Source organism: Elephas maximus, chromosome X (assembly GCF_024166365.1).
Source record: "Elephas maximus indicus isolate mEleMax1 chromosome X, mEleMax1 primary haplotype, whole genome shotgun sequence".
Taxonomy (NCBI): Eukaryota; Metazoa; Chordata; class Mammalia; order Proboscidea; family Elephantidae; genus Elephas; species Elephas maximus.
This window is the reverse complement of record NC_064846.1, coordinates 146,000,729-146,144,907: the sequence shown is the minus strand read 5'-3', so window position 1 is coordinate 146,144,907 and position 144,179 is coordinate 146,000,729. Positions and strand designations below refer to the sequence as shown.

The following is a 144,179-nucleotide window of genomic DNA, read 5'->3' as shown; positions in this document are numbered from 1 at the left end:
CATCAAGGAGGGTGTTGGATTTTATCAAATGCTTTTTCTACATCCATAGAGATGATCATGTGGTTCTTTTCCTTTGTTCTGTTGATGTGGTGTTTTATGTTAATTGATTTTCTAATGTTGAACCATCCCTGAATTCCTGGAGTAAATCCCACTTGGTCCTGGTCTATGACTCTTTTAATATACTGTTAGATTCCATTTGCTAGTATTTTGTTGAGGATTTTTGCATTTATATTCATAAGAGATATTGACTTGTAGTTTTCTTGTGCTGTCTTTGTCTGGTTTGGATATCAGGGTTACAGTTTCTTTCAGCCTCCAATGCTTCTAAGGAAAAACTGGCACTTCTTCTTATTGAAGACTCTTTGTATGTGACTGCTTCTCTCTCACTGCTTTCAGGATTCTCTCTTTATCTTTAATTTTTGAGAGCCTAACTATGGTGTGTCTTGGTGTAGATCTCTTTGGATTTATCCTGCTTGACATCCTTTGAGCTTCTTGGATTTGAAGATTCACGTCCTTGGTTAGGTTGGGGAAATTTTCTGTCATTATTTCTTCAAGCATTCTTTCTGTCCCTTTCTATTTCTCATCTTCTTAAGGAATTTCCATGATATATTAGGTCTCTTGTTGTTGTCCCATAATTCCATTAAACCGTGCTCAGCTTTCTTGAGCCTTCTTTGTTGTTGCTCTTCAGTGTTCGTAATTTTAACTATCTTATCCTCTATTTTGCTGATTCTTTCTTCTGGCTGATTATATCTGTTGATAAGTCCTTCTATTGTGTTTCTCATTTCAGTTATTGTCCCTTTCAGTTGCAATATCTCTTTTTTTAATCCTCATTTTGTTCTTGCATTGTTTTCCTTATTTCTTGTAGCTCTTTGTCTATGTTTTCCCTTAGCTCTTTAATTACGTTTAATGTTGTTGTACTATATTCTTCCATTTTTTTTTTCATTATTTGGTCATCCTTAAATGTGCTTTCACTCCCTTTTGTCATGTTCATGCAGATAGGCCATTCTTTCTCTGTTGTTTGTGTGTCTCATGATTTTTTGTTGTGGCACTGGAATTTTTGAGGGTGTTAACTTTCTGAGTTTTCCCTAGTATTTGGTGTTTTTGCCCTCACTACTTTCTGTAAAAAACTGTTAGGGGGCTTATTGTTTCCTCTCCCTCTCTGTGATAGCTCCTTCTCCCTCCCTGGTTTAATTAGAATTTGAAAGTTCCAGATCTCAGTTTTGAACTTTCAATCTCTCACACACACACCAGAGAACATGCTGTGGTCAATCTGTTCTACCAGTGGGCACCACCACTCAGCAAGATATCATGTAGTAACCAACCTGTCCACCAGAGGGCGCAGTCTCCTCTCTCTGGTTATTACTCCCTTCTCTTCTGTTTCTGCAATCACATTTTTAGTCTGAAGACCCACATCTGGTGAGCCCCCTTCTGGTGTTGCCCTCTGGTTTTGCCTAAGATTTCCTTCTCTGCTCTGTGGGGGCTGCTTATATCTGAGCTGGCATTCAGGGCGAGCGCAGGCAGACTTTCCTCCATTTCAGGAGGAGGAGAGAACTGGCACTCCCCAGAAGAACCTCAGAGAGATCTATCTGGTTGGTTTCAGAGCCCCAGTGGCCCTGTGGTGGTTGAGGGAGCAATCTTTGCTTAGGTGGCCCACTTCCTGATTCCACTGTAGGGAATCAGCAGCTGACAGTTACTACTAGTTGGGGGAAGGGTGGCACACTCTGAACAGACTCCCAGGGAGGTCTGCCTTGTTGCTATCAGAGTCCCCTCTCCCCAGTAGATTGTTGGCTACAAGTTCAATGTGCACTTTAGACTCCTGCTTCCTAGACACAGCAGCCTCAGTCAGTAGTCCTCAGTGCCAACTGGAAGTGGGGACAGACTGACTCCAATTGACCCCCAGGGAGGTTTGTCCTGTTGGCTTCAGAGGCCAGAGCTATGGGGTGTGCAGGGAGGAAGATAGAGTGCTGGCTGTGGGAACAGGCTCCACTGCAGGGCCTTTCAGTAGCAATTCACAGCAGGCTTTCAGGTGACAGTGTCTGGGTGGAGGAGGAGCTGTCATGCTCCAAATGGACCTCCGGGAAGATCTACCTTGTTGCTATCAGAGCCCTCCCTGTAGTATGTTGGCTGTAGGTATAGCCTCCACTTAAAGATGTCTGCTTCTTGGCACACAACAGACTCAGTGAGCAGTCCTCAGCACTGACTGAAAGAGAGAGGAGACAGAAAAGAATTGACTCCCTGGGAGGTCTGTTCTGTTGGTTCCAGAAGACTGAGCTATGGGGCGTGCAGGGAAGCAGGAAGGGTGCTGACTATGGGGTCAGATCCACTGCATGGGCCTTCTGTAGCAATTTGTGGTAGGCTTGTAGCTGGCAGTGTCTGCAGGCAGGTGCTGGTACACTTCAAACTGACCCCTGGGGAGGTCTGCCTTGTCAATTTTAGGGCAGAAGTTTGGAGTACTATCTCTTTGTACAGGCAGGGACTGTAGTGGTTAGGGAAACAGGCTCTTTTTCTGGGCAAGAACAGTGGGAGAAGCATTTTTCCTACCATATGCAACTCATTGATTTGTTTATTCTTGCCTGTCTGCAGTTCCCCACTGCTTTCCTCTGCTCCCCAATTCAAAATCCCTCAAAGCTGAGCACCATTTCCTTGTTGTATTTCTTATTGCATTTGTGAGGGAGGATCCAAATGATGGTTTGTTTATGCTGCCATCTTCCCAGAATTCCTAAAGGAATCTTTGATCTCTGAAATTGAATGAGGGGAAAAAACCTTACAGTTTATGAAACTTACAAACAAAAAACCTGTCACCATCAAGTCAATTCTGACTCACAGCGATGCTATAGTCTATCAGAATATGTATTAAGACTCTTCGTGAGAGAAGTTGTCCGCATCTCTACATGATTTATTTCCTTTGAAGTGATATGACGGGGAATGCCACAGTGATGCACAGGGTTAAGATTACCTAATAAGGAGCTACCTAGTAAGGGGGCTCACTCTACCTAATAAGGAGATAACTTGACTAAACTGAGTATTGATTCAGTGGGAAAGCCTTTGGTTGTAAGCAACAGAAACTATCTCTAGCCAAAGAAAAAAGTAAATTTATTGGATGGACCTTAAGCTATACCTTTGACTCCCAGGACAGGAAGGTAGCTGTATTTCAGGGATATATTGTAGCCAAGAACTGGACCACCATGAGGCTCCTGTCACTCTTTCATCTCTCTGTAATCTAAGATCATTCTTCTCTCTTATTGCAGATCCGTTTGTAATTCGTAGGGTAAAAACTATGGCTACCAGACCCGTCCAGATTTTACAAGCTACACTTAATGGTCAGTGGGAGATTCTGCAGCACTCTCTTCTCCCTGCTGCAGCGACTGTAGAACCAAGTGTCATGATAGAGCCTCCTTCACACTGGGCCCCTGAGGTGACTATTTTGAGCAGAGGCCAGAAGAAAACATTTGATATGTTTAGTCACTGAGTTTTGGGAGTTGTTTGTCACAGTAGCATAACCTAACCTATCTTAGATAATAGAATTACCTGATGTTCATGGCCTTTGTAGATCTTATCCTTCTATAAGCAGAAATTTTTGGAAAAGAGAATTTACACTGAAAAAATAGTTGTCCTCTGTATCAAAGCTGGTAACCCTGGTGGGGTAGTGTTTAAGTGTTATAGCTGCTAACCAAGAGGTCAGCAGTTCAAATCTGCCAGGCACTCCTTGGAAACTCTATGGGGCACTTCTACTCTGTCTTATAGGGTCACTATGAGTTGGAATCGACTCAATGGCAGTGGGTTTTGGGGTTTTATGTCAAAGCTTGCTTTATTGAGGATACTAGGAGCTAGCTAGAAACAGCTAAAAATGATGTCTTCTAGGAAATTAATTTGCTTGTTGGTTAAAGATTATTACTTTTAGAGCATATTCTTGCCTACTAATATAAAACATAGTGTTCGAAAGCTGCACGCAAAAAAAAAATCACTGTCAAAAGCTTGAATCATTTCACGCAATCAAGTTATGAGTAACTAATGCAGGTGTAACTTAATACTAGTTTCTGCTGCTTACAACCAAAAACTTCCCTACTGAATCAACACTCTAATTAATCCATGTGTCTCCTTACCAGGTAGAGTGAGGCCCTTAGTAAGTAAGCTCAACCCTGTGCATTATTGAGGCATTCACTTAATGCAGATTATAAAGAGGAAATTGTAGATATATATCTTTTTAGTGGTTCCAGTTTTCCTAATATTTTTTCTATGGAGAAAACTGAATGGATGGAAGGTCAGGCATTTGACTGATAATTTCAGAGCAATACTCCAGTGTAGCTCTTGTCTAGCAATTTGCTTCTCTTTATCTCTCTTTCTTTGAGATACAATAGAAGCCAAAAATAAAGGGCAGAGAGAATGTGATTATAAGCAAGAATCATTAGAATATCAAATCTGGGCTCATAAATATTTAGTCATGCACCATGACCATAGACAGAAACAGGAAAATAGAATGATATATCTTTATCCTAAATTTACCAAGAAGTGTTCTTTGTTCTTTTCCTTTGGCAAACTATTCTTGAATTAAATATTGTGTGCTGAAAGAGATAAATAAATCTCATTAGTATTAAAAATCATAACATGCTATGGAGCTTATTTAATAATGTGCTGAACAGGTGTTTTGCATAAAATAGTATTTGACTACTCACAATATTTATTATGTGAAAAGTATTTATTGGCATCTGCTGCCTTTGAGCTTGGTTGAAAATGAATGAATCTGATTCCACTCAATAAATTTGTCCTTTTTAAAACAGGCAATTTTGTTTTGAGGGGCATTATTATAATTTTTATTTGTGTACATTATTATAGTAACAGTAAATTCACCTTTGGCCTCTTTGTTGATACACTGATTACTGAGTTTACTTATGACAAGTTGTTTCATATTAACGAGGCTTTATTGCTTCCAGACTGTGGTTTTTCTATTTTTATGTTGCTTTTGTGTTTAAAAACGACAGCATTACTTTACCACCTACATAAAAGCAAATAAATATTACTTTAGTAATTAGCTTATAACTGTCTTCTTGTTCAAATCAATATATTTTTTTCCTCAGTTCATTGCCCAGTATATTCCAAAAGTACCAATTACATGTATTCACATGTTTGGGTATATTAAATTAAAAAAAAATTTACAACTTTATTCTTGTAAGCATGAATACCTTTGCTATTAAACGGAAAAGCACTCCTTTCCCTCCAAATAATGGTTTAGAAAAAATTACTCTGGTGAGGACAGCTAATGGCTGGCACACTATCTTCCATGGCCAGAACTCCAGGGCACCACATAAAGTAGGAATGCGTTAATTGTGGCATTCACTACAACTGAGAGATCAAGCCACCTGAGAGGAAAAACAAAACAAAAAAGCCCTTTGCCATCGAGTCGATTCCAATCCTATAGGACAGAGTAGAACTGCCCCACAGGGTTTCCAAGGAGTGGCTGGTAGATTCAAGCTGCCAACCTTTTTGTTTAGCAGGCGTAGCTCTTAACCACTGTGCAACCAGGGCTCCAAGGGGGAAAAAAGTAGGGCAGAAATTCATCAGCTCATACAACCAACCAGTAATAGAGTTAGATTCTTGGACACAAAGGCAATAGTGATGTTCCTCACCACCACCCCACCAACACACAATACATCATCTTTGCTTAGCTCTATCTGCTGGCCCTGTTTTTTCCCATGACAGAATTTTCCACAGAGAGGGTACAGCACCATAAAGGCTCTAGGCATCCATCTCTACAGTGTTATGGCCAAAGAGGAAGGGAAACTCTCCGGCTGCAAACCGGAAAAGTCTGGGGAAGAACTTTGGCGCAATTGGGGCTAGGTGTCCACCCCTCAGACTACTTACTGTGGACAAGGGTTGGCAGTTCCAGAACCACATGGATGAGTTGATGGAGGAGCAGTTCCCTATAGAAGGAAATCATTGTTTTGGAGAGATAGATAATAAATGTCCTCCAAACACAGCCTGTAAGCCAGTTGTGAGCCAAGATATCGAAACGGAGAGCATAATACAATGCAAAAAGTGTTATCAAAGATAAAGAATACCCACTATATTATGATAAAAGTTTCAGGTTTCCAAGTCATAACAATTATAAAGTTTTATGCACTTAATAAAATGGACTCCAAATATATACAGCAAAAACTGACAGAAATACAAGGATAAATAGTCAAATCCACAATCATAGTGGAAGATTTTAACATATTCTTCTGGTTTTATACATCAAGAAGGTAAAAATCAGTAAGACTCTAGACAATTTGAACTACAAAATTAATTACATTTTATCTAATAGAAATACTGCACCCAATAATGGTAAAAATATGTATTCTTTTCAAACACACGATTTACAAAAACTGGTCCATAAAACAAATGTCTACATGTTCCAAAGGATCAGTATCACACAGATCATGCTCATGGATCAAAATGTAGCTCGGCAGAGGCCTTCAATTCTGCTGTGGCTAAGGAAGTTTCTATTAAAGTGACCCTGTGGCAGAGAACCAAAAATCCTGAACAAAATACAAAAAACAACTACCTAAAGGTTCTAAAGAGTGAACCAAAGAGTCATTTAGAACCTGGAAAAAGGGATTGGCATAGAGTGACTTTACCATTTTTATGGTTTTTAGTTTCAAATGACTTTATTTTCAAAAATGCACAAAAACTTTAGGCAATGCTCCTCACTTGTTCTCAGACTGCTGAATGAGGGAAATTGATTAATGTGAAGCAGAGATTTGGTAACTACTCAGCAGATGTCTCTTTATTACAAATGTATGTGGCCAACCTTGTTCTAACCGTTGGCCAAAAAATAAAAATCCTTCCCTTTCTCCTAAAATCAAGCCTAGTTTATGATGCCACCACTTCAGTTGTTGCCTCCCTGAACCCATTCCACCATAATACTGAAGCTGCTTGTTGGGTTACCTTGGAAAATTCATTCAAAAAAAGATACACATTTACATACCAGTTGACAGTGAGTCGATTCTGACTCATAGCGACCCCATGTGTGTCGGAGTAGAACTGTGCTCCATAGGGTTTTCAGCAGCTGATTTTTCAGAAGTAAATCACCAGGCTTTTCTTCCGAGGCACCTCTAGGTGGACTTGAACTGCCAGCCTTTCAGTTAGCAGCCAAGCACATTAACCGTTTGCACCACCCAGGGACTCCAGACATTTACGTAGACACAGAAAGACCATCCAAGTCTTCACTGTAAGAGAGTTAGAATCCATTTAGTAGTCCTACCTCTTTCCTTCCTTCCTACTTCCCATTCTCCCTCCCTTCCTTTTTCCCTCATCTCTCCCTTCCTTCCTTCCCTCCCTCCTTCCAACAAGTTAGTAAGAAATTTAATGCCTCTGTAATCATCCTTGTAAGGTTAGTAGCAGGTCACTACATCAATGATAGGTTTGTAATTAGGGTAAAGTTCTTTCCATTTGCCCATATTGCTTTTTTAACCATGTGTAAAGTCTCAGTAATGAAGTTGAAAGCTTATAAATTGAGGCAATTTAAACTGCCTTCACGTGGCCCGTGTATACTTGTAAGAATTTTGAATAAGGAAGAGAACAGAACACCCCAATGACACACCAATACATTTGCTAAAAGTTCTACTAGAAAAACAAGTAGAAATTGACCAGGACAGCCCAGACCTGAAAAGGGGGCACACGAAAAACCAAAAGCTGCTGAAAGAATAGAATGTTCACTGTGCAGAAAACAGCCAGGTGTCGCAGACTTGATTCTGACTCCTGGCAACTCCACGTGTGTCAGAGTAGAACTAGGCTCCATGGGGTTTTCAATGGCTGATTTTTTGGAAGTAGATCACCAGGCCTTTCTTCAGAGCTGCCCCGGGTGGACTTGAATCTCCGACCTTTCGGTTAGTACCCAAAAGCATTTGTGGCATCCAGGGAAAGCTCTTTAAAAAAGGTAAAACATCCCTTGAGCATCTGGTTTCACTCTTGCATGGAGGAGGTACCCTTGGCAAAGGACCTTATAATAAGTCAAGGAAATGATTTTGATTATGTGAAGAAAAAAAGAAGAAAGAAAATCGGGCATATTCATTTATAACTTGTCAGTAATCATGGGTTTTATGGCTGTGTTTCCGTCTTTGCTGCCAAACAAGCAAATGAGTATGTTTTTAATAAGTTTTAAAAGTGGGGAATAGTTCAATCCATTTGCTCCTTTCAGAGGTTTTGACTTTGCTTTTAAGTTGTTGTTGTTGTTAGGTGCTGTTGAGTCAGTTCCAACTCATAGCAACCCCATGTGATAGGGCAGAATTGTCTCAAGGCTGGAGTCTTTACGGGGCCGGTTCACCAGGTCTTTCTCCCGCAGAGCTGCTGGATGGATTCAAACTGCTGACATTTAGGTTAGCAGGCTAGCAGCCAAGCACTTAATCATTGGGCCACCAGGACTTCTCAGTAAGCTATTAACAAGATTGAAATCCATAGGAGAAAAAAGGTGAAAAGAAACCTGCTAAGATATGAAAAGTGGTTATCTCTCACCGTGGGATTTTAGTTCATTTTATTTTCCTTTTTGCACCTTCCTATATTTTCCTACCATGAACATATTTCAAAATCAGGAGGAAGAAAAGGACATTAAAATGAAAACATCTAGAGTAAAGGCCATATTAAAGCCAGCCCATTTCTCAGGGCAATCATTTATTTCATTTTTATAAACAGCAGACATTTACTGGCGTCTTTTGTATCTTGCAGAGTTCCTAGGAAGGGAAGATAACAAGGATTTTAAGGGTAAGGCACAATGCTGAGCCCTGCAAGAGATATAAAGAATTAACATGTAAGTACATATAAATAATTTAAAATATACTTATCCATCTTTATAAGAACCTTATGATATAAGTTGTATCTGTGTTTGACAGATAAAGAAAAGCAAGCTCAGTGAGGTAAGTGACTTGCCCAATGTCACATGACCAGTAAGTGGCTGGGCTAGATTGTTGCAATAAAGACCCCCAAAGAAATACATCTCCTTCTATCCATACCTTTTTATTCATGCTGACTCTGGGCTTGGACATGTGACTTGCTGTGTCCAATGGGACAGTAACAAAGAGGACACAAGCACAGGCTTAAAAAGTGCCTGGCATTGAGGTTTTTCCTCTCTTGCTGCTCTTTGGAACCCCAAGTCTACCATGTGAAGAAGCCTGAGCTAGCCTCTTGGAGGATGCAATACCATGTGGAGAAGCTTATTGGAGAGATGAGCCATCCTAGCTGAAGCCCACTAGATGAACCAGCCTGACAACTGCCAGCAGGTGAGTGAGGACACCTGAGACCATCCAGTGTTGGCAGCACCTCCAGCTGACTGCAGAGACCACGTGAGTCAGCCCAGCCCACGCCTGCTCAGCTGGGCACAGAATGGTGAGAAACAATAAACAGTGAGTGTTTTAAGTCACTCAGCTTTGGGGTGGTTTGTTATGCAGCGGAAGCTAACTGATACAGTGACCAAACCTGTGAACCTGTCATATGCCAATGGCCACCAATTCCTGCCAGCTTTCAAACAAATGAAAGAGATATACATGACCCCAATAAGAAAACACAAAGAGGCCAAGTCATAAGTCATAAAAAAAAAATTCAACTAAATATACTTAGCAAGAGAGAGAGGGGAGAGAAAAAAATAGTGCGGGTGCTACATAGATCTCAACGTGGTCTCTCTGATAGGAAAGAATGCTTTTTGATCATAGTCCATGGGAAGAGATTGATCTCTGGTTGGCACTCAGAAGAGACTTGGTGAGGAGCTGGCACTGGAGCTGGGTTTTAAGAGTGGGTAGAGTTATGACAGAGCAAATGGGGTGAGGTGTGTGTCCAGCACAGTGGAGTGACATACATTGGTTGGGTTTTAAAGTCAGCCCATGAGGCTCAACCATGTAGAGTCAACATTACTCTTGAAAACATCTTCGGTCCAGGCCAACGGAACAGTAAGTGCAAAGGCCCTGCAATGAGGTAGGTAGAAATGGAGTTGGAGAGGGAGGCCAGGCCTTGCAGGCCATGACTGAATAGTCTTGACCAACAAACTCATTCAAGTATGGATGTTTAGCCGCTGGAGGAACCGCGACCACAGAGAGTTTCAGAAGAGGCCAGAAATGAGGTTGGGGTCAAATTGACTTGCCTCATACCACTCACTGGCATATTCTTATTAAACAAATTGAATTTTATTTCTAAGTTCATTTATTTATTTTGCTGTCAAGTCCATTTCAACTCATGGCAACCCAATGTGTGTCAGAGTAGAACTGTGCTCCATAAGGTTTTCATGACTGTGACCTTTCAGAACCAGATTGCCAGGCCTTTCTTCCAAGGCACCTCTGAGTGGATTTCAACCTCCAACCTTTCAGTTAGCAGCCAAGTGCATTAACTCTTTGCACCACCCGGGGACCCCTAGTTCTAAGTAAAACCATGTGTATCAATTTGAATTCTAGAAATTTTATCTAAAAATTTAATCTAACCCATCCAGGTCAAATCTTCATCTCCTTAAACAGTGAGTTAATCCTCTCTGAACCAAGAATAACTCAGCTGTTAGTTAACGCATTAAACAAATTTTTTTTTGAGGTTAACAGTGGCCCAAGTAATCAAGAGCTTTTATTGCTGATGTCGATTTACTGCCTGCTGAATTTGCAGGAAGCAAAAAACCAGAGTCAAATGCAGGTAAAACATTTGGAAGGACCTGATGAAATAAATAACTGTCGTCTATATTTTATTTAAAAGCGTTCTTCTTTTCCCCTTAGATCTAGGGTTAGCAAACTTTTTCTGTAAAGGGTCAGATAGTACGTATTTTAGGCTTTGTGGACCATACGGTTTCTGTCACAACTACTCAGCTCTGCACTTGTAGTAGGAAAGCAGCCATAGACTATACATAAACAAACAGGCTTGGCTGTGTTCCAATAAAACTTTATTTACAACAACATGGGTGGATGCGCTGGATTTAGCCCATGGACTTTAGTTTGCTGATCTTTGTCTTAGGTAGTAAAGTAATGTTTTCTGATATGCATGTACACTCTAAACCTTTTTTTTTTTTTTTGGAATGGGTACTTTATTCATTTTATTGTTTTTTAAAATTATTTTACAAGCATATTGTTTTTGAATCTGGAACATAGAGGTCATCCAGATTTTGGGAGAAGAAACCATTTCTTATTCATCTTCCTGTCTCCAGCACCTCGCTCAGTGCATTGTATATATTAGGTGCTCAGTTAATGCCTGTTTATAAATTGGTGAATTAATTGCATCTAGCTTTTTTTTTTTTAGCCAACTCCCAGAAACTTTGGTGGTGTAGTGATTAAGTGCTATGGTTGCTAACTAAAGGGTCAGCAGTTCGAATCCACCTGGAAACTCTATGGGGCAGTTCCCCTATAGGGCCGGTATGAGTAGGACTTGACTCACAAGGGGTTTGTTTGTTTTTAGCCAACTTTCTCATCTCAGAGGTGAAGCAACAGTACCTTTGGAGAAACGCTGTGGCTAGTGGAGGATGCTGAGAACTGCACAGCGAGACAGTATAGGTTCTAGCTCTGATTCTGGCCGAAACTCAGTGGCTACAAGTCACTTCCCTTCTTTGAGCCCTTCTTCATTTGTAAAACCAGAGAGTTGGATAAGAAGATTGTGGCAGTCTCTGTTGATTGTCTACCTAACCATCATTCCCATCCTCCTTCCTCCTGCTTTTTCCCTATTTAAAAAAAAAGACCCCATTGAGCCGCTTCTGACCCATAGCAACCATAGGACAGAGTAGAACTGTCCCATAGGGTCTCCAAGGAGCAATTGGTGGATTCGAACTGTGGACCTTTTGATCAGCAGCCAAGCTCTTAACCACCGTGCCACACCAGGAATCCTTTTTCCCTGTAGAGGTTGAAATGCCAAACACTAACTTATCCAGCCTCCTTTGCAGTCAGAGTTGGCCATCTGACCCAGTTCTGGCCAATGAGACAGAAGGGGAATGCTAGGAGGTGTCTGGGAAAGATGTCCTCTCCCCCATGAAAGGAGCAAAGCATGTAAGAAGTTCACCTTTTTCTTTTCCACTTTGGAACATCTTTTGAGGACATAATGCCTGCAGCTGTGGCAGCCACATTACGACAATAAGGCCATAAACCTTTAGGAAGTCTTAGAGACTTCTAGTTTGGTGTTCTATTATTTTAAAGCCAAATTCATTTTAACCAATACGATGATCTTTAGAGCATCTTTTAGATTTGTGACTAAAGTCATATATACAGTTAATAGAAGAATTGAGTCTTAAACTAAAAAAAAAAAAATCCTGTTGCCATTGAGTCGATTCCAACTTACAGTGACCCTATAGGACAGAGTAGAACTGCCGCATAGAGTTTCCAAGGAGCGCCTGGTGCATTCCAACTGCTGACCTTTTGGTTAGTAGCCATAGCACTTAACCACTATGCCACCAGGGTTTCCATCTTAAGCTCAGTTGTCTTAATTCATATGTTTTTACTAGTACAGGGCCCTGGTGGTGCAGCGGTTAAGCTTTTGGCTGCAAACCAAAAGGTCAGCAGTTCAAATCCACCAGCTGCTCTTTGGGGACTCTACGGGGCAGTTCTACTCTGTCCTATAGGGTCATTATGAGTCAGACTCGACGGCAACAGGTTTGGTTTTGGTTATTTTTACTAGTCTATAAACCTGTTTCTTTATTCTGTGTTCCATTTTATATGTCACTTATTCAGTCATTAATTTAACTAAAATTTATTGAGACTAATCTAGTTATTCTCTTGAGCAAACATTGATACCCATGATCAATGAATGGTAGGTATTTTGCTTGAATGACCTCAAAAATAACACACAGAATTGCATTATTAGTGGGCAGGATTGAAGATGCCAGTCTTTCTTGTCTCCATTGCGTTACGATCTGGGCCTCACTTCTAGAAGCAGACGTGGCCATAATTATACTCTGTATTATAGCATTCCTGCCACTAGAGTTCGTTCCTCAAACTTGGACATTTTAGATTCCAACAGGTCAGGTGTAGGAAACCCTGCATGGGCCAAAACAGCTCACCGGAGAAGCACTGGATTTGGGAATACAGCTTTTCTGGGGAATGAAAAATATTGTACTTTGCCCCCCTGCTGCCCCCCAAAATAATAACACACAGTCAACTGAGATATGCCTCAATAAAAGCTGAAGGTTTTTGTTTTATTTTGTTTCCTCAGAGATGTGAGCCAACAGAGAAATCATAGGTGATTTTAAAAACTTAAAGTTGGAAAACACTGAGCAGCAACGTCATCTGATATTTGATGAAAACCAAAGGGTTCAGTTCTAATTAGGCCAAACAGAATATTTCTAGTTCAGCTGAAAAAAAGTAAGTTGCTGTGACAATCTCAAAAACAAATAAATACTCTCTCAGATCACAGCAGAAATATTTAGAAGCTATGTGCTATTTTTTTATGTGCTAATCAAAACTTATTCAATTGCACCCAATTCAGAATCACTGTTTTTCCTCAGGTATTTTATTTCTTACTCTCTTTTATTTACCCTCGGAAGGCAAAACTACCCTGCATAACAGTGAAGCACTTGACCAAATTTTTAGGGAAGATTCGTTTTACGTAAGGAGCCCTGGTGGTGCAATGGTTAAGCACTTCGCTGCTAACCAAATGGTCGACTGTTTGAACCCACCAGGGGCTCCACAGGAGTAAAGACCTGGTGATCTGCTTCCATAAAGATTACAGCCTTGAAAACCCTATGGGGCAGTTCCACTCTGTCATACAGGGTGGCTCTGAGTCAGAATCGACTCAACAGCAATGGTCAGGTCAGTAAGATCATTTTATGTAGCCAATGGACCAGAGAGGTTTTTAGAAAACTAGGGGTAAATCTGAGTTGGAGGAAAATTAATCAAAATCTCATAATCCGGGTCATTAATGGGACAGATGGTAATGTCAGGAAATCAAAATATAAAAATAGAATTAAGAATTAAGCTGTTGCTCACTAATGAATTAATGACAATATGGCATCTTGGAACAATTTTTCAATTTTTAATTATAAGGAGTTGATGAAACAGAGACCAAAAAGGAAGGTAACAAGTTCATAATGTTTTAAGGGGGAGTGACAAGTTAAATAAAGGTTGTTCTTTCTAAAAAATAAATTATTTAGAAAAAAAATCATCTTTTAAGACAGAATGATTTTTTTTTAAATTTTTATTGTGTAACCCAAATAAGAAATGAGATGGCCGATATTACAACAGACCCAACTGAAATTGAAAGAATCATATCAGATTACTATGAAAAATTGTACTCAAACAAATTTGAAAACCTAGAAGAAATGGATGAATTCCTAGAAACACACTACCTACCTAAACTAACACAAACAGAGGTAGAACAACTAAATAGACCCATAACAAAAGAAGAGATTGAAAAGGTAATCAAAAAACTCCCAGCAAAAAAAAAAGCGCTATTCCTCATGGCTTCACTGCAGAGTTCTAACAAACTTTCAGAGAAGAGTTAAAACCACTATTACTGAAGGTATTTCAGAGCATAGAAAAGGATGGAATACTGCCAAACTAATTCTATGATGCAACCATATCCCTGATATCAAAACCAGGTGAACACACCACAAGAAAAGAAAATTATAGACCTATATCCCTCATGAATGTAGATGCAAAAATCCTCAACAAAATTCTAGACAATAGAATTCAACAACATATCAAAAGACAATTCACCATGACCAAGTGGGATTCATACCAGGTATGCAGGGATGGTTCAACACTAGAAAAACAATTAATGTAATCTACCACATAAATAGAATTTTTTTCTTTTTTTTACCACATAAATAAGACAAAAGACAAGAATCACATGATTTTATCAGTTGATGCAGAAAAGGCATTTGACAAAGTCTAACACCGATTTATGATAAAAACTCTCACCAAAATAGGAATTGAAGGAAAATTCCTCAACATAATAAAGGGCATCCATACAAAGCCAACAGCCAACATCACCCTAAATGGAGAGAGCCTGAAAGCATTTCCCTTGAGAACGGGAACCAGACAAGGATGCCCTTTATCACCACTCTTATTCAACATTGTGCTAGAGGTCCTAGCCAGAGCAATTAGGCTAGACAAAGAAATAAAGGGCATCCGGATTGGCAAGGAGGAAGTAAAATTATCTTTATTTGCAGATGACACTATTTTATACACAGAAAACCCTAAGGAATCCTCCAGAAAACTACTGAAACTAATAGAAGAGTTTGGCAGAGTCTCAGGTTATAAGATAAACATACAAAAAATCACTTGGATTCCTCTACATCAACAAAAAGAACATCGAAGAGGGAATCACCAAATCAATACCATTCACAGTAGCCCCCAAGAAGATAAAATACTTAGGAATAAATCTTACCAAAGATGTAAAAGACTTATACAAAAAAAACTGCAAAGTACTAGCGCAAGAAATTAAAAGGGACCTACATAAGTGGAAAAACATACCTTGCTCATGCATAGGAAGACTTAACATTATAAAAATGTCTATTCTACCAAAAGCGATCTATACATTTAATGCAATTCCGATCCAAATCCCAACAACATTCTTTAATGAGATGGAGAAACAAATCACCAATTTCATATGGAAGGGAAAGAGGCCCCGGATAAATAAGGCATTACTGAAAAAGAAGAACAAAGGGGGAGGCCTTACTTTACCTGATTTTGGAACCTATTATACCACCACAGTAGTCAAAACAGCCTGGTACTTGTACAACAACAGATACATGGACCAATGGAACAGAATTGAGAATCCAGACATAAATCTATCCACATATGAGCAGCTGATATTTGACAAAGGTCCCAAAACAGTTAAATGAGGAAAAGACAGCCTTTTTAAACAAATGGTGCTGGCATAACTGGATATCCATCTGAAAAAAATGAAACAAGACCCATGCCTCATTCTGTGCACAAATACTAACTCAAAATGGATTAAAGACCTAAATACAAAATCTAAAACGATAAAGATCATGGAAGAAAAAATAGGAACAACCTTAGGAGCCCTAATACATGGCATAAACAGCATATAAAACATTATTAAGAATGTAGAAGAAAAACTAGATAACTGGGAGCTCCTAAAAATCAAACACCTATGCTCATCCAAAGACTTCATCAAAAGAGTAAAAAGACTGGGAACAAGTTTTTAGGTATGACATTCCTGATTAGTGCCTGATCTCTAAAATCTACATGATACTGCAAAAACTCAGCTACAAAAAGACAAATAACCCTATTAAAAAATAGGCAAAAGATATGAATAGACACTTCACTAAAGAAGACAACAGATACATGAGGAAATGTTCACGATCATTAGCCATTAGAGAAATGCAGATCAAAACTACAATGAGATTTCATCTCACTCCAGCAAGCCTGGCATTAATCGAAAAACACAAAACAATAAATGTTGGAGAGGCTGTGGAGAGATTGGAACACTTCTACACTGCTGGTGGGAATGTCAAATGGTACAACCACTTTGGAAATCGATTTGGCGCTTCCTTAAAAAGCTAGAAATAGAACTACCATACGACCCAGCAATCCCACTCCTTGGAATATATCCTAGAGAAATAAGAGCCTTTACACGAACAGATATATGCACACCCATGTTTATTGCAGCACTGTTTACAATAGCAAAAACATGGAAGCCACCAAGGTGCCCATCAACGGATGAATGGATAAATAAATTATGGTATATTCACACAATGGAATACTACACATCGATAAAGAACAGTGACGAATCTCTGAAACATTTCATAACATGGAGGAACCTGGAAGGCATTATGCTGAGTGAAATCAGTCAGTTGCAAAAGGACAAATATTGTATAAGACCACTATTATAAGAACTTGAGAAATAATTTAAATTGAGAAGAAAACATTCTTTTGTGGTTATGAGAGGGGGGAGGGAGGGAGGGTAGGAGAGGGACATTCACTAATTAGATAGTAGATAGGAACTACTTTAGGTGAAGGGAAAGACAGCACACAATACAGGGCAGGTCAGCACAACTGGACTAAACCAAAAGCAAAGAAGTTTCCTGAATAAACTGAATGTTTCAAAGGCTAGCGTAGCAGGGGCAGGTGTTTGGGGACCATGGTTTCAGAGGACATCTAAGTCAATTGGCATAATAAAATCTATTAAGAAAACATTCTGCGTCCCACTTTGAAGAGTGGCGTCTGGGGTCTTAAAAGCTAGCAAGCAGCCATCTAAGATGCATCAATTGGTCTCAACCCACCTGGATCAAAAGAGAATGAAGAACACCAAGGACACAAGGCGATTATGAGCCCAAGAGACAGAAAGGGCCACATGAACCAGAGACTACATCATCCTGAGACCAGAAGAACTAGATGGTGCCCGGCTACAACTGATGACTGCCCTGACAGGGAACACAACAGAGAACCCCTGAGGGAGCAGGAGAGCAGTGGGATGCAGACCCCAAATTCTCATAAAAAGACCAGACTTAATGGTCTGACTGAAACTAGAAGGACCCTGGTGGTCATGGCCCCAAGACCTTCTGTTGGCCCAGGACAGGAACCATTCCTGAAGCCAACTCTTCAGACATGGATTGGACTTGGACAATGGGTTGGAGAGGCATGCTGGTGAGGAGTGAGCTTCTTGGACCAGGTGCACACTTGAGACTATGTTGGCATCTCCTGCCTGGAGGGGAGATGAGAGGGTGGAGGGGGTTAGAAGCTGGCGAAATAGATGCGAAAAGAGAGAGTGGAGGGAGAGAGCAGGCTGTCTCATTAGGGGGAGAGTAATTGGGAGTGTGCAGCAAGGCGTATATGGGTTTTTGTGTGAGAGACTGACTTGATTTGTAAACTTTCACTTAAAGCACAATAAAAATTATTCAAAAAATTTTATTGTGCTTTAAGTGAAAGATTACAAATCAAGTCAGTCTCTCATACAAAAATTTATATACATCTTGCTATATACTCCTAGTTGCTCTCCTCCTAATGAGACAACACACTCCTTCCCTCCACCCTCTATTTTCGTGTCCATTCGGCCAGCTTCTGACACCTCTGCCCTCTCATCTCCCTCCAGACAGGAGATGCCAACATAGTCTCATGTGTCTACTTGATCCAAGAAGCTCACTCTTCACCAGTATCATTTTCTTTCCCATAGAATAATGACTCAATTTTATGATTATAACAACTTGTTGAATACATTTTTTAATCAATTAATTTTTGTGTATTACATTTATTATACATCAAAATATTATTTTAGACATTCATCTCCCATATCATTTGTATTGTTATAGAATGTCTCACTTTCAACCCATGTAACTAACCCAAAGTTATATGAGGGACTAAGATTTTCATGGATTCTCTGCTGTTGAGTCTGACACCTGTCCCTAGATTTATATAGGAGGTTTCTATTTCAAAATACAGAAAATAACTTCTTTTCTTTAAAAATATTTTCTCACTGCATTGTTTACCAAAATATAAGGGTAACTTTTTGATTATTAGTGTATATACTTTCACAGTACTAAATGAATACTGTTAAGTCTAGCTAAATTTTAGTCCAGATAGCTTTATGTTACACCAGTAATTTTCCATATTTCTGCAAATTTGTTTTTATTCTATTGTGCTTTTGTGGTACATTGCAAAAATGCTCACAGAGCTTTGCAGCTCTTCCCACCAAGAGGTGAAGTCTATTTCCTCACCCCTTGAATCTGGCCTGGCTACATGAGATATTAGTTAAGAGACCAAATGGGGCAGAGGTAAACTGTCCTAGCTGAGGCCCCCCAAGACCAACCAGCCCCCAGCCAACTTGGCAGCTGACCACAGACACATAAGTGAACCCAGCCATGATCAGCAGAACTTCCCTGTTGAATCCAGCCCAACTTTCTGACCCGCATACTTTGGACATATTATCAGTCCCTGAAGAAGGACATCACGCTTGGTAAAGTAAAGGGTCAGCGAAAAAGAGGAAGACCCTCAGCGATATAGATTGACACAGTGACTGTAACAATGGGCTCGAAGATAGCAACAATTGTGAGGGTGGTGCAGGACCGGGCAGTGTTTTGTTCTGTTGTGCACAGGGTCACTATGAGTCAGAACCGACTGGACGGCACCTAACAAGAACCGTGTATTTTTCTTCTTTCTTTCTTCTTTCCCTTTCCTCATGCTTACTCTTTTGTAATTCAGTGAGCCTTAAAATCATATAAATGACCCTGAAAAGACCATTTAAACGTTCTTAGGAGTAGCAAAATAGATGTGTATTGGGGTTTGAGGGGAGTCAATAATAACCTCCTTCCCTACACTCTCCCACTCAAGTTTTAGAACCAATTAAGGAGACAGACCCAGGATTAGGCCGAAAGAGAATAAACCATCACTGTTATCACTGGCTCAGAAGACCTTGGTGGCACAAATTGGTTAAGTGTTCAGCTGCTAACTGAATCCACCAGCTGCTCCTCGGTAGAAAGATGTGACAGTCTGCTTCCATAAGGATTACAGCCTTGGAAACCCTGTGGGGTCGTTATGAGTCGAAATCCTCTTGATGGCAAGGGGTGGCAGGCAGTTATTAATGGCTAGGCCTGGGCTGGAGGAAATGGCCTAGACTATGAACCTGATGGAGTCCCTGGGTGGTGCAAACAGTTAACACCCTCAGCTGGTAACCAAAGGGTTAGAGTTTCGAGTCCACCCAGAGGCGCCTCAGAAGAAAGGCCTGGCAATCTACATCCAAAAAAAATCAGCCTTTGAAAACCCTATGAAGTGCTGCAATTTGAAATTTGTATACCCACCAACCACTGGGTGAATCAAACAACTTCAGGCCATTGTCTGTGGAGACAAGCCCCTGTGAAACTTAGAGCACGGAGGAGCAGAGAAAAAGTGTAAACCTTTTGTAGGCAGGCAATGTCTGAGGACAGGGAGGAGAAATTGTATTAGATTGACCAAGTTTCTTCGCCTAGATTCACCAACAGAGAAGTCACCTCTCTCAGTAAAGGAACAGAGAAAGGTCAGGAATACTGCTTTAATGGATGGTTTCTCCAAAGTAAAGTTACGAACTGACAATGATATCGGTAAGTGAAAAAGAGGAAGACCCTCAATGAGATGGATTGACACAGTGGCTGCAACAATGGGCTCAAGCATAGCAACGATTGTGAGGATGGCGCAGGACCAGGCAGTGTTTCGTTCTGTGGTACTTAGGGTCATTATGAGTCAGAACCGACTTGACAGCACCTAACAACAACAACAACAGCCTGAAAATTACTCAAAAATTGTTGTTGTTAGTTGCCATTAAGTCAGCTCTAACTCATGGCAACCTTACATATAACAGAACAAAATGTTGCCCAGTCCTGCGCCATCTTCATGATCATTGATGTGTTTGAGTCCATTGTTGCATCTTTGTGGTAATACATCTCAGAAGGTAGCTAAAATAGTAATTGTAGTAATAATGAGGAAACTCTGGTGGTGTAGTGGTTAAGTGCTACAGCTGCTAACCAAAAGGTCAGCAGTTCGAATCCGTCAGGCACTCCTTGGAAACTCTATGGGACAGTTCTACTCTGTCCTATAGGGTCGCTACAGGTCGGAATCGACTCGACGGCAACGGTTTTGCTAAACATGGTGCCGTTTTCAGCAATTGGTATTTCCTGATGCATGTCCAAAGTAAGCAAGCCGAAGTCTCGCCATTCTCACATCTAAGGAGCCTTCTGGTTGTATTTCTTCTAATACTCGTTCGTTCTTCTAGAAGTCCACAGTATATTCAATATTCTTCACCAAGGCTCAGAAATTAGTAGACTTACATAGGAAACATGTCATCTTGAGCAAAAGGCAAAAAACTTTTTTGCCTAGATAATAATAATAATAATAGTTAATGGTTTGGGGGCAATTTTTATATGCCAGACAGTGATCTAATTAAAATATTTCATTTAATCCTCATAATAACCCTATGATATAGATACTGTTGTTATCCCCTTTATACAGATGGGGATAATGAGGAACAGCCTAAGGAATTTGCCCTGCAATATACAAAATTGAAGGGAAACCCTGGTAGCACAGTGGTTAAGAGCTACGCTTGCTAACCAAAAAGTCGGCAGTTCGAATCTACCAGGCGCCCCTTGGAAACCTGAGGGGACAGTTCTACTCTGTCTTATAGGGTCACTATGAGTTGGAATCGACTCAACGGCAATGGGTTTGGTTTTTTTTAATGGGGTACAAGATTGAATGGAGCTGATATCTTTTCTGGATTGTTTCCATCCAAGAATAAGAAGTATTTTTTTAAAAAACATTTTGTAGTTGACGTGGAGTTTGGCTTCTTTTCATTTTAGACATTAGTTCTTCCATGTAAGACATTCAAATATTGTCCTTGTGTTTGATTTTATTGGAGATGTAGCTTCTAGACAAAAGCTTTATGTTTAACTGTCACCATGGCTCACCCGGTTAGGTCTTATCTGTAGCCTCCTTCTCTCTAACCCAATGTGGATTGGTAATTAGAAAGAATAAAAGCTTTAAAAGTTGAGACTAACCCAAAGATCCATTGAAGAAAAGACCTGGTGATCTGCTTCCATAGAGATTACAGCCTAGGAAACCCCATGAGGCAGTTCTACTTTGTCGTACAGGGTCGCTACGAGTCAGAATTGACTCAGCAGCACACAACACAACACTTTTGGCAGGAATATCACATGAGTGATGTTGTTTTCTTCTCAGGGTGTCCTATGAGGAGCCGCAGATGTTAGCCGATCCTGTTACTGGTGATGTTAGCTTTGATCACTTGTTAAAGGTGGTATCTGCCAGGTTTCTCCACAATCGAAGCTATTATTTTTTTCCTTTGTAAGTAATAAGTTATTTGTGCAGAGATTGTGGTATTTAAGGGTGAGGAAGACATGAGCATCTTTGAGGAGAAAGATGCCAGTGGAGAAGCAGAATTAGGGAAGATAATTGAAAGCGTGGGATCCTGGAGAAAGTGGGTGGGGACAGGCTCCAAAGCACAGGCAAAATGATTGGCTTTGGGAAGGAGGAAAAGGCTTCTTCCTCAAAAATGAAGGAGGTGGGTAAGAAGTGATGCCATTGTGTGAGGAATACTGCTAAAAGTATCATGTAAAACAGTAGTTACCCCAAGAGCAGGCATGTCATTAACTTATTCACCAAGGACTGTAGATCTTATTCATAGATGATTCATGTTATTTTATTTCAGTACCTTTAAAATCCACTGCTCCTCCCAAAACTGGTAGCAGGGTTTATGTTATGGATTGAATTGTGTCCCCCCTAAAATATGTATTGAAGTCCTAGCCGTTGTACCTGTAAATAGGACCCTCTGTGGAAATAGGGGTTTTCTTGTGTCATGTTAATGATATCATCCCAGTAGAACAAGCCCTAAACCTAATCACTTCTAAGTGCTGTCTTATAAAACAGCAGAATAGACAGAGAGACACACACAGGGGGAAGACAGATGTCAAGGAATGCCAAGGAGCTCCCAAGATTACTGACAAGGAAGGACCCTCTCCTACAGCCTGTGCCCTGATCTGGGCTTCTAGCCTCCAAAACTGTAAGATAATGAATTCCTATTCTGTAAAGCTGCCCACTTGTGGCATGTTTTTGTTACTACACTACTAGGTAACTAAGGTCACTGGGGAGCAGAGCTGTACAACTAGGGAACCAGGGAGGGAGGGACAATTTTCCCTCTATGCCTTGTGTAATATTCGGATGATAAGCCTGGTGGTTGCATTACCTACTATAAACTAGAAATTAAACACGAAAGTTTTCCTGATCATTCTGAAAAAAACAAACACACAAACCCGTTGCCGTCGAGTCGATTCCAACTCACGGTGACCCTATGGGACAGAGTAGAACTGTCCTAAAGAGTTTCCAAGGAGCAGCTGGTGGATTCAAACTGCCAACTTTTTTTTGGTTAGCAGACGTAGCTCTTAACCACTATGCCACCAGGGTTTCCATCATTGTGAAGAATACTTAATAATTTCTTTTCTCTACAAGGTCAATTTGGCCAAGGAAATAAATATTAATATAGTTCATAATTGTGAAATTTTATGTCTGTAATATTTTCAACATTTTGTTTGAGTGCAAATATTTTTCCCTTTCTTTACCTTTTACTTTTTGTCTTAAATTTTTTTTTACTGTTCAATTTTTTGAATAATTTTTATTGTGCTTTAAGTGAAAGTTTACAAATCAAGTCAATCTCTCACACAAAAACCTATATATACACCTTGCTACATACTCCCAATTGCTCTCCCCCTAGTGAGACAGCCCGCTCCCTCCTTCCACCCTCTCTTTTCCTGTCCATTTCACCAGCTTCTACCCCCTCCAACCTCTCATCTCCCCTCCAGGCAGGAGATGCCAACATAGTCTCGTGTCCACCTGATCCAAGAAGCTCACACTTCACCAGCATCCCTCTCCAACCCATTGTCCAAGTCCAATCTATGTCTGAAGAGTTGGCTTCGGGAATGTTTCCTGTCCTGGGCCAACAGAAGGTCTGTGGGCCATGACCACCGGGGTCCTTCCAGTCTGAGTCAGACCATTAAGTCTGGTCTTTTTATGAGAATTTGGGGTCTGTTTTTTTTTTTTTTTTTTTTATCCCACTGCTCTCCTGCTCCCTCAGGGGTTCTCTGTTGTTTTCCCTGTCAGGGCAGTCATCGGTTGTAGCCGGGCACCATCTAGTTCTTCTGGTCTCAGGATGATGTAGTCTCTGGTTCATGTAGCCCTTTCTGTGTCTCTTGGGCTCATAATCGCCTTGTGTCCTTGGTGTTCTTCATTCTCTTTTGATCCAGGTGGGTTGAGACCAATTGATGCATCTTAGATGGCTGCTTGCTAGCTTTTAAGACCCCAGACGCCACTCTTCAAAGTGGGACGCAGAATGTTTTCTTAATAGATTTTATTATGCCAATTGACTTAGATGTCCTCTGAAACCATGGTCCCCAAACACCTGCCCCTGCTACGCTAGCCTTCGAAACATTCAGTTTATTCAGGAAACTTCTTTGCTTTTGGTTTAGTCCAGTTGTGCTGACCTGCCCTGTATTGTGTGCTGTCTTTCCCTTCACCTAAAGTAGTTCCTATCTACTATCTAATTAGTGAATACCTCCTCCCTCCCTCCCTCCCCACCTCATAACCACAAAAGAATGTTTTCTTAGTTTAAACTATTTCTCAAGTTCTTATAATAGCGGTCTTGTACAGTATTTGTCCTTTTGCAACTGACTGATTTCACTCAGCATAATGCCTTCCAGGTTCCTCCATGTTATGAAATGTTTCACAGATTCCTCACTGTTCTTTATCGATGTGTAGTATTCTATTGTGTGAATATACCATAATTTATTTATCCATTCATCCGTTGATGGGCACCTTGGTTGCTTCCATGTTTTTGCTATTGTAAACAGAGCTGCAATAAACATGGGTGTGCATGTATCTGTTCATGTAAACGCTCTTATTTCTCTAGGATATATTCCAAAGAGTGGAATTGCTGGATCGTATGGTAGCTCTATTTCTAGCTTTGTAAGGAAGCGCCAAATCGATTTCCAACATGGTTGTACCATTTGACATTCCCACCAGCAGTGTAGAAGTGTTCCAATCTCTCCACAGCCTCTCCAACATTTATTAGTTTGTGTGTTTTGGATTAATGCCATCCTTATTGGAGTGAGGTGAAATCTCATTGTAGTTTTGATCTGCATTTCTCTAATGGCTAATGATCGTGAACATTTCCTCATGTATCTATTAGCTACCTGAATGTCTTTAGTGAAGTGTCTATTCATATCTTTTGCCCAATCTTTAATTGGGTTATTTCTCTTTTTCCAGTTGAGTTTATGCAGTATCGTGTAGATTTTAGAGATCAGGCACTGATCAGAAATGTCGCAGCTAAAAACTTTTTCCCAGTCTGTAGGTAGTCTTTTACTCTTTTGGTGAAGTCTTTGGATGAGCGTAAGTGTTTGATTTTTAGGAGCTCCCAGTTATCTAGTTTTTGTTCTACATTTTTTATAATGTTTTGTATACTGTTTATGCCATGTATTAGGGCTCCTCACATTGTCCCTATTTTTTTCTTCCATGATCTTTATTGTATTAGATATTATATTTAGGTCTTTGATCCATTTTGAGTTAGTTTTTGTGCATGGAGTGAGGTATGAGTCTTGTTTCATTTTTTTGCAGATGGATATCCAGTTATGCCAGCACCACTTGTTAAAAAAGACTGTCTTTTCCCCGTTTAACTGTTTTGGGGCCTTTGTCAAATATCAGCTGCTCACATGTGGATGGATTTATGTCTGGATTCTCAATTGTGTTCCATTGGTCCATGTACCTGTTGTTGTACCAGTACCAGACTGTTTTGACTACTGTGGCGGTATAACAGGTTCTAAAATCAGGTAAAGTAAGGCCTCCCACTTTGATCTTTTTCAGTAAAGCCTTATTTGTCCTGGGCCTCTTTCCCTTCCATATGAAATTGGTGATTTGTTTCTCCATCTCCTTAAAGAATGTTGTTGGGATTTGGATAGCAATTGCATTAATGCAATTTGGTAGAATAGAATGCTTTTGGTAGAATAGACATTTTTATAATGTTAAGTCCTGCTATCCATGAGCAAGGTATGTTCTTCCACTTGTGTAAGTCTCTTTTGGTTTCTTGCAGAAGTGTACTGTAGTTTTCTTTGTATAAGTCTTTTACATCTCTGGTAAGATTTATTCCTAAGTATTTTATCTTCTTGGAGGCTGCTGTAAATGGCATTGATTTGGTGATTTCCTCTTCGATGTTCTTTTTGTTGGTGTAGAGGAATCCAACTGATTTTTGTATGTTTATCTTGTATCCCGATACTCTGGTGAACTCTTCTATTAGTTTCAGTAGTTTTCTGGAGGATTCCTTAGGGTTTTCTGTGTATAAGATCATGTCATCTGCAAATAGAGATACTTTTACTTCTTCCTTGCTCGTCTGGATGCCCTTTATTTCCTTATCTAGCCTAATTGCTCTGGCTAGGACCTCCAGCACAATGTTGCATAAGAGTGGTGATAAAGGGCATCCTTGTCTGGTTCCCCATCTCAAGGCGAATGTTTTCAGGCTCTCTCCGTTTAGGGTGATGTTGGCTGTTGGCTTTATATAAATGCCCTTTATTATGTTGAGAAATTTTCCTTCTATTCCTGTTTTGCTGAGAGTTTTTATCATGAATGAGTGTTGAACTTTGTCAAGTGCCTTTTCTTCATCAATTGATAAAATCATGTGATTCTTGTCTTTTGTTTTATTTATGTGGTAGATTACATTAATTGTTTTTCTAATGTTGAACCATCCCTGCATAAAAAAATGCATACCTGGTATGAATCCCACTTGGTCAAGGTGAATTATTTTTTGATATGTTGTTGAATTCTATTGACTAGAATTTTGTTGAGGATCTTTGCATCTACATTCATGAGGGATATAGGTCTATAATTTTCTTTTCTTGTGGTGTGTTTACCTGGTTTTGGTATCGGGGATGCGGTGGCTTCATAGAATGAGTTTGGTAGTATTCCGTCATTTTCTATGCTCTGAAATACCTTTAGTAGTAGTGGTGTTAACTCTTCTCTGAAAGTTTGGTAGAACTCTGCGGTGAAGCCATCTTGACCAGGGCTGTTTTTTGTTGGGAGTTTTTTGATTACCTTTTCAATCTCTTCTTTTGTTATGGGCCTATTTCGTTGTTCTACCTCTGTTTGTGTTAGTTTAGGTAGGTAGTATATTTCTAGGAATTCATCCATTTCTTCTAGGTTTTCAAATTTGTTTGAGTATAGTTTTTCATAGTAATCTGATATGATTCTTTTAATTTCAGTTGGGTCTGTTGTAATATCACCCATCTCATTTCTTATTCAGGTTTTTTGCTTCCTCTCCTGTTTTTCTTTTGTCAGTTTGGCCAGTGGTATAAATTTTGTTGAGTTTTTAAAAAAAACAGCTTTGGTCTTGTAAATTCTTTCAATTGGTTTTCTGTTTTCTATTCATTTAGTTCAGCTCTAATTTTTATTATTTGTTTTCTTCTAGTGCCTGTGGGTTTCTTTTGTTGCCCTCTTTCTATTTGTTCAAGTTGTAGGGATAGTTCTTTGATTTTGGCCCTTTCTTCTTTTTGGATGTGTGCATTTATTGATATAAATTGGCCTCTGAGCACCACTTTTGCTGTGTCCCAAAGGTTCTGATAGGAAGTGTTTTCATTCTCATTGGATTCTATTAATTTCTTTATTCCATCCTTAATGTCTTCTATAATCCAGTCTTTTTTGAGCAGGGTATTGTTCAGTTTCCAAGTGTTTGATTTCTTTTCCCTGCTTTTCCTGTTATTGATTTCCACTTTTGTGGCCTTATGGTCAGAGAGGAAACCCTGGTAGCGTAGTGGTTAAGTGCTACGGCTGCTAACCAAAGAGTTGACAGTTCAAATCCACCAGGCGCTCCTTGGAAACTCTATGGGGCAGTTCTACTCTGTCCTATTGGGTCTCTATGAGTCAGAATCAACTCAACAGCACTGGGGTTTTTGTGGGTTTATGGTCAGAGAAGATGCTTTGTAATATTTCAATGTTTTGGATTCTGCTAAGGCTTGCTTTATGACCTAATATGTGGTCTATTCTGAAGAAGGTTCCATGCGCACTAGAAAAGAAAGTATAGTTGGTTGCTGTTGGGTGGAGTGTTCTGTATAAGTCTACGAGGTCAAGTTGGTTGACTGTGGCATTTAGATCTTCCATCTCTTTATTAAGCTTCTTTGTGGATGTCCTGTGCTTCACCGAAAGTGGTGTGTTGAAGTCTCTTACTATTATTGTGGAGCTGTCTATCTCACTTTTCAATGCTGATAGAGTTTGTTTTATGTATCTTCCAGCCCTGTCACTGGATGCATAAATATTTTATATGGTTATATCTTCTTGGTGTATTGTCCCTTTAATCATTATATAGTGTCCTTCCTTATCCTTTCTGATGGATTTAACTTTAAAGTCTATTTTGTCAGAAATTAATATTGCCACTCCTGCTCTTTTTTGATTGTTGTTTGCTTTGAGTTTTAGTTTGTTTGTGTCTCTAATTCTAAGGAGTTTTAGTTTGTTTGTGTCTCTAATTCTAAGGTGTGTCTCCTGTAGACAGCATATAGATGGATCCTGTTTTTTAATCCATTCTGCCACTCTCTGTCTCTTTATGGGTGCATTTAGTCCATTCACATTCAGGGTAATTATGGACAGGTATGAATTTAGTGGTATCATTTTGATGTCTTTTTTTGTGTGTTGACAGCTTCTTTTTCCCAGTTGATTTTATGTGCTGGGTAGATTTTCTTTATATATTGTCCTTTCCTCATATTTGTTGTCGTTGATTTTGTTTCTACTGAGTCTGTATTTTTCCCTTGTGTTTTATTTTGATGAGTAGGATAGTTTGTCTCCTTTGTGGTTACCTTATTATTTACCCTATTTTTCTAAATTTAAGACTAACTTTTATTTCTTTGTATCACCATATCTTCCTCTCCATATGGAAGGTGTATGATTACATTTCTTAGTCCCTCTTTATTACTTTAATGTTGTCTTCTTTTATATAATAACATCGCCGTTACCCTGTATTGGGCTTTTTTTTTTTTTTAATCTTGCTTTTTTTTTTTTTTGGATTTCCCTGTCTGGGTTGACTTCTGGTTGCTCTGCCCAGTGTTCTAGTCTTGGGTCGATACCTGGTACTATTGATTTTCTAACCAAAGAACTCCCTTTAGTATTTCTTGTAGTTTTGGTTTGGTTTTTACAAATTCCTTCAACTCATGTTTATCTGGAAATGTTTTAATTCACCTTCATATTTAAGCACAGTTTTGATGGATACATGATTCTTGGCAGGCAATTTTTTTCCTTCAATTTTTTAAATATGTCATCCCATTGCTTTCTTACCTGCATGGTTTCTGTCGAGTAGTCTGAGCTTATTCTTATTGGCTCTACTTTGTAGGTGACTTTTCGTTTATCTCTAGCTGCTCTTAAAATTCTCTCTTTATCTTTGGTTTTGGCAAGCTTGATTATAACATGTCTTGGTGACTTTCTTTTAAGATCTACCTTATGTGGAGTTCGCTGAGTATCTTAGATATATATCTTTTCATCTTTCACAATATCAGGGTAGTTTTCTGCCAACAAATCCTCAACAATTTTCTCTGTATTTTCTGTTATCCCTTCTTGTTCTGGTACTCCAATCACTCGTAGGTTATTTCTCTTGATAGAGTCCCACATGATTCTTAAGGTTTCCTCATTTTTTAAAATTCTTTTATCTGGTTTTTCTTCAAATATATTAGTGCCAAGTGATTTATCTTTGAGTTCAGAAATTCTAGCTTCTACTTGCTCAATTCTGCTCCACTGACTTTCTATTGAGTTATTTAATTCAGAAATTTTATTGTTAATCTTCTGAATTTCTGATTGCTGTCTGTCTATGGATTTTTCCAGCTTATTCAACTTTTCATTATGTTCCTGAGTAATCTTTCTAATTTCTTCAGTTGCTTTATCTGTGTGTTCCTTGGCTTGTTCTGCGTATTGCCTCATTTCCTTCCTGATGTCTTGAAAAAGGGGTTCTGTATATTAAACTTTTGTATTCTGCATCTGGTAAATCCAGGAATGCACTTTCATCTAAAAGATCCCCGGATTCTTTGTTTTGAGAGCCTGTTGAGGTGATCCTGGTCTGTTTCTTTATGTGACTTGATATTGACTGTTGTCTCCGAGCCATCTATAAGTTATTGTATTAGTTTATGCTTGCTTACTGTGTCGTAGCTGCTTGCTTTGTTTTGTTTCGGTATACCCCTATGGGTTGCTTGAGTGAGCTAACTTGATTATTTTCACCTTTGGAGCTCTGGTGTCCTGTCCCCAGCTGGCTAGAGCTGTTATCAGGTATATCAGTTTAGGAGTCCATTCAGTTTTCTTGTATGAATTCAGCTCACGTTTCCAGGTAGCTGATATCAAGTGTGTGGTACAGGCTCTGTCCTACAGTCTTAGAGGGGCAGGGGTGATTGGTCTATATACCGGTATCTGATTGCAGCAGGGGGTCTCGCTCTGAACAAGGCAGGGGGCTGAGAACCGATCCCCAAGTGTCTCTGAGGAAAACGTGTCTCTGTTCCCTAGAGCGTGCTGGTGGGTGGGCTCTGCAGAGGGACCATGGGTACCCAAAGTTTTTGGTTGTGAGGACTGGGAGGTACCAGTTATCTTTGGACCCCTGTTGCGGGTGGCTGGGTGACCCGAGTGGAGCTACCAGTCCTTAGGTCCCTGATGTGGGTAGGTGAGGACCTTGTTTAATAGGCAAAGCAATGTCAAATGTCAAACACCCACCTCTCCACCGCACATCTGAAATGGTTGGAGTTTGCCAACAAGGGCCTATTCTCCTGAAATAGGCCCACACAGGTCCATGCAGAAGGGAAAGGTGCTCAAGGTCCTCGGACGGTTTATGCCTGGACAGGAGCCACTTCTGTCCTGAGCTCCCCCAGTTAATGGAGCTAGCAAATTATCTTTTCCCCCCGTTGGAAATTTTTTCCTTCCCCAGACCGGGAGGACGGCTCCAGGTGCTCACCAGGGTCTGCCTCAGGCCCAGGGATTCAGCCGCTGAAGCTGGCTTGGGGGTGGGGAGGCACGGTAACATATATGCAAGCACTTAGCTTTTGCCAGGAGCGCCCTTCTGCTCAGGTCCCGGAGGTGTGAGTGGGCTGTGTGGCTGCTGTTTCTCCCTGAGGACACTGCGGCCGAACGCTAGGACCAGCCCATTGTCGCCGCCCCGGGAATGGTGCCCGAGGGCTCCCTGAGAATCAGGTCCGGCAACTCCTCTCCGCTTCTGAACGGACTCTTCCTCCCCCTGCCCCTCAGTTCGTTGTCCAAGCTTCCCTTTGATGCTCAAGGCTCCCAGCTTTTCACAAATATACTCGTTTCACTTGTGTTTTCGGGTCTTTGTTGTAAAGAGGGCTCGCCGGAAGCGTCTGTCTATTCTGCCATCTTGGCTCCGGCTCCTTTACTGTTTAATTTTGACTCAACTGTAGATTTACATGCAATTGTAAGAAATAATACAGAGAGATCCTGTATTTCCTTTACCTCGTTTCTCCCAATGATAGCATCTTGCAAAACTGTAGCCCAATATTACAGTTTTATCCCATCGATACAGCCTACAGAGAGAGAATTTCCATCACCTCTAGGGTCCCTCCTATTGTCCTTTTATACCCACACCCCCATCCCCTCCTTAGCCCCTGTGAACACAACTGTTTAAAATGCATTAGTGTGAATGTGGAGTCCCTGGGTGGTGCAAATGGTTGACTCGCCTGTCTACTAACTAAGGAGCCACAGCCACCACGAGTTGGAGTGGACTCAAAGCAACTGTAAAAAAAGAAAAAAAGTATGTATTCCATGAAACAAGGATCGTTTTAGATGTGTGCTCCTATGATATGAGAAAAAGAGTATAAGGGATCCTTTCCCCCCTCCCTTAATATTAGTTAGTAGACTGGTTAGTAAGTCTGATTCTTCCTAATAAAGGTTATGTAAATGACAAATATTCATGATCTTCTCTAGCAGAGGCTAGTGGGACTTGCTGTTTTATTTATTTATTTGTGGTAGAGAACTGATGTTTGTTGTAGCTTTTTGATTTTTTAATAAACTTTTTATTTTGAAGTAATTTTAGATTTACAGAGAAGTTGTAAAGATGGTACAAAGACTTCCTATATACCCTTGAGTCAGCTTCCCCTAATGTGAAAACTCTTCCATAACCATGGTACATTTGTCAAAACTAAACTATTTACTAAACCCCAGACATTATTTAGATTGTACCAATTTTTTCACTAATGTCCTTTTTGTCTTCCAGGATCCAATCCAGGATCCCACATTGTATTTAGTTACAGCTTTCTTTGAATTATAAGAATTCATCTAGTGCTTCTTAGAGTACAACAACAACAAAAAAATATGTAGAACAATTCTGTTTCTTACCCTAAAATACTTGCATGTTAAGATATTAAGATGCTATCAAAACCTAGCCATTTAATAAATAATATATATATATATATATTTTGGTTTAACATTTTCCAGGAAAATCTGCCCTAGTACCAAGGGAAAAAAAATGAACCAATAAATGGATGGACTGTTAAGTATTTAAAAGTCCTTAGGGAATTGTGCTCACAGTGTTTTACAGTTTTTTGCTTCAGAGAGAATTAGAACCAGATATCTTTAAAAGAAAAGTTGAAGGTTCACTAAAACAAGTATCACTGTCTTTCATTGTATTCCAACTTTCTGAGTGGTGGAAATATAATAATTATTTTAGAAATCTTCCTTCGAGTTTATTCATTATTCAATCAATTCAACATCCTTTCAACAAATATTTGTTGAATGTCTATCATGTGCCAAGCACTGTTTTAAATTCTTGGGATTTATCAGTGAATGACACAGACAAATTCTGCTCATTTGTTCTTAGCCCCAAGATATCATCCATTACTCTTTATTTCCATATATTCTTTCTCTGAGAGCATTTCCTTTTAAAAGTTCCAGTTGGATTCAGGGTCTCTGACAATGACAGGGCCAGCTTACCTTTGGAAGGCAGAATAACGGTCCCTAGCACAGTGGTTATAAGCTACGGCTGCTAACCAAAAGGTCAGCAGTTCAAATCCACCAGTCGCTCCTTGGAAGGCCACGGGGCAATTTTACTCCATCCTATAGGGTCACTATGAGTCGGAATCGATAGCAACGGGTTTGGTTTTGGCTTAAAGAGGTCCCCGCGCTAATCCCCAGAACCTGTAAATAGGTTAGGTTACATGGCAAGAGGACATTAGGATTTCATGTGGAATTAAGGTTGCTAATCAACTGACCTTGAGATGAAGAGATCATCCTGGATGATCTAGGTGGGACCAATCTAATCGTGAGTCTTTCCAGGCAAAGAACCTTGCCCAGCTTTGATCAGAGGAGATGTAACAAGAAGCAAAATTGGAGACAGGTTATGTTGCTGGCTTTGAAGATAGAAGAAGGGGCCCCTGAGGCAAAAAAGTTAATGGCCTCTAGAAGCTGGAAATTTCAAGGAAACACATTCTCCCCTAGAGGCTCCAGGAAGCAACACAGTCTTGCCAACACCTTGCTTTTAGCCCAATGAAACCCATGTCAGACTTCTGACCTACAGAACTGTAAGATAATAAATTTGTGTTGTTTTAAGCCACTAAGTTTGTGGTAATTTGTTATAATTGCAATAGAAAACTAATATAATACCCAAATAAAAATAGGCTTGTTATGATTACATTCTGAAGGGATGATGCCTAATTGGTCTTCGAAGTCTACACACTAGAATAGTGATCACAACTGACATTTAGGACCACTCAGCTGAATCACTGCCCCTTAACAATATCATAAGGTTGCTTTCAGTTGCAAGTAACAGAATACTCAACTAAAAGTGACTTAAGCAAAAAGTCTGGAGAGAAGTGGTTATGTGGTTGATTCAGTGGCTCAATGATGTCTATAATGACCAAGACTTTTTCCATTTTTCTGCACCACTACCATTATCAAATTGGCTTGGTCTTCAGGCTTTTATACTTATAGTCACAAGATGGCAGCTACAGTTCCAGCCACCACATACTCACACAAGGGCACCCAAAGGCAGCAAGAAGGGAAGTTTCTCCTTGCTCTTCCTTTTATTAGGGAAGAAAGCCTTTCCCCGTATCCAACCATCAGACTTTTCTTCTGGTTCCATTGATCAATATTGGGTCACATGCCCATTCTCCTCAAGTTACAAGGGAGACTGAGAAAGAAAGGATCTGAGATTTTCAACACTCAGTGTAGGAAGTGGCCTTTGCCAGCCAAGAATGGGAGAGGGGATAGCTATTTGGTAGGCAATGATGTCTGTGCTTTTCTCAGAATTACATAAAAGCAATATGAGGACTAACAGAAAACTACTCACACTGAAGAATGAACTCTAGAGTTCTGTAAGTTATTACACGTTCCTGGTGGCATAGTGCAATTCTTTTTCAGAAAGGTATTGCTAAGAGTCTGATTTGGGACTGAATTTGGAAAAGTCTGTGCTGCCTCTTTTGGGTTCTTCTGTGTATCATCTCTGTTATTCTTTGTCATCTGCTAATCTGCTTTGGTGTCCCTTGTCACTCAATGTCATAAATTTTTCAAGCCCTAACTTTTATTGTTCCCATTTACTCCTGCATATAGATCCATGTGGCTTTGAAATATCAAACATTCACTCTTCTCCAATGAGGTTAGCCAAAAAAAAAAAACCCAGTGCCATCAAGTCAATTCCGACTCATAGCAACCCTATAGGACAGAGTAGAACTGCCCCATAGAGTTTCCAAGGAGCGCTGACTAAATCCTTTGTTTCAAATGATTCACTCTGGCTTTTTTTTTTGGCAGAAGGAGAACAATTCTAGAGTGAGTTGATTTGGAAAGGGTCTCTTCTCTTACTCTTCCCCCCCGCCCCCGAATTCCAGACTCAATCGTCCCCTCAATTGTCTACAGGAATCTTAGTTAAAAACTCTTATCATCACAAAAAAAACTCCACAAACTGTATGTGTCCTTTATATAAAGCTCAAAATGGGCAAAAATGATCTATGATAATAAATTAATGGTTACCCTTGAAGGAGTACTAACCTCGAGGGGCCAAAGGAGCCTTCTAAGGTGCTAGAAATATTCTATCGCTTGATCGCAGTGGTTACATGGGTGTCTGCATATGTCAAATTTATTGAGCGGTACACTTAAGATTTGTGCATTTTTACATACCATCAATAACTTAAATAGGAAACAGACCCTTATAATCCCCTCTCATTAAAACTGTCCCTTTATGCTGCCCAGCTTCTATTACTGAACATTTTTATCAAAGATTCTATAGAAGAACCTTGATCAAAAGGGGAACAATACAGAACAGATGTATTTACAAACTGTCATAGATTGAATTGTGTCTCCTCAAAATATGTGTCAACTTGGCTAGGTGATTGTCCATCATTTTGTCATCTGATGTGATTTTCTTATGTGTTGTAAATCCTATCTCCACGACGTTAATTAGATGGGATTAGTGGCAGTTATGTCGACTCAATCTACAAGATTAGTCTAAAATTTAAGCAAATATCTTTTGAGACATAAAAGACAGAAGCGAGCAGGGAGACAGGAGGGACCTCATATCACCAAGAAAGTAGTGCCAGGACCTTTGGATCTGGGTTTCCTGCTCGGAGAAGCTTCTAGTCCAGGAGAAGATCGATGACAAGGACCTTCCTCCAGAGCTGACAGGAAGGGAAAGACTTCCCCTGGAGATAATGCCCTGAATTTGGAATTGTAGGCTACTAGACTGTGAGAATAAATCTCTTTTCGTTAAAGCCATCCGCTTGTGGTATTTCTGTTACAGCAACACTAGATAACTAATACATAAGCCTATGATATAATTTTTAAAACTTTTATATTTTGAAATAATTGTAGACTAACAGGAAGTTGCAGAAATAGAACACAGAGTCCCGTAAACTCTTCATGCAGTTTCCCCAATGGTGACATCTTATGTAACTGTAATAAAATAACATGATAAAAAAAAATGATAGTTTATATTAATAATGACTTTGGGTTCAGTCCAGGTTTGTAGCAGAGGAAACACATTAATTTGGCCAAATAATTTAAACTCAGATGTATTTTCACCTGGCTCCATTGAAGGAGATTGTATAGAAAAAGAACTGTGGTATGCTTTTTAAAACAAATTTTTTTATTGTCCTTTAGGTGAAAGTTTACAGCACAAATTAGTTTCTCATTCAAAAAAATTTTTTTTTAATTTTTATTGTGCTTTAAGTGAAAGTTTACAAATCAAGTCAGTCAGTCTCTCATGCAAAAACTTATATAAACCTTGCTACATACTCCCAATTGCTCTCCCCCTAATGAGACAGCCCGCTCCCTCCTTCCACTCTCTCTTTTCGTGTCCATTTTGCCAGCTTCTACCCCCTCCACCCTCTCATCTCCCCTCCAGGCAGGAGATGCCAACATAGTCTCAAGTGTCCACCTGATCCAAGAAGCTCACTCCTCACCAGCATCCCTCTCCATCCCATTGTCCAGTCCAATCTGTGTCTGAAGAGTTAGCTTTGGGAACGGTACCTGTCCTGGGCCAACAGAAGGTCTGGGGGCCGTGACCACCAGGGTCCTTCTAGTCTCAGTCAGACCATTAAGTCTGGTCTTTTTATGAGAATTTGGGATCTGTATCCCACTGCTCTCCTGCTCCCTCAGGGGTTCTCTGTTGTGTTCCCTGTCAGGGCAGTCATCAGATGTAGCCTGGCACTGTCTAGTTCTTCTGGTCTCAGGCTGATGTAGTCTCTGGTTTACGTGGCCCTTCCTGTCTCTTATGCTCATAATTACCTCGTGTCTTTGGTGTTCTTCATTCTTCCCTTGCTCCAGGTGGTTTGAGACCAATTGATGCATCTTAGATGGCCGCTTGCTAGCATTTAAGACCCCAGACGCCACTATTCAAAGTGGGATGCAGAATGTTTTCTTAATAGATTTTATTATGCCAATTGAATTAGATATCCCCTGAAACCATGGCCCCCAAACCCCCGCCCCTGCTACGCTGGCTTTTGAAGCATTCAGTTTATTCAGGAAATTTCTTTGCTTTTGGTTTACTCCAGTCGTGATGACCTCGCCTGTATTGTTTATTGTCTTTCCCATCACCTAAAGTAGTTCTTATCTACTATCTAATCAGTGAAAACCCTTCTCCCACCCTACCTCCCTCCTCCCTCTCATAACCATCAAGGAATATTTTCTTCTCTGTTTAAACTATTTCTCAAGTTCTTATAAGAGTGGACTTATACAATATTTGTCCTCTTGCAACTGACTAATTTCACTCAGCATAATGCCTTCCAGATTCCTCCATGTTATGAAATGTTTCACAGATTCATCACTGTTCTTTATCGATGCGTAGTATTCCATTGTGTGAATATACCATAATTTATTTATCCATTCATCCGTTGATGGGCACCTTAGTTGCGTCCATGTTTTTGTTATTGTAAACAGTGCTGCAATGAATGTGGCTGTGCATATATCCGTTCATGTAAAGGCTCTTATTTCTCTAGGATATATTCCGAGGAGTGGGATTGCTGGATCGTATGCTAGTTCTATTTCTAGATTTTTAAGGAAGCGCCAAATCAATTTCCAAAGTGGTTGTACCATTTGACATTCTCACTAGCAGTGCAGAAGTGTTCCAATCTCTCCACAGCCTCTCCAACATTTATTATTTTGTGTTTTTTGGATTAATGCCAGCCTTGTTGGAGTGAGATGAAATCTCATTGTCGTTTTGATTTGCATTTCTCTAATGGTTAATGATCGTGAGCATTTCCTCGTGTGTCTGTTAGCTACCTGAATGTCTTCTTTAGTGAAGTGTCTGTTCATATCTTTTGCCAATTTTTTAATTGGGTTATTTGTCTTATTGTACTTGAGTTTTTGCAGTATCATGTAGATTTTAGAGATCGGGCAATGATTGGAAATGCCATAGCTAAAAACTTTTTCCTGGTATGTAGGTAATCTTTTTACTCTTTTGGTGAAGTCTTTGGATGAACATAGCTGTTTTATTTTTAGGAGCTCCCAGTTACCTAGTTTTTCTTCTACATTGTTATTAATGATCTGTATATTTTTATGCCATGTATTAGGGCTCCTAACATTGTCCCTATTTTTTCTTCCATGATCTTTATCATTTTAGATTTTATATTTAAGTCTTTGATCCATTTTGAGCTCGTTTTTGTGCATGGAGTGAGGTATGGGTCTTGTTTCATTTTTTTGCAGATGGTTATACAGTTATGTCAGCACCATTTGCTAAAAAGACTGTCTTTTCCCCATTTAACTGCTTTGGGGCCTTTGTCAAATATCAACTGCTCATATGTGGATGGGTTTCTGTCTGGATTCTCAATTCCGTTCCATTAGTCTATGTATCTGTTGTTGTACAAGTACCAGGCTGTTTTGACTACTGTGGCGGTATAATGGGTTCTAAAATCAGGGAGAGTAAGGCCTCCCATTTTGTTCTTCTTTTTCAGTAATGCTTTACTTATCCGGGGCCTCTTTCCCTTCCATTTGAAGTTGGTGATTTGTTTCTCCATCTCATTAAAGAATGTCGCTGGAATTTGGATCAGAATTGCATTAAATCTATAGATCGATTTTGGTAGAATAGACATTTTTATATTGTTAAGTCTTCCTATCCATGAGCAAGGCATGTTTTTCCACTTATGTAGGTCTCTTTTGGTTTCTTGCAGAAGTGTTTTGCAGTTTTCGTTGTATAACTCTTTTACCTCTCTGGTAAGACTTATTCCTAAGTATTTTATTATTTTCTTGGGGGCTACTGTAAATGGCATTGATTTGGTGGTTTCCTCTTCGATGTTGTTTTTGTTGGTGTAGAGGAATCCAACTGATTTTTGTATGTTTATCTTGTGTCCCGATACTCTGGTGAACTCTTCCATTAGTTTCAGTAGTTTTCTGGAGGGTTCCTTAGGGTTTTCTGGGTATAAGATCATGTCATCTGCAAATAGAGATACTTTTACTACTTCCTTGCCAATCTGGATGCCCTTTATTTCTTTATCTAGCCTAATTGCTCTGGCTAGGACCTCCAACACAATGTTGCATAAGAGTGGTGATAAAGGGCATCCTTGTCTGGTTTCCGATCTCAGTGGGAATGTTTTCAGGCCCTCTCCATTTAGGGTGATGTTGGCTGTTGGCTTTGTACAAATGCCATTTATTGTGTTGAGTAATTTTCCGTCTATTCCTATTTTTCTGAGAGTTTTTATCATGAATGGGTGTTGAACTTTGTCAAATGCCTTTTCTTCATCAATTGATAAAATCATGTGATTCTTGTCTTTCGTTTTATTTATATGATGGATTACATTCATTGTTTTTCTAATGTTGAACCATTCCTGCATACCTGGTATGAATCCCACTTGGTCATGGTGAATTATTTTTTTTCTATATGTTGTTGAATTCTATTGGCTAGAATTTTTTTTTTTAATTAACTTTTATTGAGCTTCAAGTGAACGTTTACAAATCAAGTCAGACTGTCACATATAAGTTTTAATTTCAGTTGGGTCTGTTGTAATATCGCCCATCTCATTTCTTATTCAGGTTATTTGCTTCCTCTCCTGTTTTTCTTTTGTCAGTTTGGCCAGTGGTTTATAAATTTTGTTGAGTTTTTCAAAGAACCAGCTTTTGGTCTTGTGAATTCTTTTGATTGTTTTTCTGTTTTCTATTTCATTTAGTTCTGCTCTAATTTTTATTGTTTGTTTTCTTCTGGTGCCTGAGGGTTTCTTTTGTTGCTCTCTCTCTATTTGTTCAAGTTGTAGGGATAATTCTTTGATTTTGGCCCTTTCTTCTTTTTGGATGTATGCATTTACTGATATAAATTGACCTCTGAATACTGCTTTCACTGTGTCCCAAAGGTTCTGATAGGAAGTGTTTTCATTCTCTTTGGATTCTCTGAATTTCTTTATTCCATCCTTAATGACTTCTATAATCCAGTCTTTTTTGAGCAGGGTATTGTTCAGTTTCCAAGAGTTTGGTTTCTTTCCCCTGCTTTTGCTGTTATTGATGTCCACTTTTATGGCCTCATGGTCAGAGAAGATGCTTTGTAATACTTCAATGTTTTGGATTCTGCTAAGGCTTGCTTTATGACCTAATATGTGGTCTATTCTGGACTAGAAAAGAAAGTATAGTTGGTTGCTGTTGGGTGGAGTGTTCTGTATATGTCTATGAGGTCATGTCTGTTTATTGTGGCATTTAGATCTTCCGTGTCTTTATTGAGCTTCTTTCTGGATGTTCTGTCCTTCACCGAAAGTGGTGTGTTGAAGTCTCCTACTATTATTTTGGAGCTGTCTATCTCACTTTTCAATGCTGATAGAGTTTGTTTTATGTACCTTGCAGTCTGGTCATTGGGTGCATAAATATTTAATATGGTTATATCTTCTTGTTATAAACCAAAAAAACCAAACCCACTGCCGTGCAGTCGATTCCGACTCATAGCGACCCTATAAGACAGAATAGAGCTGCCCCATAGTTTCCAAGGAGCACCTGGCAGATTTGAATTGCTGACCTCTTGGTTAGCAGCCGTAGCACTTAACCACTATGCCACCAGGATTTCCCTTCTTGGTATAAAAAAAAAAAAAAAGATTTATATATTGTCCCTTTAATCACTATATAGTGTCCTTCCTTATCCTTTCTGATGGATTTAACTTTAAAGTCTATATTGTCAGAAATTAATATTGCCACTCCTGCTCTTTTTTGATTGTTGTTTGCTTGATGTATTTTTTTCCATCCTTTGCATTTTAGTTTATTTGTGTCTATAAGTCTAAGGTGTGTCTCTTGTGGGCAGCATATAGGCGGATTATGTTTTTTAATCCATTCTGCCACTCTCTGTCTCTTTATTGGTGCATTTAGTCCATTTACATTCAGGGTAATTATGGATAAGTATGAATTTAGTGCTATCATTTTGATGTCTTTTTTTGTGTGTTGTTGACAGTTTCTTTTTCCCACTTGATTTTATGTGCTGAGTAGATTTTCTTTATATATTGTCCTTTCCTCATATTTGTTTTTTATGATTTTGTTTCTGCTGAGTCTCTATTTTTTTCTTGTATTTTATTTTGATGTATAGGATAGTTTGTCTCCTTTGTGGTTACCTTATTATTTACCCCTATTTTTCTAAATTTAAACCTAACTTTTATTTCTTTGTATCACCATATCTTCCTCTCCATATGGAAGATCTATGACTACCTTTCTTAGTCCCTCTTTATTGTTTTAGTGTTGTCTTTTTTTACATAATAACTGCTGTTTCCCTGTTTTGAGCATTTTTTTAATCTTGATTTATTTTTGTGATTTTCCTTTCTGGGTTGACTTCTGGTTGCTCTGCCCAGTGTTCTAGTCTTGGGTCGATACCTGATACTATTGATTTTCTAACCAAAGAACTCCCTTTAGTATTTCTTGTAGTTTTGGTTTGGTTTTTACAAATTCCCTCAACTCATGTTTATCTGGAAATGTTTTAATTCACCTTCATGTTTAAGACAGTTTTGATGGATACATGATTCTCGGCAGGCAATTTTTTTCCTTCAATTTTTTAAATATGTCATCCCATTGCCTTCTTAACTGTTAACTGCATGGTTTCTGCCAAGTAGTCTGAGCTTATTCTTATTGGCTCTACTTTGTAGGTGACTTTTCGTTTATCCCTCACTGCTCTTATAATTCTCTCTTTATCTTTGGCTTTGGCAAGTTTGGTGACTTTCTTTTAACATGTACCTTATGTGGAGTTTGATGAGCATCTTGGATAGATATCATGTTTCACGATATCGGGGAAGTTTTCTCTCAAGAAATCTTCAACAATTCTCTCTGTATTTTCTGTTATCCCTCCCCGTTCTGGTACTCCAATCACTTGTAGGTTATTTCTCTCGATAAAGTCCCACATGATTCTTATAGTTTCTTCATTTTTTAAAATTCTTTTATCTGATTTTTCTTCAAATATATTAGTCCCAAGTGCTTTATCTTCAAGTTCAGAAATTCTGCTTTCCACTTGCTCAATTCTGCTCCTCTGACTTTCTATTGAGTTGTCTAATTCTGTAATTTTATTGTTAATCTTCTGAATTTCTGATTGCTGTCTGTCTATGGATTTTTCCAGCTTGTTAAATTTTTTATTATGTTTCTGAATAATATTTCTAATTTCTTCAGTTGCTTTATCTGTGTGTTCCTTGGCTTGTTCTGCATATTGTCTCATTTCCTTCTTGATGTCTTGAAGGGTTCTGTATATTAATCTTTTGTATTCTGCCTCTGGTAATTCCCAGAAGGCACGTTCATTTAGAAGATCCCTTGATTCTTTGTTTTGAGAGCTTGTTGAGGTGATCATGTTCTGTTTCTTTATGTGACTTGATATTGACTATTGTCTCTGAGCCATCTATAAGTTATTGTATTAGTTTATTTTGTGTTTGCTTACTGTGTCATAGCTTCTTGCTTTGTTTTGTTTTGATATGCCCAAATGCGTTACTTGAGTGAGCTAGCTTGATGATTTTCTTCTTTGGAGCTCTGATGTCCTATCCCCAGATGGCTAGAGCTGTCATCAAGTATATCAATCAATCTAGGAGTCCATTCACTTTTCTTGTATGACTTCAGCTTAGATGTCCAGGTAGCTGATCATCAAGTGTGTGGTATGGGCTCTGTCCTACAGTCTTAGAAGGGGCAGGGGTGATTGGTGTAGGTACCGGTATCTGGTGGCAGCAGGCGGTCATACTCTGAACAAGGCAGGGGGCTGAGACTCATCCCCCACATGTCTCTGAGGAAAGCACGTCCCTGTTCCCTAGAGCATACAGGTGGGTGGGTTCTGCAGACGGACCATGGGCACCCAATGTTTTTGGTTGTAAGGATTGCAAGGTACCAGTTATCCTTGGACCCCTGTCACGGGTGCCTGGTTGACCTGAGTGGAGCCACCAGTCTTTAGGCCCCTGATGTGTGTAGGTGAGGACCCTGTTTAATAGGCAAAGCAATGTCAAACATCAAACACCCACCTCTCCACCACACAGCTGAAAGAGTTGCAGTCTGCCAACAAGGGCCTATTCTGCTGAAATAGGCCCACACAGGTCCATGCAGAGGGGAAAGGTACTCAAAGTCCACAGGACCATTTAGGCCTGGACAGGAGCTGCTTCTGTCCTGAGCTCCCCCCATGAGTGGAGCTGGCAAATTATCTTTTCCCCCAGTTGCAAATTTATTCCTTCTCCAAGGCTGGGCGGATGACTCTAGGCCTTCATCAGGGCCTATCTCAGGCCCAGGGAAATCAGCTGGTGAAGCCAGCTTGGAGGGGGAGGGGTAGGTGTGGTAAAATATACGCAAGTCCTTAGCTTTTGCAGAGAATGCCGTTCTTCTCTGGTTCCCGAGGTGTGAGTAGGCTGTGTGGCTGGCTGCTTCTCCCTGAAGAAACTGCAGCTGAACGCTAGTACCAGCCCGCTGCCGCTACTCCGGGAATGGTGCCTGAGGGCTTGCAGCAATTCAGATCTGGTAACTCCTTTCTGCTTCTGAACTGTCTCTTTCTCCTCCTGCCTTTCAGTTCATTTTCTAAGCTTTCCTGTGATGTTCAGGGCTCCTAGCTTGTCATAAATATACTTGTTTCACTTGTTTTTAAGGGTCTTTGTTGTAAAAGGGCTCACCGGAAATGTCTGTCTATTCCACCATCTTGGCTCCGCCTCCTCTTATTCAAAAATTTGTACACAAATTGTTTTGTAACATTGGTTGCAATACCCAGATTGTGTCAGCACTCTACCCCTTTCCCTTTCCACTCCAGGTTCCCCATATTTATTTGTTCCAGTTTTCCTATCCCCTCCTGCTTTCTTGTCTTTTTTTTGGAGGTTCCTCCAGTGTGTCTCAGACCAGCAAGTCTGGTCTTTATTTATTTATTTATTTATTTATTGTGAATTTGAATTTTGTTCTACATTTTTCTCCTGCTCTGTCCAGGACCCTCTATTGTGATCCCTATCAGAGTGGTTGGTGATGGTAACCAGGCACTATCTAGTTCTTCTAGGCTGCGTATGGTAGAGGCAGTGGTTCATGTGATCCATTAGTATTTGGACTAATATTTTCCTTGTGTCTTTGATTTTCTTCATTCTCCTTTGCTCCAGATGGGATGGGACCAATAGATGTGTCTTAGAAGGACACTTGCGAGCTTTTAAGGTCCTGGATGCTGCACACCAAAGTAAGATGTAAAACATTTTATTTGTGAACTATGTTATTTCAATTGATCTGGATGTCCCCTGAGGCCATGGTCCCCAGTAACTCGATCCTTCAAGGTGTTTGTATGTGTCCAATAAGCTTCTATGACTTTGTCTTGGTCAAGCTGTGCTGATTTCCCCTATATTGTGTTTGTCTTTCCCTTCACTGAAGTTACCACTTGTCTACTATCTAATTAGTGATCCCTCCCCACCCCTTCACTTCCTCATAACCATCAAAGATTGTTTTGTGTGTTTGTGTGTGTGTAAACCTTTTCTTGAGTTTTTATGATAGTGGTCTCATACAATATTTGTCATTTTGTGATTGACTTATTTCACTCAGCATAATGCTCTCCAGATTCACTCATGTTGTGAGATGTTTCACGGATTCATCATTGTTCTTTATCGTTGCATAGTGTTCCATTGTGTGTATGTACCATAGTTTGCTTATCCATTCATCTGTTGATGGGCATTTAGGTTGTTTACATCTTTTTGCTATTGTGAATAATGCTGCAATGAACATGGGTGTGCATATGTCTATTTGTGTGATGTCTCTTATGTCTCCAGGATATATTCCTAGGAGTGGGATTGCTGGATCATATGGTATTTTTATTTCTATCTTTTTAAGGAGGAGGCGTATCATTTTCCATAGCGGCTTTACCATTTTACATTCCCACCACCAGTGCATAAGAATGCCAATCTTCCCACAACCTCTCCAACGTTTGTTATTTTCTTTTTTTGGTTTGTTTGTTTTTTAATTTGTGCCAGTAATGTCAGGGTGAGATGGTATCTCATTGTAGTTTTGATTTGCATTTCTCTAATGGCTAATGATGGTGAGCATTTCCTCATGTGTCTTTTAGCCAGCTGAACGTCTTCTGTAGTGAAGTGTCTGTTCATATTGTTTGCCCATTTTATAATTGGATTACTTGCCTTTTTGTTGTTGAGATGTTGCAGTGTCTTGTAGATTTTAGAGATTAACCCTTAATGGATATGTCGCAGCCAAAATTTTTTCCCAGTCTATAGGTTCTCTTTCTACTCTTTTGGTCAAGTCTGTTGATGAGCATAACTGTTTAAATTTAGGAGGTTCCAGTTATCTGGTTTATTTTCTGGTGTTTGTGCATTGTTATGGTTTGTATTCTATTTATGTCATATATTAGGGCCCCCTAGAATTGTCATAGAAACCCTGATGGCATAGTGGCTAAGTACTACAGCTGCTAACCAAGAGGTGGGCAATTTGAATTTGCCAGGTGTTCCTTGGAAACTCTATCTGGCAGTTCTACTCTGTCCTATAGGGTCACTGTGAGTTGGAATCGACTCGATGGCAGTGGGTTAGTGTGTAGAATTGTCACTATTTTTTCTTCTATGATCTTTATCATTTTAGGTTTTATATTTAGTACTTTGATCCATTTTGAGTTAGTTTTTTTGTATGGTGTGAGGTATGGGTCCTGTTTCATATATTTTTACAGATGAGCATCCAGTTTTGCCAGCACCATTTGTTAAACAGACTGTCTTTTCCCCATTTAATGGACTTTGGTCCTTTGTCAAAAATCAGCTGACCATACATGGTTGAATTTAAATTTGGGTTCTTAATTCAGTCCCATTGGTCTATGTGTCTGTCATTGTACTGGTACCAGACTGTTCTGACTACTGTGGCTGTATAGTAGGTTCTGAGATCAGGTAGTGTGAGGCCTCCTATTATGTTCTTTTTTTTTTTTCCAATAATGCTTTGCTTATCTGGGGCCTCTTTCCTTTCCATATAAAGTTGATGATCAGTTTTTCCATCTCGTTAAAGAATGCTCCTGGTATTTGGATCGAGATTGCATTATATCTGTAGATCACATTGGGTAGAATTGACATTTTCACAATGTTGAGCTTTCCTATCAATGAGCATGGTATGTGTTTCCATTTATGCAGGTTTCTTATAATAGTGTTTTGTAGTCTTGTTTGTAAATGACTCTTACATCACTGCTTAGATGTATTGCTAAGTATATTATCTTTTTAGGGGGTATTGTAAAGGGTATTGTTTTCCCAATTTCCTTTTCAAAGTTCTTTTTGTTGGTGCATAGGAATCCGACTGATTTTTTTATGTTGATCTTGTATACTGCCACTCAGCTGAATCTTTCTGTTAGTTCCAATAGTTTTCTTGTGGAATCTTTGAGGTTCTCTATGTATAGTATCAGAGTCCTTTCTGACATCCATTTTGGACTTTTCTTTCTTTCCTGTCTTTTATATGATCTTTTGCTTTCTTCATGTATGCTGTCCTTGATGTCGTCCCACAACTTGTCTGGTCTTCAGTCATTAGTGTTCAATGCATCAAATCTATTCTTGAGATGGTCTCCTAATTCAGTTGGGATATACTCAGGGTGGTATCTTGGCTCTCATGGACTTATTTTAATTTTATTCAGCTTACAAATATAGTAAAGAAAGAAAAGACCAAAATGGATGTCAGAAGAGACTCTGAAACTTGCTCTTGAACATAGAATAGCTAAAGCAAATGGAAGAATGATGAAGTAAAAGAACTGAACAGAAGATTTCAAAGGGCAGCTCGAGAAGACAAAGGAAAAATATTATAATGACATGTGTAAATACCTGAAGTTAGAAAACCAAAAGGGAAGAATACCCTCAGCATTTCTCAAGCTGAAAGAACTGAAGAAAAAATTCAAGCCTTGAGTTGCAATTTTGAAGGATTCTATGGCCAAAATATTGAACAACACAGGAAGCATCAAAAGAAGATGGAAGGAATGCACAGAGTCACTGTACCAAAAAGAACTTGTCGACAGTTAGCCATTTCAGGAGGTAGAATACGATCAAGAACAGATGGTATTGAAGGAAGTAGTCCAAGCTGCACTGAAGGCACCAGTGAAAAACAAGGCTCCAGGAATTAACAGAATATCAATTAAGATGTTTCAACAAATGGATGCAATGCTGGAAGCGCTCATTCATCTATGCCAAGAGATTTGAAAGACAGCTACCTGGCCAACTGACTGGAAGAGAACCATATTTGTGCCCATTCTAAAGAAAGGCAAGCTAACAAAAGGCTGAAATTATCGAACAATATCATTAAAATCACACACAAGTAAAATTTTGCTGAAGATCATTCAAAATCGGTTGCAGAAGTACATCAACAGGGAGCTTCCAGAAGTTCAAGCTGGATTCAGAAAAGGACACGGAACGAGGGCTATCATTGCTGATGTCTGATGGATCTTGCCTGGAAGCAGAGAATACTAGAAAGACGCTTACATGTGTTTTATTGGCTACGCAAAGTCATTTTGAATGTGTGGATCACAACAATTTACAGATAACGTTTCAAATTAAGAATGGGAATACCAGAACACTTAATTGTGCTCTGTGAAACCTATACATACATCAAGAGGAAGTCATTGGAAGAGAGGAAGGGGATACTGAGTGGCTTAAAATCAAGAAAGGTGTGATTCAGGGTTGTATCCTTTCAGCATACTTATTCAGTCTTTATGCTGAACAAATAATCTGAGAAGCTGGACTATATGAAGAAGAACGTGGCGTCAGGATTGGTGGAAGACTCATTAACAACCTGCAATATGCAGATGCCACAACCTTGCTTGCTGAAAGTGAAGAAGACTTGAAGCACTTACTGATGAAGACCAAGCACTACAGCCTTCAGTATGGATTACACCTCAACATAAAGAAAACAAAAATTCTCACAACTGGAAAATAAGCAATATCATGATAAATAGAGAAAAGATTGACATTGTCAAGGATTTCATTTTAAATGTATCCACAATCAACACCCATGGAAGCAGCAGTCAGGAAATTAAAGAACACATTGCATTGGGCAAACCTGCTACAAAACTTTTAACTCTTTAAAGTGTTAGCGAGCAAAGATGTCACCTTGAGGACTAAGGTGCCCCTGACCCAAGCCATGATATTTTCAATTGCCTATATGGATGCAAAAGGTGTACAATGAATAAAGAAGACCGAAGAGGAATTGATGTCTTTGAATTATGGTGTTGGCCAAGAATATTGAATATACCATGGACTCCCAGGTAAAAAAAAAAAAAAAAAAATTTTTTTTTTACCCAGAAGAATGAACAAGTCTGTCATGGAAGAAGTACAGCCAGAGTGCTCCTTGGCAGCAAGGATGATGAGATTGCATCTCACTTACTTTGGACATGCTATCAGAAGGTACCAGTCCCTGGAGAAGACATCGTGCATAGTAGAGAGTCATCAAAAAAGAGGAAGACCTTCAATGAGATGGATTGACACCGCAGCTGCAACAATGAGCTCGAGCATAACAAGGATTGTGAGGATAATGCAGGACCAGGCAGTGTTTCGTTCTGTTGTACACAGGGTCGCTATGAGTCAGAACCAATTCGATGGCACCTAACACAATGTATAGTATCATATCATCTGCACATATGGATAGTTTTACTTCTTCCTTTCCAATTTGGATGCCCTTCATTTTCTTTCCTTTTTTTTTTTTTTTTTTTTTGCCTTATCACTCTAGCTAGGAATTTCAGCACAATGTTAAATAAGGATGTCATAAAGGGCATCCTTGCCTTGCTTCTGTTTTCAGGTGGAATGCTTTCAGCCTCTCTCGGTTGAGAATGATGTTAGCTCTTGGTTTTGTATGAAAAAATGCCCTTTATTATGTTGAGGAATTTCCCTTCTATTTGTATTTTATTGAACGTTTTTGTCAGGAATGGGTGTTGGACTTTATCAAATGCCTTTTCTGTGCCAATTGAAATGATCATATGATTTTTTTCTTTTACTCTATGTGGTGGATCACACTGGTCGATTTTCTAATGTTGAATCATCCTTGCATACTTGGCATGAATCCCTTTTGGTTGTGGTGTATTTTTTTTTTTTTACATGATGCTGAATTTTATTGGCTAGGACTTTGTTGAGAATTTTTGCATCTATGTTCATCTATATTCATGAGAGGCATTGATTTATAATTTTCTGTTTTTGCTCTATCATTGCCTGACTTTGATATCAGGTTTATGCTGTCTTCATAGAAAGAATTTGGGAGTATTCCTTCTTTTTCTATGCTCTGAAATAATTTGAGTAGTATTGATTGGTATGAGCTGTTCTCTGTTTGGTGGAATTCTCCACTGAGGCCGTTCAGGCCTAGGTTTTTTTGTTTTTTTATTTAATTCTTGGGTCTCCTCTCTTCTTTGAGGTCTGTTCAGATTTTCTATCTCAGTTTGTGTTAGTTTAGGTAGGTAGTGTGTTTCCAGAAATTTGTCCATTTCCTCTAGGTTCTCAAATTTGTTGGAGTACAATTTTTCATAGTATTCTGCTATGATCCTTTGCATTTCAGTTGAGTCTTTTTGTAATGTTTCCCATCTCGTTTCTTATTTATGTTATTTGCTTCCTCTTTTATTTTTCTTTTGTCAGTTTGGTCATTGATTTGTCGACTTTGTTGATCTTTTCAAAGAACCAACTTTTGGTCTTGTTGATTCTTTCTATTGTTTTTCTGTTCTCTATTTCATTTACTTCTGTTCTAATCCTTTTATTTTCTTTCTTCTGGTGCCTGTGGGCTTCTTTTGCTGCTCTCTATTTGTTCAAGTTGTAGGGCTAAATGTTTTGATTTTGGCCCATTGTTTTTTTGATGTGTGTGTTTATTGCTATAAATTGACCTCTGAGTACTGCTTTTGTTGTGTCCCGAGGGCTTTGGTATGATGTGTTTTCATTCTCATTTGATTCAAGGAATTTTTTTATTCCCTCTTTGATTTCTTCTATTACCCTGTTATTTTTAAGCAAGGTGTTATTCAGTTTCCATGTATTTGATTTTTTTGCTTGCTCTTGCTGTTATTGATTTCTACTTTTACATTGTTGTGATCAGAGAGAATACTTTGTATTATTTTGGTGTTTTGGGTTTTACTGAGGGTTACTTTGTGGCCCAAAATGGGGTTTATTCTGGAGACTGTTCCATGTTCGTTGGAAAAGAAGTATACTTTTCTGCTGTTGGTTGGAGTGTTCTATATATGCCTATGAAGTCAAGTTGGTTTATTGTGGCCTTTAGATCTTCTGTATCTTTGTTGAACTTCTTTCTAGATGTTCTGTCCTTTACCGAGAGTAATTTGTTGAAGTTTCCTGCTATTATTGTGGAACAATTTCTCTTTTCAGCGCTTTTAGAGTTTGTTTTGGAGCCCGGTTGTTGGGTGTGTAGATATTTATCAGGGCTATGCCTTCTTGGTGGATTGTCCGTGTAATCATTATATAATGTCCTTTCTTGTCCTTTATGGTTGATTTTGCCTTAAAGTCTATTTTGTCTCAGATTAATATTGCCACTCCTGCTCTTTTATGGTTACTGTTTGCTTGATATATTTTTTCCATCCTTTGATTTTTAGTATAATTATGTCTTTGTGTCTACAGTGTGTCTTTTGTAGCTAGCATATTGATGAGTCTTATTTTTTTAATCCATTCTACCACTCTCTGTCTCTTTACAAGTGCATTTAAGTCATTTACATTCAGTGTCATTATCGATAGGTTTCAGCTTATTGCTATCATATTGTTGTGCTTTTGTGTGTGTGTGTGTGTGTGTGTGTGGTGCTGACATTTTCTTTGTTCCTCTCACTTTCCTGTGGTGAGTTTCTTTTGTTTGTGGATTTTCTTTTCTTTCATTATTATAGGTTTTGTGTTTGCTGAGTCTTTGTTTTTATTCTTTTTTATTTTGATGAGTAGGTTTGTTAACTTCTTTGTGGTTACCTTGAAATTTACCCTTATCTTTTTTAAAGTTTGAACCAGTCTTTTATTACTTGATATTGCCTTGGCTTCTTCTCTATTTGAAAGTTCTATCCCTAGACTGTTTAGTCCCTGTCATGGATTGAATTGTGTCCCCAAAAAACTCATGTGAACTTGGTTAGGCCATGATTCCCAGTATTGTGTGGTTGTCCTCTATTTTGTGATTGTAATTTTATGTTAAAGAGGATTAGGGTGGGATGGTAACACCCTTACTAAGGTCACATCCCTGACCCAATGTAAAGGGAGTTTCCCTGGGACGTGGCCTGCACCACCTTTTATCTTACAAGGGATAAAAGGACAGGGAAGTGAGTGGGGGTCGGGGGTGGGGGGAACCTCATACCACCAAGAAAGCAGTGCCGGGAGCACAGCATGTCCTTTGAACCCGGGGTTCCTGTGCAGAGAAGCTCCTAGTCCAGGGGAAGATTGATGACAAGAACCTTCCTCCAGAGCCAACAGAGAAAGCCTTCCCCTGGAGCTGACACCCTGAATTTGAACTTCTAGCCTACTAGACCATGAGTGAATAAAATTGTGTTTGTTAAAGCCATTCACTTGTGGCATTTCTGTTATAGCAGCACTAGATGACTAAGACAGTCCCCCTTTTTTTTTGTTTTGACATTGTCATCTTTTGCAGATCGGTGTTTCTGTTTCCCTGTTTTAAGTCTTTTAGCTTTGTTTTATTATTGAGAGTTCTTTACCTAGGTTGGTATCTGGTTGATGCCGTCTTGTGGCCTAGACTCCAATTGTTGTCTGATATTGTTGGTTCTCTAACAGAAGGACTCCATTTAATATTTCTTGGAAGTTTGGTTTGGTTTTTACAAATTCCCTTAATTTCTGTTGATCTGGAAATGTCCTAATTTTGCCATCGTATTTGAGAGAGAGTTTTGCAGGATATGTTATTCTTGGTTGGCAGTTTTTTTTTCTTTCAAGGTTTTATGTATGATGTCACCTTATTGCCTTCCCGCCTTCATAGTTTCTGCCAAATAATCTGAGCTTGGTCTTATTATTTCCTCTTTGTATGTGACTCTGCATTGTTCTTGAGCTGCTCTCAAGATCCTTTCTTTGTGTTTGGTTTTGGCAAGCGTAATTGTATGTCTTGTTGGCTTTCTTTTGGCGTCTATCCTATACGGTTTTTGTTGAGCTTCCTGGATGGTCAGCTTTTTTACTTTCAAGATTTTTGAGAAGTTTTCTCCCAGCAAATCTTCAACAATCTTCTCTGTGTTTTTCATTTTCTCCCCTTCCCCCTCCCCCTCATTTGGGAACTCTGATCATGGACAAATTTTTGCTCTTGATTGTGTCCTACATAATTCTTAGATTTTCTTTATTCTTTTCTCTGATTTTTTTCTCAAAGTGGTATCCATGGATTTGTCTTTAATCTTGCTGATTCTGTCTTCCATTGTTCCAAATTTGCTCCTAAAAGCTTCTGTTGAACTGCCCATTTCTGAAATTTTGTTGTTTATCTTTTGGATTTCTAGTTTCTGTTTTTGTATGATTTTCAATTGTTTGTTTATTTTGACATTTTGTTCTTGTGTTATTTTCCTGAATTCTCCTGTTGCTTTGTCTGTGTTTTCCATGATTTTATCTATTTTTTCCTTGGTTTTATCTGTGTACTCCTTCATCTCTTTCCTAATCTCTTGGATAGCCCCAAACATTTCTCATTTGAATTCTCTATCAAGTAGTTCCACTGCCTTTTCTTCTATTGAAAGGTTATCTGATTCTTTGTTTTGGTCACTTGCTGGAGCCATGTTGTCCCGCTTTTTTTATGTTTTGATATTGTCTGCTGTCTCTGAGACTTTGAGGTATTATTTTCTCTACTGATCGATTATATATTCTTTTTTTTTTCATCTTGCTTTTTTATTTTGTTTTGAGATGTTAGGGTGGGCAAGCTGTGTGTGCTTTGCTGCTTGTTTGTCTGTGGGCACAACTGCTCTCACCACCTTGTCCAAGTGGGCAGGGCAGCAGCAGGAGGGCAAGTCTGCTTCACTCTTCACTGGTTTAGTGAGGTAGCTGAGGGCAGAGTGGGCAGGTGCTGTCTGCCTACTAATGTTGGACCAGTGGTGTGGGAGCATTCACAGCCCCTTGCCAGATGGGTGGGGGTGTCAGACGGGGAGTGGTGCAGGCTCGCTTCCCGCTGTTCAGCAGCTGGTCCAATGGCAGGATGGGAGGGGAAGTGCAGATTCAGTGCAGGGGCAGGCCTGAGCACCGGGGACACGCTAGCTGTGGTGGCACAGCAGGGGCCAGCAGGAAGGTGGGGAGAGGTGACATATAGGGCTAGGTGAGAATGAGAAATAAAAAAAAAGAGAGAGAGAAAGAAAAAAAGGAGGGCAGAGCAGCAGTAGCCAGTGGGCGGGGGGTGGGGTGGACCTGGGGGCTGGCGGGAAGTGGAGAGAGATGGTGTACGGGGGGTAGGCACGGGGTGGACTTGGGGACCAGTGGGAAGGGAGAGGAGGTGATGTATGGGGCTAGGTTGGAGGGAAAAAGAAAAGACAGAAGAGGAAAGAAAAAAATGGTGGCCTGGCAGGAGCCAGCATGTAGAGGTGGTGCAGACCTGGGGTGGTGGTAGGTTGGTGATTCTCTAGCTGCTGCAGCATGGCAGGGATTCAGCAGGAGGTGGCAGGAGGCAGTGTACAGGACTAGATGGGAGGGAGAAAGAAAAGTGAGAAAAAGAAAACAAGCAAAAAAAAATGGCAGCACAGTGGGAGCCAGCGGGTGGGGGTGGGGCAGACCCAGGTTGTTGGTGGGCTGGTGGCTCTCTGGTCACAGGAGTGAGGCACAAGCCTTTGGGAAGTGGGTGAGGTGGTGTACAGGGCTAGGTGGGAGGGAGGAAAAAAGGAAGAAAGAGGGGGAAAAAGGCTATAAAGTGGGAGGGGTGGGGTGGGGCAGGGGGACTAGTATTGTGGACCCTGGTGGTAGGGATTGCTGGGCTGAAGGGGTTCTTGCTGCCACTTACCAGAAGGGTGAGGAATAGGAAAGCGTGCTTCTCTGATTACTGGGTGCTCTGTCTCCTGTTGGGAGCTCTGTGATGTTGCTTTCCTGTACTCCCCGTCTGGGGTTGTTGCTGGCTATTTTCCAAGATGGCAACGCTGTGTTGTGATAGTTGGCAAGGGACTTCCACTCCGTATCTCTCCTCGTTCTTTGTTTTCCATCAGTTTCTTCTTCCATTCGGTGTTTAATCTAGTTCTTTATCTCTTCATTTGATGCTTAAGGTCCCAGGATTGATATTTGTGTCTGTTTTACTTAGTTTTTCAGGGCTTTGCTGCAGAGGGATGGCATGTGCAGCCTCCTTAGGGCATGCTTTTCTTTTAGAATAAATAACCTTTAATCATATATTGTTGGTGTTGTTAGCCGCGGTTGAGTCAGCCTGGATTCATGACGATCCCATGCACAGTGGAACACAACCCTACCCAGTCCTGTACCACCCCCATGATTGGTTGTGGATTAGACTGTTGTGGTCCATGGGGTTTTCACTGGCTGATTTTTGGAAGTATATTGCAAGGCCTTTTTTCCTATTTGGTCTTAGTCTTGAAGTTCCACTGAAGCCTGTTCAGCATCATCGCAACACACGAGCCTCCACTGACAGACAGATGGGTTGTGGCTGCGCATGGGGCGCATTGGCCAGGAACTGAACCTGGGTCTCCTACATGGAAGGTGAGAATTCTACCACTGAACCTCCACCGCCCTCCTTAGTCATAAGTTGTTGTCGTGTGCCATCAAGTTGAGTCCTAGTCATAGCAAACCTATAGGACAGAGTAGAACTGCCCCATAGGAATTCCTAGGCTAAAGTCTTTACAGGAGCAGATCACCAGGTCCTTCTCCTGCGGAGCAGTTAGGTGGGTTCAAAATGCTGGCCTTTCGGTTAGCAGCTGAGTGCTTAATCATTGTGCCACCAGGGCTGCTTCCTTAATCATACAAGAGGTGGTAATTCATGTATGCTAGAGAACCCTACATTAGTTAGAATGTGTTTTGCCTAAGCTTCATCTGCTTTAAATTTAACATAGTGCCTATTTGTTAGCTGATCAACCCTTGATTCTCTCCAAATACAGATATCCTCAAAATTTTAGTTGAAAATCTTCTATATTCATTTGCCTATAATTAATGTGACAATCTTTAAGTCACATCGTAATACATTCAATTCTGTAGAATACATCGTGCTATTCTAAGAGACAATATGGCAATTTAAAATCTAATAATACTCCCACACGGTAATATTTCGACATAAATGATTATATTCACAATTTGATATCTGCTTAATTGAAATATGTATAAATATTTTGGCAAAGCAGCCCATCCACCTGGATGGATAAACAGAGCTAAGATTTCCAGAATCTTACTTTAGGTTTATAATCTATTCTGGAAGGCATCCTAAATTTGCCTTCTGGGCATGTCGAGCCCTCAGTGATATGGACCAGTAGAGGAGGAGCTGAGAACCACCAAGGCCAAGACCAAGAGAGCTAACCCGATCAAACACCTGGTCCTACAGAAGCATATCGTGTACTTTTTAAAGCAAAACATTTTCCATAACTGAACCTTTAAACGTGTCAGTATGGTCCATGCATCTCTGTTTCAAGAGGAGAAAAAAAAGCGTAATATTCTGCAAAGTCCCCAAATCAGAGTCTATCATTTACTTTACCTTTTTATATACAACACAAGGTTTGATAATTCCAAACGGATCTTAGAGAAACAGCCCTTACATGGTGGGTTTGCACTGAGCCAGTTCTCGGCATCTTGTGGACAGTGGTGTACCAGCACATTTGGCTGGGCCTCAGCAAATAGCCTTGTTCAAGAAAAAAAAATTGTTTTAAAGGATAAACAAAACTAAAACCAAACCTGTTGCTGTTGAGCCGATTCCGACTCATTGAGACCCTATAGGACACAGTAGAACTGCCCCATAGGGTTTTCAAGGCTGTAATCTCTACGAAAGCAGACTGCCACATCTTTCTCCCTGGAGTGGGCTGGTGGGTTTGAACTGCTGACCTTTCAGGTAACAGCTGAGTGCTTAACCACTGCATCACCAGGACTTCTTATTACTAGACTTAATAACCTGAATTTACCAGGAAAGGAAGAAGTGCTAGATGATACAAGTTTAAAGAAACTGAAAAGGGTATTTCAGAAATTGTACCAGTGCAATTGGAAACAGAGACCACTCTAGTTATGCCAAAAACAGAAAGGTATTTAATGTAGGGAATTACACAATCATTGGAAGGGCTGGAGGAGCAGAAACCTGGGGGGTTTGCCATAATCTTTCAGGTCACACTGATGCGATTTAGATCCAGAAATCAGGAAACTCCAGGAAACCCATCCCCTTCCCCCTGCAAAGCTGATGAATAGACAGTGGTGTGTGGAATCTGGCCACTGCAAAAATTCGCATTTGTCAGCATCTGCCAGTCACCCTTGCTGCAGAACGATTTGCCTCTCTTCAGCCATCTAAATCACACATGAATTGACCTAATGGGCAGAACTTAAGTTGCATCCAGTGGCCTCATGGAAGGCTATCAAGGGTTTAAAGTTTTCAACTCTCCAGCCCTGGCAAAAGAAGGAGGAATGGAACATATAAAGGATGCTGGAAAAGAAGCCAAGTGCTAATTAACAACATCTGGGACCAAAGTGATAGCTACGTATGTGGAAATATCATATGTGTATATGTCATATGTTCCTGGGTGGTCCAAATGGTTAACACGCTTGGCTGCTAACCAAAAGGATGGAAGTTCCAGTTGACCCAGAGGTACCCTGGAAGAAAGGCCTGGCAATCTACTTCTGAAAAATCTGCCATTGAAAACCCTATGAAGCTCAGTTCATCTCTGATACACATACAGGGTGACCATGATCTGGAGTCAACTAGTCAGCAACTGGTACTGTACATGTTATATGGTTCAGCATGTCCCGCTTCTCTTAGGTCTGAAACATACAGCTTTTCTCCAAACGTGCCTGAGAACACGATGGATCGACATGCTGGCTTGGGCAAATCTCTGTCAACACCTTGCATGAATCTTGAGATTGCTAGAAGTTGCAGATTGTAAATCACATACATCACACTTAGAGGGTTTTTCTTCACCTCAATGCGTGCAACTGTGGACGACTATCTGACATTTCTGAGAAAGCCTTTATCACATAATTCATATTTGTATGTCTTCTCACCTGTATGAGTTCTTACCTGAGTTTTCAGAGGATTACACTGGGTAAATGTCTTTCCACGTGTGGCAGGCATAAGGTTTTATTCCTTTATGTGTTGTCACGTGCCTCCTCCACCTGCTGGCACCTGAAACCACTTCCCCACACGTGTTGCACATCGGTGTGGCATGCCTCTCTCTGCTCCAGTTCTTCCCTGGAGCTCTCCAGCTTGTAAGGACTCTCGATACTGGTCTTACTAGACTTACGGTATTTGTTCAGACTATAATTTGGCTGTGATTTTCCACGTTTCCGTTTCACTGTTAGAGTTTGCACAAAAATATCTTGTGCTGGAAATGTATTTTCCGTGAGTCAGCTTCAGTTCTGAATTATCATTTCTTTGTGCAACTTGTTCTGTGTTACAGGTGTGGACAGTTTATTTGCATCCAGAAATAGTTTAGCAGATGCGGTCTCTAAAATGTCACTGGGATATTACATTGTGTTATTCTGCCGTTTTTTGGGAGTTGGAAGCTTTTTTGGTTTCAGATGTCTTTATTAATGCCCTTTGTTCAGGATTTGCCTGAACTAAAGATGACTTTATTTTTAGTATGTTTTTATCCAAGAATTGAGCTTTTTTTTTTTTTAACTTCGCAGATGGCTTTTTTTTTTCCTTTCTTAAATAATTTGTAGATTTAATGCCTTGAAGTCAGAAAAATGCGGTCCGTATAATTTGTTTTAGAAACTAAAGTTTGTTTGACGTTCTTTTTTGGGGAGGGGGGCGAAGTGTTTGGTGGACATTTGAAAGAACATTTAATTCTTCTGAGGTACAAAGTTTTATTACATGTAGATTTAACCAAGGAGATTATGATATTCACTTATTTTGTCTATTTTGCAGGTCAAAACAGAGTTATGTTCAAATTTTACACAAAGATTTGGGAATCCCATTGTCGACTTTATTTTTACTGTTGTAATACTTTTTTTCAACCCATTTTCCGCATCCCTCCCGCCCAGCCCAGTGTTTCTTTTATCTTTATTTGTTGCTTCTCTCCTGTCTGCTTTGGTCGTTCTGTCTGGTATTCCTTATTGTAGCTCCTACATCTATATTTCTCATTTCTTCTTAGCTCTTCATCTCTTTCCTCTGAATAATTTCTCTATTGATCCAGTTTTCTGAAGTTTTGCTATCTTTGTATGTTGTTGTTAGTTGTCACTGAGTCAATTCTGACTCATGGCCACTCCATGTGTGCAAAGTAGACCTGCTCCATAGGGTTTTCATGGCCGTGACCTTTCAGAAGCAGGTTGCCAAGTCTGTTTCCTGAGACACCTCTAGGTGAGTTTGAACTGCCAGCCTTTTGGTTGGTAGTCAAGTGCTTAACCATTTGCAAACGCCCAGGGACTACGTTTGTGCATTAGAACTCAGTAAAACTAGTTTTCATTTGAAAGCAGCTTTTCCTGATTCAATTGTTCCTTTTTGATGCCACATCCTTATAAATGTTGTTTGGAATTAAAATTAGAAGTTGAAGTTTTCTCTTGTGCTGATTCTGTGGAGTGAGGTCCTTCTTTCAAAATGCTAAATCTTTCCCTATGTTCACTGATTTTTAAAGAACCATTTTAAAGGTTATGTGGGTCACACCACTCAAGCCCTGACAAAAAGGAAAGCTTGTTACTTTCTGTAGTTTTTTTTTTCTAGATTAACTGAGCAAGTGTAGGGACGATATCGAAGTTCCATGCTTTAGCTAAGCATTTGTTTTTAGCCACTGCATAAACAGACAGCTGCGGGTGCTGTTTTAGGTATTTATTGTGGGCTGAAAACTGCTCCCTGGAACCCTTGACTGGGCCATGCAAATTTTTCCTCCACATCTATTGTGGTAGCCTGAAGGTATTTGGTGGATCTCACCCCTTTTCCTTCCTCATTTAGTGGACTGTGTTGTCAAATTAGAGAGAAATTAGAGAGCAGGTGCTGCAATTGACATGCTGCCTGTCCAACATATACCTTCAATTTGCCTGTTGCTCAGAGCGTGGGTCTTCCTGGACGCTGCTGGGGTGTTCCAGAGACCTGCTTTGCAGATTGACCTTCACTGACGGTGGGCTGACCCTGGTTGCTGCTGCCCTCAATTCATCCCCATCTGCATCCCATCATTTCCACCCTGAGGGAACCCTTCGTGATTTTTTTTTCATAACTTATTTTCCTTGGAATTTTGGCAGAAGATCTCAAATTGCAATCTTGAGATAGGAGTCTCCCCTGCCACGTAGGACCCTTTGATTCATTGTCACATAAAGTACACAGGGAATGCCAACTCTCTATGCTAACCTAATTTTCCTCTCCTCCCAAACCCAAATGTCTTTCAAATAAAGATCTTTTTTAGATCATACACATCTCAAACAGACAGCTATTAGTGATCTAAAAGCAGCAGAATTGGGGGATGGGGTTTACAAATGCCTAACGATGTTAGTGGTTCTTGCTCAAGGGATCAGAATTACCTATAAACTGCCTCAGTCCCCTCCCCTGAAGGTCCCCAAAGGAGTACATGGCAAGAGCAGGCAAAGGGATATGGAAGTAATATAGTGAGTAGTGTTTTATTCCTAAACTGCCATGCAAAACCCTAGGAAGCTAGGCTGCATCAATTGACTCTTACTTCACTATTCTTACCACAGTGATGTCACGAGAGGGGTGGCTGTTCAAAGGCACACCCACCAATGTTCAAGAGGCAGGACAATTGAGACAGTTTGAACTGCTCTGAAAATCTTGAACTGGCAACGGAATGAAATCACATTCACATATTACATATCCTATTGATACCTTTGGAACTTCCAACATGAAACATTACCCAGCCAATGTTCTAGAAGAAAAGGCAACAGGACGGTATCAAGTCAGTAAGTCTTTGGAGAAACACAGGTGGCAAACACTGCGCATCCCTCAGACACCAACAGTCCCCCCAGACTTCTGTAACAAAAAACTGAGCTGGTCAGTTTTTTATACAAAATCGTTATATGGGTAGTGGAACTACAAAAGGAACCCTGGTGGCACAGCGGTCATGTGCTCGGCTGCTAACCGAAAGGTCAGCTGTTCAAATCCACCAGCCACTACGTGGAAGTTGTGGCAGTCTGCTTGCATGAAAATTACAACCTTGGAAACCACAAGGGACGGTTCTACTCTATCCTTCAGGGTCGCTGCGAGTTGGTACCTACTTGACAGCAATGGGTTTGGTTTGGTGGGGACTACAAATAATGCAGTTCTATGATTATGATGCCTCAATAGAGTTTCCGTGGGTTATGATGCCTCAGTAATTATGAAAATGAGCTCAATTGTAAATCACTATCATGGTAACCAAACAGATTTAAAATAATTTTCTATTTCAAAATCAATTACTTAAAAGGCACAACTCAGGATATGGTAATGACGAACAAAGGGGAGGGGAATAAAAAATATATACATTTCAAGCCTATTTCTAAATTTATTTGTAATATTCTTTTTATGCATTACATTACTGTAACATCTGGCGGAGAGTAACCAAGTCACTAATGGGGCGAAGTTGCTTTATAAAATTATTCCAGTTAATAAATGACCGGATTTCTGACAAAGAGAGGGAGGGAGGGAGGGAAGAAGGGGGAGAGAGAATATATGAGAATAAAGATTTGGGAAACTTGTCGATTTTTTACAAGTATACCTGTTTAGATCCTAATTTGGACAAGCTTCTAAAAAAAAAAAACCCCTGAAACCATTGGGGAAATTTAACACTGAATATTTGATATTAAACAATATTAAGGTGTAATATGGGTATACCCTACTTGGGTTTTTCAAAATTTACAGATGAAGTAAAATGTCTGGGATTTGCTTCAAAATAATCCAGGGTGGGGAGATGAGAATATAGGTAAATAAGATTGCTTATAATTTCGGGATCTGGGTAATGAATAAATGGGAGATGATCACACAATTCTGTACTTTTGTGCTTGCAATTTTTCATATATTAAAAAAGTCTAGTGGAAGTAATTTGAGTTAAAATGTACTTGATTACTGAAAAGGTTACCTACTATAATTCATCTGTGGTGGCTTCCGTACAAAATTTGGGAAGGTTTGGCCACAGTCCCTAACAAGATGAAAGTCAGGGCCCTCTGAGACTATTATTAGTCTTTGCCCTGGTGACGCAGTGGTTAAGAGCTATGGCGAGCTATGGTTGTTAACCTAAATGTTGGCAGTTCGAATCCACCAGTCGCTCCTTGGAAACTATGGGGGAATTCTACTCTGTTGTACAGGGTCGCTATGAGTTGAAATCGACTTGATGGCAACGGGTTTGGTTTTGAAATCTAGTTATAAGAGACATAAATATAAGAAAATATTCTCTATAAATAATAGATTGAAGTAAAAAAAAAAAAAAAAACCCAACCAAACCCACTGCCTCCGAGTCAATTCCAACTCATAGCAACCCTATAGGGCAGAGTACAACTGCCCCATAGTTTCCAAGGAGCGCCTGGTGGATCTGAACTGCCGACCTTTTGGTTAGTAGCCACTTAACCGCTATGCCACCAGGGTTTCCATATTGAAGTAGGATGAAAAATATAGTCTTAATATATTCACTCCAATGTTTATACAAAACCTACTTATATATGCTTTTACTAAAATTTTAAATTAATGTGCACTTAGTACTCACCTCAAATCTAACATTATGGAACAGAAACGTGATGGAAGATTAGGTTTGTGACAGCATCTTTCAGTCCAGAAATACATGAGTGCCGGTAGCAGAACTAGTCTGATACTTTAAATTATTTCCAGCTACACAGAAAAAATGCAGAATGTAGTGTTTGCTTTTAGTTTATTAATTTATTTTGCAGGAATCTTTGACTCTCCGAATATGTACTGTTTGGAGGTACGATGCATGCATAGCTTTTTAAAATGCCTTTGTACAATTTCATCTCAAAATAATTTCATTCACAGCATACACAGAGATCTAAGAGAGACATGATATTTACAAGATTTAATAAGTTCTTGCTGTTTTAATGAAGAAACTGATCAATTCTTGTACAGTAGGGAAACATGGACATTAGATGTCGTTATAAATAAAAATTCAGAATTGTTCAGTCTCAAAGCAACTTGTCATGGCTTTAGAAATTAAAATTGAGTCATCATTCTATTATCTCTGATTGCCCAAGCCATGCAAAATCTACTTGTATTAAATACTTGGGGATGCAAATAGTACAGGAAAAAAAAATGCATGTTTGGTGCACGTGAAAACATCATCAGAATTAACTTTTACAAGACGAAAATACTGTTAATTCTTTCAAAAAGATACAGTAGTGGTGCAACACAGACAGTGCCCAACGTATTCTGATTTTTTAAAGTAACATTTCAATTGCTGTTTTTCTTCCTCTAAGGATATATAGACACACACTGCAACATGGACTCATTCAAGGTCAGAACAATGGTACAACATTAAAATAATTCCATTTTTAACTATAAAGGGCCATTTTCACATTCCAGGATACATCATTGATATTTTTAAAGGACATTTCTATGCCTTATATTCTTGCTTTTCATTTATATTGTCAAAAAGACGTTACAATTACCTCTTAAAGTACTATATAAAATCGAGTTGCCACAGAAAGTTGGATATGAATCCTAGATAACTGTGACAAAGCAACGACAAAGTTTAAGGAAACACTGATTTCTTTTAATAATTAATAAGTACTAAAATTGAGACCAGCTCCTTAAAAAATTACTTAACTGCTCATCACACTTCCCATTTCTCTCAGGGAAATAAACAAATTAGCAACACTTTCCCCACCATCATTAATCTGCTCTAAAACTACATTTTTACAAGGCATTTCTTTAAAACCCCCTGCCTCTACTCTCTCCCATACAAGGTCGATATAAATTCAAACGTTTTACAACGCTTAGAACGTTTCTGGCTCCTCTATTCCCACTTTAAACTTTGAAGAACTATGTCATAATTTAAGGGGCAATATACTTTAACAGAACGGCAGCTGTGCTTTCTAAAAACCCAGTTTATAAAACAGTGAAATAATATAAAATGTACAGTCAGGTCTATCTGTTACTATCACACTATTTGTATTTTCAGAGAAAACTGACTAGAAACAAGAAGTGTGCCGACTGATTAAAAGAACATCGACACCTTCAGCAGCCAGACATCATCCAATTTTTATCCTACCACTTGTATGCCAATTACCTGTACATACCAATCTGACTAGTAGATGCTTTTGAAGAGGCACCTTGAAAGCTGGGTGAATCCTTGTTCAAACTGGCAAGAAGCAGTCTACATATGGGACACAGTTAAATATATCAAATTGATCAATGTCAAACAATTTTGCTTATTTTACAAACTGAACACAGCCTAGGTTGGCATATGAAACTTGTGCACGATCAGAAATTACCACATGCAAAACTTCCTTAAAATCAATCTCTGATGTCTCATACCCCACCCCCCACACCTATCCAATAGACTCTTTTCTCATTTTTCCTGGCAGGTGAAAACAATGATTGACTAGGTATATTACCAAAGGACTGAAACCATGCATCTACTGTATGATAACAGCTTATTAACCTTGATGTATTTTCATGCACTAGTTTTAAAGTCATCTACATGGTGTTAATAAAGCATCAAACTGTTTTCATACATGCTACTTTCATTCTCAACTGACAACTGCCAAGTTAACTGCTGCCACTTCAGCATATCACTAGGAATACTTCAGCTAGAACACCAAGCAGTATATGTATTTTTTCCCTATATTGGTACTTAAAACCAAGTGGGGTTGACCATCACTAGAGATAGGAAACCATACAAAGGCAAAGGCGTTGGCATGTTACAGAACGATAGGACTGACAGACTGTTACTGAGGATACAGGACTAACAGATAGCAGTGTTGTTACAAAGCCGTTAAAGACCGCTGCTTTCAGAACAACGCTTTTAAGCTCATCTGCCTTCTCATCATTTTCACAGTTTTGCCAGTTGTACGAGAGATGTTTTATCAGTGTAATTACATAACCACGCTGACTTTGTGAGACAAGCGGATGTATTTTAGGGAATTTTCCATGTATGAAAACCTGTTTTCAAAGCTGTAGGTGGAGTGTGAAATCATGGTTTTGATGGAAAAGTATGATGAGTTATTATGCCTTTGGTTTCATTATGCTGTTAAGTGCAGCTTGTTTTTGCAGGTCTGTCAGAGATTACTGCTAAATTACAACAGAATGACAGCTTGAAGGGAGAGAGTGTGAGGGAGTGAGTGTGTGTCTGTGTAGGGGGCACATGGTACGGGACAGTGAGTACTCCTAAGGTTATAACCTCAGGTGAAATCCTTTACGACTGGAAAACCTACCAGCTTTATTGCTGTTTATCTTCACCAAAATGAGGGGAAACTCCAAAATCCAATTCTGAGCTAGGAAGGAAATCCAGCGATGGCAGAAACCTTAATTAAATGTGCTAGTATTAATTTTCTAGTGATGTATCCTAGTGACTCACATGATTTTATATCTGTTCAGTTACCCACACCCTAAAGTTCTGGTTTCCTAAATAAGGGGTGCTTTAGTATTATCTGAGCTCCGTGAACCACCTCAGTATTATCTCTGGATACGGTCTGTTCAATTTAAAAAGTTCTTAGTTTCAAAGTACTCTGTATTTATCTTTCTCAGTCACATTTCTTGACTAGTCTTCTTCCCCGAATAAGGCAGTATGCAACTTTATGATATTGGCCAACTGTAATTTTCCTCACACTGGTACATTAACATACGTGCAAATAAATCTTTATCGAACAGCTAATGTTGATCATTCTTCTGCGAAATTAGGATCATGGCACAAAGTTTTATCTGTGCTGTAAACATTAGGAATTCTTCACAAAACTGGAAGGAGGGGAAAAAAAGAAAGCCCTATGGCCTGCAAACATGTCTTATAGACCCACAGCTGAGCTCCAGATTTCCAAATGGATTTTGGAATGGGTTTACATTTGGCACAGATTCACTGTGCTATTAGCAAAGCGCAGTTTTACAAGAATGTCACTTATTAAAAGTCCTACTTTATAAGGACTTGCCTGCTTGTTTGAAAACCAATGGCCTTGTCAAAGCATGCAGTAACTTAAAAAACATATCTGTTATACAGTGGCATAATTAGGTTTTAGTTACCAGTGTTGATACGGTTTGATGAATCATTATTGTACAAGCAAAAGGGATCTCACCACCTGATTGTACTTTAGAACAAAGGGCACGATATGCCTAATTCCTGACTGCTACAAATCACATTTTCAAACATCTTGCTTGTGTACATGTATGTGTGTTGGAAATTACCCCTGAAAAAAGCAGCAATTACAAATACCCTTATTATTTTGCCCCCTCTCAAGAAAAGAAAAGAAATCATATTCTGGGTGCTTTTTCCTGTCTTCCTCTTCAGCAGGAAGCAACTGGAAGAAGCATGGGGAGCCTTTGTTTTCCAGAGTGCTGTGACCAGAGAAGTCTGCTCTGGCAATTCACAGTTTGTCTGCATAAACTGTAACATTTTACACCATGAATCAAAGTTCTAGTTTAAAAAATAAGGGCCACTCAGCAGTAACTTTAACAATAGGGACTCCACAGAAGAAATCCTGACTGATCTGTGTACATTCTTTCAGGAGTGAATGCTTTCCCGGTTTCAAGTATCCCTTTCTATCTCTCACTCTGCAATGAGTTAAGAAAGGGGGAAAAAAAAATCCCCATTTTTCCTTTAGTGAGCACAAGTGGATCCAGTGTCACTCTTCCTCCCCGTGTGAACTGAAATGAAAAGGCTGGGCTGATGGACAGATTCCCGAAGCTTCCTTTTCTTAGGATGGGTGCTCAAAATGTCACTCACAACCTGGTGCAGCCTCTTCTCAATTCAAGTGTACCGCGGCATCTCACACTGCTCACAGCGGTTTAGTGCAGGGTGATTCAGAAAGGTGCAGCTATCACAATTCCAGGGTGCCCCTTCATAGTCTTCATCTCGTGGTTGTGTCCGAGGACTCGGCTTGGAGCCAGTTAGGTGCTCTGAGGGGAGTCAGGATTAAAAAGAGAGAGAGAAAACAGGTGAATTTGTTTTTCAATTATAATCCATGTTGAAATTAAAAGCTACCCAAAAAGCAAGGGAGGTAATTTCCTAGCACTGTGTCCCCCAATTAGCAAACATGTCTACTGGAAATGTATAACTGAACAGAAAGTTGATGACATATAGTCTACTTTGTTCTAAACAACTTACTTTTGTTTTTTTTACTCTAATTAAGAAGATGGATAGAAGTCCAGCACAGATTACCTTCTCAGTTCTTTAGTCACAGACAGTAGATAGTTAGGCTATATTCTAGCCAAATGAAAAAAATCAGAAATGTTATATAGCATCTTAAATTAAGTCTGTCTCCTCCATAAGTCCTACCTGGCAACTTCAGCCCATCTTGGCTTTTCCTCCCTAGAGCACTATCTGTACTATTGGATATTAGTTTTTAAAAGTATCTGTACTTGGCAATATAAAATGCTGGCAACCTTACACTGGCCCTGGGCTTTTTATCAAAAATTCGAGACGATTCTGTATTCCTCCTAGATCCTCACTCTCTCTGGCCTTGTGCTCAAAGGGTTCTTTTCGAATTGTCTACATGGGATCAAACTGATAATGGCAACTTGAAAGGTTAGATAAGAAGCTCAGGGGAGAGTTTATGTCAATGGGGGAGGAACAATTTGGATAAGGAGGGTGAGAATGGCTGCACAACTTAAATAATGTAATCAATGTCACTGAGCCAAAAAACACAAGGTAAGTGATAAAGGCAGTTAACAGCAGCAGTTGAGGCAAGAGAAGCAAGCCCATCTCTTTTGTATACTCAGGAATAGGCCGAATTTTCTGTGATATTGTAAAGCTAAGATCACCTTCCCGATTGAGGCCAAGCCTTATCATACCTTGGGGTAAGGTTCAGGGTCTAAAACTCAATTCTCTTTACTTCTTGGGGAATGATTCACATCAGCCATTTGTCACAACAGACAGATTTATAAACCGGAAGTCAGCTAATAAATTTCCACTGGAAGATATGCCTAACCCAAAATGGTAACAGATCACACTTCCCCCTAAATCTGTTGCTTTTGCTACCTAGTTAGGAAGGTTGCTTGTAGAAACTGATGAACTGTAGAAATTGATGAACTGTACGTGTAGAAACTGAAGAATTGGTATATGTTCTGCTGTGTACATTTTCAACAACTAAATAATTTTTTTAAAAAAGAGGCTCTCAGATTCTAGAGTTAATTTGTAAATCCTACCTTTTGGGAACAGTACCTACTGGAAGTTGGCTCAGTAAATAAAAGGCTAAAGGTCTCTAGGTGGAATTCACCCTGGAATCTGGAGCAAGGTTAGGAGGCTGAGATAACCCACCTGCAAAGCACTGGCAATCCTCAGTGAATTGAAAGTGAGATTAAGATGTAAGGTAAGCAACCTTCCTAACTAGGTAATAAAAGAAACAGATTTAGGGAAGTGTGATCTGTTACCATTTTGGGTTAGGCATATCTTCCAGTGGAAATTTATTAGCTGACTTCTGGTTTATAAGTCTGTCTGTCGTGACAAATGGCTGATGTGAATCATTCCCCCAGAAGTAAAGAGAACTGAGTTTTAGACCCTGAACCTTACCCCAAGGTATGATAAGGCTTGGCCTCAGTCGGGAAGATGATCTTAGCTTTATAATATCACAGAAAATTCGGCCTATTCCCGAGTATATTCAAAAGAGATGGGCTTGCTTCTCTTGCCTCAACTGCTGCTGTTAACTGCCTTTATCACTCACCTTGTGTTTTTTGGCTCGTGATTCCCAAACATGCACATCTGATGGTTTTCTTTTTTTGTCTCATATAGAGGAATAAAAGACGGCAGTGGTTAGTGGGTAGAGGAATAAAAAGCACACTGTCAAAGCCTTCGTTAGAGGGAAAATGCTCACTATGCCATTTCTAGAAAAGGTCCTGTTCTCATATAGGAGTCTTTACTTTTTAAAAGGGCAGTACGCCCCAAACACCGGACACAAACAAAAAAATCCTACCTTATTTCTTTTGGTTTTAACGGACAGGCTCTAAAAACTATGTTTTATACTTTTCTAGAGCAGGCGACTTTTTATTTCATGAAATATTTATTACAAAGTTAGGAAATTTAAGATATTAAGTCCTTAAGCTGTTACATTGTCTTCATATGCTGATTCAAAGTGCAGGCTTCAATTTTAGATTGTGGCAGTGCATGTGTTTAATATGAAAAGGTTTTTGTCAAACTCTCCTTTTTTTTTCTTAAATAATTGAAAAGCCCCTTTTAACCTAACTAATCCCAGGTACCTGAAGACTCTCAATACTGCTTAGTGCCATGAGGATTTAATTTAGAATGATCAATCACTCTAAAGCTACTTACCAAAAAATATATTTAAAAGGGATCTAATTTAGAATTATTTTTGGTCCTAAAAAAAGATACTGCTCATTTCATCACAGAGCAGTACTGTTGATTAGAAGCATCTAAAACCCAAAAGGCATGTTAGAGGTCTGTTCTTATTTGATTTACAGGTGTGCAATCTTTTACAGAATAACATTTAACAAGTTAAAATATTTGAGGCCTCATAAAAAATAAACTGCAAAGGAATATGCATATTTATCAACAAATAAGACTTGAATTAAATAGGTTTCTCCTTTAATACTAATTATTTTTAAACGGATTCATTCTAATAGGCTACATTTCCATAAAAATTAAAATTCTCACAAATAAACTTACTTATTTCACCTATATTGTTTATATTGTTAGTAGGATACAGAAGAAAAACTGCTCAAAGATGCAACTGAAATTAAAAAAAAAAATCCTACATGTATTTTCTTCAAGTTTCAAAGATAAATTGAAAAATTCATAGGACAGTAGTTATTTTTTCCAAAAATGGGAAATATGCCAGTGGTAAAGAAGGAAGGGTTTGACAGTGGTCAGTCTGAATTCAGAGTTTTAAGTGTAAAGCACATGCCAGATTCTGAGGATTTAGTATGAAGTAATGAATGTCAAATAGCTCACTAATAATTTTATATTCACTGCATGTTGAAATGGTAATATTCTGTGTGAAGGAGCCCTGGTGGTGCAATGGGTTAAGTGTTCGGCTGCTAACAGAAAGGTTGCACTGGGCTGAATAAAATATAATAAAATAATTTGACCTGTTTTCTTTTTACTTATTTAATGTGGCTACTAGAAAATTTATAATTACGTATGAGGCTTACATTGTATCTCTACTGGACAGTGCAGCCTTAGAAACTTAATAAAGAGAACAATTCTTGAAAGAACAAAATTAAGGGTTGGCTTTGGTTATGATAACTCTATGTGGGTTAACACATGTCTCTGGACACGCTACACAAACTCTGGATACGCAAGTACAAACCATCTGCAGCTGTTGCCTGGGTGTCATGGACGTCTGCCTGTACTTTGGAGGTCACACTAATTCTTCGGGCTTTTCTCTCAATTGTGCAGGGGTCCGAGGAATCTGTATAAGAAGACACAAGGCCAGTAAAAAGGGATCAAGTCATTAATTAGCAAGAGGATCTCTCCTAGCACCCACCAAAAAGCCAAGGCCAAACCCAAACCCACTGCGGCGGAGTCCATTCCGACTTACAGGACCGACACAGTTAAGTATTTAATGTTTCTAACTTCATACTACCTTCAGTTCCCCTGTGAGGGCAAGAACCATATTTAACAGTGCTCTTACAACCTATACAGCGCAGTGGCTCTTAGAGCTTTTTCGATCCTGTCTAATTACTTGGAACAATGCCCTAATTCACCAGTTTCCCACTTTCTAGTGGGTCAGGGGTGCAAACTCAGTGATAGCAATTAAATGCCAATATGAAAGCAACATTTCGGAGATTATGCTTTAGCTATTTCCTGAATAAGCAATAGTTATTAGAAAATTAGAGGTTGAAAATACAGGGAGGTTAACCAAAGAACCCATTACAATAAAAATGATGAAATTAAACTGCAGCATTTTATAATTAAAAAGAATAGCAGTACTTAAAAAAGGTGAACCAACTCAGAATAACACGTTCTCCCCAGTCATTTCAGGAATTCCAATCACCCACATGTACATGACCCCAGGAAACGCTCTGCAACACTGACAAGAACTGAAGGCATCCCAGGTTCTTGGTAGAGTACTGTTTCTGTTAACTTACAGGTTACTAGTCAGTAGCCCTTTATATTAAGTATAAATGAAAAATGGCAGACTTCCTATTTGCCCTTTTAAGAACCAGAGATAGATCTTACATTTTTAAACGAGTTATAAGCCCACCAGCAGCCCTCTAGTACAACGCTGCTGGGTGCTGTCAGGTGGATTCTGACTCACAGCAACCCCGCGGGACAGAGCAGAACTGTCCCACACGCCTTCCTAGGCTGTCATCTTTATGGAAGCGGATCGCCACATCTTTCTCCCACAGAGCCGTGCTGGGTTTGAACCGTCAACCTTTTGGGGTTAACAGCTGAGCACTTAACCACTGAGCCTAGGCCCTTGGTATTACTGCTCCAGGACCCCTTAGCATAGCGCACAGGCACTTAAACCTTCCATTATCAGAGTAAATGACAGTGGTTACTGACTGATCTCCTTGGGCTCCAAAGAGTAAAGTTCTATTCCTTAGATTTGTAAAGCATTTTCATTAATGTCACATACTTCATCCCAGTGATTCTCACAACAATCCTATAAAATAAACAAAGTAAGCATTTGGATTGATCACCTCTCTGTGGTGCACAGACAGGATTTGAGCAAGGACAGATGGTCAAGACGACCAAGACCAAAGGTCAGTGTTCTTGCTACTGTTTGTATTACCAATGATGAGGGGAGGGGAGGATAATCAGAACATCTGAGGAGCTTACACACCCACACCCACACACACCCACACCCTCACACCATACTGCTTAATTACAAAGTCCATTCCAAAAAAAGTGTCTTTCTCTGTCTCCCGTTTCTCTTTTTAATTATCACAGTTATTATTCAGATAAACGTCTATATTCCACCTGGATGCCCCGCATATATCTGTAATAACTACAAGTCATTTATGCTAACCAGTTCTACCAGTGGCATGTCATTCTTTTTTGCTTGTTTTTTAAGTAAGTAAGCCAATCTGCATTAAACTGGATATACTTTTAGATACGGGCAATTTAGTTAAAAAAAAAAAAACTACAACCTGCAAAGTGCTTAAAAGGAAATAAATTTGACTTCAAATCTGTGATGGAAAAGGCTATCCAAAGAATTTCAGAATTTAATCAAGTTATACTGTTTATAAGTTCTAGCAGAAAAAAGTGAAAGGTTTAAAAAACTGTATAACATACAATAGCACCATTTTACACTCTCACCAACAAAATAAATTATTACATAATTAAAGCTCAATTAAATTTCTAAAATAGAAATTCATTTATAATAAAGATGTTATTTTAGATGGCTTTCTGTTCTACTTTTTATTAAAACTCTTTGTATACATGTAGAGTATAAACTAAGGAGCCCTGGTGACGAATATGGTTAAACACTCACTGCTAACCAGAAGGTTGGTGGTTTGAACCCACCCGGGGCTCCCTGGGAGAAAGACCTGGCAATCTGCTCCCGTAAAGGTTACAGCCTACGAAACCTTATGGGGCAGTTGTGCTCTGTCACATGGGGTTGCTATGAGTAAAAAAATGGCCTTGACGGCACACAACAACAGAGTATAAATTGCTAGGGGTGGGAGTCACGTCTTCCCTCTGTAGTATCTAGCATCTATCTACATATTTATTTATATAATCAATCTACATTATCGAGCTTCTGATACATATTTAAGAAATTGCTCATAATTGGAATCCCATTACATCTAAGAAACTACCCAATATCGGTTTTAGCAAATTTTGTTTGAATTCAATGAGCCGTGCAAAAAAGTCTTTTTAGGGTAAATGCACTTGTAGAGGGCTAGATAAAGCTTCATATTAATGAGATCACATCATGGACTATTAACGTAAGCCTTGTATAAGTCCCTAGCGGAGGAGTACGCCAAGTAGGAACCTCCCACCTCAAATAGACGGCACTGGTCCCAAAGACAGAGGCAGAATGACACATTAGCAACACTAAGACCACTGCTGGAAAGCCACAAATTTGTGTATATGGGCTTTTGGCAGTAGATCCTTAAGAAATTTTCTTTTTTAATTTCTGAGGTAAATTTTATACAACGAAATATACAAACCTGAAGTGTGCCATTTGATGAGTTTTGACAAATGCTACTACACACCTGGATAACTCAAATCCCTATTAAGACTTAGAACATTACCATCAGCCCAGAAAGTCCCCTCATGCCCCTTCCCAGTTAATCCCTACTTCCGTCTGTTCAGTTCCCTGGTGCCTGCCAAAATTATGGGTTGGCACTAAAGACCATCCCTATTCTGCCCTCATCTTAACTCTCAAGGATTAGGTTCCAATATTCTACCCACCAGCCTACACGACCTTGTTGATGGTCTTTGCCCACACTGTTTATCCCTGTCCAGGCCACCCTCACCCAATGGCCATCTGCAGAAATTTTATTGAGTCTTCGAGGTCTAGTTTAAATGCCAGATCTTCCAGAAAGCCTTATCTGATGCTCTCAGAAGTGGTCCCTAACTTCTCCTAAAGCATGTGTACAGGTTGAGATAAAGGAAAAATCGCATAAGCCAAACAAACTTATGTTTGAAACATCTCTCTGCCACTGTTAATCAGTGTTCCCTTTATCAAGTTACTTAATCTCTCTGAAACCTACACCTTCAGCTGAAAAATGGGTAACAAATCCAAGGCTTAAATGAGATAATTATCATCAAAGGGCCTAACATAGCCCACGCAGAAAACAAGGGATCTAATAAATGCAGTTTCATTTCTTTTTACTTAGTGCCTTAACGTAATTATTTGTTTGTGGGGGATAAACCTTGGTCTTAGTTTCACTGCATGCCCTGATATATTTCTTGAATGAATGAGTGAAAAACATATTGAGGTTTTAAAAAAAATAAGAGAAAAACATATGATTTAAAATAATGGCTAGGTGATAAGGCGAAAACATTAAAGAATAAGTAAATTCCCATCTTTGTATCTGTATTAAAGGGTACCCAAACATTTGCAACTTTCTAGCGAATTAGTGAGCTAATAAAAATTATAAAATTCGAGTGTGCTGACAGCCCATGGATCATGCATAATTGTATTTTTAAAAAATCATTGTTAAATAACTTCTAAATGTGTAAAAAGAACTTGATGCACAGATGTCAATGAGGGATTTTGCTTTTTTTAATTTTAAAGCTAGTTTTAGATTACAAAGCAATTCCTATACAATTTCTGGTTTTGTAGTCATTACGGTATTCACTGAACCGAGGAATAATACAGAAACAGTATCATGAAAATTAGTATACAGGTTTAAAATAAAAAAAAAAAAAAGCCAAGCCAAACCAAACCCGTTGCTGTTGATTCTGACTCATAGCGACCCTACAGAACAGAGTAGAACTGCCCTAGAGGGTTTCCAAGGAGCAGCTGGTAGATTCGAACTGCTGACCTTTTGGTTAGCAGCCAATCTCTTAACCACTGCACCACTAGGGCTTATTTAGTAAATTTTAAATAAGCGATGTATAAAAACTGTTTTACACCAACTATAGTTTTAGAATGATCCTTAATCAGTAAATATACCCCGATGGTATTAGGATAATACATAGTAAAGGGGTTAAGCATGTTTTAAAAAATTAATCCCATGGACAGGAAAATGAAGAATTTTATTTTTTCTTGATAGATTAGAAAATGGATTATTTATTAAAACAAAATTTTATTTTCTCTAAGTTTTAATCTCTTGCTTCGATTTAAAAAAAAATTTGCTACCGAGTAGATTCCAACTCATGGTGACCCCACGTGTGTCAGAGTAGAACTGTGCTGTAGAGGGTTTTCTTTATGTGTTTTTTAAAATATTTTTTGTTGTTCTTGTTGTTGAGAATCTACACAGCAAAACCGACACCAATTCAACAGTTCCTACATGCACAATTCAGTGCCATTAATTAAATTCTTCGAGTTGTGCAACCATTCTCAGCCTCCTTTTCTGAGCTGTTCCCCATTACCATAAACTCACCGCCTCCTAAGGTTCCTATCCAATCTTTGTCAGTTTGACCCCATTCACACACACCAGGAAGGAGCACCACGCTCAAGGCAGACATTCTGTACCAGTCGAGCTACACTACTATTCAGTTGTAAGAAGACTTCAGGCGATATTTTTGGTTTAAGGTTTCCATAGGGTTTTCAATGGCTGATGTTTTGGAAGTCAATTACCAGGACTTTCTTGTGAGGCTTCTCTGGGTGGACTTGAACCTCCAACCTCTCGGTGAGCAGCCAACTTGGTAAGCAACCTTAACTATTTGCACCGTTGTATAATTTGGATGCCTTCGGCGCTGCCTTCATAACATGAGAAGTCAAACAACCTAATACAGTCTTTTAGAATTCCAGAGGGCTATTAAATGTAATGAAGCAGTGTTGGAAGTTAAAACACTAAAATTGTTCCTAATGATCAAAATGGTGCTGCCTTTAAATACTGCTATTAACCTTGCTAACTGACATTCGTAGTGTGAAAAAAGAAAAACAAGAACTTGATATTTAACTGGCAATCCCTTCTAAAAAGTCATTAGTAACAATTAAAGAGAAGGCGCTGTAGCAGTAAATTATACAACTCAGTGAAAATAAGCACATGCTCTACCTTGGAACCAAAAGTGTTCTCAATATAGATTTTTCATAAGAATATAATAAACACATATATTATCTGAGAAACTAATGAAAATTAAGTTCTCTATTCCAATTTTGTTTTAAAAAGCCACAGCAATCACATGAATGACACCATCATGGATTTTTTTTTTCCTTCTATTTGTGAAAGAGTATTTTTTTAGGGTTTTTTGTTTTTTACTTTTATTTGCTACCTGGGCTGAGAAAAAAAAGAGTGGGCCAAAATTGTGCCAGTGGAATTAAACAAACAAACAAAAAAAAACTCATCAATTTAATAACTTGTATCCATGGTCTAATTCCTGGACTATTAGAGATATACCATATACTGTAATACCTATAAGTTATAATGTAGGTAATAATAATTCTTTAAAAAGAAAGACCAAGCAGACACAGTTTAACAACTGGCTTACCCCAGAGATAAGAGATGATAAAAAATAATTTTTACTCAACGTCTTCTAGTGGAGTTGACAGGCCTGCTGTAGAGATCAAGGTCAGGAACCTGACAGACTCTGCGATCTATGACTCCTAGGGAGTACAGACATCACTATGCCAAATCCATATTCAATGATGCATGAAACAAATATCTGAGCACCTCTTGTGTGCAATAACAGGCTTGGTGAGCTGGAAGGGTGTGTGACCCAGCGCACTGTCCTATGCCTGGGCCTCCTGAAGAGTGTCGCTTACAAAGTTATAGGAATACTTGCTATGGGCCCAAGGTTCTTTTTTTTTCGCTCCTCATCCTTTGAACACACTGCAGTCTGGATTTCACTCTCACTGCACATGTCTGACAATCTTGAAGATCACGTACAACTTTCTTCTAAACAAATTTTCTTCTAAAGCTTCTTACATGGTAACACTGATCACCACTGACTTCCTCAATACTTTTTCTTGATTTTGATGAAATGAATGCCACTCCTCCCTGTCTGCGCTCTACTAGAATGAGCACTAGCGTGTACTTGAGGTCAATTTTGTACCCTCAAGTCCCTTCATCTATAAATTGAGAGTAATATTTACCTCACATGAGAAGTTGAAAGAGAAAAAGTAATGGGAACAAACTTAGCGTATTAGAGACATGATGAAAATGATGACTGGTTCCTCCTAGGAAATTTCTTCCAAACAAAAATTAAGAATTATCTTCATTTCCTCTTTCCCTGTTTCTGAAGAGATGGCAGTAGTACGCAAAAAAAAAAAAAAAAAAATCAAATACAGTAGACAAAGAAAGGACTGAGGTATTAAGCAACCAACAAGGTAGCTCATCTAAACAAGAATAAAAAATTAATGTGATGTAATCAACACAGGCACTCACTAAAGACATATGATCACTGTTTTCTTCCTCAAATATTGCCTATCATTTCTCATCAACTCGGTCCTCTGTTCCCAGGTTAACAACTTTTCAAGTGCACTCCCTTAAATAGGGTGATTCCTCCATGATGCCTCTTGAATCAATTAACTCAAGTTCATTGGTTGTATTACCAGTAGGTGATGCTTCCTTAATACTGAGGCAAAATTAAGTTTAAAGGCTCATGTATTATGAATCCAAAAGGTTAAAGTGATCAGTGATGTACAACCCAGTGACTTTCAGCATGAAACTGCATACAGTGTTGCCACAGTGCCAAATCGGTACTTGGCAGCCAGCCACCAAGATTCTGCTTTGTGCCATTTTTGGAAGTCAGCAGATTATTTTAAATGCAGATCAGATGAAACTCCCATAGTAGTATTAAACAATAAAAAGGACACTGTGCTGCAAGCAATAAATGAAATACTTAAAACACTCCACACTGAGCTTAAAAGCTGCTTACCTAAAATGTAAGTAATTTAGGTCAGGTAACTTTGTTTAGAATTTATACATTAAAAATAATTTAAGGAAGTCCAATGAAATTTTTTAAATGTTACACCCTTAAGTGATTTTTTTAAAAAATAAAGCATTCTCAATTATTTTGATACATCTTCATGATCAATCTATCTTGAGTTGCTTAAAACAAAAGGGATTAAGATATGAAATGCATACTTTAGGTCTGTCTTGAGAGTTAAAATTATAAAACAACATGGGTTATTTACAAGAACAAGACAGAGGTTCACCTAAATTTAATGACTCAACATTTAAATTGAAATTAATGTTTTAAGACACTGAAATGCCAATTAAACATTTGGTACATAAAAATAAGGACAGCAGATTTGACACCTTTAATATTAACTTATTTCTATGTACTAATTAATTATCCAAAAAGAATTCCTCCAAATCTTAGTTTTGTGGGATTCAGTTTGTTCTTGGTGAGAAAAGCACCTAGTCCCCATCAAACTGTTACGCTCACCTTTTGATGACACCAGGATTCTTTGCTGCCTGGCAATTAAATAACTTTAAATGCACTGCAGATCCAACTTTCCATTCTAACATTATACCTTAAAATTTTTAATTATTTTATGAGAATTATTTTTAGGATTATAGTAGTTTTTACAGTGCTGAGTGAATTTGTAATGTTAACTATATAATACACCATTTCATATTCACTTTTTAAATAAACTGTATATCCCATTTAATTATCTCTGAAAAATTCTAGGAGCTATTTTAGTGCTTTTTAAAAATTTGGAACATTTCATTATTGCCACAGAAGTATCCATATGGTATTTTTTAATGCTGTACAAGTTAATGACTATCTCTAATGAAAATTTCTTCAGGTATATATGTGAGCTTCCAAAGAACTTTTACATGTTTGTGACATTTCCCTACTCACCTTTTTTAGATGGCTTGGGTGGTACAACTGGGCCAGGTTCTATGTTGTCATAAAAGTTATTCATGGCTTTCGGATCAAAGTTTCCTATAAAAAAAATAAAACCACCAGGCATTTAGGATTTTTTTTCTCCTGCTATTTTATTTTTTAGGAAACTATGGAAATAACACATAAAAGAAGGAAAGCTGTTTTCCAGGGTTTCAAAACTCATTTATATTAACCCACAATCCTCCCACTAAAAGTGTGTTTGCTTTTTATCATTGTGGGAAAAGACCCAAGAAATCTACCACACCAGTGCTCGTCTACAATGTATCACCTGAAGGACTGTTTCTGTAACTGTAAGTAAGGCTGGTCTCCTCAGGCAAGATGAAGCACGTGGGGCATTTGCAGAAGTAAATGAAGATAAATGAAAGGATGTCTACATTATTTTCTCTTTTTGCTTGTTTTGATTTTAATGACCAAAACATGAGAAAGAGAATTTTAAGCGTGAAAGCTCATTTTATACCCTTCGTAACAACAAAAAAATAACTAACCTTTAAATTTTATCCATTACAAATTTAACTATGGAAGAAGCCAAATATATAAATTACAAAGATTCATCATCAAGTTGTATTTTGAGATCTCTAAGCAACCTGGGTAAATGTGAAATGATATCAGCAGTTTATAGATTCCTATTTTTAAGAAAAGGAGAATCTTAAATGTTGCCTACAGATTTGTCCATGATAGAAGATATGGTGCCAACTTCGGAATAATTTAATAAAACAATCCCTAAGAATCTTGTCTTGCCACAAAAATTTCATCTTTCTTAAAATGTTCACTCCCTGATGTGTATTTCAGCCACATCTGCCATGACTCCCCCAAGGTCAGTTCCGATCCCAGTTCTGGCTTTGGGTCCTACCTTCATTTCTTTGAACCTATCTATCACTGTAATTTGATTGCTATGAACAATTCGATTAAGCATTTTAACTGTACCTATGCTTACTTACAGAGGATGTGCTATGGTTCTGACAGTTCAACTATACTGAATCTATTGATTTGTAGACCTAATTTTTTTTCCAACAAAAGTTTTTCCTCACCAAAACCAACAACAAAATTGCTTTTCATCAAATCATGTACTGATAATTCATCTAGTTTAAATGCCCAAGATAATGCCTAGTTTCCATCTCTAGCTTCAAAGTTATGGATTGGAAGCTCGCTATTAAAAGTTTTGCAGAGTGGAAGGACAGAATTTAGTATTAAAATAGATATGTTTGGACCCCTTATAAAAGGAGATTTAAAAATGCTGAAGTACCGAAAAGAGCTCATTGTTAAGGTCATTGACCAATGCAGACCAAAGACACAGCTCTTAGCTTATAAAACCTTGAAAGTGGTTTCTCTTGGACATACTACTACAGACATTAGATCCACTTGGATATGCTATTTTATTTTAAGATAATTTTCTGAGAACAATTCCTATGACAGCGCATGAAAGCCACAATGCTATCTGATATATTAACTGGATCTTTTTATGCTTTAAGATGCTGCATATACATTTTCTTCAATTACTTAAGTTACAGCTGATGTTCTAATTTCTAGATCCCATAAGGCTTACTATAAATAGCCTAGCCAAATGTTTGAGTTAGTGTTTCTTGTTTTGCTTCAAAGAACACACAGGCAAAAAAGTTGATGCAATTGTCTATAATATAGTAGCAATCATTTGTGTAACCCCCGCACTACTCATATCATTTTTTCAGTGCTTAAAGCTAGTAGGCTGTACGATGACTACGATGACTAGGCTTCTGAAAATAACTTTAAGGGTACCTGACTAGATTGCTCAGTTTTCACATTCAAAGCTGCTTCTGTCTATTGTTCAGATGGGTCCGTATCTCTTTGGATCACCTGCTTCTACCATTTAATATTGCCTAAAAATGGCAACAGGGTGTTTTATTATATACTTTGAAAATGCAGTAGAAGCTCTCTTAGCTGCCATAATTCAGAACAGTAATCGGTGGGTAAAACAAACAAACAAAAAAAGGCTGATCAAAACACAGAATTGTTAAGAAAAATTACACATACAAGCTTTGAATGTAACGAGACGTATACCCACTGCCAACGAGTCAATTCCAACTCATAGCAACACTACAGGACAGAGTAGAACTGCCCCATAGAGTTTCCAAGGGGCGCCTGATGGATTCGAACTGCCAACCTTTTAGTTAGCAGCCATAGCACTTAACCACTACACCACCAGGGTTTCCACAAGACATACAGCAATATTTTTATGCTGGACCAAGACTTTTTCTTTGAGTATGTGTCTGCTGACTGAAGTTCTGTATTGTCTTTCTTACATAAACCACACCCAGAATGACCTAAAGCAGGGGTCCACGAACTTTTTCTGTAAAGAGGCACACGGTAAATATTTTAGGCTTTGTGCAGCTGTGACAGTTACTGTTGTAACTGCTTAACTCCCTGTTGTAGCACAAAGCAGCCACAAACAGTACCTAAATAAATAAGCGTGGCTGTGTTCCACCAAAACTTCATTTACAAAAATAGGCGATGGGCTCCAGTTTGCTGACCCCTGATCTACAGTCTCCTGTTTTGATTTCTTTAGAATGGAGCAAGAAAGAAACTAAGAACACTTATAAAGCAATTTGAAGACAGAATCCTTTTAGATTTTTATGATTCCCCCCTTACCCTTTTTCAGTTCTTTTCATCCATATATAACACACACTATTTTTTTAGTGATTTGTCTTTGAGTCTTTAGAAAGCAACCACCTTTAGTTTTTATAGAAAGAGGAGCTTCTTCTGCATTCATGTCAGTTTATGAAATAGTATATTGAATTACTCAATTACAGTAATCAGCATAAGGAGGTTTGAGAACAGACACAAGTGACTCTTGGTAAGCAGATAATTCAACTGCTAGTCATGAGTGTGCAGCGGCTGTGAACATCAGTTAGCTAATTTTATAGAAGAAATGAAGAACATTACTTAATCTGGTGAGCTGAGTAAGTGAAAGTCAATTAAGAGAGCTTCTACTGCAGTGTACTTCTGTAAGAAACCTAAAAAACCAAAACTATAAGATGTAGGTGAATGCTTTCATGTAACAGATATACCAACATACAAAAAATGGCATATAGAATTTATTTTAAAACTGAAATACCTGATTTTTTATTTGAGATCACTATTTTTATAGATATTTGCAATGACTATCACAATAATATGAACTCTACTAAGTTTAGAATTAAAACACATCAATTTGTAAAACATTCACAGTAAGTGACCAACTAAAAAAGGATCAACGCAGAGTAACAACACAGAATAGTCTAAACGATAAGAACTTAAGGACGAAAAATTGCCAAAGTAAAACTAATTTCTGATCCCCCAAATCTGATCCATAACCATGGACAGGGGTTGGGAGAGAGGGGTGTCTTTACCAGGATTGTAATCTTATAATAGATAAAAACTGTCTCTTAAAATCTATAAAACCAAAATTAATGCTATTTAAGCAGTTTAAAATACCACACTCTTACTTATGGTTTATCAAATAATCAAGTCTATACCTCTAGATTGAAGGAGGTCAACTTCTTTCAGTGTACAGTCAACATTTATCTGGAGTTGTCTGTTCATGCTTCTCAATCTTGTCATTTCCTCAGGCTAGTAAGAAAGGACCCAAAATAGCAATTGTGGGAAAGTCATTATCAAGCCCAACATTTTAAGAACTGTGTTTCATGTTAATCGTTCTGATTGGGTATTACCAAGAATACGGCCTCAATCCATAAGAAAGGGCAAGTTTAAGAGGTTCTATACATATGTTTTTTAAAGGAATAAAGGTAAAATGAGGGCGTCAAAATGGCCACATATATATATATAACAAAATCTGCATATAAAGTGGTGGGCTACAATACTAGACTGCGTTCTACCACACAAAATGCTACTACTTTAATCACACAGCTCTGGGAATATTTTATTTTCTGTGTTCATGGTAAGGGGAACTGTTAAGAATCAACCTTTTAAATAAACAAGGCCCATGACTTTAGTCTTATCCAGACTGGTAAAAATTACAAACAGTACTAATTTTTATGAGTGCTTATTAAGCATCAGGCACTGTGTTTCCCAGAATTCTCATTCTTTCCTCACAACAATCCTTCAAGGTAGGCACTAATATCACCCCCAATTTATAGATGAGGAAGCTGAGGCACAGACAGATTAAATAATGTTCCCCAAGGTTATAAAGCTAGTAGTTGACAGAGCCAGAATTTATATAGAAATTAAAAAAATATAGAAATAGTCTATATAAATTCATAGATAAATCTTTTTGTCTTCAATTTCTACATCAAAGGAAGCAATTAATCTAGCACATGAAAATTTCAGGAGAAAAGGGACTCCATCCTTTCTCCAGCTTTGTTTTCTTCTGCCTTGATCTTTCTAGCTCGATCTATTCCTTAGGCCTCTTGGGGCATACATGAGGCACTGAAATGTGAAGAGACCCTTAACCGTCAATTAAAGCTTTTTAGAAGGCATTACTTCCCTTGACATTCTTAATTTCTTTATTCTTTACATATACGTACAGTAAAAAATAAATTCAGGGTTTAGAATCTAGAGGCATTGATACTGAAGCTTTCAGCAGAGCCTACTTTCATTAGACTGCCAGGTATTAACTAAATTATTAGGATAATTTCAACTATACAAAGTAACAGATTAGACAGCTTCTATTTTATGAAGACAGCAAAATCCTCTTATGTTAAAAACATACATTTTGCTAAAAACTGAATATGTTAATACAACAGTGAAGAAAAATAAACAGAAAGGATACCTTAAGTCACAATAATACAATATCTTATGCCGTTAAGAGGTATTAAGAGAATAGGAATGCCATTAGCAGGTATCAAAAGTTTAAAATAAGTGATGTAACAGGCAGAATATACTAAGAGCTACAATCCTTTAGACTTCTAGAACAAAAAAAAAAGCCATTTAGAAATATTTAGTGAGGATTACTTTTCGCATTTTTATGGGAAAACCATGTGACATTAACGTCTAAAATACTTAAGCCTTGTCTAAAAGACAACACTGAAATCATTTAAAACATATACCTGAGTATTTACGTTAAAGACAGAGCACTTATCTAGGGGCTCCAAAAAGTGATGCTATCTTTCTAGGAACATGTGAAAGAACCCAATCTTTTTTTGTAGGAGCATACTGGGAAAGTCAAGGACCTAAAGGGGTGGATCCTTCCTATATATTTTGGGGGTGAGGGGAGGAGAGAGATGCTTCTGCCGCAGTGGTCCTGAATAGTGGAATCTTTGTCACTAAGTATGGAATATTATAGTCTATAGTCAAGAAGTTACTGCACATTTACTTATAACTTAAAAAAAAAAAAAAGCTCTTATCAACAGGTTCATTTCCAAAGATGAGTAGAACCACTGGCACTCACTTGGGTTTATCTGTAAGATCCCTATGTCCTTTTTCACAGCTTCCAAATTAATTCAGGGGTGCAGGGAGCGGTTTCTGAAAAGTTACTATCATTTATTAAAAGTACACTGTGTTTTCATGGAGGAGGGGTTTCAAGATTCACTGTGTAAAACTTAGCAAGTTGCTTGGATGATAACCGGATGTTGATGTCTGACATTTAAAAATAAAAAATTCTAAGGTTTTTTCAGCAAGTGGCAGAAATACCTTAGGCACCCTAAGAAGTTGTCTCACAAACCGACATCACGTTCTTTGATAGCTTGGCCCAATTATGCACCCAGGACTCAAAGCTATGGAGTACCAGAAACCCAGTTAGTCAGAACAGGATGAATATGGGGAAGTGATTTGGGGGAGGGGGAAACTGGCAGCTCCTTGCTTATTAAAATCTCATTTGTCCTTAAGGTATAACTGAAATCTCCCCCTCCTCCATAAAGCTGTCTCATCCTTGAACCCTACTAGTATAAAGCCAACATTTCTATCTCTGAACTCTGACAGTACTTAATATTTTGTTACCATGAAACTGGCCAGCAATTCCGATTTACGTCTTAGGTTAATTATCTTTTCTCGCACACACAAATACATGCAGATACACAGGCAGATACTTTCCACATACAGAGCTCTTTAAGAGATGGCATGTCCTACTACATTTAATACAATTCTTTGCAAATAGTAGACTGAGAGAAACGTTGGCTGTCACACATCTTGCACTTCTGCCCTCCTCAGAAAAAAATCATTCCACTGCTGCTCTAAGTTTCTGCATCACACACATGCACATCCCAGTCTCGTTAGGCAAATGCATTTCTAACCTGTTTTTTTCCTACAGTGCTTGATAAGAAATTAACTTCTTTGAAAATGTGAACGTAGCAATATGCGCATCGTAGTAAAAATTCTCTATTAGGTATGGCTGCACACAAGCTGTGTGGAGCAATGAGGATAAGGATACCCATTTACTGAGCACGTACTCTACGCCAGACACTTTGCATACATTATCTCTTTATCTTGACAACAATATTATAATGGACTTGTTATAATTCCCTTTGATAGACAGGGAAACAAAAATGCAGAGAAGTGAGAGAGAGCAGTCAGTGCCAGAGCTATTCTGCCTTGAAAGCCTATGTGGGTGCTCTTTCCACTATGTCACATTGTCTCAAATGAGCCTCTATGAACAAAAAGGGAATTGTGACTAAGTGTTTTATTTCTTGATTAATTTTCTCCATTAAGTATACCCTTGTTATGCATGTTCCTAAAATTAAAAGGAAATCAACGTTTTTTTAAATGCTTCAGATTTGTGTGTGTGTGCTTGTATCCAAGCAGATTTTTCCAGTATGTAGCAACCCACATATATTTTACAAAACACTGTTTGTTGGGCATTGTACAAATTGCTTAACATAAATTAACTTATATTACCCTAACAGAAATCCCATGAAATGGGCACGCTGCCATATACATTTGATAGACAAGACAAGCACAGAGAAAGTTACTTATTCAAGGATACAAGAGTGACAGGTAAGCTACAGAAGTAGGAGTCAAATTCACACCTGACTCAAAAGCCCACTGTCTTAACCACTATGTGATACTCCCCTCAGCCACGCGCTCCTAATTGTCCTCTGTGTACTTTACTCTCGGCCTGGCAGTGAAAAAGCCTGGGAATCACCCACTCAAATTTCTCATCCTCTCAAGTATTATCACCCACATGAGCTGCCAATTTCTGAAGCTGGGTGATGACTACATGGGGGTTCATTCTACTATTCTGCCTATTTTATAAATCTCTGAAATTCTCTATAATAAGAAGTTAAAAATAAATCACAGCCCAGGGTACCAGTTTCAACCAACTTCCCCTCTTTTTCTTTTCTTTCTAAAGAAGACTCACCAATAAAAGCTCTGATCTAAAATCTTTTTTTTTTTTTTGAAATACTAACCCCTGCTACATTAGACAGTTCTCTACTTCCAAAAAAACAAAATCAACAGGGTTTTATTTAGCAGAGGTTATCACACAAGCAAATGTTTGGTAAACAAAGCTCACATGGCTATTTTAAAGGCAATGACTTCTATGCTAATAAAAATTGTTCATGCTATACAGGTACCTAAAGAACTCCAAAATGCCCAATACAACACAGGTAGATTCCCAAATTGGTTACATCCTAAAATCTCTCTCCCAGTCAGACGATCCAATTAAGATTTCAAATAGAGAAAAAATGAGGCAGCAACTTTATTCACATTAAAATCATCTTGTATTTAAAGATAGCTTTGTAATTTTCTAAGTGTCTTAATAATTAAAACTTTCCTTTCTCACTTTTAGTATTGTCTAAACTCAGAAATTTAGTCAATATTAGAAATAATTTTATGAAATTATTGAATATGCTTGTTTCTCAATAATCTCTCAAAAACCTCTCTTGGTTCCCCCTTACCAGCAGAATAAAGTTCAAATACCTCAACCTTGTGTAAAGGTCTAAGCCTCACTCTACCTATACACATTAACCTTTGTTACGCCATCAGAAATCTCACACTTTAACCAGGGAACTGCATTCGCTGTCTCCTGAGAATCAGCCTCCGTCTTGACTTCAAGGCTTCGGTTACCTCATGTCCCTTTCCCTTCTAAAATGCCCTCCCCTTTCTCCTCTGCCTATAGCAACAGTACCTATCGTTTAGGGCAGTGGTTCTTCATCCTTATTTTTTTTCAGTCTAATAACCTTATGAAAACCAAATGAAAGCTTTAAACCTACTTCCCATAGACACGCACATATGAAACTCTGCATATAATTTCAGGGAACTCACGGATTCCTCTTGAAGCCAGGGATCTGTTAAAAACTTCTATATGAGGACCTGGCTGCAGACACGCTGACTACAAGAGGCCAGAAGTATATGCCCACTTCTCTAAATTTGTAAACTCCAAGAGAGAGAGATTACCCTCAGTGTACCGAGGGTAGAAAGATGAGAAATGGCTCCATGGAAAAGCAGAGTTTAAGCTAAGCCTTGAAGAACAGACAGGGTTTATACACGCAGAGCCGTAGAAGGGTATCCAGCAGGAGGACAGTATGAGAGAGTGGAAAAGTGCATTGAGTATATACATAAATTAGCTGATGGATGTGTTCTCTCGTTTCCAGAGAGCAAACACACCACTTGCCATGCTGTATTGTCTATTGCTACGTCAGCTGGTGTATCTATTCCTTCCACTAGCAAGTCGCTCTAAGCATCTAGCACCATGCCATATTCAGAAACTATGTAAAAAAAAAACTTTGTTGAAAAAATGAATGCTGAAAGGTGAAATAAGAAGTAGGATCACAGAAAGCTTGTGATGTCACAAGATTTTAGGAGACGTGTTTCACATTTTTCTGAATTGTTTAAGATCTTTAGGGTTCATATATATTAACTAACATGTTAAAAATATATTATCCTAATCTTTTCATTGGAACACTTCCCCTTAAGGCTGCTATCTATCAATACTGTTATCTTAGTGTCTACAATTACTTGCACTTAACAAAACTGCTCTACCTTAAAATACTCTACGGTCAACACTCTTCCCAAATTCTTACTGATCTCCTAACTCATCTGAATTAATGTACCTAGAAGAATAATTTTTCAATGTTTGAAAAAAAAGTGTGTGTGTATATATATATATAAAAGTACACAGAGAACAATTTATAACGTATTTGGTCAGGGTGCACTTTCCATTTCTACTTAGACAGAAAGGAATCTGTAGTAAATGAGATGCTGTATCTTGACTGCAACTGTCAGTATTTGAGAATATTGATGAGCCTCTGGACTTCACAACATGAAAAATAAAGTATCATATTGTTTTAACAAGAGCTATTTGAAAGCAAAAGTCCTTCATTCATTTTTTTTTTTTAACCAGGGACAAAATGGAAAAGCCAATCTCCCCACGTTTCTCTCAACATATCCCAACAGATCACTTACCGTTGGGATCGCAGTGGTGCAGCTGACCCTTCTGAGCCGTCTCTGCATCAGGTCATGCTCCATACTGTTAACTTCAGCCTTCAACCGCTCTAGTTCCTCTTTCTCAAGTTTCAATTGCTTTGCTAACCTCTCCATCCTTGCTCGCTGATGTAACAGCAAGGCTATAGCATTACAGATAAAGTCATTACACAGAATAACATTGAACAAGTGACCTGGAAATTTCTATATACATTGTTAATGTATAAAATACTCATAGGAACCCTAATCGGCCAACTTTGGTCAGCATTTACTCTCATATCTAATGCTATTCTGCCTCCATATCTGTTTTAATTTTTATGCTTACACATGCTACCGAAATGACATCATCTATGCATCTGTCTTGTTCTGTCATCCTTAGTTTCCCTAAGATTCTCTTTAACTATACTTGTGTGCATTTTAAACAGACTCAACACAAGGCATATTGAATTACAATCATAATTATTTCCCTTCTTAAGTACTGAGTGAATGCTAAATTCTCAAGTATCTTGAAACTATCTGAACAGACTTTTAATAAATTTATTCTCCTATATATTTAGTTGGCCTACTATTAACTAATCCAGAAGCTATCTTCATTGCTAATTCCACTTTTTATAAATATGTATTACTTATAAATATCACTGTGCCCTTCGGGCCATTTTTTTTTTTAAACCTTTCACCTTGATGAACTTTAGTCCACTCTCTATGAATCTATTTTCCTACTCTGTAGTTTGTATTTTTGACAATATACACTTCACTTGTCTATATTTTTCTCCCCATTAATATTCTTCTGAAAAAAAAAAAAAACCCTTTTATTAGGTTATTATTCCATGTCTGCATTTTCATATTTTAAAACAAAGTCTGTAGATGACTCGGAAGCACTGACCTTATTCTTAACAGATGTTAACTGTTAACTGCTAACATTTAATAGTTACTGAACATTTCAACTACACAGCTAATATAAATTATTTTATTTTGAATACCTCACCCCAAAGATTAAATTTCATAAAAGAGTTAAAATTTACCTTGCGTGTAGGCATAGTCATCTGATCCAGAACTAGAACTCCTCTGATATTTATGGCTTCCCTTTTCTCCCCCAGAGCCTGGTATCACTGAAATGGGCTGAATAGGTTCTGGTGCTGCAGAGCGTTCTTCTTGGTCCACTAAATTTAAAAGATTTTCAGTCGCTGCTCGGCCTACAGTAATTTTAAAAACTGTAGTTGGGTTTGGTATCACCCGAGGAGATGGCGATGGAGCGCACGAAGGTCCAGTTGGCTGTGTGTATGTAATATACACAGGATTAACACTAAACGGAGGTTTTGGTTGACTAGATACCCCTCTTGAAGGAGAACTTGAAGGTGGTGTGGTGGCTGTATACAGTGAGTGCTGATTCCGTGGAGATGGTTGGTTACTGATGGGTGAAGGACTCCTATTAATTGCTGTTCCAGGTCTTTGGGAGGGTTCAACTGTAATTTCTATTTTCTTCATGGAACCTTTGGGTAAGCTAGATGCTGTGTATGGGAGATAAGCTACTGAATGGCTTCCCTGTTTCTGATAGCTAGGAGGTCCTTGTTGATATGGATGGGGTGGAGTAGTTGAAGGACTAGGTGGCATAAAGATGTGGGAACTTGGGTGGCCCAATTGGGAAGGTTGCACTTGATGCTGTGGAGAGCTGAAGGGTGAAGGACATTGAGAAGGAGGTGGCGAATGATAGGCAGATTGAGGGATTTGTTGTTTGGGAGAATACTGAGAAGGTTGGTAGTTCTGTTGATGTGGATAAACAGGTAAAGGACGTTGACTATAATGAGGCACTGGGCCCTGTGGTGAGGACTGCCATGGCGTACTCTGAGGAGTTTGTCTTCCTGATGAACTCTGAGATGTCTGTCTAATATAAATAGAACCAGGAGACCCATAGAGATTGCTTGGAATTTGTGGAAGAATTTGTAAAGCTCTTGGTACAGTCTGTCCAGAAGGGAGGTTTTGGGATACTGTAACAGTAATTGGGTTTGTACTATACCGAGGTATGTGCATGTATGAAGGAGGTGGCGGTGGTGGTGGTGAAGGCCCTTGTATAGCAGATGGATTCATTCCTGTTTGCATGGAAGATGGCTGTTGAGGTGGTTGTGAAGGAGGAGTAGCTGCACTTCTGTTCTGTTCATTCATAAAAAATGGATTGTAGTTGGGAGTAGCAGCCACAACAGCAGGAGCTGAATGTGGTTCCTGAACTAAACATATCAGCTGTTTACCTGCTGTATGCTGTGGATCAATATGTCCATCACTTGAGCTATGTACCAGTGTTCGACCACCATTAAGTTGAGCTCCATCTCCTGGGTGGTAGCTACCAGGAGAATGGATACCCAAGTTAATATGCAAAAGGCGATTTCTATTCATCCTGTTGTCATCTGGACTGTGGTATTCCATATACAAGTATTTGCTACTCTCCTGGGAAAGGGCTCGGCAACAGGCTTCAAGATTGTTGTTATTCTGGGGGAGAAAAATAGGAAAAGCACTATTGGCAAAATTGAAATATCCTAAACAGTGGAAATCAGGCTTTGCCAGAATGTTATGCAAATACAATTGTCATAGAGGAAGCAGAGAATGGTATGTGAACCACAAAAACCTTCATGGTCATCTATCCTGAAAAGGAGATCCCAAACGACTCCTATTATTTTATAAACATTTAGCTCACAGTACTAGTACTACTGCTACAGCTACTGCTACAGAAATGTAAAGTACCTACTAATGAACATTGTGACTCAACCCCAAGTTTTCTGACTCCAAATCCAGGACTCATTTTATACTTGTTGCATCTCAAAAAATTAAAATGTTGGACTAATCTTGGATTCACCACAAATTGCTGCAATATATAAGTAATATTCATTATTAATATTTCAACTGATAAACATGAAAATAACCATGCTTTAGTTTTCAAAAGTCATTGAAACAACCAAAGGAGAAAAAAAATACAACGAAATTCCAAAAGCAGCCAAAACAAAGTTCTAAAGCAACCTTCATTTTTATTTTAACCAAATTTATCCCTATATAACTTCAATTGTCTGTATCACTATGAAAGATTTAAGGTAAACAAAGAAATCAGTAAAAAAGACACATCTACATTTTGAACTATGGCCCCATGACTTTGCCAAAGTCTCCATTACCTTAGTGAAATTCATTCATACCTCCACTGTCTCAAACGGTTTTGCCTGCTGAAAGGCAGCTTGGCATACTTCCAAAATAATTTAATGATTTGAAATTTTTGAGTTATGCACACACACAAGGATGGTAATAGCAAACTGACATTTTAGAAGTTCCAAGAGACAGAAATCAAACTAAAAAGATTCCCTCTTTTTTAAAATGTAATAAAAAGTATATAAAATAAAAATTTTCCATTAAAATATAGACTTCTGAACTATTTATTAGCCTAAAAAAGATATTATTCATGCCCTTTGAAATAATCTCTAAAAATTTCTCAATCAGCATGACCTTCTCTGTAGCTCATAAATAAAAAAAAAAAAAATTTTTTTTTTTAATTTATGAATATACACACACTATTGTATATTTGTACATTTTGGGGAAAACTACATTTTATATAAGAACAGGACATACAGTGCTGCAATTTTAGAGCTGGGAGAACTCTGAGAGTTCATCTACTCCAACTCAACTCACAGACACCTAGGAAATACATGGCTCAACAACAGGCACTAGTTACCTAGGGTTAACTCTCCCGTTCTAGGCTCTTGGTCTCTTGATTCCTGGTGCCCTTTTCACTATAACACAGTCCTTTCAAGGAAGAGAATGTTAGGCTAAAAGTAAATCATTATACTGGGGCTTTAGGAAGTAAAAGAAGGTTCAGTCAATAAACCTTTACAAAATGAATTCTCAGAAATTTAAAGAATTGGCTTTGTCAATATTTCATAAATAATTTACATCCTTTTCCTTATATAAAGCTCTTGATACTGAAATTCAAATACTTTTTAAAACACGGTGAGTCACAGAAAAAAGTATTTATTGAACTTAAGAAGAAAATAATTAGAACTCAAAGATTTGGCCTTTCCTTATCCTGCTTGAGAATCATGATGAAAAACGGAGAGAAGCTACACGTTAAAAAGTAAATTTGCAGCCAAAGGATTCAAACTGATTCAACCAGAAAATGTCACGGTCAGATATCTAAAAGAAAGAAAATATAAAAAGCGAAAATAAAGTGTCTCCTTTAAGTTTTTTACAAACCTAGGGATTAGCAGAAAACAAAAGTTAGAGTTCCATTTGAGTCTACAATCGTGGATGCTTTATTAGTCGGTATTTTTATTAATAACCCTGAAATTTCCTGTTTTCTACACTGAATTAACCAAAAAACCCCCAAACCCGCTGTCACTGAGTCGATTCCGACTCAGCCACCCTATAGGACACAGTAGACTGCCCCATAGTTTTTCCAAGGCTGTAAATCTTTAAGGAAGCAGACTGCCACACCTTTCTCCTGCAGAGCAGCTGGTGGGTTGGAATCATTGACCGTCTGGTTTGCAGTTGAGCGTTTTAACCACTGCACCATCAGGACTCCTTACATTGAATTAGGTAGCCTAATTAGTATCTAGTATCTTTGCAAAAAGGATTCAAATTCAAAATGATACAAAGCTGGATTTCTCAGCCTATTCAAATGCATGTCTACATTGACAAACTGAGTAAATTTTCCTATGAAAAGAAATTTAAAACCACAAAGACAAGTTATTTAAGGACATCTTTTTGGAAGTACTGTAAAAGTACCACCAGAGTAGATTCAAATGTTATATTTGACCTGCTAAAATTTTTCTTAGTGGATAAAAAAATTATCGAACAGGAAATAAGAATGGTTAAAGAAATCAAAATTGTTTAGTTGGATAAAGAGGTCAGAATTTTTAAGGAGGCATATATGAACAGTTTTCGAAGGACGGAGGCAAAAAAAAGGCATCATACTCCTAAAATATGATCCAAAGAGAAGCCTTAAAAGCTTGTGTAATAAAATGTCAACTACTGAGTTTCACACATTTTAATGCAAAAGAGATACCTTCCAGAGAGTAGTGGTAAATCTTCACATCCATATTAACCCAAAGGGAAAAACTCAGGATGATGTTTTTGTTGCATATAGTAAGTTATCAGTAAATATTCAATGAGTTGAACTTAAAGTTCCATTCCTTCAGTTTAGTTAAGGGAGATGAAGACACTGGGTCATGAAAAACTACAGGTAATAAGGGATGAATAATTAAACAAACAAATAAGGTCATAGCTAGGTGGGGCCCCTAGGATTGGTGAGGAAGGTGATTGGTGATTGCTAGGAAATGATTTAAACAAGAAACCTCACTCCTTCTTGGTTTCACTCTAGTGGGAAGTACCTTGTTTCTTTCAGAAACCAAAATGGGGTCAAGAGCTAAGATTGGAATGTGAGTTAGAAAAAAAAAAAGGTAGACTAACACAAAAACCATAAGCTCGAAGGTCTAGAGCTAGTAAGAGCACCTGTGAACAAAGGAAGCGCCTTTGTTACCACCAGCTTCCATGGGTCTCTAGTTTCACCTGTACGGTTAAGCGCCCCCCTGAGTCACTCACACTGTAATAAGGCAGAGTTTGAACACAAGTACTGACTGTGTGGAGACCCTGGTGGTGAGTGGTTAAGTGCTACAGCTGCTAACTAAAAGGTTGGCAGTTCAAATCTACTGGGCACTCCTTGGAAACTCTATGGGACAGTTCTCCTCTGTCCTACAGGGCCACTATGAGTCAGAATTGACTCGACGACGGCAATGGGTTTGGCCTTTTTTTTTCTTTTGGTAGTGACTGTGTGAGGAAGACCAGTGGGCAGGCTAGAAGTGCTGCTGCCAAAGGTCAACTGAATAGGGAAATGCCATAGTCCAAAGCACAGAGACCTTGTGAAGGATGATGCAAAACTCAATTTAAGGAGCCTTAGGTCTGTTTCTTTGTTGCCTCTTTAGTGGGAAGACACATTCTCTACCAGAAAACTATTTCAATAGAAGACAGCAACTCAAAGGGCATGTGATTAAACTAAAGAAAATAGGCTTAAAACTCAAAATTAGACTTTAGTAAGCACCTGACAACTGGAAAACCAGTAAGAAAGGTGGTGGAATGTCTACAGATTTTTAAAAATTGGCTCAAAGTATATGTTGTTGCTGTTGTTTGGTGCCGTCCAGTCGGTTCTGACTCATAGCAAACTTATGTATAACAGGACGAAATGTTGCCTGGTCCTGCTTCATCCTCACAATCATTGCTATGTTTGGGCCCTAGGATATTATAATGATAACATCTGACATTCAACTGTAAGGATTTGGGAACTGATGGCACAACCCAAAAAATTCAAAAAGTGAAAAGTAAGGACATTTTTTTTTTTCCTTTCACACATGCCTTCACTCTTTTCTCTAAATTAGCGGTGCTCCATGGGGAGAGATTTTGCAAGAGATTTGGCAATGTCTGGAGACATTTTTGGTTGCCACAACTCATGGGGGAAGGGACTTGCTATTGGCATCTTGTGGGCAGAGGCCAGAGATGTTGCTAAACATCCTACAATACACAGGATAGCCCCCACAACAAAGAATTACCAACCCGAAATGCCGACAGTGCCAAGTTGAGCAATCTTGCTCTAAATGTTTCCCCCTACACACGCACACACAAGAAAACAAAGTTCTAGTCACCACAGCACAAAACTAGTTCTAATAAGTAGAAACATAACTTAACCTCACTAGTGCTGGTAGATAATCTACCTGTAACATGCACTGAGACACCACACCCTCTGGAATCTCCGGGAAACGTTGTCGGAGATCATGGAGAACCTGAATATCAAGCTGTGGACTGCTTTGCGCCATGCCAGAGTAAATGGTGATCAAGTTTCTCTGAGGGAATGGATGTTAACTGGCCTTCCAGTAGCAATGATCTTCGAACACCGCAGTCATTTTCTACTGAAAGAAATTAAAGTGCAGTTAAATTACACATTTCAAAAAATTTTATTCAAATAGTTATCAGCAACTATATTAAAATAGAAAAATCTAAAATTAGTATACCTAACTCCAAAGTTGGAAAATCGACAAATTCAACTTAGCCAGGCTTTTCTGATGTAATATAGCCAATCAGTGGTTAAAAAACAAACAAAAAAACAACTTCAGTTCCAGTTTAATAATAATAATAATAAAGCAGCAGCAAGATGAAAAATGCAGAGTAGCATTATTTGGCAACCATATTTTTCTAGCCTTGAGAAATTTTACTTATCTATATGTAATCACTCTTGTTTTCCCAAGGGTTATCGTATTATTGCTCTAAAGCAGAGTACTCATTTTGATGTCTGAAATAATAAAACCTTCATGAAATTCGGACTTAACAATAATACCACAAAGCACACTTGTCCCATATGCCTTGCGTTCTCCCTGTACTTTGAAGCCACAAGGCTTGAATTTGAAGACTGAGTAAAGGAAACCCAATGTCTAAATCAAACAACTGGGCAAACAAAAATGGAAACGTACAATCCTTTGTTTTCAACAATGATACTGGTGGCTAATCATTAGCCAGACCTGCCCAACTAGGCTCTCACCTAATTCTGGTGCCACCAGCACAGGTACTAAGAAGGCATGACTTGGGGGTACAGTTTGAGTAGAGGAAACTGACCCTCAGAACCTTTAATCATGCCATTGCTGGAGCAACGTAGAGAACCTCAGAGAATATCTGGAAAAAAAATGTTTAAGGAAAATACTGAATTACTTTTGCTGGCTTATAACTAAGTAGATAATTAAAAAATAAAGACCATATAATCTCAAATCTGACTTTCATTATAGGCAGGGAATTTCATTTTGCACGCCATCTGTTGACTTTTACTGGGTGTCTAGCTCTCTGTCTTCCCTCTTCCAAGCCAAGATTCTCAAAGGGTTACATATACTCTTTATATCTACAGGATGGCAACAAAGCCCCATGAATACTACTCTGCCCCCCATGAATACTACTCTGCCTTAAAAAAACCTAAAAAGAGCTATTAGGGATGCTTTAATGACTTCTGGAGCCCTGGTGGCACAGTGGTTAAGTGTTTGGCTGCTAAGCAAAAAGTCAGCAGTTCGAACCCACCTGCCGCTCCTTAGAAACCCTGTGGGGCAGTTCTACTCTGTCCTATAGGGTCACTATGAGTTGGAATCGACTTGATGGCAACGGGTTTGGTTTTAATGACTCCTAACCATCAACATGGGAGATGTCTAAAGAACATGATGAAATATTAAAATGCAGGAGGCGAACATGGATAACTTTTGATTTGCATGCATATGGGTTTATGACTACCTTGTACTACTCTGCTCCTGCAATTCGCTCCTTAGCCTGCTCTAACCTGGCCCATGACACTGTTCCACTGAAACACTCCCCATCTCTCTGGCGCTAAATACTGAGGGTATCTTCTATCCCCTCTGACTTCTGCAACATCTGATGCTACTAATCACTCTCTCTCTCTTTTTTTTTTTTTTTGCAATGCTCATTCTGTTTTCAGCCTCTGGAACATCACAGTAACCTGGCTTCTTCCTACCTCTGTTGTCACTTTAATGTTGGCATTTCCCTGGGTTTTGCCCTAGGCTGCCTCCTCTTCTCATTCTACACCCTCTTGCCTTGTGATCACATCCACTACTAAGGTTTCAATAGCATTTAAAGGCTGATGATTCCCCAATTTGTAAGCATCATGCTCTAAGACTCCTGACACATATAGTCAACAGCCTACCACACAGCACCATCTGGATATGCCCAAAGGTATCAGTCAACATGTCCAAAAAGGAACTCATCTCCTCACCAGAGCCCTTCCCCAAATGTTCCCTGTTCAGTCCATGAAAGTCACGAGCATTCCCTCAGTTAACAAAACCATAAATCAGAAAGCATTACTTACCATTAGTCAGGTCACATCTGAATACTGTTCTTGTCAATTGTGTTGCAGTTAACTTCCTGCCCCTGGTTTTGCCTTTCTTCACACCACAGCCAGAGTATTTGTTTTCTAAGATGCAAATCTGAGCATATCCCCTCTGCTCTCTGCATTCCAACCAAATGGAACCATGTGTGGTCCTAGGCATGAATGTGCCACGCTCCCTCCTTGCATGGCATCAGCCCATGATCATCCATCCATATGAGACACTGTTGTCACCCCCCGCCCCCATACACACACACCATTTTCCCAGTCCTATTTATCCTGTACATGCTGGTTTTGGTAAGACTTCCTCTAAAGAGGCTTCCGCTGACACACCCCCTCCCCATAGTCCTGCTGTCACGCCTGGCCCCCACCTACACCGCGCTATAGGACCCACCACTCTGCTGCTACGGTAGCACTTAACACTCTATACTGAACCACCTGTAGCTCCACCTAGAATGTGGTGTTATGTCAGAGAGTGAAAAAATACATTCAAAAAATGATGGGAACATGTCACAAGGCTTGGGAGTCAGCTTGAAAGGGCTCTGGTCAAATCTGTGACAATTTGAGCATTAAAATAATTAGGAACAGTAATGAATTACATACCTTTGGAAAAAAGAAATCCATGTGCCGATATCAAAAACAAATGGTCTGTTAAATACATACACACATAGATGAGGGAGAAGGGAAGACCCTTGCTTATAGTGGAGTAACTGGTAAATAGGCAAGGGAATGCTGGAGCAGGAAAAATCATCATTCTGCAGCCAGCATAGTACAGACTGGCTCAGGCAAGAATCATCAAGGAATGCTAGATTTAGGGGAAAATTATGATGAAGAGTAAGATATATGCATAGTCTTAAAGTCTCTCTCCAAAGATTATTAGTTGCAAGGGGGAAAAATGTAATGAGACAGTGAATAAATTGAACATCTTGACTGGGTGCTCAAAACTGACATCACCAATGAGGGACAGATGGACAGTGTGCAACTCCAGATGGGATACCCTGAGAAAGGCACATCACTCTACAGTATTCCAATCAGGAATGCATAACCTGAAACTACTCAGGGAAACATCAAACAAACCCCAAATGAGAAACCGTCTATTAAAACAAAAAAAGGGGGGGGGGGATGTCATCTTAAAAAATGTCAATGTCATAAAAGACAAACGCTGGAAAAAATGTTCCAGGCTGAAGGTGATAGAGACATGACAACTAAATGTAATATCTGATCCTAAAGGAGGAAAATGTTATTAAAAGAAATTAATGGATCAACTGACAAAATTGAAATGTGGATGTCAGCTAAGTTTATTGACTGTACTGAATAGGTATCTGTCCTGTGGTTATACATAAGAAAACCAGAAAACTGAATCCATTGCCATCGAGTCGATTCCGACTCAGAGCAACCATATAGGACAGAGTAGAACTGCCCCATATGGTTTCCGAGGAACAGCTGGTGGATTCAAATTGCAAACCTTTTGGTTAGCAGCCAAGCTCTTAACCATTGCGCATTGCGCCACCAGGGCTCCTATATATGAGAATGCCCCTATTTTTAGGAATTATGCAATGAAACATTTAGGAGTAAAGGGCCTGATGTAGGTAACTGGCTCTCAGATGGTTCAGAAAAAATAAATATCTTATGTATGAATATGTGTGTTTATACAAACAAGCACATACATGTGTGCATGTGCACACATATACACAGAAAACAAACAAACAAGGAAAAATGTTAACAGGTAAATCTGGATAAAGGATATATGGGGGTTTTTTGTATTCTTTTTATTCTTGCGGCTCTTCTGTAAGTTGAAAATTATTTCCAAATACGAAGTAAAAAAAAAAAAAAAAAACAAAACCAATTAACCAAACGAAAACCTGTAGTTCCCTTCAGGGTCTGTGCCTTGCTCACTACTGCATTTCCAGGGCCTAACCCAGTGCCTAGTCACGTATTTGTTAAATGGTGAAGAATAGCTTTTACTATACTAAACCCATCTAGCTAAGAACATAGATTTAGGTAAAACACTCTTCATACTCAAAAATATACAGATAAACCTTTAGACGGACTTTGTCCCTTACATCCTGCCTTCCCCCCGCCAAAACTGGGGGAGCAGGGACCACCAATGTAGGATGATTTGTGAATGATTCGGAAAAAAGAATAGGGTGAAGCTGCTGAATCAATGGGTATCTTTTCCCAGTTTGTCTCTTTTGAAATATTCCAAATTTGAAACATTAAGAGATTCTACCAGATTAACAATCCAGTCTTTAAAATATAAATTAGTTCAAATTCCTTAGTGTTAATTTAACTTTTTTGTCCAACAGAGTTTGAATTATCCATCATTTTGATCAAAACAGACATAACTTGCCATCTTCACAGTAAAAAAAACTATAATTTGCACTAGCCAGAGAGCTGTAACTTGATTAATAACCTTGCCATGCCACTGAAGCTCTAACATAGTGCTGGCCAGTAAAACCACAATGCAAGTCACACACAGCATTTGAAATGTTGTAGTAACCATGCTAAAATTGTAAAAAGAAACGTGAAATTAATCTTCATATATTTTATTTAACCCAATATACCTAAAATATTGTTTTAATGTGTAATCAATATAAAAATTACTGAAGTTTTTTTTTTCAAGCTAAGTCCTTGAAATTCAGTGTGTATTTTAAACTTCCAAAGAAAACCAAACCCACTGCCATCAAGTCAATTCTGACTCATAGCACCCCTACAGGACAGAGCAGAACTACCCCCACAGGGTTTCAAAGGAGTGGCTGGTGGATTTGAACTGTCGACCTTTTGGTTAGCAGCTGAGCTCTTAGCCACTGTGCCACCAGGGCTCCATCTCAATTCAGACTGGCCAGGTTTCAAGAGCTCAGCAGCCACATGTGGTTGGTTAGTGGCTACCTTACTGGACAACGCATTCTAAGGCTTCAAAAACACAATTTTACAGTAAAGTACCACATGTATTTTTGTATTTAATCTCATAGAATACAACTAAAATGAAACAGTCTCATATAGTACCTTGTGATATTATACATTAGGATATAATGCAGATAAAAACATAATTTATTATTGTCCATATATGTCCACGTACGCAACAACTGCAAAATATAGATTTTGTTTCTTAACGATATTACAGTGGGCTGCTACTTTTTATACAATATTCAAGTGATTAATGATAATTTTAGGATTTTCATTTAAATGACAGCCTGAGACCTAAAACTTTTAGATTTCTTTCTTCAGTATCTCCTTTGAGAGGATATAGTTAACCAGGCGCAGGGCCTAGCGCAGGCTAGGTGTTCGGTAACTATTTTTTAGATGAATGAGAAAACTGGGATTCATTGAACTTAATGGTAAGAATGATCTCCAGTAATCAAATCTGCCTGTATTTATGAATATGATAAAAGGTTTCCTATCTAGAAATGACTTCTCAATACCTGAGGGGCCAACCACATTAAAAATACTTTATGGCTATTTAATCATCTTCAATAAAGGGCCTCTGAAGCACCCAAAGGCTTAACTCAAGCTTTCCTAGTGGCTCCAAAGAATGGTTTTACTCATTTTCCAACCCTAATTACAAGTCTTTAAAATACAGGGGGAATACAGGTGCCTTTTTATGAGAAAGAGAAAAGGTGACAAGGATAAGCAAGAACAGACAGGTTTCAGGTGTCAAGAGCTTGGGATGCATGTAATTTAGAGCTCTTAGGAGCTGCTAGCTCTCTGCTAGCTTTGGCAGCCTTCAGAAACCTCAGCTGCTACCAAGGACAAAGTTACCCTTAATTTTATCATTCTTCTTATTAGCTGCCATTTACTGAACAATTCGGAACCGACTCGACAGCACTGGGTATGTATGTATGTATACTGAACAATTATGTCCTGAAAGTAACTATGGTCATCTCCATTTTACAGATAACAATACACTCTCAGAGAATAAGCATATGGCAGAATTGTGACCCAAATCCACACCTGCCTTCTCCAAAGTCTGTGTTTCTTCCACTGTCATTGACAGATTATCAAGGACATTTCCAGTAGTGATGAGCACCTTCAAAGACAGCAAACCCTCATTGGTTTATCATCAATAAATAGGGGGTTACAGGTGTGAAAGGAGGTGAAGGGCTGAGGGAGTAGGAAAGAATTCTTGTGCAAATAAGTTACCTATTTTGACATGCACAAGAAGCAGAGCTAAAGGGAAGAAGTTGTGTTTTGGGGTTTGTTTTTTTTTTTTCTCCAATCGTTACAAATACTTGTCTTTGAACAAAACCTATTAAAACTTCTTTGAAATTGAAGCCAACAACTTATACAACCACAAAGATGGTTGCTATCTGAAAAGATGACTAATAGTAAACCTACTTTACACTACAAGTAGGAATCCAAACTGATAAAAAAAACTTACTCTTTCTAAAGGGATTACGTATGTAATCTTAATAGTGGTTAGCACTGTGCCCTATACATTCATTCACACTAAGCACTAATTGACATGGATAATCGTTAAGTATTTCAGAGAAATGTACACATAGTGATTTCTTGACAATTGTAAAACATTAAAATACTTTTTTAAAAAAAAAAAAAGCAATTTCCTTTCTACTTACTGGGACATTTAGCCAACTGACAATTTACAAGCAGAAAATGTTCCAGCCAATAAGATGAGCCAGTTTTCTCAAAAACACAGTTTTACGGTAAAGTACCACACTGTATTTTTTTAATTTAATCTCAGAGAATACAACTAAAATGAAACAGTCTCACATAGTATCTTGTGATATTATACATTTGGATATGATGTAGACTGAAACATACAATTTATTCTTGTCCATAAGTGTCGATGTATGCAACAACAATGCCAAATAAACATTGACTTTGTTTCTTAACAGCATTATAATGGGCTGCTACTTTTTCCACAATATTCAAATGATTAATGATAATTTGAGATCTTAAAACCAGGCAGAGTACTGAGCTATACGGGATAGACTAGGACGTGACCAAATTCCTGGGACAACCTGGAAACACTGCCAGGAAAGCATAGATGGCCACAGCTGTGGATTGTGCAGTGTGTACGTGGTAGCCCGAGATCAAGAAAGAAAAGATGCTGGAGGCATAAACCCTACAAGCAGCACATGGTTCAGGGGCCACATCAACCAGGAGATTCTGCAGGGTTCAGCCTTCAACTGATTGCCTGGCAGCTCTGCAGGGACTTCTAATTCAACAGAGACTGGGGACCCTGGTACTACATCTCCGCAGTGAATCACGCTCAGGCTTCCGCCAGTGTGCAGCGACCTCCTTAATCCACAAGTGCCGGCACCACAAGGTGCAGTGGGCTTTGTTCCTGAAGAAGCAGTTGCTAAGACTTTTCCCAGCAGGGTTCCTCCTCCCAATCAGAGGGGAAGCTCCCCCAGAGCTCTGCTCTGATGCCTCAATTCCCCAAACTCCAGAAAATGACCACAATACCTAGTGTTTTGTTTCCTTGACTTTTCTGAGCTCAGCGAATACACAGGGAGGTGCTGTTATGGCCCAGAGTGTTTTACCTCTGCCAGAATTTTAGCTCACTTCCTAAAATAACTATATCGGAGGTTGCAAACCAATAGTCTGTGACTCGAATTCAGCCCACAGACCTGTTTGGTTTGGCCTCGGAAGGATTTAAAAAAAAAAAAAGTTGAGCCACATTTTAAAAGAGGGAGATTTCACATAAACTAGGATATCTAGCTTTTCTCAGAAAAATCAGAAGATCCAGCCGCCTAGGAAACAACTGGCTGAAGCTGAGGCACGGCTCCCCTTTAGAAAGGGCATGCGCTCCCCAGTTTGCCTAGGTCCCATACTCCCTGTGGGCACTAAGGCGTAGCCTTGCTCACTCACTTCTATACTTGCTGGGTTTGTGACATCTGGAATGTGCTCTATACAGAGATTTAAAGATACCACTGTAAATATGAGTCTAGTCTAGTGTTTCTCAATGGCACGCTACTGACACCATAACTTTGGTGCAATAATTTCTCATTACGTGAGACTGCCCCATACATCACAGGGTGCTTAGCATCCTAGTCGCTCCTACTAAAGTCCCAGTAGCATCCCCAAAGGAGCCCCTAGAAAGAGAGTAATATCTCGGGTTGAGAACCACTACTACCAGCATGTTAAGTTTGGTGTGGTAAGCATTTCTCAGGTTTGAAGAAAAGGTAGCCTCGTCCTGAAGGGACTTTTAAGATTCAAAAAATACAGGAATCATTCATTTTCTGATTGGCCTGGCGCAGTAAAGACTGATGAATAAAAACCAGTATGTGTACTAGTATGAAGCTTTGGAGATTTCATCCATTTTCTTGCTCCTTGGGAGGTTCTGAGTTTAGATAACACTTACTGAGCCCTATCTATGTGCCAGGCACTACGCTAAGTGCTTTACCTCATTTAATCCTCACAATGATCCCATAATAATCAAATGAGAAAACTTACAGCTTATAAGGCTCAGTAATTTCCTTGCAGTCACACAATCAACAAATGGCAAAGCTAGGATACAAAACTTCAAGTCTGTGCTATTAGCCATTATTCTTCTGTACTTTGAGATACATGGTAAGACTTAGATGATGTTGCAATTTTTAAAGACAGTGTAAAGTTTAAACTAAAACTTGCTTTTAAACAGAAGAGCTTTTGAGCCAGTTCATGAGTCCTTCAAGTTAAACAGTAATAAGACACTGATACTGGAGCATAACACATCATCTTTTGCAGGCAGAGGTTAGAGTGTCAATTTCAGGATTTTTCGTGCATATATGTAAAGGTGCTACTATTTAACAAGGGAGAGACAGGAATATGATAGTTCTTATTTCCCCTAATGAGTCTTACAAATAATTTCTAAAATAATCATTCTACAGGATTTTTATTACAGTGAAGATCATTTTGAAAGAGTCCCATATTTGCTGCCTCCATCTCTTACTCTGTCATATTCTGAAAAGAGATATACTATGAGACCAAAATAATATTTATATTTCAAAAACCAGGAAAAAAATGTCAAGTTAAAGATAGCTCCCCAGAAACAAACAGAAGCATATTCTGATTAAATTTAAGGTTAACTCTCCTGAAATAAGTGTCTGTTTGCCAGCTTCCACTTATACAGGGCATATCATAAATGCTACGACTCCCTGATTTTCTCCACCAACCTCCTTAGGAAAATCAAAACATTTGGAATCTCCTTCTAATTATGAGGTCGGTAACAAAGAGGTAGGATGTTTAAAAATAAACATACAAAGTTTAATGCCCTTATAGTAAGTGGCATATGAAAGAAATAATGGGAAAGCCTTAAATCTCATGAATTCTAAATATTGCTCAATTAGGAATACTGATTTGGTGGTTGGGATAAAATGTTATCTAAATCCATTGCTGTCAAGTTGATTCCAACTCATAGCGACCCCATAGGACAGAGCAGAACTGCCCCATAGGATTTCCAAGGAGCGCCTGGTGGATTCAACCTGCTGACCTTTTAGTTAGCAGCCAAACTCTTAACCACTACATCACCAGGGTTTCCCAAAATGGCATCTTGGCTAGAGAAATCAAAGGTTTCCCTATAACAAAAGAAAAAAGTGACTTTAAAATACCTCAAGAACATTCTGGTAAAGGCAAAACTCTAGAGACAGTAAAAAGATCACTGTTTGCCAGCGGTATGGGGGGAGGTAGGGAGGGTTGATAGGTGAAGCACAGGGGATCTTTTAGGGAGGTGAAACTATTCCATATGGTACTATAATGGTAAATACATGAAAATTTGCATTTGTCAAAACCCACAGAACTTTCCTGCAAAAAAGAATAAAGTTTGCAAATTAAAAAAATTTAAAAAGCAAATTAAAAAAATCATTTAGGAGGTTAGGGGATCCCAGGAAGGAATGCAAACTATGACAAGAGAATCTAACTGTATAAAAATATACGTACATATATATGTATAAAATACTTAGGGGTGCTGACCTAACTGACTCTGGAAGTGAGTAGAGTCTGTAAGATTAAAGGCAAAAGGAACTTTATAACAGCACCGTACTCTACTCGATGAAGTCCTTTCCCCTGGGGGTACAGGTTAACAATTCTGATACTGTTATACACGTATACTGGAATCGAACAAGAAAGTAAATGGACAGCAGATGGTGGGAGCCAGGGTTCTCACTGTTGGAGTGGGAGGTTACAGTTGGAGATATCAGCATAAACTCACGTGTAGGTTAATACAGATACAGATGGTTACATATAGAAGTATTTATAGGTATGTGGATATACATGCCTGAGTTTACACATATATAGTTCCTTGCTCTGTCAGCTGAGAGGGCCTATAAGCAACAACACCTCAGTAACAACAAGCCCCTAGCACCCTGATCTTGGTTTTCAATATCGGTCTCCAATAAAGGAACCAGGGCTCCTTGAAGAAATGGCTGACGTTAGGGCTGGGGCAAGGAATATACAAGATGAGCCTAGAGCATCTAGTAGTGCCAGAAAGTAGTGTTTTATCAGCAAACAAAATAATAAGGGAATGTTAAAAGGACACAAGAGCCAACTGAAAGAGCTCCCAATGGCCAAAGCTGGGATAATCTGAGCAATAAAATAAAGTAGTATTAGATTTTATAACCAAAAGTATAAAATAAGTATGTATGGGTCCATACTGATATAAGAAATGACTGAACAAATTAATAGGGAGAAGAGACAAATTTTCCATTCATCAGAATTCCAAATAATTTATGTAGATATTCCACCCTCAAGGAGATGGAGTATAACTCTCTACTCCTTAGCTGTGGGCTGCACATAGTGACTTCCTTCCAAGGAGTAGTTTGAAAAAGGGTGAGGGGGCGGGGGGAAGGTAACTTTACAGTGGAGAAACCTGACGAAGAGTATCTCGCCAGGTGACCCAGGGCAACATTGACAGTGGTAAATCACGTTGCTAGTATGTATTCTTGACATGGTGTGATGAAAATGGCACTTTACCTCTGTAGTCTTCCTCCCCAAAACCCAGACTAATCTTGAGAAAAACATCAGACAAATCCCAACTGAGGGACATCCCACAAAATACTGCCTGACAGTACTCCTCAAAACTGTCAAGATCATCAAAAACAAGGAAAGTCTAATAAACTGTCATAGCCAAGAGGAGCCTAAGAAGACATGACAACTAAATGTAATGTAGTTCCTGGATGTGATCCTGGCACAGATAAAGGACACTGCATAAAAAGTAAGGAGGCTGAACAACATGATGAGTGTAATTAATGTCACTAAACTGTACATGTGAACACTGTAGAAACGGCAAATGTTCTATCGCCTATATACTTATTACAATTAAAAAAAAATCCCTAAGGGAATCTGAATAAAGTATGGACTTAGTTAATAACAATGCATCAATACTGGTTCGTTAATTGCAACAAATGTACCACGATAATGTGAGATGTTAATCATACGATCATAGAGGAAACTGGATGTGGGGTATATGCGAATTCTCTGTACTATCTTGTCAATTTTTCTGTAAAATTAAATCTGTTCTAAAAAAAATAAAGCCTATTTAAAATAACATTAAAAAAATACCTCAAGGTGGTTTATGAGGCCTGGCACAGGAGTCTTATTCTCATCTCCAGCTCTGAAAGCACCTTCTTTTCAGTAGTCTGGAATCTAAAAAAAAAATGAGATGATTATTGTTTTGCTAACCCCCAAGATGACAAAAGCTCATGGACTTCTGGTGCCTTAAAGTGACAGCAAACAGGCTAGATCACACTTCCAGGGCAGGCAGTTCTGTCCCAAATATCATCATGTGCTGAATCTTCTTTTCTTTTAGGTCACAAATATTCTCTACAGTAACTAAATTCTACATTATCTCACAGAAGAGAGCAGCAGTTAAAAAAAAAAAAGAATCTACTGCTTGTTTCCTTAAGTCCCTTGCAGCCTACCTGGTTGTGACTTAGCATCCTCAGCCCTCCAGTCTTAAGCCAGGGCTTACTGACCATATATAAAATTTTTAATTGTATAGCTGAAATAGTATATAATTTTTTAAAGAAAATACTGACAATTATATAACCCATCTCTGTTCCATGGAGAGAAATGTATATAGAATAGTAGCCTTATTCATTTAACAGGTGAACATGCCTTCTCCCCCAAATTTAGAGACTATCTTCGTTTTCAGCAAACCTGGCAATTCAATGTTATTTTTATCACTTTACAGCAAATGCTGACTTATTATGCATACGTTTCTAATTAATCTCCCCAATCAACTTCATTTTACAACCATGCACACACACACAAAAAACCCAAACCCGTTGCCGTCGAGTCGATTCCGACTCATAGCGACTGTAGAGGACAGGATAGAACTGCCCCCCAAAGGGTTTCCAAGGAGCACTTGGTGGATTCGAACTGACAACCTTTTGGTTAGTAGCATAGCTCTTAAACACTACGCCACCGGGGTTTCTACAGTAGACCTTAAATAACATAACCTTGTTTATATCATGTTTTTCAGCATGCTACTACACTTTTTCTTAATTTTTAATCTCTCACTTTATCTCGAATATTACCCAGAAGATGAACTTCAGTACTAACAAGGACTTTGCACCTGCACGAATGCTGTTTTCTACCATGTGTAGTAGGTTTTTCCAATCTCTAATTTAATACAACAGTACAAAATTGTTCATGTTAACCTTCTACCATTCACTTCAATCAGCACAGTTTACTCGCCGTCCTAAATGCCTAAAAAGTCACTGTGTATTTATTGCTACTTTCAGAACTTGAAATAATATGTTTATTAACTTTCTATTCTCCTCTATTTTTTTTTATTCTCCTCTAGGTTTTATCACTATAAATCCTGAGAGCAAAAACCAAACATGCTCTGTTGCCACAATTCCTTAAAAAAACAACAACAACAAAAAAAAAACCCACTGCCAGTACACACTAAATGCTTAGTATAAATGACAAAATATGACTTCAGAGATAATTGGAAGTCTAATCTGCTTTGGTCGAGGCATTCCAAGGTCTTTGTTGTGTCAACTATTAAATGGCATTATTTACAAAGAACAACAAGAAAACCTATTAGTGACAAATAACAGAGGGAGATAATCTCCGTATTTTAGTACTTAAAGAGACAGCTTAAAATAGTCCTTTTCAAACTGTGGGTTGTGATCTATTCATGAGTTGTCAAATAAATTTACTGGGTCATGACCAGTATTCAAAGAAAAAAAAAAAAAAGAAACACAATAGCACCCTAATGAATGATTCATACATTGTAAGGGTAAATACTGTTTCTAAAACCTTGTTTCAGGGATGTGGGTGTAGGTGTGTATACCTACTAGATCATGATTAAAATGTATTTCTTACTGTGGGTTGCTTTGAAAAATAAAGCTTAGGAGCATGGTTAAGTATTTTAGGTTATATAAGAAAAATATTTACTACTTTTCCGTTTTACTTTTTTTCTGAGCAGATGGTAGCTTTCCAATTGATAAACAAAGCAGAGTTGCTTGAGAAACCTCTGGATATGAAAGCTGAAGCAGCTTAATTCACGACGCTATGAATTTTTGTTGTGACTTTCTATCAAATGCAGTCTAAATTTGTTTAGGTAGTTCCTTTACATATATATAAGGAGCCCTGCCTTCTGAAAGATGAAAAAATCAGTCTTATTAAGCTAGAAATTCAAGACCACAAACTATGGAAATTACCTACTAGAAAGGTTTGAAAGATTAATAAAGATGCCATTTATAATAATTCAACAATTCCTAATCAGAAAATATCCCTGAATCCAATGCTCATTCAATAAAATCTGAGCACTCGGCACTAAGCTTGGAGATACAAATGGTCCGTGCCCGCTAGGTGAGAAAAACACACTGATAATTATAATAGAGTGGAGTTACGTGCTATAATAAGAAGCGGTCAGAAAAAGAAACAATTAAGGTAGGGGAAGGAGAGCTGAGGAAAGCTTCACAGAAAAGATGCCACCTAAGCAGGGTTGCAAAGATAAGTAGGACTGATGTTTTTCAAATAAAAACAATAGAAATATAAAGCTGGAAGGAACTCTATATGTTATCTAACCCAGTGGTTCTCAACCAGGGGTGGTTCTTCTCCCAGGGGACATGTGGCAATGTCTAGAGACATTTTTAATTGTCACAACTGGGGAAGGGTGCTACTGGTACCTGGGAGATAGAGGTCAGGGATACTGCTAAACATTCTACAATGCATAGGACAGCCCCTGATAACAAAGAATTATCCAGCCCAAAATATCAATAGCGCCGTCCTACCCAATACAATCCCCTTGTTTTACACAAGAAGATAACGAAGGCTAGAGGAGTTAAAATTTTTTGCTAAAAAGCCAAAATTATAAAACCTGCCTCATAAAACATCTTGTCCAGTATTTAATTCACAACACATACTGACATATTATTATAGAAGGAAACAGATGTTTTAAAAAGTAGGATTATTTTTATAAGGTGGAAAAACGAACTATCTAGAAATCAAAGCTGATATACATACAGCCTTTCTTGATACAGATCCACCAATGGCTCAAAACAAGAATTATATGATACAATACCATTAAAAATTATGCCCTTATTTGTTAAAATACTAGATTTATCATCTGTTCAACCAATTATTGAACATATATTTGAGAATAAGAAAAATTAAAATAAAAACTAGGAAGCTGGATGATAGGCATATACATACACAGAGTTACTCCTTGGGGCAGGCGTTTCAAATTCCAAATTCCACCAACTCCAACCACTGAGGGTCTGGGACCTGAGTGGTATTTAATAAAAAAAAAACAAAAAACAAAAAACTCATTGCTGTCGAGTAGATACCGACTGACAGCTACCCTAAAAGACAGAGTAGAACTGCCCCATAAGGTTTCCACGGAGCGCCCAGTGGAATCCAACTGCCGACCTGTTTAGTTAGCAGCCATAGCTCTTAATCACTGCGCCACCAGGGCTCCTGGGCAATATTAGCCCCTTTTATTCAAAATCAACTGTTAGGAGATCCATTTACCCTTCCATTTACCAGTTAGTTTTCTAACAGCAAATGAACTGTCCAAAGAACTTGTAACTCCCACTGCTAAGCAGTTTGTAGTGGTCCTGATTTAAACACATGAAGTCATTTGAACATCTTTTATTTTTTCACCTTTGCCCTTAAATCCACAAAAGGAATGGGGTTATAAGTGGGGTGGGGGTGTAACAAATATATTAACAGAATTAGCGATATAATTTACTTTTTAATAAATAAATAACTACAGGAATACACAGATATATGACCCTTACCTCCAATTTTTTAATTGGTGAAATTTCAACTAAAATACCTTGTCCAGTCTGACGCACTATAATTCATGGTAAAAAACTTGAAGAGCAGACTGAAGACACTGTCCTAAAATGATTACTGTCCTAAAAAATGAAAGATGAAAGAGATAAGATGCAAACTCTGAAAGGTTTAAAAAAGCATGAGCAAGTGATAGTACGGATAACAGGTCATGAGAAAGCACGCAGCCATTTGTACACCTTTACTACCAGAAATTTCGGTGAGTGAAGTTTCTATTCAATAAATACTAAGGCAGAGTTCTCCTGACTGCCTGAGCCACCTTGCTCCCCACTTCAGTCACATCTAGGGAAGTTTGTGGCTTCAGAGACAGCGAGCAGAACATCCAACTGCGTCTTTGGCAAGTCATCGGGGTCCCCACAGCTTCCCATGATATACTTACTAGTCATTAAAATTTAATGAGTTTGATTACAAAACTGTACTGAGGCCCTTTAAAGGCCACGGTTCTTTAAAATTTTAATGGTGCCATACTGAGTCTGATTTATTCTCTAGTAAAGTAGAACTATTTAAATTCCCATACCCCAAGTGAACCACACCCTCACTGCAAGCCCCCAACAGTGAAAGGGCTATACTCGTTATTTTCTGCCATTTTTTGCTGCCCTACACCTTCACAGCTGATTTAGAACTGCTCACTCAGGACTGGGAGACCCTCCCCATAACCCCAAAATCCAACTCACAAAATCACCAACCCACCATTCAGGAATAACTTTAGCTTTCTCAAGAAGGAAGAAAAATACTTTGTTATAAGTCTAGTGAAATGATAGAAAGACTTTTCAGTTAAAGGAGAAAGTAGCATCTTAAGTCCCCAATTGGGGATTTTAACAACTCAACTGACTAGATATTGCAGGATAACTAACTCGCCCTAGTGGGTGAGAAAGAAGTTCATCCATATAGCAAAATTTCAGCTAATAATTGCAGAAGTGAACAAAACAGAGCAAGCACAATTTTGCATCCTTTAATTTTTAATTAAATAACTAATTTTTGCAATGGTAATGAACGGATGACAAAACCATAGGTGAAAAGTTGGTCTTCATGAAAGGATCTGGCTATTCCACCTGAATCCGCTGATAAATCTTAGCCCCACGTGAAGTGAAATTACCAGACATTACGTGCCTCTTGATGTGTTATGAAGTGACAGCAAGTACTCTTGCTCCTCCTTCGAAAAAATATAATCTGAACCTAATTAAGCATATAGATCTAACTTTCAGTCCATGTAAAATACAGAGGATAATGGAGCAAGCTAAACATGAGGAGGAAGCAAGTAATCAGCCAAATTCTGGAGGTTAAAAAAAAAAAAGGGAGAGAAGACTGTTATAGATTAAAAGGAAACTGAAAGAAACTTTAGGGACATAATCACATACAATGAGTAGATCCTGTTTCAAAAGAACCAACCATAAAAAAAATTTTTTTTTTTTTAGTCAACTGAGGAAATGTGAACATGGACTAAGCATTACATAGGCTATTAAAAAGGCTATTAGGGATTGTTATTAGGTACACTGTAAACAATATGGATGATGACGTTGCAGCTATGTAAGAAAATGTGTCATTTCAGACATGTATCAAATTATTTAGAGGTGAAATAACATCTTGGACAGGCTTTAAAATACTCAGCAACAAGGGGGCAGGTGAAACAAGTATGGTGAAATATTGATGGTTGTGGCATCAGAGGTTCATTGAACTCTTTCATTTGTGTATATTTGGAGACATTCATGATAAAACATTAAAAAATAAGAACAATCAACTAGGAGTCATTACAGAGACCTTTAGGAATAAAAATAATGTATCCAAAATAATACTTGAAAGATGATAATTTTCATTATGTTTGCAGAGATTTCACAAAAGACAAGCTATAAACATAAAATTACTGAAGATTTCTCAAGGCAGTCCAAAGGCAAAATTCTTAAAACCCAAAGCCATTATATTTAAACATTTATCAAAAACTTATATGTAAGACCCTGCAATATGTGACAGTAAAGCTAAGAAGAGTGACGTCCATGCCCTGTCCTCAAGCTTACTCTTGAGCTGGTCAAAAAAGACCATACACTGTACCCTGAAGACAGAGTTCAGAGAAGAGAGAGATCAGTTCAGGTAAAGCAAGTTTGTTGAAGAAAAATAATCAAAGTAGACAACAAAAAAGATGCAGGACTAAAAGAGAAGGGAAGAAAAAATACAAATGTTCTCAATCAGGAAATTCAAAAGATACTGGTACCAGCCAGAGTTCTAGCAACATTTTACAGCATGACCGATTTGTGAGTGGGGACAGGGAACAAACATAATGAATAAACTTCCAAGAAGAAAATCCTTAGGAATTAAAAAAAAAAATGTGCTTGAGAAAAAACGGAGTAATACCAAATTAGAGAAGGAGGTGTCCTCATACCCTAAAACATAGGTAATGGAAAATCATGTAACTGAATATGCTCCAAGTAAAGAAGGACATTTGAAATTCACAGGCCTCATGTAAGATAACTGTTTAAGGCTATCATTACCAGGGAATAGCAAAGGATGTTGAAAATGAGATATGAGAACACTGAGAAGTAGAAGCACCACCAGAAGTACCGGAACACTGACTCTACTGCTGGGAAAAAGGATCTGAGAGAGAAGAGATTTTTGCCTTCCCCAAGACTGGGAAGGATCAAATAAGATGTTGGCCAGGATTATTTCAAGGGTGACTGGAGAAGGAAAAAGGAAGCCTTACAGAAGATATCCAGTAAGGAAGTTGATAGAGAAGTTTGAGTTTAACCACAAGAAAGGGGCGGGGGGGGGGGGGGAGGCAAATGCATTGGAAAGAAAAAGAGGCAGCTTTTTTAGAATTAGAAAAATTGAAGTATGTCTAAAGAGGGGAAACCAAACCCGTTACCGCTGAGTCGATTCCAACTCATAAGGGACTGTGCATATGGAGATAAAGAGGGACTAATGGCAAAGCAAGCTGTCCAACAGGGCAGAAGAGGTGGCAGAGATGGTGGGACGACGTTCTGGAAGTGGGGCGGGAAGAGGGAGGAGGATGGGACATAGAGGAGTAATCTCCCAGTTGTCTCAATCTTCAGGACATGAGTCATGGGGTCATGATATTGCATGGCTTACAGAAAGAAGAAAGCATAAAATGATAAAAACTGGGATGTCAATGAATATCTACAGGCAAGAGTTAACTGAACATAATAGTTGAAATAAAATGCTAATAAACAAAGAACATACGCCATTCACCAGGTATGGGACCACAGACAAGTAACTTCACCTCTCTGAGACTGTTTTCTCATTCTTTGCTTAATATTACACCTATCACGTACCCACCTCACAAGGCTGTTATGGGAATTAATTTACATAGAAGGAAAAAGTTTGTAACTTGTAAAGCACCATATTTATTCATTAGGTTGTTTGAGAGCTCTCATATGGCAGCAAACCTAGGAATCTCAGAAGAACTGCCACTTTTTCTATTTCACAAGGGCATATACATACCCACATATAGATGGCAATTAGCAACGACAACACAGGTACACTGAGAAAGAAGTCATGATGGTAAAAGTGTAACTAGGGAAGTATTCTTTTCCGTGAGAGGGAAAAATAAAAAACTTTGTTGACAACATGTGCCCCAACTCAATGGCAATTAAGAGAGATTTCATGTTCTGGCAGTCATTCTAGACACTATCTTCAGCTGAAACTTAAATGCAATACAACTGTCCATTGTCAAGGCCTAGAAACTGCCCAAGGTTGAACAGACTTAAAATGGAATCACTAAGGATTCTGTATACTTTGAATGATAAAGAGTATAAACATTATGCCAATATGTTTGAAAATTCAGATGAAATGGATAAATTTCATAAAAATACAATTTACCAAAATGGTCCTCAGAAGAAATAAAAAACCTTAAGAATACAATACTTATTTTAAAAAATTGAATCTGTAATGAAAAGCTTTCCGACAAAGAAAACTCTAGGCCCAAATGGCTCCACTGCTGAATTCTACCATATATTTAAGGAAAAAATAAAGCCGATCTTAACACAAACTCTTGAGGAGAACAGAAAAAGTGGGATATTCCCTCATCCATTTTATGAAGCTAGCATAAATTTGATACCAAAACCTGGGGACAGTATAAGAAAAAAAAATTAGGGGCTAATCTCACTGATGAACAAAGATCCAAAATTTCTAAGCAAATAGATGAAAAACGTGCTATTGAACAGATGGGTTTATTCCCGGAATACAAAGTTGATTTCACATTAGGAAATCAATCAATATAATTTGATTTGAGGAACAAAAGCATATCATTATAACAAAAGCAGGAAAAGCATTTGATAAAGTCCAATACCCATTCATGATATAAACTCTTAGCACACTAGAAACAGAATGAAACTTCTTTAATCTGACAGAGTTATTTTGGAGAAAAGTTAAAACAAACATTATACTTAATGGTAAAATATTGAAAATTTTCCCTCTGAGAACAGGAACAAAACAATGGTGCCCACTATTACCACTTCAGTTCCACACTATAATCAAAGTACTAGCCAGTCCAGTAAAGCAAGTAATAAATAAAAGTATAATAATTTGGAAGGAAGAAACATTTTTTGTATTTGCAGATAAGAAGACTGAATACGTACTAAACTCAAAAGACTACAGATAAATTACTACAAGTAATAAAAGTTTATTACGATTGCTAGATACAAGGCTGATATACAAAAATGTCAACTGTATTTTTATAAACAAAATAAAATCCATAAAAATTTACGATATCAAAAAAATATCAAATACCTAGGAATAAATGTCTCAAAAGCTGTGAGTGACTTTCTGGAAAAAATTATAAACATTATGGGAAGAAATTAAAGAGGACCTAAATAAATGGAATCAAATTTCATATTTGTGGTTTAGAAAACTCAATAGCGTAAAGATGTCAATTCCCTCCAAATTGTTCTAGATTTCATACAATTCCAATAAACATCCCACGGTTTGTGTGTACGTGTATAAAGTAACAATACTAAAATTCATATCAATATGCAAAGGGCCAAGAACTGCCGAGATGCTCTAGAAGAACAGCAAGATGGAAGAATGTGCTCTACTGAACGTGAAGACTTACTCTAAAGCTATAGTAAACAGGACGGTGCGGTGCTGGTGACAGGAGAGACAGACCCATGGAACAGAGCAGAGAGCACAGAAACAGAATCACAGACATATGAATATTTTATCCCTGACAGCAGTATGAGAAAAGTGTGCTGGGACAATTAGCTACCTATATGGAAACCAGTAATGATAATATTGCCCCCTGCCTTACAGAAACACAAAAACCAATTTCAGGCACACGCTAGATCTATATGTGAAAGGCAAAACAGTAAAGCTTCTGGAAGATAAGAGATAATATCTTAAAGGCCTTGGGACAGGGAAAGATTTTTTTTGAAGGATTCGCTATCTAGTTTAAACATAAAGGAAAATATTCACGAATCAGACTACATTAAAAATAAGAACTCCTGGTTATCAAAAGACACGTTAAAAATGAAAAAGCATGCCACACAGCGGGAGAAGATATTTGCAACTGGCACAAGCTCATTTCCAGCATATAATAAAGAACTTCTACAAGTTAGCAAGTCAAAAAAGGCAAGGAAGTACACTAAACATTTTTGAAAGAATTCTACGCATTCTGAAAGAATTTGTGCTTCGGATCAAAGCACAAATAGTTACGAAGCATGAGCTCAGTTATTTGGAAAGTAGTTATAAATACTGATTCTTTCCCTGAGATTTACAGAAGAGTAAATGGTGTTACTATATATTAACTTTAAAAAAATTTTTTTAATGCTCATATTTTGGTAAGCCAGTTCTCCTCAGTCTTTCTATAGTCAGAACTCTAAAATAAACACTTGTCACTGAAAGGTCCTGGTGAAGAAATCTTTGCCTACTCCAAGGTCATAAAGATCTTCTCCAAAAACTGAGAACTGCCTATATATCCATCAGCAACAATGATAAGCAGTGATACATTTGTACAATGGGATAACACAGTAACGAGATGATTCTCACACTCACAATGTTGCCCAAGAGTATTACTATTTCATTTATATAAAGAACGAAAGTAGACAGAACTAACCTAGGGTGTTAAAAGTCAGGAAAATGGTTGGGGTGTGGGGGTGGTAAGTGACCAGAGGGAGCACAAAAGGGGAATTTCTAAGGTGCTGGTAATGTTCAGTTTCTTGATCTGCGTGCTGGCACACAAGTGTGCTCCGTTGGCGAAAACTGAGCTGCTCACGATTGATGTGTACTTTTCTGCATATATATTAAACTTCAATGAAAAGGTTTCCTTTTTTAAGTATGAAGGAAAGAATTATAGTTTGCAAAATTGTTTAGGCGATATGAGAGCAAAAGTTTGAAGTCCGCTGCTTCAGATCAAAGCACAAAAATCAAATAACTAGCAAAAACTAAAAATGCAGGCATTAGACAACATGGTACTTACTTAAAAAATGTTCATAAACATGTCAAACCAACTAGTGACTCTGAAATTTATAGTAACACTCCTCTGAAACTATCTGAATACAATAGGATAAATTGACCTGTATCTAGATTTAGTGAATACAATGTTGAATCAGGAAGAGCTAAGACAAGCAACTCGATCCATGTTTCGATTATTAACGGATGTCTGCAGCTGTTTCTTCTCATTTTGAGTTGTCCACATCAGTAAATGAAGGTCGCAAAAGCTGTACTCCATTCATGTCATTAAGGTCAACTCTCCTTTGAGGAGGCAGCTCTTCCCCAGTCGTATTTTGAGTGCCTTCCAACTTCAGGGGTTCATCTTCCGGCACTATATCAGACCGTGTTCTGCTGCTATTCGTAAGGTTTTCACTGGCCGATTTTTTTTCGGAAGTAGACTGCCAGGTCCTTCTTCCTAGTCTGTCTTAGTCTGGAAGCTCCACTGAAACCTGTCCACCACGGATGATCCTTCCAGCATCACAGCAACACGCAAGCCACCACAGCACGACAAACTGACAGATGAGTGGTGGTTATTAAATAAGAGGGTCTTTCAAATCTTAAGAATTAACTAACAAATGGAGTTACAAATCTAGTGAAACTAGTCAAAGTAGTCAAAACCAGTCAAACTAATTTTACAACTGAAGAAACCAAGGTCCTTTGAAGTTGGGTGATTTGTCCAATGTCCTAAGCAGCTCTGAATAGGTATAAACAATCGAAGTTATTTAATTTCACCCCCTCCCAATTTTCTGTAAATACTCGGGGATTTCCACCCACCAAGAGAGCTTATTTACTGGCAGTGTCCCTCAATACACACCACATGCAACTGAAACAAATATTTTCATCTTAATGTTACCAACTCAAAATTACTTTCTTTGCCATCCATGACTAATAACCAAAAGCTATTTCTGTGGCAGAAAAGATAAGACTTTCGAATAGTAGAGTTCATGATGTGCAACCTAACAGATAACTTTGTTTACACTAAATGATGACTTTGACATTAAACTTAAGGCATATGTGATCACTGGAATGACAACCGCACCTATTACATATGGTGTCCCTGAAAAAGACTTAAAAAAGTTAATCTAATCACAAATTAAAACCAAGAATTTTCTAAAAGTCCATATAAACAAATCTGCTAAATTACCACCATTCAGTTATTATACTACTTAATATTAATTTCTTATTAAATCAATCAAAACTATGACCAGTACTAAAAGATTAATTTCTCCAATGTATTCCAATTAGCTTTTACATCCAAGAATATGAACAAAGTGTGCTTTCCACGTAACTTTAACATCTTTAAAAGGAAGAATGACTTGCCATTTTGAGACCAACTTTATAAAAGTGAACAGTACATAAAATAACACATTCAGTCTCGTGAAAACAAACTGGACTGTCTCCCTTTATTTCAAACTATAAAGTTCAGTATCAAGGTGAATCCCTGGACTTGCTATACCCCATGCCATCTGGCCTTTGAGGACCTGCAGAAAAATTAAACATAAGTCAGAAAATGGTTTTATGGTCACAGAAACTTATTCACTAAAGAACTGAAGAGCTCAATGATATAGATACAAATAATTAAAATGGCTTAAACACTAAATGCAATATGGTATTCTGGACTGGATAGTGGAACAGAAAAAGGACATTCAGTGGGAAAACTGGTGAAATCCAAATAAAATCTGCAGTTTACTTAATAGTAATGAACCAACATAAATATCTCAGTTTTGACAAATGTACAATGGTTAGATATGCCTGGGTTAAGGGTATACGGGAACGCTCTATACTACTATATACCTTTTCTGTAAATCTAAAATTATTCCAAAATAGAAAACTTACTTAATAAGTAATGACTTAGCAAGAACTCCAAAAGTTGAGAATTTAATACCTCAATTCTGACCCAATCAAATGTCCACAGACAGTTATCTACCTTTAAGTGTTGTACCCCCAGCCCCACAAGTTCTAAATGTGGGATGGAGGTAGGTTCACAGAAGGGACTCGAAATGCCGTCTATTTCTTCAATATTGCTAAATGAAAAAAACCTTAAAAAGCCTCCAAAAAAAAAAAAAAAGATGTGTATTTTAGGAACGATGAAAATTGAAAGCTATGAACCCGTTCTTGGATGGAAAGGGAAGAGAATAATCCTATTTAAGTACAACAAAGGGGGACAGTGGACAGCCAAGTAGAGAGAGGTATCCTAGAGGTCATAAAACAATAAAGCTTAGTAATAAACACATAAAATTTCTTACACACTCACAGGGCAGGACCTATTTTAAGTGCTTTATACATATTAAACCACCACACGTCTGTCAGTTTGTCAAACTATGGTGGCCTGCATGTTGCTGTGATGCTGGAAGCTTTGCCACCAGTATTTCAAATATCGGCAGGATCACTCATGGTAGACAGGTTTCAGCAGAGCTTCCAGATTAAGACCGACTGAGAAGAAAGACCTGGCGATCTACTTCTGAAAAAACTAGCCAGTGGAAACCTCTGATATAGCGCCAAAAGATAAACCCCTCAGGTTGGAAGACATTCAAAATACAACCGGGGAAGAGCTGCCTCCTCAAAGGAGAGTTGACCTTAATGATATGGATGGAGTACAGCTTTGCGGACGTTCGTTTGCTGAGGTGGCAAGACTCAAAAATGAGAAGAAACAGCTGCAAACATCCATTGATAATCAGAACATGGAATGCACAAAGTGTGAATCTAGGAAAACTGGAAGTTGTTAAAAATGAAATGGAATTCATAAAGATTTATATTCTAGGCATTAGGGAGCTGAAATGGACTGGTATTGGCCATTTTCAATCAGATAGTCATATGGTCTACCATGCCGGGAATGACAAATTGAAGAGGAATGGCATCACATTCATTGTCAAAAAGAACATTTCAACATCTGTCCTAAAGTACAATGCTATTAGGGCCAGGCTAATATCCACACACCTACAAGGAAGGCCAGTTAATATGACTATTATTCAAATTTACACACCAACCGCTAATGCTAAAGAGGAAGAAATTGAAGACTTTCACCAAATTTTGCAGTCTGATATTGATCAAACTGCAGGATGTATTGATAATTACTGGTGATTGAAATGTGAAAGTTGGAAACAAAGAAAGATCAGTAGTTGGAAATATGACTGTGGTGATAAAAAATGAAGCCAGAGATGGCACGATAGAATTTTGCAAGACTAATGGCTTCTTCATTGCAAATACCTTTTTTCAACAACAAAAAGAATGATATACACATGGACCTCACCAGGTGGAATACACAGGTATCAAATCGACTACATGTGTGGGAAAAGATGATGGAGAAGCTCAACATCATCAGTCAGAACAAGGCCGGGGCTAACTGTGAACAGACCATCAGTTGCTCATAAGCAAGTTCAAGTTGAAGCTGAAGAAAACTGAAACAAGTCCATAAGAGCCAAGGTGCACCCTTGAGTATATCCCACCTGAATTTAAAGACCATCTCAAGAACGGATTTCACGCACTGAACACTAATGACGAGTTGCGGGATGACATAGAGGATGTCATACATGAAGAAAGCAAAACATCATTAAAAAGACAGAACAGGAAGAAAGGACCAAAATGGATGTCAGAAAAGACTCTGAAACTTGCTCTTCAACGTAGAGTAGCTACAGCAAATGGAAGAAATGAAGAAGTAAAAGAGCTGAACAGAAGATTTCAAAGGGCAGCTCAAGAAGACAAAGTATTACAATGAAATAAGCAAAAACCTGGAGTTAGAAAACCAAAAGGGAAGAACACGCTTGACATTTCTCAAGCTGAAAGAACTGAAGAAAAAAATTGAGTTTCAAGTCGCAATACTGAAGGATTCTATGGGCAAAATATTGAACAATGCAGGAAGCATCAAGAGAAGATGGAAGGAATCCAGAGTCACTGTACCAAAAAGAAACCACTTCAGTGTATAAGTGTAATCAAGTGTATAATCAAGAACCGATGGCACTGAAGGAAGAAGTCCAAGATGCACTGAAGGCACTGGCAAAAAAAAAAAAAAAAAAAAACAAACCCATTGCCATCAAGTAGATTCCGACTCACAGCGACCCTCCAGGACAGAGCAGAACTGCCCCATAGAGTTTCCAAGGAGTGCCTGGTGGATGTGAACTGCCAACCTTTTGGTTAGCAGCCACAGCACTTAACCACTACGCCAGCAGCGTTTCCAGCAAAAAACAAGGCTCCAGGAATTGACTGAATACCAACTGAAATGTTTCAACAAACGGATGCAACACTGGAAGCGCTCACTCATCTATGCCAAGAAATCTGGAAGGCAGCTACCTGGCCAACCAACTGGGAAGAGATCCATATTTGTGCCCATTCCAAAGAAAGGTGAGGCAACAGAATGCAGAAATCATGAAACAGTATCATTAATATCACACACAAGTAAAATTTTGCTGAAGATAATTCAAAAAATGGTTGCAGGAGTACATCAACAGGGAACTGCCAGAAATTCAAGCCAGATTCAGAAGAGGACGTGGAACGAGGGATATCATTGCTGATGTCAGATGGATCTTGGCTAAAAGTTGAAAATACCAGAAAGATATTTACCTGTGTTTTATTGACTATGCAAAGGCATTTGACTGTGTGGATCATAACAAATTACAGATAACATCACAAAGAATGGGAATTCCAGAACACTTAATTGCTCTCATGAGGAACCTGTACAAAAGGCAGCTGTTTGAACAGTAAAAGGGGATACTGAGTAGTTTAAAATCAGGAAAGGTATGTGTCAGGGTTGCATCTTTTCACTATACTTACTCAATCTGCATGCTGAGCAAGTAATCTGAGAAACTGTACTACATGAAGAAGAAAGAGGCATCAGGATTAGAGGAAGACTCATTAACAACCTGCAATATGCAGACGACACAACCTTGCTTGCTGAAAGTAAAGAGAATTTGAAGCACTTACTGATGAAGATCAAAGACCACAGCCTTCAGTATGGATTACACCTCAACATAAAGAAAACAAAAATCCTCACAACTGGACAAATGAGCAACATTGTGATAAATGGAGAAAAGATTGAAGTTTTCAAGGATTTCATTTTACTTGGATCCACAATGAATGCCCACTGAAACAGCAGTCAAATCTGTTGCAAAAGACCTCTTTAAAGTGTCGACAAGCAAAGATGTCACTTTAAGGAATAAAGTGCGCCTGACCCAAGCCATGGTATTTTCAATCACCTCATATGCATATGAAAGCTGGACAATGAATAAGGAAGACCGAAGAAGAACTGATGCCTTTGAATTATGATTGGCAAAGAATATTGAATATACCACGGACTGCCAGAAGAACGAACGAATCTGTCTTGAAGTACAGCCAGAATGCTCCTTAGAAGCAAGGATGGCCAGACTTCGTTTCATGAACTTTGGAGATTTTATCAGGGGGGGACCAGTCCCTGGAGAAGGACATCATGCCGGGTAAAGTAGAGGGTCCGTGTAAAAGAGGAAGGCCCTCAACAAGATGGGCTGACATAGTGGCTGCAACAACAGGCTCAAACATAACAATGACTGTGAGGATGGTGCCGGATCGGGCAGTGTTTTGTTCTGTAGTACACAGGGTTGCTATGAGTCAGAACTGATTTAAAGGCACCTTACAACAAGATACATATTAACACATTTAGTACTCCCAAGAACCCCACAGGTTTTTGTTGTTCTTAGATGCCATCCAGGAGATTCCAACTCTTAGCAACCCTATTCGATAGGGTAGAACTGCCCTATAGGGTTTTCCTAGGCTATAATCTATACGGGAGCAGATTCAGGTCTTTTCTCCCCCAGAGTAGCTGGCAAATTTGAACCGCCGACCTTACGATCAGCAACTGAGTCCTTAACCACTGCACCACCAGGGCTCCTTACTCTATACTGCAGGTACTACTTCTATTTACATTTTACGGATGAGAACTTCTATAACTTGTCCAAGGTCTCATATCTAGTAAGCGGTGGAACAGAGATCTCAACCCACTCTGGGTGGAGATTCCATGCTCTTAGCCACTATTTGGAAGCCTGGTGGTGCAGTGGTTAAGAGCTACCGTGAGCTACGGCTGCTAACCAAAAGGCTGGCAGTTCGAATCCACCAGCTGCTCCTTGGAAGCCCTATGGGGCAGTTCTACTGTGTCCTATAGGGTCGCTATGAGTCGGAATCGACTTGACGGCAATGGGTTAGCCACTATACATGTAACTTTTTGAGGAGCCAAGCAGGAAAAAAACTCCTGACTTCTAGAAGCCATTCCCCACTACTCACCCTAGCCTGAGCCTCCAGAGGAGAAAGTCTTCCTCCCAAGGCTTTGGAGTCCTTATTAGGATCCTGAAGGAATCTGACTCTACCACCCCATCCTGAAGAGTGCGGAAGGGAGTTTGGAAACTTCCTTTCCCCCCTTCACAACCTTTCAGTACCTGATATACTCAGTACATGCTCTTGTTGAAACACTGTTATACACAGAAGTTCATTTTTATAGTACTACCAGTATTCAAATTTTTATAGTACTACCAGTGTTCAAATTTTTATAGTACTACCTGGAATCTGAACACCATATGTAACATCATTTCTGTGGAAAAATTATGCTGATTTCTAGGGGAAAAAAAACCTTATAAAGGAACCATTTAGAAACTGAGGCTCTGTCTACACAGACTCTAGCCTTATGGATGCCAAGATAATTAAACAAATTTTAATAATGACATTGCAGTTACTCAAATAATCCTGTTTTGTTCATACATCAGAGTGGCACAGTTCTTTCTACCCAACATGATAGGACTGATGTTACTGGGGGGGGGGGAAGTAGCTTAATATTCTGTGGATTCACAAAAGGACAAATGTTATATGATCCCCCTTATACGAAATATCTAATATAGGCAAACGCATAGACAAGAGTTTACTGGTAGTTACGAGGAGGGGAAGTTGCAAGGAAATGGGGAGCTGTTGCTTGAGGTGCTCAGTTTCAGTTTGGAGCAATGGGAGACTCATGGAGATAGTGGTGATGATCGTACAACATGGTGAATGTGATTAATTCCACTAATTTGGTACTTAAAAATGCTTAAAATGGCAAATGTTTTGTTATATATTTTACCACAATGAAAATTTTTTAAAGCACTGTTAAAATTTTTTTTTCTTAATAAGACCAGAAAAAAAAATTCTGTGGCATTCCTGCAGTATGGTCAATTCTGGATGTACCCAGTGGTTAATATCCTGCCCCGCCTGGCCTGCCATAGCTTGACTCACCCCTTGCCCCCGCCCTCCAGAAGAGAAGTGGTGTCATCTCAGAAAGTAGCTAAAATAGTAATAGTAGTAATGCTGATGATGACAATGTAATTTTTTAAAATTTACCATCAGTAGGTTATGTTCCAATACTATACACCCTCTGGCTCATTTAATCCTCACAAAAATCCTGTGAGGTAGATATTATCCCCATTTCAAAAATGAGGAAACAGGTCAGAGATTAAGTAACTTGCCCAAGGTCACAGAGGTAGTTTATATCAGAAGGGCTGTACTTTTGAGCATTTTACCCTCAGAGAGCATGTTTTTAACTACCACACTCTGTGTGTAATTAAATAATTTGGTAAACTCTTAAAATGAACAGAGGGTGCTTACTCATTTCATTGTTAAAACAAAAGAGTGGTTTGGAGGGAAAAAAAAGACCCATCCATCTTTCCTTTTATTAGGAATATATCCTTCAGCCAAGCTAAGACTAAACACATTTATGGAAAACAAATTTAAAATTTATTTTGCTCTGGTTTTATTACTTTGAAATTCCTCACTTAATTGTTTGAATGCCATAAACAGTGGTAACAGTATGTAACTTCAACAACAGGTTGATAAAACTTTATTTTAAAATTACCAGGTAAAACAAATACATCGTCTATGTTTATCACTAAGTAAACCAGGGTAAAATAAGTGCAAGAGTTCCCATACCTTTGAAAAATTTCAAAACAGCAGCAAGAAATGGTAGGAACAAGACGTTCCTTTTGTATGACAAATCATAGCTCTGTTCTTTCAACAACAATGTGACATCTGCTTTAGCAACAAACATTAAGCTAAGATGGACTAAACTTGTTAAATTTTATTTTAAAACATGCGCTTAAATTCTGAAATTCTTCAGAAAAGAAACTGTGGCAGGAGTCTTAACACTGCCTCCCTCCCCTCTGACTACTCTCATTCTCCTTTTCAAGAAAGAGTCAGTGGGTTGCAAGGTCTTGACCGGGCCTCTCTTGACCTCCTTAAAAAACAAACAAAAAAACCCACTGCGTTTGAGTCAATTCCAACTCATATCGATCCTATACGAGAAAGGAGACCTGCCCCCATACGGTTCCCAAGGCTGTAATCTCTACAGAAGCGGATTGCCACATCTTTCTCCCAAAAGAGAGGCTGGGTGGGTTTGAACGGCTGACCTTTAGGTGAGCAGAAGAACGCTTAACCACTGCGTCACCAGGGCTCCTTTCTTGACCTCCTAGAGCACAGAAATTTAGAGGAGGGGAGTGGAGTTAGAGGTGTTTGTTACCCTCCTTTCAACTTCCACTCTGCCAAAGACTTCAGTGCCAACTCAGGGAAGGCTCCAGGTAATGCCAGGAACGGCGTTAGAAGCAAGAGAGGAAGGAAAGTAAGGAGAGAAGTTGAGGCAGGAAGTGCAATGTTGCAGAGTTGGCCAAAAAAAAAAAAAAAAAAATTAATAGAACTGCCAACGAATTAAACTATAAATGTTCTTAAATATGTAGGATTAATTCAGTTTGACAGTTCCAAATACTTTATCATGCCCAATTCGTTTTTAGACAAATGAATATTTGTGGCTATGGTAATAATTTGAGGTTTATTCTGCAGAAACCAAAACCCACTGATGTCAAGTTGAATTTCGACTCATAGCGACCCTACAGGACAGAGTACAACTGCCCCATGGGGTTTCCAACGAGCAGCTGGTGGATCTGAACTCAACCTTTTGGTTAGCAGCCGAGCTCTTAACCACTGCACCACCAGGGCTCCTTATTATGCAGAAGGTATGAAAATAAACTACATACATATAAGACAATTTCCTGATGTCTTTCCTTTATATAGTGGCAATATAAATCATTTCAGAAAGGTTTTTTTATTTACTTGGTAAGCACTCAGTTACATTGTCGTTTGTCAATTTTTTTTGCCCTAATAGCCCGAATACCATGGGTAATTACCCTTACAAATAAGGAAGTATACTTAACTCTTTCTTGGGAGTGTATAAGTACAATTACATTCAGCCCAACTGCAAAAGATCACCTGTCAAGACTCCAAGGTACTATTTAAAGCACAACCCCAAACCCCATATACACATGCTGATGTGTACAGCAGAGCACAGGATTTCTTCCTTCAGCCTCTAACACCCATGTGTTTTATGAGACGTGGCTACTTAATTGAAGGTCTCAAAATAATTCACTCCTTAAAAGATGGAGCAGCAAATTCTAGATAACTTATCTAGAACTTCCAGCCAGGGATAATTAATGTGACAGGTAAACTGATCAAATGACCTACTGGAGAATGTGTCAGACCCTTGGTATCTTTTTCCCCCTGATTTCTAAGGCTATTTTTGTAGTTTGACTCTATCCAGATGTGGAGACTCTCTCTTGAGCAGAGAGACAAGGGTCTGGGTGGCAGGCTCAGCAGCGTAACAGAGATGCAATAACAGACCAGTGGGGGGACAGAAGTCACCGATGGCCGTGCACTGACAAGATATTCCTGCTGTTGCACGAACATCTGGGATAGTGCCTGGGAATCTGCAAGGTCTTTCAGTCCCTAGCCCCATAGGAGATTTTGCCGAGTTCCTTAATAGCTGTCATATTTCCTGCAAACAATGAACTGGGTCTGAAACCTTAGTACTAAGTTAAAGAGAAGGAAAACAGCATCAGCTACCAAGTACTCTGTTTGATGGAAGAGGCATATTCTTAAACTATAATAAAGGAAATCCAAAGCCCTATAAATAGCTGGCATTTTGTTTTGGCAATATAATTTGAAATATTATTCAGGATGACAATAAACAAAATATTTGATCTTTGAAGTATCCTGGGCATGCAGAAACTGGAGGCAAAGTTACTGAAAGCATAGGAATTCCAGATAGGTCACTACTGGTTATTAGGAATCCTTACAAATCTACAGTTCTAAATGCTAAAATATTACCTCTGGCTACAAAGCAGAGGACAGAGCACTGGAAAAGGAAAAAAAAAAACAAAAAACAAGGTTATCTTGAACCAAGGACACTGAAAGCTTTCCAGATTACTAACAGAATTGAAAGGTTTCTTTGTAACAAAATTTCCATTTTCATAAAGTTTCTATCAGTCAGCACAGAAATTTATGCAGAGTAGAAAGATCACATGCTTTAGAAACATACACACATAAGTCTGAATTCTGTCGCTGCAATTTACCAACTATATGACCTCCTTAGGAAAGTTAATGGAAGAATACTGAAGGTTAGTATTCTTATCTGCACAATAGGGATAGCATTATCTTCAGCACAGGGTAGCTAAGAGGGTCAACTGCAAAATATACATAAAACCCACTAAGCCCAGTGCCTATATACAATGAAGGCAATGTTAGCTCCCTTCACCCCAATACAAACTGTACATAGGGCGGTATCTGTAATTAAGGAGAAACTGTCAAACAAACACGTGAAAGAAAATCCAGTGTGACTGAACACAGATTATGTCCTCAGATGTAAAGATGAAAATTGCATATTTAATATTTGCCTTCACTTAAGTCTAACTTTTCTTTGATTAAGCCACAGTTTTTTTTTTTTTTAGGCAAATGTGGGGGCGGGGGCAAAACTGGAATACTTCGTATCACACACTGAGTCAGACTCCACTCCAGGGCTACAGATTTGTTTTTTTGGTACATGCATGCATTCTTTCAGGAGTTCATAAAAAAACAACACCACAACCTTCCATGGCTGATGATGCCCTTTATAATTTAACACTTTGAAAACTTAAACTTTCACCTCAAAAGCCCTTTCTTGATCAAAGTTTTTTTTCCTTCTTGTACACTCTTGCAAAATCGTTTGGGAAGCAAAGAGAAAACTAAATCCCTTTTCATTCCACTGGATATAAAACGAAAGCATGCAAGCTAAGGTTGTCCAATTATTCTTTTTTTTTTCTCCAGTTACTCTTATTCTTTTACAAACCAGTAATAAATACATCACATGCCAAAACTGTAATTTGACTGACAAACATCATCTCGAATTGACAGGCCCTGTGTAGACCAAAGGTGACTAATTTTCTTATGGAATTTAATGTTTCAGTAAAGAAAGCAAGCTTTATATTTTAACACATCAACACTATGAACTTTTGATTTCATATGCAATTTACACCCCACCTTGTTCTCCTGCCCCCAACCCCCAATTCTGCTTCTATGCACTTTATGAACCGGCACATAGTACTAAACTACCAAACTCCAACCAGGAATAACTCTAATTTGTTGTCAGACCTCAGAGAACTGCTGTGTGATCGTCTTTAAACGAATGTAGACAATGTTTTCTCCTTACTCAACACCTGCGAACAGTCACTTGCAAACCTCTTTTAGAACAATTATTACTAACCTTCCGCACATCGCTCTCGACACCCTAAACCACCTTGGTATTGCTAGTCTTTATTCCCAAACACCTTATTGGGGCTTGAAGCCTGTTCAGGGTTCGGCGAGGAGGGACATCATCCCTCGGTTCGGGGTCCGAAGGCCAACCAGCCCCCCGGCCACTCCCTCTCCCCTCGGCCTCCGGGGGCGGGCGCGGACACGCCAGGCCCTGCGCAGACCTCCCGCAACCCCGCAGTTCCCGGTGTCCGCGCAGCCCCAGGCCGAGCCGAGCCGAGCCCCCGGGACACCCGCAGTCGCGCACACGCCCACCGCCCCGCGCGCGGGGCCACCGGGACCAAACCCGGGGCCGCCCCCCACGCCCCGGCCCCGGCAGGTGCCGGGCCTCCCCGCAGGCACTCACCCGTCGGCCGCTGCTCCCCGTTCGCCACTGCCGCCGCCTCGCCCTCACGCCCGCCGCCTGCTCCCGCGGGGGGTCCGGGCCGGCGCCGCTTTCCCGCCCGACCCCCCTCTGGTGCGCGCTGCGCGGGGCCCGGATCCGGTGCGAGACACCGCCGCCGCCGCCCCCTTCCCTCCCTCCTCTCTCAGTGCGTCCCTCCCACCGGGGACCGCCTCGTATTTCCTGGATCCGGTCTCGGCGTGAGCTTGGCTACTGAGCCGCAGGCTTCAGGCTCCCATCGGGCGCCGTCGCTCGCCAGGCACAAAGATGGCGCCGCCGGGAGCTGCCGAGTGCTATCTCGCGAGGCTCCCCCACGGGAACGGGAGGGCGGGGACTCACTGGAAAGGTGATAAATTAGTGTAGCCTGAGTGGGTTTCGGGGCAAACCACTCCCCCATATCGAAAATGGTCAGTAGCGATTTCAGGGGAAGTTACTGCGGCTGCGCGCGGGTGAGCGGCTACGCATGCCCAGAACGGCGTTTCTCAGGGACCTGGTTCTCCGGGTTTTACCTGCTTCCTATAAAGGCACGGGGCGGAGAAGGTGGGGGCGGAGAAACCCCGGAAAGGACCACGCAGGATCGGGCAGCGAAGGGAGAGGCGGCTCTGTTAAGGCTTGATCGTCCCCGAGGAGCCCGAATAGCCACCTTCGCTGTCACCAACTATTCTTTGCAACGTCTTAGTTGTCTCGTCTTCATCTTGTTGACAGTTCACGTTATTTATTGAAAGCTTGCTGAGTGCTTGGAGCTGCGCTGACAGCTGAGAGCCACAACCCTCCTGTTTCGCACGTTACCGCCTAACTTTATCTTAGGTTTTGGTGCTACATGAGCCGTTCCAATCTCATGCTAATAACAGCTTATCTTCCTGTTTTGCTTTTTCTCACTCATTTATTCAGTCATTCTAACGTGTGTTGTTCAGAGTTTCCTATGTACCAGGTACTGACGAAACAGACCTGAAGGAACTCTGACCTCAGGGAGCTTTTGGCCTGGGGTGGAGATGGATGAGAAAAAACAATGATTACTGTTCAGCACATTAAGTTCTATGATGCATATGACTACAGAGAGGACTGACAGATATGGGCGGAAGGGTGTCAGGAAAACATCAAAGAGGAAATTCTTGAAGGGAGTTTCACAGGCAGGGGCTTTAACCAGGGGCCAGTCAGGAAATAAACCACCCCAGTTACTTTAGCAGAGGATTTACCACAGGGAATTGATAATTAACCCGTTGCCATCGCGTCGATTCTGACTCACAGCGACCCTATAGGACAAAGTAGAGCTGCCTGATAGGGTTTCCAAGGAGCGGCTGGTGGATTCAAACTGTCGACGTTTTGGTTAGCAGTTGAGCTCTTAATCACTGTGCCACAAACTGAAAACTCAAAAAGAGAACTCTAACGTCTCACGGAGGTAGCAACTGCAGGAAGCTGCTACTATGCCTAGAGCTAGCTGAACTAAGGGAAGAGGTTGAGATTGTTACAATTTAGGTGTTTAGAGGAGGGGCTTTGTGGAGCTGAAACTCAGACCACTGAGAAGGAAGCAGCATCCTGCAGGGGCTGATGTCTCTGAGGTGGTCTCAAGACGCTGTGTCTGCAAGCATACAGAAAACTAAAAACTTGGAAGGAACTACTGCTGTCCCTCTGGGAGCTTCTGATCCCCTTCCAGACAGGAGATAAGAATGGACATGTGCACCAGGGCAGAACTTGACCCACATCCTGAAGCAGAGCAGTTCTAGTGTGGAGAGCCACTCATTTTAGAAGCTGCCTGTGGTCAGAAAAGGAACTATTCATTCACTCCTGTCACACACCCCACCCTATAGGGACCATCATGTTAAAACATTTGTAGAAAAACTGCTTCAAGTTTAGGGTTTCATACCAAGCAGTGCTGCCCTAGCTGACTTGCAAACCATGAGTGAGAAATAAATGTTTATTGTTGTATGCCGCTGAGATTTTTTAATTGTTTCTTGCATGGCAAAAGCTGACTGATGCATACCTCTGCTCCACAAAGTGAGCAGGAGTTAGTCTCCTTCTGTCATCTTGCTTTATTATTACTAGAGTATTGTCCCAGTCTATGTGGTCCAGATTGGCTTAGCAGCACATCACATTCCAGTCATCAGGAGACAACAGATATGATGCCCCGTCATTGCTGCTCCAGCAAGCTTCCTGCCTTCAGAATTCTCTGGCAAGAGGCAGGTACCAGTTTCTATGCCGACACAGGCCCCCAAACTCCAGGGATACATGGCAGGCTCTTCTTAAAACTCTCTCACTAGGTTGGACCTACAGATAGCTTCAGTTCAGTAATCAAGAAGCTGGAGGGTGATATGTCTTGAAGACACCCCTAATTTAGCTTTCAGAGGCCCCCTCACTTGGATTCTGTTGGGGAGGGGAGGAGAGAGCAAACCCCCTCTCTTCCCTCACCGGGAAAATTTATAACACTTCCTCAGAGATGATAACTAATAAAAATCTCTTTTCTAGTTTTCTCTTATATAGGCTGGAAGATGTATTTAAGTGATAGTAATAGAACCGGTTTTGCCACCTCTTGGTAAGTTCTGTACAGAAGGGCTTAGAAGCTCTCTTCAGAATGTGACAGAACTTAGCATTTATTCTCTTCAACTTTATCAGCTGGGACAATCAGTTCCTGACAGTTTACATTTATGTCCTGAACTGGGAGTTGCCTTTGCCTTCAGAGAACTGCCTCACCAAAGATTATATACTCTCCCGATGGCTAGCACACAGTCAATGACTGGCTGATGTGGAGATACAAAGACCTGGCATCCTTGAATGGGGACAACTCTTAAGGGCCATCCCAGCTTCAGAGCTCCATGAGATAGGCTGAGGCTTTGGTTGTAACCACATCATGGGTCAGCATCTCCTTCTGTTCGGTCTTACCTTTCTCACTTCCTTCAGGTGTATTTATCAAGAGAATTCCCCCAATAAACCTTCTGCACTTACTTATTCATCTCAAAATCTGTTTCCAGAGAACCTAGTCTAAGACCTATATGTACTGGACCTGAGTTGTTTTACTGTCTAGCATTCTTGTTCTAGAAATTGTTCCCAGATTTCCTTTGGTGGGGATTGGAGGAGACTACTCCCCTCTCAAGTGCAAGTACTTTTACTGAGGTTGCCTCCACCTTCAGCTCTACATGTGAGCGTGGTACTCACTCCTGGCTAATCAGATTCTCACATTCTTCAGGCCACAGCAGTCAGTTCAGAGGTGGGCATATGACTTAGGCAGAGTCAATCAGATGCAATGAGACTTTTGCTGGGACTTTCAGGAAGGACACTTTCACATTTTCCCAAGAAAATGTAAGATCTGATGTTGCTACAGCCATCTTATAACTACAGTGGGAATCCCTGCCTAAAGAATGGTACCAACTCAAAAGAAGTGAAGTGAGAGATGAAGAGAGAGACGAAACAAACCTGGGGAACCAAAGGTGATACAGTAAATTTAGACAGAGGCAGAATATGAACCCCTTTCCCCCAAAAGTAGGTGATTGATGTACCAATAGTGCTTACAAAATATAGTAGCTGAGAGTATTTTCTGCTCTTGAGAAGACTCTTGACACCTTCGCAATACACAAAAAGAATGACTTCCGTTTCAGCTTCTTTCTCTTCCAAATGCTCTTAAGGTCTTTCTGAACCATCAGAGTTTCCTTTTCGTGGTAAACATGGAATAGTACAAAGAGACATTTGACAGATAAAAATTGAGGTTAAGAGAATTGTCCAAGATAACGGATAAACTGGTCTAGCCAAGATGAGATTTCGGCCCTTCCCTTCCCAAACGCAATGAGCTCTCTACATCAGAGACAGCTAGTGTCATTTACTCATAGCCTTAGGAATTCAGTCATTGTTCAACACACATTTATTGAGCCAGATTCTGAGGATTCAGAAATGAATAAGCCAAAGTCCCTGGCTTCAAGATATTTCCAGACTACTGGAGAAAAATGTCATATAAACAAATAAGTATAATGGAATGTGGCTAATGAAGATATAGTTCATGTCTTTGATGTTCTAGAAGCTATTAAAAAAAAAGGTCTTGGGAAAGTGTTGGGGTGGTGAGAATTAAGAGAATTTATGGGAAGGAGAGAGTTGTCTGGGGAGATTATCCCAAACGAGTTCATGTATAAACTCATAATGCAAATAAGTGAATATATTCCTGCTTGTTATAAATGAAATAAACATTCAAGATTAAGGTTTATCATTGTTCCAATTTTACCGAGAAGAAATTACATAAACAAAGGTCTATCATTATTTCAGTCTTACTAAAGAGAAATTAGAAGCCCTGGTGGTACAGTGGTTAAGCGCCCAGCTGCTAACCAAAAGGTTGGTGATTTGAACTCACCCAGCAACTCCGAGGAAGAAAGACCTGGAAATCTACTTCCATAAGGATTACAGCCAAGAAAACCCTATAGGCAGTTCTCCTCTGTCACGTGGTGTCACTATGAACCACAATTGACTCGACAGCACCCAACAACAACAACAAGGAGAAATTATGTACAGAATGCTTTAAAATTTCTCCTTTTGAGAGACTGGAAAGGGCTGACTCACTAGGGGGAGAGCAAGTGGGAGTACGGAGTAAGGTGTATATAAACTTATATGTGACAGTCTGACTTGATTTGTAAACGTTCACTTGAAGCTCAATAAAAGTTAATAAAAAAAATTTCTCCTTTTGATACTTGAAAAGATCACTTGTATACTCCCAAATTTTGTGCTCCCAATCAGAGAGTGATGACATCACAGGAATGCTTTGTAAACTCACTTTATACTCTCCTGACCCATCATCATGAGCCCAGGGATATGAGAGAGAATAGTTGGGCAAAGGTAAATCAGGGTGCATGAGAGTGGGTCCCCTTATATATTCCTTGGGGGAGAGGATAGTATTGGGGTAGCTGATGAACTGCATGCATAGTCCTTTTAAACTGCAACAGGTTAAAAACTAGTTTCAAACCCATAACATGGTTTATATGTGTAATGTCTAAAAGATGGGCTTAGGAGAAATAGTTGACAATACTTAATTTAGCATATTTGGAGTTAGAAAATTATAAATGAAGTATATTAATTTATATTCAAAAGTCATATTGATAGTTATTTAAAATATTACATTAAATTACCTGTACTCCTATGATTGTAACACAATTAAACTTTCCTCTTTACTCATGCATTGATTCAACATCTATGTAAGTCGTCTCTATGATACTAGGCCTTTTGCTAGAAGCTGAGGACACAACGGGGAACAAAACAACTGTGGTCATAACTTTCCATTTAGAGGAAACGGATGGATACACCAACAAGTACAATAATGTAGGGGAAGAAGAGGTATGGAAAGAACCTAGCAGAGATACCTAATTTTGCCTGGAGGAGCTCTGGAAAGGCTTCACAGAGAAAATGACATCTAAGCTGAAGGAAACGTCAGAATCGTTCTACTACGCAGAGGGTTCTGCAATAATAGCTGTATTAGTTACGGCAGGCGGGAGTCTCCAGGTGAGGCAAACGTTGAACTGCTTGACTACAAACCAAAACGTTGGAGGTTAGAACCCACTCAGAGGCACCTCAGAAGACAGGCCTAGCAATCTGTTTCCAAAAGGTCACAGCCTTGAAAACACTATGGAGCAGTTCTACTCTGCACACATGGGGTAGCCATGAGTTGGAATTGGCTCGAAGGCAGCTAACGGTAACAACAACAGATAAGACAGACTAATAGAGCCCCAAAGAGACCCCCAGAACTTGGTGGCCTAAAGAACAAGTTCATTTCTCCCTAATATAACAGTCTAGGTCAGGTATTCTAGGTTGACAGGTGGCTCTCCTTCACATGGTGAACCAGGGACCCAAGCTCTTTCTGTTTTATACCTCTGTAACTCCTAAGGCCCTGTTGTCATCTACAAAGTTGAGATTGTCCAGGTTTCAGCCAGTGGAAGAAGAAAATTGTGTGGAGAAGGCACTTGGCCAAAAAGTGTCACACATTCTTTCTGCTGACATCTCATTGACTAGATCATATGGCCACATCTTACTTCATATGTCCAGAAAGAAAGTTAGAATGGGTTTAGGTGGACAGCTACCAGACTCCATTACAATTTTATATGTAAAATCTTCTTGTAGATTCTTACTTTACTTATTAAGTCAAACATTTTCCATTTTCTTCATAGTCTTCATTATTGTGGTAGATTTTATTATTGTTCAAAGTATTTGCTGCCCCCCTACTCCCCATCCCCCAGCCCCAGCTCTACAGAGCCTCTCCTTGGTGGTTTTCCTTGTAAAAGCACTATCTGTCTCACTGATATCAGATTTGGTCATATGACTTGCTTTGGCCAATGGAATTTGAACAGAAGTGGTGTATCCTACATTTGCATATAAGTTTTAAGAACTAATGTATTATTCTGTCCTCGCTCTTTCCCCATTGCCGTGAGACCTGGACTAAAGAGATGTGGAGAAGAACTGCAGCTGACCCATAAAGAATAGGTATTGTGAGTCATAAATAAACCCGTGATAAGTCACTTAGATTTAGAGATTGTCTGTTACGCTGCAGCATAATCTAGAATAAACTGACTGAAACGGTAGTTATAATGGCTGCATATTGTTCTATTGTGTTATGGACGCTGATTTTTTGTTCGTTCTCCTAATATTGGACATTTAGGTGATTTCCAATTTCTGCAATTATATATAAGGCTGAAATGGACATCCTTGTGCAAATTTGTTGTTGTTGTTTCTGTTAAATTATTTCCTTAGGATAGAAAATAGGGTTAATGTGTATGATTATAATTATTATTCTTGTTTCCAAAGGAGGTGTATTTGCTTTGTATTAAGTCAAGGTTCAGCAAAAAAACAAAAGAAAACAAAACACAGGGAAAATAAAACAGGAAATTGACTTCACAAGCAATGGAGAATCTTAGAAGTCAATTTAGGGATGGTAAAATAACCCAGAGATTAACAACAGCAGAAAGATGCTACCACCCCTAGGGATAGAGAGACACTTGAAGAAGGTTGTATTACCAGATCCCAGAAACCAGGGCCACGTTGAGGAAACTAGAACAATGGCTGGGCCTACATGGTCAGAACTGTCCAGTAGTAGCTGGGATCATGGAGAAGGTGTGGTTTGGCAAAAACTGGACCCACGAAAGAAGGAGAGAGAGAGAAATACTTTGATCTCTTCCCTCTTCCTGCTCTCCAATCTTCTGCCAGTAACTTCTATTGACCAAACCTACCCAGAAGCCAGAGAATAAAAGAACTTGGGAAATGTAGTCTTCTATGATACAGAACAGAAGGGCAGTGAGGAATCTGAGAACAAGCCGGATGGTAATTAATGAGTAAACCACTTTTACCAGTCTTTCCAGCATTGTGTGTTATCATTATAAATGTTGCTCTTTTGGCAACTTAGTTGTCAAGAGTACTGACTTTGAAGTCATACACCCCTGGGTTTAAAACCCTGCTCTACGCACTTCCTAGTTATGTGACCTTGTGTGAGTTGCTTAACCTCTTCCAAGTCTCAGTTTTTCATATATAAAATGTTGTGAAGATTAAATTACATAAAGCACTTAGCATAGGGCCTAGCACAAAATAAATCCCCAGGAAACATTAGATAACACAATTGCTACATGTAGCATGAAATCTCTAGATTACTTTTTCCTCCTTTGATGGATATGTAGGAAAAATATTTTCCAGGTGATTTTCCTTTTCATATGTCCTTTCTCAAGAGTGAATGACTGGTCCAAGATGGCTTTCCACCACCTCCATATTCCAGCCGAAAGGAAAGTAGAAAGAGAAAGCCATGTATGTGCCTTCCCTTTAAAGGGCTAAATCTAGAAGTTGCACACATCATGCCCATTCACATTCTATTGGCCAGACATTAGTCCCATTTCCACATCCAAGCACAAGGGAGGCTGTGAGATGACGTTTTTATATAGGTGGGCATAGGAACAAGGATATCATTGCTGATGTCAGATGGATCCTGGCTGAAAGCAGAGAATACCAGAAAGGTGTTTACCTGTGTGGATTCAACTGTGTAGATTATTACAAATTATGGATAACATTGTGAAGAAGGTAATTCCAGAACACTTAATTGTGCTCATGAGGAACCTGTACACAGACCAAGAGGCAGTCGTTCAAACACAACAAGGGGGTACTACATGGTTTAAAGTTAAGAAAGGCGTGCGTCAGGGTTGTATCCTTTCACCATACTTATTCAGTCTGTATGCTGAGCAAGTAATATGAGAAGGTGGACTGTATGAAGAACAGGGCATCAGGATTGGAGGAAGGCTTAGTAACAACCTGCAATATGCAGAAGACACAATCTTGCTTGCTGAAAGTGAAGAGGACTAGAAGCACTTACTGATAAAGATCAAAAACCACAGCCTTCTATATGGATTACACCTCAACATAAAGAAAACAAAAATCCTCACAACTGGACCAGTAAGCAACATTACGATAAACAGAGAAAAGATTGAAGTTGTGGAGGATTTTGTTTTACTTGGATCCACAATCAACACCCATGGAAGCAGCAGCCAAGAAATCAAATGATGCATTGCATTGGGCAAATCTGCTGCAGAAGACCTCTTTAAAGTGTTCAGAAGCAAAGATGTCACTTTAAGGACTAAGGTGTGCCTGACCCGAGCCATAATATTTTCAGTCGCCTCATATTCATGTGATAGCTGGACAATGAATAAAGAAGGCCAAAAAAGAATTGATGCCTTTGAATTATGGTATTGATGAAGATTATTGAATACACCATGGACTGCCAGAAGAATGAGCAAATATGTCATGGAAGAAGTACAGCCAAGAATGCGCATTAGAAGCAAGGAGGGCAAGACTATGTCTCACGTACTTTGGCCATGTTATCAGGAGGGACCAGTCCCTTGAGAAGGACATCATGCTTGGTAGAGTAGAGGATCACCGAAAAAGAGGAAGACTGTCAACAAGATGGATTGACACAGTGGCTGCAACAGTAGGCTCAAGCATAACAAGGATTGTGAGGATGGCACAGGATCCAGTAGTGTTTCATTCTGTTATACATAGGGTTGCTACGAGTCAGAGCTGACTCAATGGTACTTAACAACAACATACACTCACCTCAAATTCCTATTATTATAGAAGAATGGGTGAACAGATATTTGGGGAAAACTATCAGCCTCTGCCATTCTGCTGTTCTGGCCATACAAACATCTTGCTTGTTGCCAAGAGAGAGAACTCCAAAGCACAATCCTGTTGCTGCATACATCTCAAAGTCTTAGATCTCTGAGTGATGTGTGAGCCCCTATATCAGGTTCAGAGGTGTCTCCTTGTAACACTGAGATTTATAAAAAATCAGACAACTAATGTGCCCCATTCACAATACAATGGTGGAGTAGGAGCAAGGTCACAAGAACAGAAACACTGTTACTGAAAAGGGAGAAGGGAAACTGCTCAGCAGCCACTAGTTTATGGCAATTATTAAATCCTGGTTGCTTGGAAATGCAAAAGCTCCTTGTGCTAGCTTTAGGTTAAGTTCCTTGGTTAACTCCTCTGACAACCTTTAGTTCTCTTCTCTTAAAGGAATCCCTCATTTGTTCTCTGGGGCCCTGGTCTCTGCCCTGCAACAGGTTCATTTCCATTGATTTTTATGGCCATATCTGCAGCAAAAAAAAAAAAAAGTTTTTTTTTTTTTTTTTTTATCTGCAGCAGGCCTTTCTTAGGGATTGCTCAACTTTCACAGTCTATTTCCTACTATGCAGTTTGGGGGATCCTAACATTACTTTGGGGCTCTAATAATCACGGGCATTTGCAAGCCAGGCTTTTGGGTTCTTTGGCTTTCAGATTCCTTCCAATACTTTTTAGTCTTCTGGTCTATTTGCTTCTTGTCAGTTATATGTAAAAGTAACCATGGCCTAAGATCTTTTCCTGGCAAATTCTTTTGCTGTTTCATTGTTCTCTGCACTGACTCATCCTCGTCTTGTTCAACTTAAAAACTGCTACCCTAAGCTCTTCTGCAACAGTGGATTTGGGTGGGACGCTGACATCCTTAATATGGTCTTTACTTCCGCTCTGGTTCTCATTTACTGGTCAAAAAGGAAGGTGCCTAAAAAAAAAAAAATGAGAAGCCACAGAATTACCTCTTACCAAGTCTTCCTTTTTCTCTTTTTTTGGTGACCTCTTTAAACTGTTTCACTGTGGAGTTACAGAAAGCAGTTGGCTTTTTCAGTTGTGTGGGGCTCTGAAATTGCAGGCCAGGCGAAGAATGTATGCTTTGAAAGAGTTTATCCCCTTCCATATTGGGGTGCTTTCTGGCTGGTCCTCACCAGGGTCTATCCCTCTGCAGGATGTTGCTAAAGCAGCAAGTAACAGGAGACACTCCCCTACATTGTAAAGCTTCCTCAATCACTTACCCAAACGCTATTGCTTCTGGTTGCTTGGGAGCTGCCTTCCAAGATCTTCCAGAGCACAGTGCTGTGCCTAGCTAAAGCCATGTGCCTAGCTAAAATCTCTATTTCTATGGAAGAAAGGCAAAATGGATATTGGAGGAGAGCTAGCACTCTCTGCTACAAATGCATATTGATTCAGGCAAGTTCTTAATTCCACTCCCTAAAGTGAGTCAGCAACTTGTGGGCGGCACGGGGCCAGTGAAATAGAAAACTGGCACGCTCAGATTGTCATATCGTTCAGTGTCAAATAACTCACCGTGAAAAAAACAAAAAAAGCAAGCCCGTTGCCATCAAGTCAATTCCAATCCCCAGCGACCCTATACGACAGCGACAGCGTAGAACTGCTCCATAGGGTTTCCAAGGAGCAGCTGGTGGATTCAAGCTGCCACCCTTTTGGTTAGCAGCCAAATGTTTAACTACCGTGCCACCAGGGCCCAAATTGTAGCTAGTCTTGCTAGTATTGATCTGATCGGTATAGATGCCCATAGATTATCTCATAACTAGCAATGAAACTGCCTTTCTGGGCCCTGACAAGAACTAAATAAAAGGGCTTGATTTCAAAAGTCTAGGAAAACAGCTGCAAGCCAATTTAAGAACTACAAAAACAAGAAAGCCCATGTACCTTTATAATTTTTCAGTACGATTATCAGATTGTTGAATTTGCTTCTAAAATTCTTGTATTCTCTTCCAGGTATATTTATTGTGAATTTGGAGCTTGTAACATATTCTGAATAAAGGTTTTTTCTCCCTTATCATATTATAAAATAAACCTTTAAAGAGAATTAAAAATCAATGTCACAAAGAGATTTTTCTTTCTCTTCTCAGTGTGTTCATATTCTTTATCATGTCATGTTCTTGATGTTTATTTTGTCTGATAAATCTGCTCCTGATTCCTTCATTTCTAGCACTAATGATACCTTCATTAGATTGTACTCTCAAAATACAAATTAAATTATCAATTTTATTTGAGAATGGAGACAATGACCATTCTAAGCAGAAGCTCTGGAACAAAGCCAACAGACTTTGAGATGTTTATATTCTCAAGGTTACTTATATTGGTATAAAATACAATATAGGGGACTTTGGTTTATTTTGTTCACTGATGCCTGGAACAGTACTTGGTAGACACTCAATACGTATTTATTAGGTTAATAAATTAATGAGTTTTTTCTTTTTAATAATCCTAAAGTACACTGGAAAATATATAACACAAAAATAGTTGGAGGAGAATTGGGTCTTTTTTGAGTCTAACAAGGAAAATCATGGTGGGATTATAAGCAGTAATCAAGAGGGAAGGTGCCTGAGAAGTTGCATTCCTAAGTCTGTCTTTAAGTTGAATTTGTAAGTAAATCGGAACACTTAGGTACAGTTCGTATCTAATGTCAGTTAGTCTAATATTTGTCTTAGTATTTAGTCTATAGTGTACGCTTCTGTGTGTAAAAAACGGCATGAGGGCTGCATCTGACCTCCTCTAACTTCCCAGGGGGAAAGGAGAATCAAGATCAACAACCCGAGGCTGATTGCTATGAGGCAGAGGTCAGACAAGCCTCCTCTCTCCACCATCTTTACCAATTCTGACGCCAACCATGCCTCCCATGACATTCTCTACTTCTCTGCTGGGTTCAGTAATTCATTGCAAAGGCCACACAGAACTCACAGACAACACCTATGATTATGGGGTTTATTAGGGAAGTAACAGGTTACAATTCAGGTTAAAGAAGGCTCAGGACACAGTTCTTCCATAAGGACAGCCCCTTCTTAGCAGTGCTCACCGGCACACCTCTCTGGCCCTCAGCCTCTGCCCTGCTCAGGCAAGTGTTACGAAGCTCTTTTAGCCCCTGCCAATAAGTCCCCAGAAGCACTCCAGGCACTCACCTTTCTCCATTCATGGGCCAGGAAGCCCTCTGTGCAGTCTCCTGCGGATTTCTCCAGCCACCACTTCTCCGGGCAGGGTTACAGCTTGCTCTCTCTCCTTCTCTTGATTCCGGGAGCTTCTCAGTGCAGGGATCCTGGGTCCAAAGGACACGCTCTCTGCACCTGGCTGTTCTTCCTTGGTGGTGGTGAGAGCCTCTCTTTCCCACCTCTGGGGTAGCTCATTTCAAGCCCAGCAGGATGGCAAAGCTGACCAATCCCTTTGCAATCCCTATCTGCACAGCCCCACCCAATCACCTGGGTGGGAGTTACAAGACCATGGCGAGAAAGGCTACACAAAAGTGATCCATCACACCACACTATGCATAAAAACATTGAAGACACATTTCCACATACACTAAAACATTTTTAACTTAATAAAACCAAAAAAACCAAACCCATTGCCATGGAGTCAATTCCGACTCATAGCGACCCTATAGGACAGAGTAGAACTGCCCCCATAGGATTTCCAAGGAATGGCCAGTAGATTTGAACTGCCAACCTTTTGGTTAACAGCCAAACGCTTAACCACTGTGCCACTAGGGCTTCAACATAATAATATAGTAATAATGTTTTGATGTGTATTGCACAGTAGCACCGATTTGTTATTACAAACCATTGTATGTACCCCGAATTTTTAATATAATAGGATTTACGGGGGTTGGTTTGTAACTCTGGGTTGTACTTAAGTCAGACGTTTTGTAACCTGGGGACTGCCTGTATATGATTTAGAATATTGAAGTTTGTGAAAGCATTCAGACCTGGTGAAAAGGAATTTAACCTCAGTTTAATGTCTCTGAATGTTCATACCAGGAGACAGAAGGAGGGGAACAAACTATGGAAGCATAATTATGTAATAGCATGTCTTGGACATGTATCTCTGATAGGGAAAGATGGCTGGGAAGGCACTAATCACAATGATTGGTAACAGTAATATGGAAGTAACATTTTCAAGTGTTCTTCATATATATAGTCTCCTGGAATCACAACGAATCTGAGAAATGCTTTCTATTATTATTCCCATTTTACAAAGCTGGAAATTGATCCTCGGAGAGGTGAGTAACTGGCCCAAAGTCACAAAGCTGATGATTGCTGGAGCCCAGACCTGAAGGTATTTGACAATAAATGTCTTGTTGGATAAGAAGTCATGCTTTCGCTCCATTGGCATTCAGCTACTCTGCAGTTCTCTCTCTCTCTCTCTCACCCTCTTCTGCAGCATATTTTCCTTTTATCTTGTTAAAAGATGTTGAACTGATGTTGTAATGCTATTCTGTGCCCTGAGTTAATAAAGAACTCCTTTTCTCTTCTAGTGTCCAAGGTGATGCATGTTTGCTGGGTCTTCAAGAAGAAGATAACGATGGGTGAGTCCAAAGTCTCAGAATTCTCCACTAACAACCTACCGTGTCACAGATTTCTGGGAGAGCTATTTAGTAGGAACACCTCTATAGTGCTTTGGTTCCCCAGTCTCAATGTGGATATCTCAACTCTGGTGAGGTGCACTGACCTTAGTGGCTTTTCCCATGTGTCCTTCCTCCTGAGTCTGAACCTATTTTCTACTTGAACTTCTAAGGACATGCAAGTTGCGGGGGGAGGGATCTGCCAATCTGTAGTGGACAGTGAGGAAAAGAAGGGACGTGGCCCATCTGTCACTACTAGTCACTGGGGAAAAGAGGGAGAGGCCAAGAGTAAGAACCTCCAAAGACAGAATCCAGGGGAAGAGGAATCCCAATGGCTTGTACAAGAGTGTATAAGTCAAATTCCCAGCTCGTCAGTGGGAAGTCATTGATTTGAGACTTTTCTTCTTTTCTAATGTAAATGCTTAGGGCTATAACTTTTCCTCTAAAACTAAGCACTGCTTTAGGTACATTCCACAAATTTAATTTGTCGTGTTTTCATTTTCATTCAGTTCAAAAATTTCCCTTTTGATTTCTTCTCTGGCCCATGCATTATTTAGGGTTATGTTATCTAGTTTCCAAGTATTTGGGAATTTTCCAGATATTTTGCTGTTATTAATTTCTAATTTAATTCCATTTTGGTCATAGAACATACTTTATGTAATTTGAACCCTTTTCAACTTGTCGAGACTCGTTTCATGGCCCAGAATACGGTCTGGGTAAATATTCCATGTGCACTTGAAAAGAATGGGTATTCTGCTCTTGGCAGATGAACTGTCTTATGTTAATTAAGTGAAATTGGTTGTTAGTGTTGTTCCTGTCTCCTACATACTTACTGATTTTTCTGTTTACTTGCTCTCTTGATTAATGAGAGAGGAATATTTAAATTTTCAACTGTAATTATGGAATTATCTATTTCACCTTTCAGTTCTATCAGTTTTGTTTCAGGTATTTTGAAGTTCTGTTATTAGGTTTGTAAACATTTGTAATTGTTATATATTCTGTCCTAATAGATTCCTATGAGTTGGAATTGACTCAGCGGCAATGGGTCTTGATAAATTGACTCCTTTATCATTATGAAATGACTCTCATTTTCCGTGACAATATTCTTTGTTCTGAAATCTACTTTGATATTAATATAGCTACTTCAGCTTTATTTTGACTAGTGTTTTCATGGAAAACTCTGGCAGCATAGTAGTTAAGTGCTACAGCTGCAGCTATGGATTCAAAAGGTTGGTAGTTTGAATCCACCAGGTGCTCCTTGGAAACTCTATGGAGCAGCTCTACTTTGTCCTATAGGGTCACTATGAGTCAGAATCGACTCGACGGCAACAAGATTTTTTTATTTTTTTTTTTAGCATGGTATATATTTTTCCATACTTTTAATTTATTTGTGTCCTTAAGTTCAAAGCGGATTTCCTTTAGGCAGCATATTTGGGTCTTTTTTTTTTTTAATCCAATCTGACACTCTCAAAAATTTATTAGAAGTTCTATTTATATTTAGTTTGTATTTCAAACTTTTAAGAAGTTCTTTTGTGTGTGTGTGTGTGGGTGTGTGTGTTGTGGCATGCATATATTTTATAAATAAAGGCATATATGTGGTGGTGCAACAGTCAAGTGCTAGGCTGCTAACTTAAAGGTTGGAGGTTCGAACCCACCCAGCAGCTCCACGGGAGAAAGACCTGACGATCTGCTCTTGTAAAGATTATAGCCTAGAAAACCCTATGGGGCAGTTCTACTCTGTCACATAGAGTCACTATGAGTCGAAAATTGACTCGATGGCAACTAACAACAACACAATATATATAAATAGAGAGAGAGAGAGACTCATTTCACTATTGAGACAAGTAATCAAAAAAGCATAGAGATCATGGCTTTAGGGGAATGTGAACTGGTGAACAGTCCTTACTTAGATGGACAGAAGTACGGACTGGAGGGTGCAACAAGGGCTTGGCATCACCCAATTCTAATTGAGTGGCACTCCCTGGAACACATGTGTAAATAGTGCCTCCTGGAATTGTGCTACGAGTTGGAATCAACTTGATGGCAATGGGTTTGGTTTTGGTTTATGGCCTTTGTTAGAGGATTCATTGGGAGGAAAGAATAACAGAGCCATATGTGAAAGCGTGAAAGAGGTGAGGAGTCTGTTCCCTAGTGGACACAAGGCCAAGCAAACTGTCTTGACATAAACCGTTGCCCATGTGTCCAGCAAGATTGTCCAGTGGAGGCAGCTGTGTATACTTGGCAAAATACTGGAGGGGAGGGGACTAGACAGAAAAAGAGACCCAGAAATCCATATAGGGGTCCCCTTGAGTCTGTGACTGAACACTAAACTTTGCATAGGTAGAGTTTACATACATAGTGTATCTGTTCAAAAGTTGTGAAGGATTTATTTGTCAAAGGTAAAACTTTAAATCACAGTCTCTGAAAAGATGATATTTTAAAAAAGCAAGTGCTTTCAAAACATTCTATTCAAGAGTGGCATCTGGGGTCTTAAATGCTAGCAAGCAGCCATCTAAGATACATCAATTGGTCTCAACCCACCTGGACCAAAGAAGAATGAAGAACACCAAGGACACAAGGCAATTAGGAGCCCAAGAGACAGAAAGGGCCACATAAACCAGAGACTACAACAGCCTGAGACCAGAAGAACTAGATGGTGCCCGGCTACAACCAATGACTGCCCTGACAGGGAACACAACAGAGAACCCCTGAGGGAGCAGGAGAGCAGTGGGATGCAGACCCCAAATTCTTGTAAAAACACCAGACTTAATGGTCTGACTGAGACTAAAAGCACGCCGGTGGTCATGGCCCCCAGACCTTCTGTTAGCCCCGGACAGGAACCATTCCCAAAGCCAACTCTTTAGACAGGGATTGGACTGGACAATGGGATAGAAAAAGATGCTGGTGAAGAATGAGCTTCTTGGATCACGTAGACACTTGAGACTATGTTGGCATCTCCTATGTGGAGGGGAAATGAGAGGGCAGATGGGGTTAGTAGCTGGTGGGATGGACACGAAAAGAGAGAGTGGAGGGAAGGAGCGGGCTATCTCATTGGGGGAGAGCAATTAGAAGTATATAGCAAAAAATAATATAGCAAGGTGTATGTAAATTTTTGTATGAGAGACTGACTTGATTTGTAAACTTTCACTTAAAGCACAATAAAAATTAAAAAACAAAACATCCTAATCATATAGTTCACTTGGGTAAACAAGTACATTCTGACGAAGAATATTGGTAATCATCTATTTTAAAATGATAGTTTTTAAAGACTAAATGTGTATGTAGGTTGTTGTCTAAAGATTTCCTCATTCAATATCAGGGTTCTTGAATTTATTTTGTGAACTTCCAAAAGCAATCTAAACCTTGATATTTTCCGAAGGGTGGATTGAAGGTGTGAATTTCTCTCAGTCTTCGTAGGGAAGCACTTTTGAATTCATTTCCCTGACATGAAATTGCTCTCCCCAAAAGTAATTTTGGAGGGAACATTAAGTGCTATAGAACTGGAATTGGAGAAATGGGCCCAACAAAATGTTCTTAATCAGAGCTGTGTGGGAACACATTTAATCACTGTGTAATAGAAAACTAAAGGAATAACACTTCGTTTGAAGAGGCTTATTGACCGAGAAGTTAATTTAAACTGGGTCCTCTTTCTCCCTCTCTTCTCTGGCTTTCCAGTTTGGAAATGTTTGACCAAGATTGAACTCAATATTTCTGTTAGATAGCTATTCTGTAGCCCACCTCCACTCCCTGCTCCCTGGCATCTTCATCCTTTGAACTATAAATGGAAATTTACACGTTTTGGTCTTTGTCCTTGCAAGTTATAGTTGTCT

The 144,179-nt window shown here is 39.1% G+C and overlaps 1 protein-coding gene across 3 annotated transcripts; it reads right to left on the bottom strand.

Annotated features, from left to right (window-relative positions):
* Positions 1-61,112: 61,112 nt before the first annotated feature.
* Positions 61,113-126,780, bottom strand: TAB3 (TGF-beta activated kinase 1 (MAP3K7) binding protein 3). 3 transcript variants are annotated; one of them, XM_049871945.1, is made up of 9 exons: positions 126,630-126,780; positions 104,507-104,590; positions 92,847-93,041; positions 87,135-88,593; positions 86,095-86,255; positions 80,274-80,367; positions 76,741-76,824; positions 68,675-68,776; positions 61,113-65,309 (listed from the first exon to the last, which is right to left on the bottom strand). In XM_049871945.1, exons 3-9 carry the CDS (start codon positions 92,946-92,948, stop codon positions 65,161-65,163), a joined length of 2,151 nt encoding a protein of 716 aa, XP_049727902.1. In that variant the 5' UTR covers positions 92,949-93,041; positions 104,507-104,590; positions 126,630-126,780; the 3' UTR covers positions 61,113-65,160. The 3 variants fall into 3 exon arrangements, with proteins under 3 accessions (XP_049727902.1, XP_049727903.1, XP_049727904.1); XM_049871946.1 differs by having other exon boundaries at positions 92,847-93,038; XM_049871947.1 differs by lacking the exon at positions 126,630-126,780 and adding an exon at positions 108,202-109,416.
* Positions 126,781-144,179: the final 17,399 nt, after the last annotated feature.

Excerpts from the sequence above, each read along its gene's own strand:
- TAB3 (XM_049871945.1), bottom strand. The coding sequence starts at position 92,948 with ATGGCGCAAAGCAGTCCACAGCTTGATATTCAGGTTCTCCATGATCTC. Across the intron at positions 76,825-80,273 it reads TGACCTCCTTCAATCTAGAG|GAAACTTTGATCCGAAAGCC; the intron begins GTATAGACTTGA and ends TTTTTTTTATAG. Across the intron at positions 68,777-76,740 it reads ACCCAAGCCATCTAAAAAAG|ATTCCTCGGACCCCTGCACA; the intron begins GTGAGTAGGGAA and ends CTTCTTATACAG.